The 144,179-nt window shown below is 34.7% G+C and overlaps 7 protein-coding genes, 2 long non-coding RNA genes and 4 pseudogenes across 12 annotated transcripts in view; 6 read left to right on the forward strand and 7 right to left on the reverse strand.

Moving 5' to 3' along the window:
- LOC120157676 (vacuolar protein sorting-associated protein 52 A-like) overlaps positions 1 to 335 on the forward strand; it is an 11,441-nt gene extending 11,106 nt beyond the window's left edge. Inside the window, exon 21 of the mRNA XM_039168738.1 lies at positions 31 to 335. Within this exon, the coding sequence (XP_039024669.1) occupies positions 31 to 335 (305 nt within the window). The remainder of the gene's footprint in view (positions 1 to 30) is intronic.
- Positions 336 to 1,009: 674 nt separating this feature from the next.
- LOC120157677 (E3 ubiquitin-protein ligase RNF170-like) lies at positions 1,010 to 5,338 on the reverse strand. The gene is made up of 5 exons (XM_039168739.1): positions 5,201 to 5,338; positions 3,157 to 3,356; positions 2,156 to 2,257; positions 1,443 to 1,494; positions 1,010 to 1,350 (listed from the first exon to the last, which is right to left on the reverse strand). Exons 1-5 carry the CDS (start codon positions 5,322 to 5,324, stop codon positions 1,238 to 1,240), a joined length of 591 nt encoding a protein of 196 aa, XP_039024670.1. The 5' UTR covers positions 5,325 to 5,338; the 3' UTR covers positions 1,010 to 1,237.
- A 6,786-nt stretch (positions 5,339 to 12,124) lies between these two features.
- Positions 12,125 to 15,849, reverse strand: LOC120157517 (agamous-like MADS-box protein AGL11). Its single transcript, XM_039168616.1, has 9 exons — positions 15,676 to 15,849; positions 14,700 to 14,895; positions 13,737 to 13,818; positions 13,555 to 13,616; positions 13,335 to 13,434; positions 13,176 to 13,217; positions 13,044 to 13,085; positions 12,561 to 12,709; positions 12,125 to 12,334 (listed from the first exon to the last, which is right to left on the reverse strand). The coding sequence occupies exons 2-9, from the start codon at positions 14,879 to 14,881 to the stop codon at positions 12,331 to 12,333; spliced, it is 663 nt and encodes a 220-aa protein (XP_039024547.1). The 5' UTR covers positions 14,882 to 14,895; positions 15,676 to 15,849; the 3' UTR covers positions 12,125 to 12,330.
- Positions 15,850 to 37,077: 21,228 nt separating this feature from the next.
- On the forward strand, positions 37,078 to 52,305 carry LOC120157522. Its single transcript, XR_005519145.1, has 3 exons — positions 37,078 to 37,662; positions 50,664 to 50,674; positions 52,296 to 52,305. It is a non-coding gene; the product is annotated as an uncharacterized LOC120157522 (long non-coding RNA).
- On the reverse strand, positions 46,814 to 50,861 carry LOC120157521 (receptor protein-tyrosine kinase CEPR2-like). Of its 3 annotated transcripts, none has more exons than XM_039168621.1 (3): positions 50,552 to 50,861; positions 47,436 to 50,066; positions 46,814 to 47,282 (listed from the first exon to the last, which is right to left on the reverse strand). In XM_039168621.1, the coding sequence occupies exons 2-3, from the start codon at positions 49,999 to 50,001 to the stop codon at positions 46,921 to 46,923; spliced, it is 2,928 nt and encodes a 975-aa protein (XP_039024552.1). In that variant the 5' UTR covers positions 50,002 to 50,066; positions 50,552 to 50,861; the 3' UTR covers positions 46,814 to 46,920. The 3 variants fall into 3 exon arrangements, with proteins under 3 accessions (XP_039024552.1, XP_039024551.1, XP_039024550.1); XM_039168620.1 differs by having other exon boundaries at positions 50,452 to 50,861; XM_039168619.1 differs by having other exon boundaries at positions 50,367 to 50,861.
- A 2,596-nt stretch (positions 52,306 to 54,901) lies between the features above and the next one.
- LOC120157602 lies at positions 54,902 to 93,201 on the reverse strand (annotated as a pseudogene).
- Positions 93,202 to 98,852: 5,651 nt separating this feature from the next.
- Positions 98,853 to 100,407, forward strand: LOC120157531 (GDSL esterase/lipase At1g71691-like). The gene is made up of 4 exons (XM_039168634.1): positions 98,853 to 99,170; positions 99,249 to 99,370; positions 99,491 to 99,730; positions 99,827 to 100,407. Exons 1-4 carry the CDS (start codon positions 98,894 to 98,896, stop codon positions 100,295 to 100,297), a joined length of 1,110 nt encoding a protein of 369 aa, XP_039024565.1. The 5' UTR covers positions 98,853 to 98,893; the 3' UTR covers positions 100,298 to 100,407.
- A 1,975-nt stretch (positions 100,408 to 102,382) lies between these two features.
- On the reverse strand, positions 102,383 to 105,811 carry LOC120157672. Its single transcript, XM_039168736.1, has 3 exons — positions 105,550 to 105,811; positions 103,385 to 103,499; positions 102,383 to 102,671 (listed from the first exon to the last, which is right to left on the reverse strand). Exons 1-3 carry the CDS (start codon positions 105,766 to 105,768, stop codon positions 102,598 to 102,600), a joined length of 408 nt encoding a protein of 135 aa, XP_039024667.1. The 5' UTR covers positions 105,769 to 105,811; the 3' UTR covers positions 102,383 to 102,597.
- Positions 105,812 to 108,724: 2,913 nt separating this feature from the next.
- Positions 108,725 to 111,225, forward strand: LOC120157603 (annotated as a pseudogene).
- Positions 111,226 to 112,094: 869 nt separating this feature from the next.
- LOC120157673 lies at positions 112,095 to 113,428 on the reverse strand. Of its 2 annotated transcripts, XR_005519156.1 has the most exons (5): positions 113,243 to 113,416; positions 113,008 to 113,157; positions 112,771 to 112,896; positions 112,212 to 112,345; positions 112,095 to 112,112 (listed from the first exon to the last, which is right to left on the reverse strand). It is a non-coding gene; the product is annotated as an uncharacterized LOC120157673 (long non-coding RNA). The 2 variants fall into 2 exon arrangements; XR_005519155.1 differs by lacking the exon at positions 112,095 to 112,112 and having other exon boundaries at positions 112,137 to 112,345; positions 113,243 to 113,428.
- Positions 113,429 to 117,957: 4,529 nt separating this feature from the next.
- Positions 117,958 to 120,936, forward strand: LOC120157671 (UPF0301 protein MAB_4928c-like). Its single transcript, XM_039168735.1, has 3 exons — positions 117,958 to 118,346; positions 119,137 to 119,288; positions 120,109 to 120,936. Exons 1-3 carry the CDS (start codon positions 118,100 to 118,102, stop codon positions 120,784 to 120,786), a joined length of 1,077 nt encoding a protein of 358 aa, XP_039024666.1. The 5' UTR covers positions 117,958 to 118,099; the 3' UTR covers positions 120,787 to 120,936.
- Positions 120,937 to 121,744: 808 nt separating this feature from the next.
- Positions 121,745 to 125,278, reverse strand: LOC120157670 (annotated as a pseudogene).
- A 1,067-nt stretch (positions 125,279 to 126,345) lies between these two features.
- Positions 126,346 to 128,947, forward strand: LOC120157583 (annotated as a pseudogene).
- The last annotated feature ends 15,232 nt before the right edge of the window (positions 128,948 to 144,179 follow it).

Below are 144,179 nucleotides of genomic sequence, written 5' to 3' on the forward strand. Positions count from 1 at the left end.
TCACTCGTGGGAGTGGTTTGTTTTTATCAGCGGAAGATCCTAATGCTAGCACGGAAAGGCCGGTAAGTGTGCGGGAAGTGGAGCCAATAGTGAAAGATTTTGGGAGCAGATGGAAGGGTGCAATAGAGTTGATGCACAAAGACGTGATAACGTCTTTCAGTAACTTTTTGTGTGGGATGGAAATCTTAAGGGCGGCATTGACCCAACTGCTGCTTTACTATACCAGACTTTCAGACTGCATAAAGAGAATCAATGGTGGCGCTGCCCTCAACAAAGATCTCGTGTCCATCTCATCTATCATGTATGAAATCAGAAAATACTCCAGGACTTTCTAGATTTACTCTCCTATTTCCAGAATTTTTCCAAAACCTTTCCCATATCAACTTGAGTTGGAACAAAACAATATTTATGTGTTGCCACATTATATTAGAATTCTGCAGACTTTTAGAAGAAACTGTGTATTCAAATATTGTGGAATTTATTTCAAGGTGGTAGGTTGGTGGCTTTTTCTTTTTCTTATTCAACCATAAAACAACCTTTTTTTTAAAGGTATGAAACAGACTATTGCACTTTTTCCTCAATCATGATTATTGGTTTCTTTTAGTCCCTATATGCAAATACAATTTAATAAAAACATATATTAAATGGTAATGAAAAATAATTAAAGAATTATGTTTATATATATATTTTTGATTAGGATAGGATACTCTAATTTAAGGATTTTTAACCATTTAATAATGAACGTTCGAAAACTCTACTGTTTTTGGTACTCGACCCTGATACTTCTAAAAATAATAATCATTCTTTTAATCAACTTGGATGTTAAAAAAAAAAATTGGGTTGATCTGAGGGGGTTTACCCTCCTTCGAGTCGCTGAACGCACTGCACCCACAATTGATGGTAGTGTGATTTGTGGGGGAAATCGAAGGAACCCAAATGATGCTTTTAGAATCCTCAAATTTGTATTTAAACAATTAAACGTATATTCAAACATATGTATAAAACGATCTTCAAAGAACTCTTTAAATAATATATGAAAATATATTTAACGATTTAACATATTTGTGCCCAACACACCTCCAGAAACCAAAGTTGTGCAACACTACACTACACAACTACTTGAAACTAATCTATCAATATCCACAAAGCAACATATTTCCAACTGCTCATGCTGTGCAAGTGTTTAGCTTTCTCTTAAGAACTAGTGGTCTTACCCGTATCGATACTCCGACAAACTTCAAGAACCTCCATGACGGGAGTAGAGGACAGACCGATAGAGGGCAGCGACATGAAGAAAACCGACGAGTACTATAAGAAGATCATCCAAAAGGCCAACTATCCCCAAGACAGCTGTGATTTGAAACCAAACATTTACAATATTAAGCAACGGTTAGCTTCCAAAAGAATTTTTAACGGATAGTTCAACAAAATATGATATATACCTTCTGGAATAATGTCTATGGGGCTGAATACGTATACAGCACTTAAGAACATCTGTGCACAAGTTAATTGATAAAAGAGAATTATTTTCCATTAATAGCCAAGGCAATTATCTGCAACAAAGAACTGTTCATTTTTCTCTAAAAGATATGATTTAACTGCAACATAATGTTTATCTTGTAACAAAATCAATCACGAAATTTTTATGCTTGCAGATAGCATTAGGTATGAATGAAGGTGTTCAATTGGTAGAGCTTGATTCAACTTGACATCATTTATTACGGTGGCCATTGGCCAAGCTTAACTCAAAATCTAGGCTCATTTAGAAAATTTAGCATGGATATTAAGTTTTTTTTATATAAGAATTGGAGGTCTCCTTAAAAAACCCCTTCATAATTACCAAAAACCAATGAGATTTTCGGTAAAAAGCGGAAGGAGGAAAAGAGTACTCATCCAATATTTCAAATTTATGGAGTCTGAAAATAGGATACGGAGATATGCAGGCAATAAACATTAACAAATATTCCATGGCCATGCTTACAAGCATTTAGCCACAGGTTCTCTGATAAATCTAAAGACTCCTGATAATTCAAGAGAAGAAAAAACTAAAAACAAAGGCTCAATGAAAATGAATACAAAATCATCATATGAAAAGAAGAAGAAAAAGAAAGTAATTCCCAACGGATGCAGACGTAATGAGATAAACTAACTTAACTGCAAGATATACACGAGCCCTGATGACAAGAGGCAGAGATCTCTGAGGATCTGTCATTTCTCGTAACAACCTGGGGAGCAGAAAAGGTAGGTCTCGCAGCCTCTGCACACAATAAACCCAGAATAAGACACCAGATTAGAGTAGCTCTGGAAAAGTTAAAATATTGAACATCCTAACAACTGCCTACGAATTTGGTAATAATAGGTCAGTCCTACAACTGAAAGAGTCGGCACATATCTATTATAAGTGCAAGAGAATGTAAGCACCAAGAAAGTTCGAGATGCTAGGTCATATACACAGATTACTGACAACAAACTAGAAAAATAAACTTAACAAGTTTAAACACCTAAACCTGGTATGTGATGAAAATAAGTTATGAGGCAGAAAAGTCAAGGTAAACTTCAAAGAATTAAAATTATGATCTCCATTCATAAAAGGAAGTTTTCAAGACATTCCTAGAATAGGCCAGAAACAACCATTCATCCCGTCCTCATTTTATGTTTATTTAGGCTAGGGACTACCAGTTTGATCATCCTTCCTAGTTTCCTTTAATTTGAAAGTTAAGATTATTACTGTATACAACCTTTGTATGGATTAAGGGCAATGCTATCTAGTTCTTATTTTGAGTCGAAAAAATAATGGCAATTCCAGGGAGGGAAAAAAACTCTCTACCCGGAAGTTTGACACCTTTTATTCCTTGGTGAAGGGAATTTTCAAAAGGAAAAAATTGAAACAAATGGTCAAAGATTTCTTAATAAATGTCAACATTCAACCGAGGGCTGTATTTACAGAACAAAAAATGAGTAAAACATTTTACTCACTGGTACGAGCTAAGACCTTAATTTGAATTATTATTTAGAGGGAAGAAAAAGAAAGAAAATTTAAAAAATGTCAATACCATTATGTTGTCATGTAAATACCCAATTTGGAATAGGTTCAGAATAAAATTTGTTAAGTTGCAAAGCAAATTCAATAGAAGTAAACATGTACATTTGACATACCTGAATGAGGCCATTGGATTGCCCGCCAAAGTAGCAGTTGTACTTTTCAACCTTTTCAAGAATCTCAGCAACTGCAGGATTATGACGCCCCCTTAATGAGGCCTCACCAGGAACCAACAATGTAATTTCACGTCGACACAAAGGGCATTTACAAGCATGAAGTGGGGATCCATGATGCCAAACAAGCATAATACAATTACCTAAATAATAAAAGATAGAAGGCATAATTATTTCATCATGAAACAACAATGATATGAGACAATTACAAAGTCCAAATTTAAGCAGTCCCACCAACTGGCTTAACTAGCAAGTCATAACTACAGAAAAAAAAAGGCTTAAAACCCTTCATTCTTCTTGAAATACCTCGATGAATATGTGGACGTGAGTTTGGAGATATGACTTTCCAAAGATCCTCTAAATAGAAAAAAATTGAACATACTAGTGTCAGATACATACTTGTATCAGACACTGACACCTGATTCCGTGTAATGTAGCTTAAAAGTTTGTAACTCACACAAAAGAAAGGTTTCTTATGTACTGCAACTGATTTCATTGGGGATGGAGAATGAAAGAGTGGTTGGAAAGTAAACAACAAATGAAATAAGTTTATTCAAAAATAAAACTTGCATACGAAAGTGTATCAAAGGTTGGTAGCTGATAGGTTGTTCTACTTCCTCTTCTTGGTCTCCCCCTCCTGAAGGATTCTTTAAATTAGATGTCAATGGAGCTATGAATCGAGATTGGGATGCAGGTGGGATTGGAGGTGTGTTACGGGATTCAGATAACAATAATCTGAGGTATTTTATGGAATCGATAGGATCGGGTCCGCCTGTGATGGCTGAGTTGATGGCCATTAAAAGGGGGCTGTCTTTTTTTGCATCTGTGGGGATCGAAAGGGAGGTTGATACTTGAAAGTGATTGTAAGAACGCTTTGGTGTGGATTAAGAACCAACCCTCCTGCCCTTCGATTTTTAAGGCTATAGTTAAGGAAATAGCTGAGGTGGTGTCGGATCGGGGTGTTATTATTCGGTTGGTCCCAAGGAGTGCAAATTTGGAGGCTTATGAAATGGCTAAATTAGGAATTGGGTGATGGAGGGTTATTCTGTAATGGGGGGTTTGATGTATCTTTTGTGAATGTTTGTTCTTTGTGTGAGTGTACTGAACTAAATTTTTTAATAATATATGAGGTACTCTTTTCCTCCTTCCGCTACTTGTGGATATACCTTTTTGGTCTGTCCTAAAGTATGAAGGGGGTTTTTAGTGAGACCTCCAATTTTTATATAAAAAAATCACGATGTCTCTTTAGAGGTTTAAATTGTAGTTTTATATGAAAAGAAATATCTGTTACCCCGATTCTTCATTTTTCTTGCAGTAATCTTATCAAACATTTGTGTCCGATGCATATTCAAACACGAGTTTAGGAATATGACCATCCGAGGATCCTCCAAATACACAGAAAAATTGAAAAGAAACAAAACAAAACAAATCTACCTGTGGCTGTGTTTTACACGTACATTCATACCCAAGTTCGAGTAAATATATGTATGTGAAGAATCAAACAAATTCATGTGTTCGTGTGTGTGTATTTTAAATTTCGTGAATAGCATTATATGCAATAGAATAGTGGGGGCAGCTGAATCAAACCTAAATGTTAGGCAAAATTTTAAGCTTTTTTGGTAAAATTCAGAACATTTTTATCATATACAGAAGGAAGCCATTCTAGAATCTGAGTGGGGGCAGCTGAACCCATCCCTAATAATCAACATCATGTGCCACCCTTCGATTCCCCTCCCGTTGGAATTAGATTTGCTACTTTACTACTTTCATCTCATTTCAGTTGTCTGCTTTGTGCACTAATTCAAGTAATACCATCTAGATTAAAGAAACTCTCCAATCCTATGAACCCTAATTTTAATTTGATTTTTCCTAGTTCTTACTTAGCTGCTACCAGTCTCCTAACACAGCGTCATATAAATGGCCACCGCCATTCTCAAACACAGAAAACGAGAAGGGAAAAAAATACAAAACCAAAAAGGAAAGTCACCGCAGAACCAATGAGAGCAATTGGCTTGGCAGGGAACGTTAAAACCCCCATGGCAGATAGAACAGCAGTCGTTGGGCGGAGGACCCTCCATCGTCTCTCTCAATTCTCGATTCCTTAATCGCATCTTGACATTTGTTAACGACAAAGGAGAATTTATTGGATGGACAATGGAGTTTGGGCCGTACCATTCGACGAGCCCAATCATCGTCTTAATCACCAACTATTACTCTCTTCTTACTTGCAATGGTTAATACACTTTTCTATAAAATAAAATAAAAAAGTGGAATTTTTCCTTTCAAATAAAAAATTAACTAAATTGCAGTAATTCTTACCACTCAATTCTGTAATTAAATAGAAATTCATGTTATTATTATCATTATTATTATTTCCAACCAAATTAATCGTTGAAACAATCATTTCATTTACTGAAAATACTTAACAAGAAATTGGTAGACTGAAATATATATATATATATATATATATAGAATGAAGTAGTAAAATTATAAGAAAAATGAATCTATAATAATCTTGCATAATTTCTCCCGCTTCTCTCGTGCTATATGCAATTATGCATAAAACCTCTTTGCTTTAAATTGTTATACATATCATTAATATTTTAATTTTATACAAAGGATATGCTTCACTTAATGTTTTATTTTTTTATATGACCAGCGTCTAGTTTAACCATATATAGTTAACTATTGAAAACTATGTTGTACTTAACACATTTTAATATTTTCAATTTATTCAAAATTAAAACACACATCATTTATATAAATAAAACATAGAGGATTGAATATATAGAAATTAGTCCTTTTTAAATGTAAATTTTTTTATTTTTACTTGTAAATTTTAATTTTTTTAGTTTAATTTTTAGCATTTTTACAATGTAATATTTCTTTATAATTATTAGTCAGTCAACAATATAAATTCATCATGCAGACGTAATTATTCGAATACAAATTCCTTTTATAGTGTTGTTCTTTTAAAAAATGCATTTCATAAAAAAACTATTTTCTGAAAATTAAGGTAAAATTATTATATCACGATAGTGTCAACGTGATAGTGTATTAAACTTACTAGATGTTATCTAGTTAATTATTTGTGAAAGACATCTTTCATCATCATTTTTTTTAAATAAGAAAATATTATTTTATTATGATATATTTTAACTCATTGGATGTTATCTAATTAATTATTTTTTGATAGAAAGATGTGCTTCTCCCAATTTACATACAAGGGATCCTAAAATAAATTTGAATTCAAAAGTTTTAAAAAATAGAGATAACATATGATTTAAAAAGGTATTAGTTTTGGACTTCGTGGGTTGTTTTGACATTTTTCACAGATAACCGACTTCCGAACTCAACTTTTACTATGGTCTTAAACATAAACCTCCTAAATTTTTTTATAAAAAATAAAAGTTTAAAGAAAGGTAATTTTAACGATGTTCAATCATACATGGACCTAAACGACCCATGACGGTTCAAATTTTTCAAACGTATACAATTTTCAAGAAAAACTATTTTCAAACCTAAAAACGATTTCGACAACTTATGAAAATGATAGTTGTTTTTTGTACACTTTTATATCATGTTTCTTGTTTTTTAAAGGTTAGATTTATCGCCACCTCTTCAATTAGCATTTACTGGGTTATCTTGTTGATGTACTCCTACATTAAATTATTGAGTCAATTCTCTCATATTGATAGATACTTGTAACCGCCATAGATATATCACGTTTGAGTTGTGATAAAGTCAGTTGTCAATGTATCGACCTTGTTCTACTCTCATGTTAGTTTTGATAATCTTTACTCTTCACCTCTCATGCTCGTATCATGTTTGTTTGTATTTTTTTTCAGTGATTTAATTCTTTTTTCAACCATTTTTTAGTATTATATTTTTTTTGACAGTTTTAAAGGAAAAATTGATTATTATGATTATGATTAATATATCTTATATATATAATAAAGAAGGTTTGAGATTATAATTTTATCATATTTCTTCTTTATATATTTAATAAGATAAACTTTTATTATTAATTAAAAATGTTTTAATTTAACTTTTTAAGGGACACGTGTAGTGTAACCCCCACAAACCAATGCGGATAGTCCGATCCGATCTGGAGTGTCACATTTGGGCCACCGGAGTGACCCACCGTAAAAATAGCGGAAATTTTAAAACTTTTCTTAAAACATGTCAAATCATAAAATGATTTATTATTATTCAGAAATAAAACAGGTTTTTCAAACTCAGATATAAAACAAAATACAATTACATGCCCCCTAATCACATGTACCATACTCTGCAAGCAATGCCAGAAGAACTCCCTTACTAATGTTAATAGCTATACTGGTACAATTCTTTTAACCTGCAATGGTAAGTAATAGAGTGAGCTTCGAAAAGCTCAGTAATACAAAACTACCAGATTATGCTACATGACATGCAGATAAATGGAAAACTATATAATTTCCTTATTGAATCAGACGTATACTCGTTGCGGAATAATCTGGGGTTCCATCAGTAGTTCATCAAGTTGAAGCCAAGAAGATCATAGTTCATAGAAAGCATTCAAAGTATGACATTTTCAGGAGATCAAATAGGATGTCTAGTGTGTTCCAATCAAAACCAGTGAAAAGATATAAATCTTTTAAAACATAGTTGAACCCCCGACCAAACTCCATTATGCAGTTCCCCAGAACTGCATCCATAGGGCTTGCCCTCAACACACAGCAAAAAGGGGAGCCAACCTAAGGATATACCTTGGATCTACCCAAGGATATCCTTAGATCCGTAGGGTTACCTTAAGCACACAGCTAAGGGAACCAACCTAAAGATATACCTTGGGGCCTACCGAAGATATCCTTAGGTTCGTAGGGTTACCTTATGCACACAGTAAAGGGAACAAACCTAAGGATATACCTTGGGACCTACCCAAGATATCCTTAGGTTCGTAGGGTTACCTTATGCACACAATAAAGGGAACTAACCTAAGGATATACCTTGGGGCCTACCCAAGATATCCTTAGGTCCGTAAGGACTTATAGTCGGATCAGGGTTGTGCCTCCATACTCCATATTCCTATCTATATAAAAATCCAGTAGAAATCAGTTTTATCCGTAAATCGTAATACATGGATCGTGATCCAGTAATATGTCATATATGTGATCATGAAATAAATCGTATATCAAATTTCCACCTGTACACCATAAGTAGTCAAATGATTAACCCAAGGGAGTACATTGGGCCTGAAAGCCTACCCAAAGATCCCCTTAGGTCCGTAAGAAATTTCCAGCTTGATCAGAGATGTACCTCCAGTCTACCCATATAATATCCCAGTAAAACAGTGAGTATAACCAGTGAAACATAAAACCATAATTCATAAACCAGTAGTTTCTGTGAATCCATAAATCAGAAACAATTTATATTTTCGATAAAACCATAATCATAAATCACTTACCATGTTGCCATGGTTCATAAACCAGTAAATCAATACTTGTACTAAACTCATTTCAAAACATATAAAACCGTCATGTAATTCATTTGGAACACACTAGAGTATCCACGTATATTTTTCAGAGGCATTTATCGTTATTAATAAGGACAACATGAAACTCGAGCAATTTGATCGGATTCCAGGAATAATGTTCTATTGAGGAGAATCGATTACTAACCGATCTAGCCAGACATTTAAGGTTGATACTTTAGAATCCCACTATATTTTCGGGTGCATTAGAAAAGTTTTCCAGAATGCCCAGAGTGATTTGAGCTAATAAAGGAGAAACGAAGCTTCAAGACATTTACAATCCATGTTAATCGATCGGTTTATTGAACAAATCGAACTGAACAATCTCTAAGAACTAATGCATGTCGACCCGTCAATTTACTGCCTTTTCAGAGTATTTACTCTTTAATACCAACAATTCTTGTCCATAAATCATCTTTGTAATCATCGTTGAATAGATCTTCCAATAGTCTTTATTTCATTTCCATATTTCAACGGTATCAGGAAATACATACGTACTTGATTCATGTTTTATGACCCATATGGATAATTCATCGTGTAAGTTCAACAGTGTTCCCAAACTCATCCAATCACCTATTTAATCCTCAGTCATTGAGGTTACTCATTTCGTTTATCAGTCAAGTCTATCCCAGTTACTTCAGAGCTTTCCAGATAATCCAAACGTTTCTGAATTTCAGATACATATTGTACTTTTGTTTAATTTAATTTGGCCTTCGTGGTTGATTTGTCTAACAAATATCCATTTCTTATTATCGAATACGACCTAGAGTTGAGCTGAGCTGAGTACTTTCAAAATTATCATCGAACCACACTTGAGAAGACGAACACACATTCAAGTAACATCTATACATTTTAGGTACTCACATATACACTAGCATTGATTGCTCGGCTTAATATGTGATCCATAACTTTTAAGAGCAGTACCATATCCATGTTTATTTGGATTCCTTAATTAATCCAATTCTACTAATTTTAGGTCATAAGGGTATTTTGGTTATTATGGTGCTCAGTTTCATTCCATTCTTTTCAGAGCTCGAGGATATCCAATTATTCCTGAGCTTGGTAATATTCTTCAGTCTTTTTCATTACAGGGGTATTCTGGTCATTTTACAGATCCGGTGTATTTCAATCATTTCCTTCCATTCTTTCTTATTATTTAATTCCAACTTATCATTTATTCCAGACCTTTCAAATAATTCTGACAAAAGAGCACCCTCGATAATTTATTCTTAACTCGGAGATTTTCATGTCAATTGTCTTCTCAGAAGTTACCAACAGGTTATCAGAAATTTTCTGTACAAAGACAGGATCTTAACAATTAAATCTGTAATTCATTGAGTTAAGTACAAATCCTCAAAGTACTTTCTCATTCAAGGTCAACTCGAGCTATTTTTACCTTTCAAGGGTATTTTCATAATTTCTTAACTAGATGATTTCGGTATTAACTCTTAACGAGCATACTTATAATTTAGAGATCCTATGGTTAGTTGTTTCCTCGAACAATCTCTGATCTTGAAATGATTCCTTAACAGACTTCTAGTATCTTGCATAAACTCTCTTGGGGTTAAAAACCGGTTATCCATAATTTCCAAGTAAAACTAACATTTCTTATGCACATCAATATATTTATCAGATCAATATATCTTTTCAGATTTATTAATCTACTTCCACGGACAATTCTTGTCATTTTTCAATATAAGGGTAATTTCGTAATTTTACCTAATCAAAATATTTTCATAATTTCCCATCCAAATACCTTTAACATGTAACCTTTGATGATATAAAATATAAGTTACAAATCCAGGGCTAATTTATTTATCACTAATCACGAACTTGCAATTTAATTCCAATAGTTCCTCAATCTATTATATTAGTCATTTGATCCGTATTCAGTTACAGAATTTCTACCACATTCATATCGAGTGAATAAATTATTCAACTCCACAAAAGTGACCAACATTATATTATTCATGCATTTACCAATATCAACTTGTTCCATAAAGCATATAGAGGTAGTAAAGTATTATCTCGATTTCTGTGCAATACTGATCGACCATTAAATTCTATTCGAACGCCCTTGATCTTGAAATCATCTTCCAATATTTCCTCAGATCCATACCAACAGAAATTACATAAAAAACGAAGCTTACACGGATCGAATCGGATGATAAATCAGTGAAAAACAGCTTACCGGGTTCGAATTTGGCAAAACAGACTTCAGATTCGGATTCAAGACGTCGAAAACATAAAATATGACTTTTCAAAAATTTAGAATTTTTGGTCAAAATCAAAGTCAACGGGTTTGACTGGCAATTTTGAGGTCTTCGTGTGTGAATTTTGAAAAACGGACTGCGAAATCTGATTTGAAACGTCGAAAAACGTCAGAATAGGTATGTTCGGTCGAAGTCAAATATCGTTTAATGCCCGGTCAAATTCGGTCAAAGTTCTGGTCAACTGTGGTCAACGTCGGTCAACGGTCAACAGTCGACCATTTTACACAAATATCACCATAACAGAAATTAATTACTAAATTAGCCACATTCTACAAATATTTACCAAACTAACACCCAAATTTTACACAAATAGCACCCAAACAGAAATTAATTACAACCAGACGATGCCCAGTCTCGGGGATGGCGCGTGAACAGTGATACGGTGTCGAAAAATTCCCGAAAAAATTCCTAAAAATTATTTTAAGTGATTTTGAGGCATTTACAAAGCTCGGAACGGCGAAGAGCTCGATTCCGAAACGTTGAAAACTTTGATGGTCTCACCCCTCCACGCGCCGACGACGACGGAGAAATGGAGAACACCGGTGGACTCGGAACGATGCGAGGAACACGATGGTGTGGGAGGTGTCGTAAACGGATGATCGAATCGTCGTGAATCGACGAAAAACCAACTGAAATCGAGTTATTAACGACGATACTTTCGATTGAAATTAACGACGAACGACGATGATTCACGACAAAAGGTTTGAGGGGTTTTGTTCCTCGGTCGACAACGAACACGATGGTGGTTTCGGTTCGTCGATCGGAGGTCGGACGACGAGTAGATCGAAGTTGAAAGGAGGGTTGAAAGGGGAGGGAAACTGAGAAATTAATCTGCAGAATACATTGAAAATGGGTGTTATAATTCATCCCAAAAGAAAAATAGTCAAATCATGAGTTTAGTCACTGAATTTCTTGCACTTTATAAAACGATCTGCCAACTTTGAAAATTTTCAATTTAATCCTCAATTTCCTTCCAAAATTCCAATTAAATTCACCACTTTATAATTTCTTAAATTTTGCCCCTAAATTGGAGTGTTACATGTAGTTATTACATATTGAGCATCTAAGCAATCAGATGCTTAGATTTTTCCATTAATATTAACTAATAACTGATAAAACAGTTCCATAAGCAAAATCAAACATGTCCACATATATATTATGTCCATATTTATAATTGTTTGAGTTATACTCCGAAAACAAGCACACAACAAAAGTAGTCAAAGCAACTTCATAGTAATTGTAAATGCATCCCCTTCTTATTTTATTTAACTATTCATTATAATATGAAAACACCATTCATTCTTCCATATTTGTTTTCTCCAAGATCTCTTGCTACCTGCAGACAATGATCAGATATTTTAGGGTTAAAACACAACACACAATTATACCTTCAAATTTGTATAATATACGAACACAAAAGTATTATAAATATTTTGATGCATTAGTTTTAATATATAAAATCTACTATTTTTTCAGTTCATTTTACTTGTATCTCTTATTATGTGTTTGTGTTGTGCAGTTATATCGTCTAAAAAAATAAGAAACCAGAAGGAAATTAGTACCCGAGATGGAGAATCTTCTTGTTGGAAAAAGCAGTTGGAGGCTCCATCACATTGGGGCTAAAGAAATTGCGAGAAGCTAAAGCTTGAATGGCATTAAGCTCAGGTCCAGTAACCATGTTTGCCTGCTGAAGCCTCTCTACTTCTGCAATCTAAACGTTTTCATGCAAAACAAAATCCAATGAAAAAGAATGAGTATATTCGATTTCTAAGTTAAATTTAATCCGAATATAAAAAAGATCATAACTGAAAATATCTCGAATTCAAAATAATTCAAATTTAAAAATTCGAACCAAAATACTTCAACCGGTTCACCCTAGTACCCTACCCTTTTACAAGTATTTATGATCATATCATAGCTAGTCCTTAGTAATAGTAAAGCCATGCATGTAATGGGAGAAACTAATTGCTTATGTGTTGTATGTGTCTCTTCAGCTGATCATATAATTAAGGAAGATATTAACTTTTATGTGTTTAATATTTTACCCTGGTTCGGAGACAAACGCTTTCATTTTCCAGTTCAATTTCCTGTAAGATAATAAATAGAAATTAATTAGAATATTAAATTAGTTATAATAAATTACTTAAATTGGAACTTAAGTTAGAACAATAATTCACCCTTTTTTGCAAATACTCTATTTCAGCTAGCAGCATTTCGTGCTGTTGCAGCAGCAAAAAAAAAAAAAAAAACAACAACAACAACAAATTAAACATAAATTAAAATAAGGGAGAAAAATGAAAATAATTAATAATTAATGAAATTAAAATTAAAGTTACCTTCTTGGACCTGATCCTAGTAATTCCTCGTTCAAGCCTGTTTTCTACCTGCTTCAACTCTTTCACAGTTAAGGTACTCAATGAATCTCCCATTAGGTGCCTTCAAACAAAGATAATTTAAAAAAGAAATCAAATTTTTTAATTTAATTTGAAATAGTAATTTTTTTTTCATAATTAATTATTGAATGATGTGTGTGTGTGTGTGTTGAAAATAAAGTACCTGTTAGTATTCTGCAACATCTGAATCTGCTGTCTCAACTTAGCTGATTCTTGTTGATAATACTACATATTACATATCCAGTATATGAATCAAATATATATATATATATATTAAATAGCAAGCAAACCAACAAGTTAATGCAAATGATAACTTATGATATAATATATCTGTGTATGATATACCTGAGCATTGATTTCAGTAACAGTGTGTGTGTTAGAAGCATCTGAACAAGCCTTCTTGTACCTGTCTATTGTTGATCTTATGCTGCGTCAAACAAGGAATTCTAAGACAAAACTCAAGTTACCTAATTTAAACCGATAACTGATCATGTTTCTTTTGACCTAATAGTTTATTGTTGAGTAACCACCAAGCTGGATAAAACACATATACATATTATCGGGGATGGACTGAGGAGGGAGTGGGCGGGATAGACACCTTTAAAAATTTTTAATTATCATATATTTTTGACATTTTCTTTATATTTTATATTGATAAAATTTGTTTTCACCCCAGAATTTTATAAATTTTATACTTTCTAAAATTTTATAAATTTTCGCATCTGTTCCTGCATATTATGTTAAGTGTAGACATAAATTTGAATATTTGTGTCTATAGTTTCATTTGTTATACAAAACATTAAACCTAAAAGCCTTGTTGCAAGGCAGACTGAAAAGTTGTCGAAGAAACTTAGAGATATGAAGTTGGTTTAGGACAACTTCATGTCTTGGAATTCCTTAAAAAACAGTACAAAGTCAAGAACCTTTTTTTAAAGGAAGATCTTGAATAAATTATCTCTAGAAATCCAGTTGACCATTGTTCAAAATGAATAGAAATGTAATGGTTTTATAACTGTAGCCACACTGAAGTCTACTGATAATCTCTAAGCCATATTAGGAAAATAGCTTCTGACAATCCCACAAAACCCCAAAATTCTCAGCCACTTTAACTTGAGATCTGCCTGACTTTCTTCTTTCAGCTCACGATAAAACAACATTGCCCCATTCATCTTTGTTTTCCAAAGCTTTTTCATATTCAAAACCCATGTGATCATCAGCGTATATACATATGTGTAACATGAAAAAGAAGAAGAAATGCAAAAACGATAAAAAAAAAAACAAAAGTAGCATGAAAATGGCGAATATTACTTGCTGTTGGAGTACTCATAGAGGCGGCCTCGACTGGAGAAGACGATGAGAGCAACTTCGGCGTCGCAAAGAACTGACAGTTCGTAAGCTTTCTTGAGCAACCCATTCCTGCGCTTGCAGAAGGTAACCTGACGATTCGTGGTGTTTTCAATCCTCTTGATCTCGATCTTTCCTCTACCCATTCTTCAACCTCTACCTGCAAGCAAACAGTACCTTCTGGCTGTTTAGATTTACGTGCTTTTTGTATGGTTTTCATATATGAATCGAACAGTGAAGAAAGTGATGCAAAAAAAAAAATGGTTTTTAGATGGAGAAAAATGAGAGCAGAAGCAGATCCATTGTTCGAGACGGAAATAGAAGTGACAAAATGGCTGAAAATAATTAATAAATAGAAAAAAAAGGAAGGGCATGGAGGAGAAGTTAGCCATCCCCAGTCCCATACCCTAGCTTCAATTCCAAGAAACTTACAAATTTATTTAAGAAAGCCTAGTGAAATGAACAAAGACTTTTGGGATTTTTTATTTATTTCATATAGGTAATAGTACTGTTTTATGGGTGCATATTTACTCTAGAAAAAGCTTGAGTCGAAGAGATTTTGCAAAGATCTGAAACAGGTAGGGATGAAAACCGTGAAATATGAAGAAACCCCATCACGTTTTCTTGTTGTTAAAGAGCCCAGAATCTTCTGTGATTATGCTTGGAGAAAAAAAACAAGGGAAAGAGATCATCTTCATGCAAAGAAATAGAAGGTTCCATTGTTCTGACAACAGATCTAAGAAGATATATATATATATATATATATATATATATATATGAACTGTGGTGAGCTGAGGAGAAAAGAAAAGGAAAAGAAAAAGAAAAACAAGAGATATTATAGTTAAAAAAAGCAAGTATATACATATTTAACAAGATCTAACTCAGAACAATTGCTTGTTTTTGTTAAAAGAAGACGATGAAAGAAAGAAAGAGTTGAAACCTGAGGGAAAGAGTTCCGGCAAATTCAGCTTTCGGAAAAATCACGAATCCCAAAAGGAAGCAAAGTGTTTGATAGAGGTTGTCAGGAGAGGATAGGGCTAAGCTTAGGTGATACTATTATAAAAGAAAAAGGGTGGAGGTGGGAGGGGAGACTCAGGTCTGCGAGTTGGAAAAAGACGTTGGAATTGTAATTTGCCAAAAGGTTTAGAGAAGACGATGATGAATTATGTAAATGGAAAGAGCTTTGCAGGTGCAAATTCCCACCATTTTTGGCAATGGACTTGCCATTTTTCCAATCCCTTATTTAAAGTCCCTGGACTCACTAACGTGCACTTCTCGAATCTTTTCCACTGTCCCCATTTAATGGGCGGGGTTGGACTCAGACTCACTTTGATTCTCTCCCTCCCTCCCAATGCAATTAGGGTTTGGTTTGCTTTGGTGCCAAACAGACACGTATTCCTGAACTACCCTACTCACACTACACCCCAAACTACAATAAATAGTTAACATGATCGTGTTTTATAATTTTGATTACGGTAATCTTTATTGTATTAATGGATGTATAGATCTTCTATGGGTATTTGTTAGAGTCTTCAATGAATTATTTTAAGATTTTTTCACACATATATATAGTCAATATTATATTAGAGACATTGATTTTGTTTTGATAGTAGTACATATGTATAATATCCGCGACGATGAATACTCGACGAGCGAGCATCATTAACGACGAGCATCATTAAAGAACACCATTAATTTAATTTATAAAAAAATTAAATTTTTAAGGACTCAATGTATATGTAACCCCCTAGATCCGGTCTATGTGTTTCGACTAAGTCTAGTGAATCACATTCATGATTCTTAAAGATATTGTTCCGAAACCATTATTCAATCATGGTAAAATCATATTATAAATGACGTTTATGAAATTATAATAATTTATACTATAAAAATACAACTCATAAATATAATGGGAAAAAATTAATTTAAACATGTCTTAAAGATCTAAATTTACGATAAACCAAATATAAATAGCAAAGGAGTAATCATTATAAAATCCAATACTTTAAAATAAGGCCCATGTTACCAAAATAGTATCAACTTAAAAGATAAAATATTACAATACGATATACTTCAAGAGATATGTTGATCCTCCAAGTGCTCAATCAGGTGAATCTAACCAACAGTATCTGAAAGGGGAAAACATTTTCAAAAAGTGAGCTAGACTCGGTGTGTCCCAATATTACTATAAAATCATGATAGTTACACTAAATAAATCATAGTCCAGTAAATCTCATAAAAATTATACTGCAGTAAATCCCATAAAAGATTTACCCTAAGGGAACATCTTAGGGCCTGAGAGCCTATCCAAGATAGATTTCGGGGTCGTGGGGCCTACCTAAGAACACATCTTAGGGCTGCAGGGCCTACCCGAGAATGATCTCAAGGTCGCAGAGCCTATCTAAGAGTCACATTAGGTCCGTAAAATTTTCCAGCTTGATCAGAGCTGTACTTTATAAATTCGTATTCCAAAAATTCAATTGCACCGTGACATAAATTTCATAATTCCATAAACATGGTAATCATATACCATTTCAAAACAAAATCATATAGCGGTCATAATCCATAAACCACCACATTAAATCAGTGCATCAATAAAACAGTAACTAAAGAATTCAGTGTACCACATATTAAAACAAATAAAACAGTCCAGTAATAAATAGGGAACACACCTCGATAATAGGTTCAAGTAGTAGATCTACTGATTGTTGGTCTCACTACGCTCTGCTACAGTTTTCGAACCTAATTTATAATAACACTATATTACTAATGGGTAACATAATTAATCTCTAAAATCATAAAATTTACGGGTCTTACGGGTGAATACTGGCACACGTGGTTTAACTGATCTAGAAGAGCTGGGTCGAGCTGTCGAACGATCCGGAGAGTCTCTTGTACATTCAAACAATAATAATTTATCAACCACAAGTCTTACTTAATTGATCAAAGCTAAAATTCTTAAGTATATAAGCATTTTCTGGGTTTGACTATCAATTCGGAGGATTTCGAGTCTGAATTTAACCAAACAGATTGCGGAATCGGAATCAAGACGTCGTAAAACATAAAGTATGACTTTTCAAAAATTCAAATTTTTGGTCAAAATCAAAGTCAATGGGTTTGACTGATGATTTGGAGGCCTTCGGGTTTGAATTTGGCGAAACGGACTTCGGAAACGGATTCGGTACATCGAAAAATGTTAGAATATATATACTCGAACAAAATCAAAGGTCGTTTAATGGCCGTTTAAAGCCGATCAAAGGGGTTCAATAGTCCACATTCAAAAATTCTTAAAATGTCACCTTTTTCAAAATAATTCTTAGAATGTCACCTTTTTAAATATAATTCCCAAAATGTCACATTTTTCAAAAATAATTCCCAAAATGTCACCTTTTTTCAAAATAATTCCCAAAATATCACCTTTTCAAAATAATTCCCAAAATGTCACCTTTTTCAAAATAATTCCCAAAATGTCACTGGGTCGGGTCGGGTCGGTCAACGGGTCGGATCGGGTCAGACCGGTTTGGACCGGTCAAGCCGGTCAACTATTATAAACCCCCATTTTGAATCTTCCCCACGCGCAGGGTCGCGGCGCGGCGCATGAGGGCGCGTGAGACGTCCTCCGATCTCCAAATATTCATGCAAAAATTTCCAAAAATTATTTTAAGCGATTTTGAGTCACTTACCAACCTCGGTTCAAATTTTTGAACGGTGAAGAGCTCGATCGGAACTTTGATCGTTTCACCTTACTCACGCGCCGCCGCCTACGGAGACAAGGAGGACACCGTCGGACTCGGAACGACACAAGGAACACGATGGTGCGGGAGGTGTCGAAAACCGATCAACGATCGGAGATGAATTTAAGATTTTCTAGGCGGTGGTGCTAAAAAAACGTCGAGACTTTGACTCGAAATTCACGTCGTTTGGCAGCGTTTCGCTATAATTGGTTTACTGGGTTTTGATCACGGGTCGAAGATGAACACGAATGTGGTTTTAATTTTACTATTGGAGCTTGGACGGCGTAGGAATCAGACTTTAAAGAAGGTTGCTGGAAAGGGAATTTTATGAATTGGTTTTCTGTGTTTTCACGCAGAAACCAATTCATTTCCTTTAAAAGAAAAGCTTGCCGACACTCAAAGGTATAATGCAGGGCTTGGTCATTGAATTTTTTTTAACTTCTAAAATGGCCTATAAGTTTTGAAAACTTTTAATTTAGTCGCCAAATTTCACCAAATTACACTGATTTAAATATTTTTTTTCGGGTTATTATAATTCTCTCCCTCTACAAGAAATTTCGTCCTCGAAATTTACCTTATGAGAATAGTTGAGGAAACTGAGCCTCCATTGACTCCAATGTCTCCCAAGTAGCTTCAGAGGGGCCTCGGTTACTCCATTGAACTTTTACTATTGAAATACGCCTATTCCAAAGAACTCTCTCATCTCTTTCTAAGATTTGAACGGGCTCCTCCTCATATGACAATTCAGGTCTCAGCTCAACCTCTTCAACCTAAATGATGTGACCCGGATCTGGGCGGTATCGCCTCAACATTGATACATGAAAAACATCATGAATACGACTGAGCTCAAGAGGCAACTCAAGCTGATATGCAACAGGTCATACCCTCTTCAAAATACGAAATGGTCCAATAAATCTTGGACTCAATTTACCATTACGCCTGAATCTCAATACTTTCTTTCAATGTGATACTTTTAAAAAGACATGATCTCCAACTTCAAACTGAATATCTTTCCTCCTTTGATCTGCATAAGACTTCTGTCTATCAAATGCCTATTTCAGTCGGTTACGAATCAATTTGACTGTGCCCTCCGTCTCGCGTATTAACTCATGTCCCAACGTCTTCCTTTCACGAAACTCAGTCCAACAAATCGGGGTGTGACATCTTCGCCCATAGAGTGCTTCGTAGGGTGCCATACGAATGCTGGTATGATAACTGTTATTGTAAGCAAATTCAGCCAACGGCAAAAAGTTCTCCCAGCTACCATGAAAATCAATTACGCAACCCCGCAACATATCCTCCAGAATCTGAATCACTCTCTCAGATTGACAATCAGTTTGTGGATGAAAGGATGTACTATAATCCAATCTTGTTCCCAAAGCTGTATGTAACGCCTTTCAAAATCTCGAAGTAAATCTCGGATCTCGATCAGAAATAATAGACAATGGAACACCATGCAATCTGACAATCTCCGAAATATACAATCTCGCCAGCTTGTCCAAAGTATAATTTACCTGCATAGGAATGAAGTGAGCTGACTTTGTAAGTCTGTCAACAATCACCCAAATTGAATCCTTTTTTGAAGGAGTCATAGGTAATCTGGTAACAAAATCCATAGTAATACGCTCCCATTTCCATTCAGGAATCTTGATAGGCTGTAACAAACCTGATGGATGTTGATGTTCTGCTTTAACTTGCTGACAAGTCAAACACATAGCTACAAAATCCGAGATGTCCTTCTTCATGCCGCCCAATGATACTTCTCTCTCAAATTCCTGTACATCTTATCTCCACCGGGGTGCATAGCATATGGACTACTGTGAGCCTCATTAAGAATAATCTGCCTCAACTCAGAATCATCAGGCACACAATATCGACCCTTAAAGCATAAAACTTCATCATGATCAAGGGAGTAATCTGAGCTTTTCCCCTGCTCTATTTTCTCAAAGATGGATAGAAATGAGCTATCAATGGGCTGCTTAACTTTAATTTCATCAACCAAAGTCGGCTTAACTTGTAATTCTGCTAACAAAGTGCCATCGTCATATAAGTTCATCATGGTCATTAAATACCTCAACTCCGATACCGCCTTTCGACTCAAAGCATCCGCCACAATGTTAGCTTTACCAGGGTGATAATCAATCACACAATTATAATCCTTTAGAAGCTCTAGCCAGCGCTGTTGTCTCAAATTAAGCTCCTTCTGGTTTAGAAGATACTTTAAGCTCTTATGATCAGTGAAAATGTAACACTTCTCTCCATAAAGATAGTGTCTCCAAATCTTCAAGGCAAAAATCACTGCTGCTAACTCCAAATCATGAGTAGGATAATTACACTCATGCGGTCATAGTTGACGTGATGCATAAGCCACTAACTTAGCCTCCTGCATTAGAACATAACAAAGTCCTGAATGTGAAGCATCACTATACACTGTAAAATCTTTCCCGGACTCTGGTTGAATCAATAATGGTGCTTGAGTCAAAACCTCTTTTAATTTCTCAAAGCTCTCCTGTTGTGCCTCGCCCCAATCAAACGACACGTTCTTCCTTAATAGCTTTGTCAAAGGAGCAGCAATGATCGATAAACCCTCAACAAAACGTCGATAATATCCAGCCAAGCCCAAGAAACTGCGGATCTCAGAGACGTTCTTGGGTTGTTTCCAATTCACAATAGCCTCGATATTGCTTGGATTGACCTGAATACCTCACGCAGAAATAATGTGCCGCAAAAACGACACTTCTTGAAGCCAAAACTCACACTTGCTTAGTTTGGCATATAGACGATGCTCTCTCAAGGTTCGCAGAACGATCTTCAAATGCTCGTCATGCTCTGTTTCCGTCCGAGAATAAACTAGAATATCATCAATAAAGACAACCACAAATTGATCCAAATATGGTCGAAACACACGATTCATCAAATCCATGAAAGCTGCGGGAGCGTTCGTCAAACCAAAATGCATTACTAAGAATTCATAATGACTATATCTAGTGCGAATGATTGTTTTTGCAACATCGGACCCCTTAACTTTCAATTGATAATACCCCGAACGAAGATCAATCTTAGAGAATACAGTAGCTCATCGCAACTGATCAAATAAGTCGTCAATCCTGGGTAATGGGTACTTATTCTTGAGCGTCATCTTGTTCAACTTCCGATAGTCAATACATAGCCTTAGCGACCCATTCTTCTTTTTCACAAACAAAACTGGAGCTTCCCACGGTGAAGTACTATGCCGAATAAATCCTCGATCAAATAATTCTTGCAATTGGCCTTTCAACTCTTTAAGTTCCTTTGGAGCCATGCGATAAGGTGTCATTGAAATAGATGAAGATCCCGGATAAGTCTCAATCTCGAACTCTACCTCTCTATCAGGAGGTAACCCAGGTAGCTCATCCGGAAAAAATCAGAAAACTCGCTAACTGTACGAATATCCTCGATCATGGACAATGAACCTTTAGTGTTCATAATACATGAAATGAAAGTCTCATACCCCATCCTGATCATACAATCAATTTCCATAGCTGAAATAATATTGGAGAGATAGCCACGTCGTTCACCAATTAACACAACAGCCCGACCATCTGAAGTCTTCAGAGTAGCTCGCTTGTATTCACAATCCAGATTTACCTTGTGTTTATTCAACCAATCCATCCCAAGAATTAGATCGAACTCCTCTAAAGGAAGTTCCATAAGATCAGCGAGAAAAATTTCTCCCTGAACCTCCATAGGACAACGCCGAAATACTTTATTCACTAATATTGCTTGTCCTACTGAACTCGTAACTGTAACAGTATTATCAGTGTTCTCGATCGGAATCTGAAGGTTTCGAGATACTGAGCTCGATACATAGGAGTGGGTGGAGCCATTGTCCAGTAATGCAAAGTATGGAATAGAATAAATAGTAAATGTACCTGCAATAACCTCAGGCTCATCTCTGTCATCCCGACGTCTAGTGGCGTAAACCAAAGCTGGCTGTCTAGCCTCAGAAACTGTTGGCCCTCTATTCTGCTGAGGTCGGGCTCTATTATCTGTCCTGGATGCTGAACCACGAGCCTTTACTTGGCTACGATCTCTAATTGGAGTATGTACTGTAGTCTGTGAACGCACAGGAGTTTGGGTAGCGGTCCGCTCAGAAGAAGCTAGCTGAGGATAATCCCTCCGAAAATAACCACTAAATCCACAATGAAAACATGCTCTGGTCTTCCTATAACACTCTCCCGTGTGCCGTTTACCACAAAAGTCACAATGAGGCACTTGAAACCGAACTGAAGAACCACCTCTACTAATAACTGAAGGTGATGATGCTGCAGGCCTGAAGCGTATATTGCTCCTCTAAGGGGCTGAAGTACGAGTCCTCTTACCAGACTGTGCGGATGATTCATTAGGGCCAAAAGATTTCCTAGATCGCTCCTGATCAACACGCTCTCTACCAGAAGCTAAAGCCTCCATCTCCTCAGCATCCTTAGCTCTGCTCACCAACACATCAAAAATCTCATCTTGAAGGGCTACCACCTGCATACGTAGCTCGTATCTGAGTCCGAGGGCAAATTTACGGCATCGATCTCTCTCGGTAGGCACCAGACTGATTCCATACTTTAACAATTTCAAGAACTCTATCTCATACTCTGAAACAGCCATATCACCCTAAACCAAGTCCTGAAACTGCTGTCGTCTCTGGACTAAGTAACGCTTCCCCAGGAATCGGCTCCAAAAGCGCCCCTTAAAGAAATCCCATGTCAAACGATCAGTAGGAACACTACTGGTCACTGACTCCCACCAGGTGTAGGCATTTCCATCTAACATTACTACTGCCCCCAAATATCTCTTAGTTGGGTCCAAACCCAACTGATCCATGCGTCTTTCTGTATCTTGAAGCCAATCTTCTACTTCAGTAGGAATTCTTCCAAGTTGTCCTCCAAAAGTCCTGACCCCATTGGCGATCAGAGTTTGAGAAATAGGCACCTCGAATCCAGCACCAGCAGCTCTGACAGCTCCTTGAATCAACTGTAAAAATTGTCTACCAAAATTCTCATCAAATGCAACTCTGGTAGAATCAGGCTCACTATCGGTTGCTCCCCTGATCGGTGTAGCCATGCCAATCCCAGCAGCAGGAGGTAAATTTGTCGGGGTCGTAGGAGCAGAATCACTTGTCGGAAGTGGGGGATCTACTCGAATCTCGTCGATCGGGTCTGCAAATCTAGCCACTCGACCTCGTCTTCGGCTAGTTCGATGTCCACATCTAGCACTCATTTTGGTAGATCTCTAGTTTACTACGAAAGATAAAACTTAGGGTTAGATAAGCACTTAGAGTCTCAAACACAATAAAAATCGTAAAAACTTTGAGACATTGCCTTAGTAACAGGTTTTGTAAAATATTTCAAAACCATATTTTCAATTTGAACTCATACACAGTCCGAGGTTTAAAAAACCAAAAGCTTTGATACCAATTAAATGTAACCCCCTAGACACGATCTATGCATTTCGACTAAGTCTAGTGAATCATATTCATGATTCTTAAAGATATTGTTCCGAAACCATTATTCAATAATGGTAAAATCACATTTTAAATGACGTTTATGAAATTATAATAATTTATACTATAAAAATACAACTCATAAATATAATGGAAAAAATTAATTTAAACATGTCTTAAAAATCCAAATTTACGATAAACCAAATATAAATAGCAAAGGGGTAATCATTATAAAATCCAATACTTTAAAATAAGGCCCATGTTACCAAAATAGTATCAACTTAAAAGATAAAACATTACAATACGATATACTTCAAGAGATATGTTGATCCTCCAAGTGCCCAATAAGGTGAATCTAACCAACAGTATCTGAAAGGAGAAAACATTTTCGAAAAGTGAACTAGGCTCAGTGTGTCCCAACATTACTATAAAATCATGATAGGTACACTAAACAAATCATAGTCCAGTAAATCTCATAAAAATTATACTGCAGTAAATCCGATAAAAGAGTTACCCTAAGGGAACATCTTAGGGCTTGAGAGCCTACCCAAGATAGATTTCGGGGCCATGGGGCCTACCTAAGAACACATCTTAGGGCCGCAGGGCCTACCCGAGAATGATCTCAAGGCCGTAGAGCCTACCTAAGAGTCATATTAGGTCCGTAAAATTTTCCAGCTTGATCAGAGTTGTACTTTATTAATTCGTATTCCAAATATTCAATTGCACCGTGACATAAATTCCATAAATCCATAAACATGGTAATCATATACCATTTCAAAACAAAATCAGATAGCGATCATAATCCATAAACCACCACATTAAATCGATGCATCAATAAAACAGTAACCAAAGAATTCAGTGTACAACATATTAAAACAAATAAAACAGTTCAGTAATAAATAGGGAACACACCTCGATAATAGGTTCAAGTAGTAGATCTACTAATTGCTGGTCTCACCACGCTCTGCTACAGTTTTCGAACCTAATTTATAATAACACTATATTACTAATGGGTAACATAATTAATATCTAAAATCATAAAATTTACGGGTTTTACAGGTGAATATTGGCACACGTGGTTTAACTGACCTAAAAGAGCTGGGTCGAGCTGTCGAACGATCCTGAGAGTCTGTTGTACCTTCAAACAATAATAATTTATCAACCACAAGTCTTACTTAATTGATCAAAGCTAAAATTCTTAAGTATATAAGCATTTTTTGGGTTTGACTATCAATTTGGAGGATTTCGAGTCTGAATTTGACCAAACAGATTGCGGAATCGGAATCAAGACGTCGAAAAACATAAAGTATGACTTTTCAAAAATTCAAATTATTGGTCAAAATCAAAGTCAACGGGTTTGACTGATGATTTAGAGGCCTTCAGGTTTGAATTTGGCGAAACGGACTTCTGAAACGGATTAGGCACGTCGAAAAATGTAAGAATAGGTATACTTGAATAAAATCAAAGGTCGTTTAATGGACGTTTAAAGCCGATCAAAGTTATGGTCAAAGTGGTTCAATAGTCCACATTCAAAAATTCCCAAAATGTCACCTTTTTCAAAATAATTCCCATAATGTCACTTTTTTTAATATAATTCCCAAAATGTTACATTTTTCAAAAATAATTCCCAAAATGTTAACTTTTTTCAAAATAATTCCCAAAATGTCACATTTTCAAAATAATTCCCAAAATGTCACCTTTTTCAAAATAATTCCTAAAATATCACCGGGTCGGGTCAACGGGTCAAGTCGGTCAACGGGTCGGGTCAGACCGATTTGGACCGGTCAAATCAATTCAGACCGGTCAAACCGATTCAGACCGGTTTGAACCGATCAAGCCGGTCAACTATTATAAACCCCCATTTCAAATCTTCCCCAAGTGCCGGGGCGGCGCGTGGGGGCACGTGAGTCATCTTCCGGTCTCCAAAAATTCATGCAAAAAATTTCCAAAAATTATTTTAAGCTATTTTAAGTCACTTATCAACCTCGGTTCAAAGTTTTGAACGGTAAAGAGCTCGATTTCAACTCGATCGGAACTTTGACCGCTTCACCTCCCTCACGCGTTACCGCCTACGGAGACAAGGAGGACACCGTCGGACTCGGAACGACACAAGGAACACGATGGTGCGAGAGGTGTCGAAAACCGATCAACGATCGGAGCTGAATTTAAGATTTTCTCGGCGGTGGTGCTAAAAAACATCGAGACTTTGACTCGAAATTCACGTCGTTTGGCAGCGTTTTGCTATAATTGGTTTACTGGGTTTTGATCACGGGTCGAAGATAAACACGATGGTGGTTTTAATTTTACGATTGGAGCTCGGACGGCGTAGGAATCAGACTTTAAAGAAGGTTGCTGGAAAGGGAATTTTATGAATTGATTTTCTGTGTTTTCACGCAGAAACCAATTCATTTCCTTTAAAAGAAAAGCCTGTCGACACTCAAAGGTATAATGCAGGCTTGGTCATTGAATTTTTTCCAACTTCTAAAATGACCTATAAGTTTTGAAAACTTTTAATTTAGTCACCAAATTTCACCAAATTTCACCGATTTAAAATATTTTTTTTCCCGGGTTGTTATAGTATAATTATAAATTAGTTAAAAAATTAAAGATAAATTATTTAAAATAAAGGGTAAATTATACAAGTGATCACCTAACTATTGCCTTTTTTCATTTTGACTAATATTTTTGAAATTTTGTCAATCATGTCACTCAACTATTTAAATGTATTCAATTAAACCACTTGTCGTTAATATTTAACGGAGAAGCTGATGTGATAGTTAAAATATTTGATATAATTACACATTTGATCATTGTTACTTATATATTCTATCAATTTGGTCATAGTTTTAAAAAATTAAAATAAACTTAACCCTCAAATCAAATTGTGCCATGTATAATGACCCAAAATTCAACTTTTTTATTTTAATTTTAAAAGTTATGACATATTTTATATTTATAACAAAACAAAATCTATAACGAAACATTTTTCTAAAAAATTGAATAACTCAAGCAATAATTTATGATATTAAATTAAAGCAAACTAAATTTATTACCCTTTTGATATAGATCAATCTCTTAGTGCAAAATTTTTCATGCTAAGTCAACTGAGAATCTTATCAGTATAAACTTTTATTAAAGATGAACATAAAATTTTATGGTAGGAGATGAATTTTTAAAATTTTAAAGGAAGACTATGTCAAACGTGAAAGAAATATATGTCACCTTTTTCTATTAGAAATTTACTGGATAAAAATTTCTTAGTATTACATGTCACACCCCAATTTTTGCATTCGATTTAAATTTAATTTTATTAATTTTTTGAGACCAAAATATGAATTTTCAAAATTTTAAGATATTTTCAAAATTCCCTAATAGTTCAGGGACCTATTCCCAAATTTTACCCTCACCTATCAGCAAAGAGGAAAAATATGTTAGTCAAGGGTTTTGAACCCACGTATTCCGAAACTTTCCTCTAAGCTGTAACCGGTTAGATTGGGTTAATGTAGCTAATGTAATTGGGAAAAATAAAATTTTTAAGTTTCTTGTTGGGATTTTAAATCCCTAATTCTTTCCCTAGTCAAATTCAAGTGAATAACCCTAAAATTTCCCAAAGCCTTTCACCATCACCGTCGAAGTTCTGATTCACATTCGTCCGATCATTTGTGGCCATCACCACCTCCACCATCGTGACCGGTGATGTTCCCTGATCAAAACCCCTGTTTATTCATCGAAATTTGCCATCGATCGACGTGGAGAACCCGAGAAGCTTCGTTAAAATCTCATTTCGATCACCATTCGATTTTGATCACCGCAATTGTCCATGGGTCTCATCGCTGATACCATCATGATCGCCGTCCTCTCCTGACCAAAACCTAACCAACCGATCATCATAAAGGCTTATCGTTCGTTGTAAATTGGTTGTCGAAGGTTCGTCAAAGAACTAAAATCACCGTAGCTATTTTCGTATTTTTACGCCGATTTCGACGCCAGCTCGGCTCACCATTGTCACCTTGGACTACTCGTCTTGTTCCAATCAAAACCCGATCAGGTTTGTCGCCTCACCGTCATCTAATCGTCGATCATCGTTGGGTAAGCTTCTATTGTTTTGTTTTATTTTTCAACAATGTTTGGTTAGATTATTGGGATTATGAGAGTTAATTTTGGGTGTTTGGTGGTTTTTCGGTTAATCAATCGCTGTCTCTGACCCCATCATCATCGTCATGCGCCGCCCGCGTGCATGGGGCTTGTCCTCTAACTGAATTTTCCAGAACTGAGTCAACTGGAACCTGAGTTGATCGACTCAGTCGAGTCAACTCGTGACTCAATCTGTCGAGTCAACTCATAACAGTGAAACCCGTTGACTGTTAACCCAATTGTTGACCATTGACCTCTAACCGTTGTCTGTTGACCATACTCTTTGACTTTGACATAAAAAGTCAATTTTTTGAAAAAGCCTTGTTTTATTTTTTTTACGTCCTAAGTCTGAATTTGCAGTCTGTTTCGTCAAATTCTAACCTAAAAGCCTCCAAATTGACACTTGAATCCAAAATTGCATTGTTATTTAAATTAAATTGTTTAAGGCAAAATAAGGAAATGGTAAAGACTGATTGATGACCTTCGTCATGGTAGGTACTTCTCCCGATCGTGTGACTGTTTGTCCCAGTTATTCTCGATCTGTCCGGCCGCGTGAGCCGTGATTTCAAGTATGGTTATGCAACTTTGTTAAATACTATGTTCAATACATTATTCCAATATTAACTCTATTCCAATCTGATTTAGGATCACATTTTTCTTTTGATCATAGCGAGACTGGTGTTCAGTAGACCGCCTTGACTGACTCGTTTCGGGAGGTGTGTTCCTTGTATGCTATAATTATCTATTTTAAATATATATATATATATATATATATATATATATATATATATATATATATATATGAACTACCACGTGTATATGACTTGTTGACAGATTTTGAAAACATAATTATGTTTACTTGATTTTTCCTAAATTTTGTTTTTATTGATAATCGAATTGTATAGTACCTATTATCTAGATTACTGCTATTGTAAAATTTATGATTTATGATTTTCTGATTTTATCGGTGCTATCTGAAAATTGTTTTTGGGGTACTGTTGGGTAGGTGTTTGGAGACTCTGAGGTTCAGCTAGATGGTAATTCCTGCATGTTTTAATCTTCTATATTGGACTCCTATATCTTAGTGGTCTACGATAAGTCCTTATGGATGCATGCATCTTCCATATTGGACTCCTAGATCTTAGTGGTCTAGGGTAAGTCCTTATGAATACATGTATCTTTCATATTGGACTCCAATATCTTAGTGGTCTACTGTAAGTCCTTATGGATGCATGTATCTTCCATATTGGACTCTAGATCTTAGTTATCTAGGTTAAGTCCTTATGGATACATGTATCTTCCAAAATAGACTCCTAGATCTTAGTGGTCAAGGGTAAGTCCTTAGTGTACGTGTGGAGGGTAGTTAGGTGTTTTAAATTAAAACTATATGGTTATTTTTACTTTGTGATTTTTGAAATCAGTTTTGACATATATTAGCAGGTTTATTTGTACATTTATTGGAACACAATGAACTCGCTAGCCCACTCCTCCATCGTTTCCCCTTTCAGATATTTTGGATAGGCTTTCAAACCAGCACTTGGAGGACCGACACATTCCATACAATAATTTTTTTTGTAATGTTTCAATCTTCTGAACTGCCTTTATTTTGGTGACATGTGTCATTATTTTGATATGCTGGTTTATGGGTATCATTGACACTACTTACTAATATTTTAAATTTTAGTTTGCACTATTTTTGGTTTTCTATCACTCGATTTAAATTTTATAAGTGGTAACGTTTTAAATTTTATCATTATAATAACAGGTTAGAATATATCACCTTTTTCTAATAGAATGTCATTTACAAAGAGTAGTAGGATAAAAGTTTTGTCCAACGAACTTTATATGCATGGGCTAATCAACTATATTTTTCTTAAAACCAAAAGAGGTTATGGTACCATGAACGGGATGCTTCTGAGAACCATAAATGGAATTTCTAGTAAAAAATATGTTTTGTTATAAATAGAGAATATGTCATAACTTTTAAAATCTTTTAAAATTAAAGATTTGAAGGTTAAGTTTATTTTAATTTATTAAAATTTGGACCAAATTGATAGAGTATATAAGTAACAATGACCAAATGTTTAATTATACCAAATATTTTAACTGTCACATCAGCTTCTTCGTTAAATATTAACGGCAAGTGGCTTAATTGAATGTGTTTAAATAGTTGAATGACCTGATTGACAAAATTTCAAAAATATTTGTCAAAATGAAAATGTGCAATAGTTAGGTGATCACTGGTATTTACACTTTATTTTAAATAATTTATCTTTAAAATTTTAACTAATTTATAATCATATGTTGCGTCCTTTAGAATTTAATTTTTTATAAATTAAATTAATTATGTTCATCGTTAGTGATATTCATCGTTGTTAGTCGAGCACCGTAAAATTTTCCCATCTGCGAGTTTTTTTATCAAATAACATCTATTAAAAAATTAATTTTATTCTAACGTTTATTTCAAATTATTTTTTAGATTTATCTTTATGTGATATCTAGACTAAAAGCGCGTTACATGAAAATCACTTTTGAAAGTGTCCTGCATAATGTGTTTTTTGTCTACATATCGATAATACGAGACATACATATCGGGCTAAAATAAAAACAAAGGGAAAAAGGATGTGAGAAAAATTATATGAATTTTGTCCAAAAAAATAAATACATGTGATAAGTGTCAAAGACACAAAATTGCACAAGCATGAATCGGGTGGTAACAACGTCAACACATGTGTATTAACGTTATATGCAATCACTCAATAAATGTATGTTTAAAATCTATATTTTAATACTTGTAAATTCTCATATTTAAATGATGTGAAATTTAAAAATCTCGATGAGATTCTCAATTCTTATCTTATTTAGATTTGTGAGTTTTCAATATAGCATTTTAAATATGATTTTATTGAATAATTCAACATAAGGTTATACACTCTCGTCGTTGTCGCTATATAATTTATGCAATTAAATTTTTTTGACACGGTGTTTATTTTTTTGGACAAAAGTTATATAGTTATATATATATATATATATATATATATATATATATTTAGCCCATCTTTTTCTTTTATTTCAACTCAATTTTAAAAGTTTTGATTGACTTCTACCACATCAACAGAAAGCGTGTAATATAAAAAACACCTTTAATTTACATGACACAAAAATATGTAAATCTAGGCAAAAAATAATAAAAAATGAATGCCAAAATAAACAATAATTTTCCAATAGGTTATATCTGGATTAAAAAAAACACTATATCTGTGTGTTCTAAAGAAATTTAAGCTTATTAATGTTTTTAAAATATTTAAAATTTATATTCAAGTTTCTCTATATTATATAATTCTCCTAATGATATTTTAATTATATATACACTATCATATTTACAAAAATATCATTACATGCGTATAAATTATTTTTATTCTCATTTTTTCCACTCATATGATATTCTCCTCATTTTCTTTTTCAAATTTCTTATTCATCAAAGTTTATTCTCCCTAACTTTTTTATTTATCTTCTTCCTTTCTTCATCCTTTTTCCTTCTTTAGTTCTTTTCTCTCTTTTTAATTTAATAAATCAAAATTAAAATCACATCTTAATTTTTGGGTTCTAGTAATATTATTTTTTAAACATTAAAATTTAAGTTTGGAATTTCCATTAGATTATTTTTATCTAATGGTTAAAATCTTAACTCCATATTCTAAAATATAAATTCTAAATTCTAAAAAATTAAAAATTTAAGTTCTAAATTCTAAATAAGACCCTTAAATCCTAAAATAAACCAACTTATGTAAAATAAATTTACACGACATACATATCATATACATACAAACTTCTTAAAATGCATAAAATAAATAAGTTGGGAGTAAACTTAAAATTAAGAGCAATATGTATAGAGGTTGGAGATGCTTGCAGTTAACGGAGTTGAGCAACAAACCACTTAAATTCACATAATCCACAATCTGAGTTGGCACCTAACACTCCCTAGTCAAACTAATTTCCAAGTACTTGAGTTTGAGCCAAGCAGTAGATTCTCCTTCTTAATCTCTCGAATCATTATAAAGTGGAGTGATTATCTAAGAAAATCATTAGAGTTATATTTTTTAATCTTATTCTAAAACAATATCAATTGAATATTATAATAATAGATATAAATAAGATAAAAAAAAGGAAAGATTATTCTCTTTAGAGACTATGAGTTCAAACAACTGTATCTACAATGTGTGTTCGTTATCAACAGATTAAAAATATTCTGAACAGATACTACCTTGTTAACAATCACCCCAAAATGTTCAAAAAATTAAGATCAAGCCAACAATCAATCACAACAATCAGAAATGAATATATATTACGTAAATAACTCGTTAATCTTGGATAAAACTCAATTATATAAATAACAATTTAGAACATGGTGAAATTTCAATAATTGAATCTAAAGAATACACCGAGTAACTTTAGTGGTTAAACAGAGTGTTATTTTTCTTAGATGTCTTAGATTTGAGTAGTTAGATTTATAAGGGACGCGTGCATTGTTAATGTCTAAAAAAGTTTATCAACATATACTATTCTTATAATCACACCTCGACTATTTTACAATTAGACATTTTCTGTTGATCATTATCTTCAACAAACACTCTTAGTAATTTCAAGAACCTTGGGTTGATTCCTTATTCTAATCTCGCCCATTAGTGTTTCTATGTAAGATGATCTATTAGTATTAGAGATGGAAACCTCGGGTTCGGGTCGGGTAACCCACTCAACCGAAAATCTACATCCTCCACCCGAATCCGACCTATTTTACAAGACATTTTCTGTTGATCATTATCTTCAACAAACACTCTTAGTAATTTCAAGAACCTTGGGTTGATTCCTTATTCTAATCTCGCCCATTAGTGTTTCTATGTAAGATGATCTATTAGTATTAGAGATGGAAACCTCTCGGGTTCGGGTCGGGTAACCCACTCAACCCGAAAATCTACATCCTCCACCCGAATCCGACCCAACCCCGAAAATTTTATATCTTTCACCCGACCTGAAAAATATATACTCTTCACTCGACTCTGACTAGACCCGATTTTTTAAAGTATAAATTTGACCTAACTCGATATAAAATAATGACTTAATTAAAATAATAACAAAATTTTTAAGGAAAATACATTTATCCTCGGGTCGAGTCGAGTCAAAGTTTTTTAACCTTCCACTCAAACCCGACCTGACCCTGTAACACCCCAAAACCTATGTCGGTATTTTGGCTTAACCGAGACCCATTTTTAGAGCTCAAAGGAATTATTAAAATAGCTTGGACCAAGTTTTGGGGAATTTGAGCCTAAATTGGGCCCAAAATAATTATAAAGGTTGATGATAATTTTATGAATTAGAAAGTACAAGGACTAAAAGTGCAAATTTCCCATTTTTATTTGAAAGTTGAAATTTTCCCCTTATTTTATGATTTTTACATGAACTTACTCCCCCAAATATCCCACCAAACTTCCTTCCATCATTTTCTCTCCCTCTTCCTTTCTAAGATCAAGTTGTTCAAGCACTTCGATTCTAGTTGGATAAGTCAAGGTAACTTTATGAATCACCATCCTTCAAGCTTCAAATCAAGCTCCATATTGCAATTTTTTTAACCATAGCTTCCAAAATGAGTTTTGTGGGGTTTATAAGAATTTATGGATTTTTATATCTTTTTTGGTAGATTTGAGTTATATGGGGTGTATTTAATTTGTTTTGAGCATCTAGTTGAGTTAGTAATTTATTTTTTTTATCTTGTTTGTGGGGTTTATAAGAATTTATGGATTTTTATATCTTTTTTGGTAGATTTGAGTTATATGGGGTGTATTTAATTTGTTTTGAGCATCTAGTTGAGTTAGTAATTTATTTTTTTTATCTTGTTTAGTAAAAGATGTAGGAGAGAGTTTCAAAGTTAAGGGAAAAATCCTCGATAGCAAAAATACGGCGCACGATAGTGGCTTTTCATTGGGTGCACGTTAGCAGGTCTAACGGATTCCAAGAACCCATCGTGCCTTCGGTGGACTTCATCCTTTTGTTTACTATTCCTAAGTTACCAGTGGTCATCTTTTTCCTGAATCCTCTTTCAAGTCTCAGTTCTCTACTCCACACTTCAATTGATTGATGGACTGGAGAAAGCTATTCGGGAGTTCCTTTAGCCAAACCCTAAATTACTACCCACCAAAAGTTAAAGACGAAATCACTCTGATAAACCCCCCCTCGCTGACATACTAAAAGCTGGTATTTCAGAATGGAGGTTATCACTTGTGGGACAATTCCTGGGTCTGGCCCCAAATTTCACAACGATGCAGCGAATTGTTGATACTTTATGGACAAAGCCTCTGCAAGGCTCTCGTGTACAGGTCAGTTTAGTTGGATCTAATTTGTACATTTTTACCTTTGTTTCTGAATCTGCTGAGAGAGTGGGTGCTTGAAAATTGCCCCTAGCATATCCTTAACAAGCCCCTTATTCTGAGAAAATGGGAACCAAGCTTAAAACGTCTTCACTTTGATCTTTCTAAAATCCTGATTTGGGTACACTTGTATAATGTTCCTCCAGAACTTTTCACTCAGGTAGGATTAAGTTATTTAGCTAGTGGCATAGGGAATCCAATTTCTATGGATTTAGTTACAGCTTCTAAGACCAGGCTTGAATTCGTAAAGATTTGCGTGGAAATCTGAGTTAATGAATAAATTCCTAAAGCACTGGATGTTGTCCTTAATGATGGTTTAACTACATCAGTTCATGTTGAGGTACCATGGTTGCCTCCTAGATGTAGGAATTGTAAGGTTTTTGGTCACAACGACAAAAATTGCTTGGTGAAACCTCTTCCAAAACCTGCATCAAATCAGGTCTGGAAGAAAAAAGATGTCTCAATTCCTAGTTCCTCTCATAGAAATTCTGAGATTCTACAGAATCCTGACTCTCCCAAATCTCTTCCTAAAGAAGTTCTTCAATATACTGATAATCAGTCTGACCTTATTTGCTCTGAACCTATCGAATTGCCCACTGATACTTCATTTCCAAATCCTTTTCCTACCCAAAATCTTCAAGTGAAGGAAGCTAACTCTGATCAAAACTGTACTAACCTCAAAGAAAAGCAACATGTCCCAATTGCTGAAAGTTAGCCAACCTCTTCTGACATATCTGCTACGGTTGAAGTTGGTTCCTCTTCCCTTCATAAATGTGGCAGAGGAAGACCTCCCAAAGAAAACTTGTTTTTTCTGGATCTAAGAATTGTTTTGAACTCCTAAATTTGATTGATGAAACCCCTTCAACACAGGAAGTTCCTCAAAGGAAAAACAAAGTTGATTCAAAGGGAGTTGTTGAACTGGTGAAAGATCTAAAACAGAAAAAGAAAGAAAAACTGGACAAGATAAAAAGTTATATTGTAGAGGGAGAATGAGCCTCTTTGGAACCTAACCTTCAATGATAGTAAGTTTCTGGAACATAAGCAAAATAAGGTGTTTCTCAGGGTATCACAGAACAATGTTGACATTCTTTGCTTGTTAGAGACTAGAGTTAAAGCAGAAAAATCCAAAGCCATCTTTGATTCTTTATTAGCAAACTGGAATATTAGTTCTAACTATGATTATACCATCAATGGGAGAATTTGGATCCTATGGAAGAAAATTTTAGATTTATATATTCTACAAGTTTCTGATCAGATTATCTCTGCCAAAGGAAAGTACAATGGAAAGCCTTTTGTTTTATCGACAGTCTATGGCAGCAATGACAATATCACTCGCAGACAACTTTGGCAAAATATTCATGATTTGGAAAGAAATATTGGTCACCTCCCTTGGATTCTTGGAGGAGATTTTGACATCACTCTTCTTCCTAAAGAAAGTTCAGATTATGAGCTTTTCTGTCATTCCTCTTCTCCTGAAATGCAAGAGTTCCAGGATGTTACTCAGACTCTGGACCTTCATGATCATCCTTTTATAAGACCTCTCTTTACTTGAAGCAACAAACAAGCTGGATCCTATCTTGCAAGAAAGCTTGACCGAGTCCTCACTAATTCAAATTGGATTAATACATTTCAAAACTCTCTTGTTGAATTCCTTCCCCTAGGAGTGTCTGGTCACTTTATGGCAATAGTTTGGTTTTCAAAAGATACCCCCACCAACAGACCCAAGCCATTTAAGTTCTTCAATTTCTGGACTTTGCATCCAAGCTTCTTGAGAGAGATTGAACAATCTTGGAAGGTCTCTTTTTTTTCCAAATAAATTAAAGTTATTTTTTTTCTCTTTTTTTTCAAAAAGCAAAGGTACAATGGATCCAGGATTAAGTTATTTAGCTATTGGGTACACTCATAATATATTGAACAATTTGGATAATTTATTTCAAATAAATTAAAGTTATTTTTTTCAAATTAAATAAAGTTTTTTTTTTCATTCTAAACTCAAATAGAGTCGAACTTTTGAGACCAGCCTCCGTAGAGTGTCTTTACAAGTAAGTCAATATGCCTCGAAATCTTGTGATGTTCGCTTCAATAATATGATCTGCAATCCAGTTTCCATTGAATCTTTGTACAGCTTCAGCTCTCTATCCAAATGAAAGCCAAACTTGTTACGGGGAATAAAAATGTGAATGGAAATATCCTCTGCACCATCTTCATTTTATTCTTCGAACTGCATTGTTGACGGCCAAAGTGTAGACTTCACCTTCCCAAGAGAAGCGATCTCCACCTCCCAACTACCATTGCTACCCGATCAATATCTATTACCATTTATGATTTGTTCATTTTAGTTCAATAAATTGTTTTTTTTTTGTTTAAATTCACCGTACAAATAATAATGGTCGGGTAAGTACAAGACACTGTGGGTTCAAAGAACAGATAACTTTCGATCATTTAACATTAAACTTTCACACTCAGATAATCCCGCTCAAACTCGAGACTTCAAGAAATAACAATAATTCTTCTACCAGAGTCACTTAGTTCGTGCATTGAATTTAGCTTTGATTGTAATGAATTCAATACTTTCTAATCCCGGTTGTAGCCTGAAATTGTTAAACCCCCAACAAACAACCTTTCCATCAGTCCTAAAACGCAACTTCGATTCAATCCGAAAGCCGGTTCTTTGAACTGTCCCTTAGGCTGATCACCCGTAGTGTTTCTGCTTCCCCAACACTATACCATCATCTGAATTGATGGCACAAACATGGCTAAATCCAGGAGCAAGCATACTATAATTCCCACTAATTTCTTGACCAGTGATGCCAGTACAGTTCCCAAGGAATCTGATCTTATTTTGATCTTCTGTTAACCCATATGAAAATCCTTCACCAACAGCTATATCGGAAAATTTTTGCCCTCCATCTGTTTGATTAAACCCAGGCCATTGCCAACATTCAAGACCGTTGGTCTCATTAGGGCCACAAATATGAGTGTTGCCTGCTTCAAGCTGGTTAAGAACTGAACCTCATTAAGTTTAAAAAGGAGCCATTGCTGGAAGATCTCCAGCAAAGCATGACAGATACATTGGATGCTGAAAAAAGTGGTCTCAAACCACATACGAATCCATCCCCAGAGACAATCCTAGAAAACGAGTCGCTGGAATCAAAAGGGTTTTCGTAAGGTTCGAAGTTTCAGAGATGGAAACATTGGATAGAGACGAGCTGAAACAAGCAACACAGAAATGAAAAAATATCAAGAGAGAAAAGTGATGCATGGTTTCAGAACCGGACCGGTTAGCGAACCGGCTATATTATCGATTCACTGGTTTAATCGATCGAATCAGTTTGATCGGTCGGAATAACCGGACGACGTCATAATTATTTAAAAAATTAAATAACAATACCAAAAATATTTAATAAAAAATAATTTTTTATATCACAAGTCATATTCAAAGCAAGTCATAATATACATAAGTTAAAAACCATAAAATCAAGTGAAACAAAATGATTCAAATTAACTACAACATAATATTTAAGGTAAAACATATTAAATAATAAATATAATTATATAACTATAATTAAAAATAAATTTGGGGCTAAAAAAATCATAACAAAATGATATTGTTTGGTTTAATTTTTTTTTAAAAACAATCCCACATGGTTAAGAAACATAGAAACGCATCCCAAAAGTCTAAAGAGTAAAAATATGAGAACAAAACAATCTTACATGGCTAAGAAACATAGAAGAGCATCCCAACTAACTTTTATAAATAATAGAGGTAATTTGACATTCAAAATCATGGAACCTTTTGGTGAGCATTGAGTGAACTATTCTTTCACTTCAATCAAACTCGAATTTTAGGTTTTAATCGAGCTTCTAAATTTTTTTTGAGTTCAAACTTTTTCGAGTTCAAGTTTCAATATTATATTTCGAGTTCGAGTTGAACTTGATAATTTTTAGCTCGTGAGTTTGAGTCGAGTTGAGCTTACTTTTAAAGTTTTCAAGTTCGAGTTGAGTTCATCAATACTGGAGTTCGACTTGGCTCGTTTAACAAACGACGTCGTTTTGGTTTATTTATTTATTTTTAAAAAACAAAATTGGCGGGTTTTTCCGGTTTTCAGCTGGTCCGGTTCGAACAGTTCAGTAGTTCTGGCCAGTTCACTAATAGCGGTTCAATCGATGTAGATTGAATAGGACTAGACAGCGATTCTCGATTGAACCGATTAAACCGATTAAACCGACCGATCCGATCCGATTTTTAAAACACTGAAGTGATAGGATTTACAAAAGAAAGAACTCATGGAAAATATTTTGAGAATAATTTGATGGAGGATTTCGAAAATACAGAGATTTTATGGGTATAAAAGGGTGAAGGAAACTTAAACGAGGCCGCACGGTTTGAGGAGCTTCTGAATGTGGACAGGAGACCTGGTCTTTTTAAGGAGCGAGTTTGTCAGGAAAGGTAATTCAAATTTTTATGGGTAAAGTATACAAATTGTCCTTATCATAGATTTATGTTTTATTAAGTTATCTGATTATTAAAAATTATAAATAATTCTTTAATTTTAAGGCGTTGTTTTGTTGAATTTTTTGTCTATTAAAATTTACAAAATTGTCATTTGACTATTCGTATATTTTTTAAACTTGTCTTTTTACGTTAAAAATTTTACAACCATTTGAGCTGCATGTCGAACTAGTGCTTGAAATAATATGTTGTTGAGTCAGTTCTTAAAAGCTATGGTGGTGCCATTAGAAATCATTAAAATATAATTTTACCAAATCCTAATAAATATGTTGACGTTTAGTTTAGACGACTGTCAATTTTTAGCAAAAAATGACGAGTTTGGTACATATGCAGGTGATGATTTTGCAATTTTTAATTGTCGAGTGAGGCAGAAAATGACATCCTATAGTTAGGAGATTATCTTGTAAATTTTAATAATCGATGAACTTAATAATTTTTTATGGGTAAAGTATACAAATTGTCCTTGGATAATAGATCTTTGCTTTATTAAGTTATCAAACTACTAAAAGTTATAAATAATCATTTGATTTTAAGGCGTTGTTTTGTTGAATCTTATTACTATTAAAAGTTACAAAATGATCATTTGAATGTTCATATATTTTAAACTCGTCTTTTTACGTTAAAATTTTACGACCATTTGAGCTATATGTCGAACTAGTGCTTGAAAATAATATGTCGTTGAGTCAGTTCCTAAAAGTTACGGTGGTGCCACTAGAAATCATTAAAATATAATTTCACCAAATCCTAATAAACATGTTAACGTTTAGCTTAGACGACTACCAATTTTTAACAAAAAAAGACAAGTTTAGAACATATGCAGGTACTGATTTTGCAATTTTTAATTGTCGAGTGAGGCACAAAATGACATCTTATAATTAGGAGAATATCTTGTAACTTTTAATAATCGATGGACTTAACAAAGCAATGTCCTATAGTCAACGTCCATTTATGCACTTTATCGAATTTTTATTTGGATTATAATAATATTTTGGTTTAATATTTTATTTATTAGAATATTTAATTAAAAACACTAATTATTGTATTTTTATTATTTAAATTTAGGATAAATTACTAGATTAGTTACTTTTCTTTCATATTTGTACTTTTTATTCATTAAATTCAAATTTTTAAATTTTGATCACTTACGTTATTGATTAAATAAATTTTTGTCACTTAAATTATCAATTGTTATATTTTGATTATTGAGTCATTAACTTCCTTTAGTTTGATGATGTTAGTCAAAAGGGGTATTTTTTTTAATTTTACCCTTGAACTTTAGAATTAGACTTTGAAGTTTAGATGAATTATCATTTAGACCCTTAAACTTTAAATAAAATATATATTTGATCTTTGAATTCGATTAAAGTCTTTTGTCGCGACCAACACTCACCTTTGTCATTGTCGATCACCGTCAGTTGATAATAGTCGTCATCACTATCGACTGTTACACTATAAAATTTGATGGCGTTTGAGGACTGGATCATGAGTAATATCCAGGAGAATGGGGATTATATGGGGAACCAAAAGGACTGGGATGTGCTCTTTGGAGCTCTTTTATGGTGCTTATGGAATCGTCAGAATAAGCTTATCTTTGAACCGGAAAGCACATTCTTTGATAGCGTTTTACATGCAGGTAAACGTATGCAAGCGGAAACTATAAGGGCGAATACAATGAGGGTGACGAGATTCGTTCACGCTATTGCTCCGACTAATAGGAATGTAAAGTGGATGCCTCCCCCGGTGGGTTATAGTAAACTCAACACTGACGGTTCCTATAAAGCGAACTGTGGAAGGGCTGCTTGTGGCGGCCTTGTTCGAGACCACTAATGAGGATGTGTAATCGGGTTTTCCAAACAAATTGGTCGTTATTCCGTTTTGGAGTCTGAGCTATGGGGGGTCTATGAAGGTCTTCGCATGGCGTGGGAGTTCGGAATATGGAAGTTGTGGGTTGAAGTAGATAGCAAGGAGGCTCTAGCGGCGGTAAATTGAGATCCGAGGTACTATGGTGTTTCTTCCCTTGGCCCTCACATTTACGAGCTATTGACAAGATATTCGGATTTGGAGTTTAGATTCGTGCCTTATGAAGGTAATATAGCAGCCGATTGCTTCGCGAGATTGGCATGGAACCATGCTGGAGGTATTCAAGTGTTCCATGTTGGAAATTAAACGCTCACACAAATAACTTTCATTGAAACTCAAACAAATATTATAAGAGCACTCTCACTCAAAAACAATATACTACAACTCACTTTTATAAGACTTTGCTTCTTCACTCACTTAGAAACTCTTAATTTTTCTTGATGCTTAAACTAAAATGGGAATGGGTATTTATACTACTTAAGAACAATCCTATACCACACAAATAAATTAATTTAAACCATTAAAAATAGACAAATACCTAACTCTCACCTAACTCTTCACCTAACTAAATTGATGTAAGCAATGACATCAATTTAGTTTGGGTTTGGGTTTAGGCTCCCATAATAGATCAAGTTTATGATCCAACACCCCCTTAAACATGATCTTGTGACCCCTAGTAAGTTCCTTAATCTTATGAAGTTTTCGATGGTCAGTGGCTTGGTAAAAATATCGGCAACTTGATCTTGTGACTTCACGTATTCAACTTCCACATCGTTTCTTGCAACACACTCCCTTATATAGTGGTAGCGAATATCGATGTGCTTGTTTCGATCATGGAATACTGGATTCTTTGCTAAGATAATGGTTGACTTGTTGTCGACACAAACCTTGGTAATCTCTTCTTGTAACAAACCTATCTCCTTCAATAGATTTCTAAGCCAAATCTCATGACAAACGCATGAGGTAACATCAACATATTCCGCTTCATAAGTGGACAATGTGACAATCAGTTGTTTCTTTGACATCCATGTGAAAGCATTATCTCCCATGAAAAATACGAATCCAGTAGCGCTCTTTCGATTATCTATGTCTCCACCCCAATCACTATCGCTATATCCAACAAGCTTGTAATCAATAGAAACTGAAAAGAGCAAGCCAAAGTCAATTGTACCTTTAAGATAGCGAAGAATTCTCTTTGTAGCTTTAAAATGGGTGGTTGTTGGAGATTCCATGTAGTGACTAACCAATCCAACTGCGTGAAGAATATCAGGCCTCGTGCAAGTTAGATAGCGTAGATTTCCCACCAAACTTTTTGAATAATGTTGGATCTACACTTTCGCCTTCTTCATGTTTGGACATCTTGATCCCATATTCTGTCTGTGTGCTTATTGGCTTACAGTTCTCCATCTTGAACTTCTTCAGGATCTCATTTGCATAGCTTTCATGTGAAATGAAAATTCCATCATTTTGTTCTTTAACTTCAATGCCAAGGTAGTACGTCATGAGCCCCATGTCTATCATCTCAAATTCTTTCATCATCACATCATTGAATTCGTTAAACATGCTTGGGTTGCTTCCGGTGAAGATCAAATTGTCCACATAGAGGCACACGATCAAAATATCTCCATCTTTGATCTTGATATATAGAGCGTGCTCGTAGGGAAATTTGCTGAAGTCATTCTCTTGGAAATACTTGTCAATTTGACTATTTCATGCCCTTGGTGCTTGTTTTAGCCTGTAAAGAGCCTTCTTCAACTTAAACACCTTGTCTTCGTACCCTTTGACTTCATAGCCTGATGGTTGCTGAATGTAAACTTCCTCTTCAAGAACTCCATTTAAGAAGGCAAACTTTACATCCATCTGATGTACCTTCCACTTGTTTTGAGCTGCCAAAGAAATTATTAGTCTGATAGTCTCCAATCGAGCAACAGGAGCAAATACCTCATCATAGTCAATTCAATCCTTTTGACTATAGCCTTTAGCAACTAGTTTCACCTTGTGCCTTTCAATCTCTCCTTTGGCGTTTTTCTTTGTTTTGTACACCCATTTGACACCTATCGCCTTATGTTCCTTGGGAAGTGAGGTAAGTTCCCATGTGTCATTCTTCTCGATGGCCTTGATTTCTTCATCCATCGCATCTCTCCATTTCTTTTCTTGTACTGCTTCTTGAAAGCTCACTGGTTCACAATCGACAAACAGACAAAATAATGTAAGATTATCTTTTCTTTTATTTACCTCATAGAGATCTCTAAGGCTTCTAATACGTTGCATAACTATTTCACTTTGACTCTCATTTGACGATGACGAAGGTGATGAGTCTCCTTGAGTGGTTGATGTTGGTGAAGTGGGTGGAGTTTCAAGCTCTTGTTGAGGTTCACCTAGTTGTTCCCTCATTGTTTTCTCATCTTCTTCAAACTGAGGAAATAAATTTAAGTCATCTGTATGAGAGTTAAAATCCCATTCTCCTTCTTCGTTGAAGACTACATCTCGACTAATCATTATCTTCTTATTTTCTGGATTATACAGCTTGTTGCCTTTCAAATTAGCATCATAACCGATGAAGATAAAACTCTCGCTTTTATCATCAAGCTTCATTTTTCTCTCGTCTGGTACGTGAACATGGGTTATACTTCCAAAGATTCTCAAGTGGGAAATACCAAACTTTCTTGCACTCCATGCCTCTTGCGGTGTCTTTCTTCATACACTTTTTGTTGGAAATCGGTTTGTCAAGTAGACTACACACGCTACTGCTTCCGGCCAAAATTTCTTGGGTAATTTCTTGCTTTTGAGCATGCTTCGTGCCATATAGAGGATTGTTATGTTCTTTCTTTCTGCCACACCATTTTGCTGGGGATCTAGGAACTGTCATTGGTCGAAGAAATTCATTTGCTTCACATAACTCTTGAAACTCTCTGGAAGTAAATTCTCCACCTCGTTCGGATCTCATGACTTTGATATTTCTACCGCTTTCTCTCTCCACTGTTGCTTTGAACTTCTCGAAGACTTTAAAAACTTATGACTTATGTTTCAAGAAATACACCCATGTTTTTCTTGAAAAATATCAATGAAGAGAATAAAATAGTTATTGTTACCGAGAGAGATTGGCTTGATCGGTTCACACACATCGATATAGATGAGCTCGAGTGGCTTCTTGGCTCTGACTCCTTTGAAAAGCTTTTCCTGAATTGTTTCCCGACTAGACACCCTTCACAAAGCTAGTCAGGATAATTGATGCGAGGTAGTCCCTTCACCATCTCCTTTTTAGATAGCAGCTCTAGACCTCCAAAATTGAGATACCCAAATCGAAGATGCCAAAGTCATGATGCATCTTTGTAGCAAACTTTCAGGCACTTTGCAACATCATTTTGTATGTTGATCAAGAACATTCTATTCTTTGACATCGGCATTTTAGAAATTAAGTTATTCTTATCATATTTTATAGAAAGATTATAATTATTCATATGAATATCATAACATTTCTCTACCAGTTAACCTAAACTTAAGATGTTACTTTTCATATTGGGCACATAGTAGACATTTTAAATAAATTGATGTCTCCCATCTTTCAAACAGATAAGGATGTTACATCTCCCTTTCACTGCTATTGTGGAATCATCTCCAAATAAAATATTTCTGCTTACTGACTCGTCTAGCTCCACGAATATGTATTTCCTTCCACACATGTGATTGCTTGCACCACTGTTAAGATACCAGGAATTTGCTTGGCCACCATCAGTTTCCTTTCGTGATAGAAGAAGAGTTTCTTTGCCATCTGTCTTTCCCTCCACATAGTTTTTATTCTCCTCAATTTTGTTATTGGGAGCTCTACATTCTGAAGCATAATGCCCAAACTTCTAACAATTATAACATCGAACTTGAGATTTGTCATACTTTGAGTTCGGATTGATTCTTCCACGGCCTCGTGTTGAGTTTTCTCCTTTTTTCATAGTTGTTGTTGGAATTGTTATTGTTGTAATTCCAGCCTCGTCCATGACCGCGACTTCCACTTCGTCCATGTCTTCTACCTCTGCCTAGGCCACGTTGGTTTCTAGCATTGCGTTGGCTTTCATGCATATCCTTGAGTAACATGTTTGAGGAGTTGCTCAATAAACCCATGCTTCTTTTTATGCTTCTCTTCGTATGCTTGCAATGATCCTTGGAGTTGCTCGATTGTCATTTCTTCCAAGTCTTTAGTTTCTTCAATCGTCACGACGATGTGCTCAAATTTGGGATCCAACGAACGGAGTATCTTCTCTATTATCCTCACATCTTCTAACTTTTCACCATTTTGTTTTAATTGATTAGAAACAACTACTACTCTTGAGAAATAATCTAAAATAGACTCAAATTCTTTCATGTGTAAGGATTCAAATTTACCTCTTAATGTTTGGAGATGAACCTTCTTCACTTGCTCGGATATTTTGTAAGAGGTTTGTAGCTTCTCCCACGCTTCCTTGTTAGAGCTTGCACTCGAAATCTTTTTATAACCATCATCATCTAATGCTTGATAGATGAGGTAGAGAGTGTTCTTGTCTCTCTTTCTTGAATCATTCAAAGTTGTCTTTTGATCTGGTGTAAGAGTAGCAAAAACATCATCATCCGCAGGTTCGTTATAGCCTTTCTATGTGATATCCCACACATCTTGTTATCCAAGAAGTGTCTTCATTTTGATACTCTAATTGTCGTAGTTGTTGTTATTGAGTGTCGGAACTTGGAATGGTGCCATATTATTTGCCATATCTCTCAATATAATGAGAATTTGTAAAATCCAATTGCACGGATGAATCCGGAATGCCGAAAAACCTTGGGAGGGACTTGGATAATTCAGTCAAGGTGCTCCAACTCGGATGACTCGGCTCAACTCGGATGACTCGGCTCAACTCGGTGAGTCAACTCGATTTTCTGACAGTAGTCTTCCGACGGTGCATCGCGGGGCGTCAGAACTCGGATTAGGAAGATTTTGGCGGCTGCGGATTCCTCTCGTCGAGACCTTCGATCTTTCCAACTCGCTCTAATACCACTTTGTTGGAAATTAAACGCTCACGCAAACAACTTTTATTGAAACTCAAACAAATATTATAAGAGCACTCTCACTCAAAAACAAGATACTACGACTCACTCTTATAAGACTTTGCTTCTTCACTCACTTAGAAACTATTAATTTTTCTTGATGCTTAAACTAAAATGGAGAGAGAAATTTATACTACTTAAGAACAATCCTACACCACACAAATAAACTAATTTAAACCATTAAAAAAATAGACAAGTACCTAACTCTCACCTAACTCTTCACCTAACTAAATTGATGTAAGCAATGACATCAATTTAGTTTGGGTTTGGGTTTAGGCTCTCATAATGGACCAATTTTATGATCTAACATTCCAGAGCCTCCCGTCCGACATTGAGAGTGTTGTTAACTTGGAGGCCTGCACGCATTGAAGGTGCACGGTGAAAGCTAGTCTGTTTTGTTAAGTTTGTTCCCCTTCACATTCAAAAAAAATTTACAATTCACTCATATTTGACATTATGTATACTAATCTAGTATTGGGTTCATAAAAAAAATCATGAACCCAACAAATCTAGCCTAGAACCCTTTAACTTTCTTTAAAATTAAATCATATTAATAATGTTAGTATTAATATTTTTTAAAAAAATAAAGAAATTAAAAATCTAAATTTATATATTTTTTTATTTATAATATTATTGTGTTATTTTTTGTTATGTTTGTAATATTTATTATAATTCAAGTATCTTGTTCATTTTCTCTTTTAATTGTTTCAATATTTCATTTTCATTTTAATGATTTAACGAACTAACATGATAGAATTTAACCTAAGCATGAAAAAATCAGAATAAAAATCCAAAAATCAACAAGATTTTGAAATACAAAAAGCTTCAAATTTCAATCACATTCTAATAAAGTAATGCTCAGGAAACGAGCTTTTAACTTCCTCAACCCCTAAAGTACAACACTGTATATCTTTCTATTAGATTTTGATTATTAGTAACATAAGTTGAAATATACATGATATATAACAAAAACTTTTTACTAATCCTGGTTGGATTGGTCATCCGAAGATATGGGAATGGCAGGTTTAGCATCAACAAGCATCTTGACTACTTCTCTCATGGAGGGGCGCGAATTCGGGAGTTTGGCGGTGCAAAGGATACCGATCTTCAAGACTTTAACCATGTCGTCTCGGACGGTGACAGTTTCTGTGACTATTTTATCGTCAAGAACCTTGAGGACATTTTCATGGTGGTTGAAGTGAGTTAAAATCCAATGAACAAGATCATTCCCTTCTCCGTACTCCTCTCCAATGGCCGCTTTTCCGGTCACTAATTCCAATAACACTACTCCGAAACTATAGACGTCGCTTTTCCGAGTAATTTTTAGAGTATATACAAACTCTGCCATTGAAAGCAAAGCTTGAACAGTAAGATATACAAATTCGGCCATTTTGATTATTGTCAGATTTGGTTGGTTAAGTACTTCATTCGATTATCTTGATATAATCTATGTAAACTTTGAAACATGGCTAAACCAAGTGTTGTGAAACTCACCAGGAGCAATATAACCATAGGTGCCTGCAAAACAGCTCCATTCAGATCCCCTAAGAGATCTTTCTGCAATCTTTGCGACCCCGAAATCGGCAATCTTCGGCTCGAAATCCTTGTCGAGTAGAATGTTGGATGATTTTATATCCCTATGAATGGTAGGAGGGCAGCAATCATGGTGCAGATAAGAAATTCCCTTAGCAGCTCCTAAGGCGATCTTATATCTTTGATGCCAGTTCAATTCCGGCTTCCCGTCTCTTTTCACTCTTCGAAGTGCTTGAAACACGTTTCCGTTTTCCATGTATTCGAATACCAAATAGCTCGATCCACCTTTTGTCAGGCAAGCGTAGAGCTTCAGAATGTTTCGGTGCCGGATTTTGCCCAAAATTTCCATCTCTGCAGCCATTGCCTTGAGGCCTTCCCCTTTCCATAGTTGCTTCACAGCGACCACAATGCCTTTTTTCGTCAAATCCAGGCGATAAACTCTTCCGGAACTGCCTCTTCCAATTAGATTTTGTTCCTCTAGATCACATATTTCCTCGGCTTCGATATCCATGTTGTGAAAACATGCAAGTTCACATTTCGGACTTACCCTGTTGCCGCCTTCGATACTGTTCTCCATGTCTGCTTTAATGCGCTTGAAGTTCTTGTAACTCAGAAGCACTAGTCCAGCTAGAACTATAAACAAAACTACAGCTATAAAGATGAAGAAAACCGATTTATCCCTGAAGACTCTTTTCCGGCCCCAATCTTCCTTGCAAACATTGAGCAAAGTACTATTTCTCTGAATTTTAGTACTTTGGTCAATGCAGAGTCCTCCGTTACCGATAAATGCTTCATCTCCGCCGATGGTCAGGAGCTCATGAGGGACATTTCCGGATAACTGGTTATCAGATAAATCAATGGAACTTAGCTTCAGGTTTTTGAGGTTATTCGGAATCGGACCAGTAAGTTTGTTTCCCGAAAGGTTCAAAGAGTTCAAAGAGGGCATGAGTGAAACTGTAGGTGGGATAATGCCACTAAAATCATTACCAGCAAGATTCAAGTCCACCAACATAACGCAATTACCTAGTTCCGCCGGTATCGATCCGGTTATTGAGTTTTGTTCGAGATGCAACGATAATAGCTTCTTTAGAGCACCAATCTCAGCAGGTAGACTGCCAGAAAAGTTATTGTTATTCAAAAGAAGCTTCCCCAAGTTTGTCAACTTACCAAGGTCCGACGGAAGATTACTCGATAATCTATTGTTCTGCAAAACCAACTGACTCAAGTTAGTGGAAGATCCGATGTTGGCGGAGATGCCTCCGGTAAAGTCATTATCGCCGAGGTCGATTAGATTCACATGTGGAAGTGACCAAAGTCCATCTGCAACTTCTCCTGAAAAGTGGTTCTTGTTAATCCTGAGCCTTAGCAGAGATTTGCATTCAGCATATGTATCTGGAAACCGTCCCGTAAAGTTGTTTTCAAGAGCCAATAAAAGTGTTAGCTTTCTGCCTGCACACAAGAATCTGGGAAATTCACCTGAAAATCGATTCTCCGAAATGTCGAAAATTTCCAACGGTGAGAACCGGCCTAAATTGGCAGGAAATTGTCCAGAAAATCGGTTTTGGTAGATCGAGAACCCTTTAAGATGATGCATATCTCCAAATACTGCAGGGATCTCTCCAGAAAAGTTGTTTTGGTGACACTCAAACACAGTCAAATTTATGTTTCCAATCTCTTTCGGCAATGTCCCGTGCATGTGATTCGAGGAGATATCAATCTCTTCCAAGAGAGAAAGATGGGCTATTCCCGGTGGCAACTCCCCCGTCAGCTTGTTGTCGAACAGCTCAATCTGATGAATGTTCTTCAATTTCGAAATCGAGTTCGGTATAGTCCCAGAAATCTTGTTCCGTGACATATCTAAAACCTTCAAGGCCTGCAGCTCAAACAGGGACTCTGGAATCTGCCCTATCAGATTGGACTTTGGAAGGTACAAGTAATTCAAGTTCTTCAAATTCCCGATACTGTCCGGAAGCTCACCCTCGTCGAAATTGTTTCCGGCCAAACCGAGATAAAGCAGTCCAGTTAAGTTCCCTATCCAACTCGGAAACTGACCCGAAAACGTGTTAAACGACAATATAAGAGACTCCAAGTCCTTAAGCCCGGAAAGATCGGGGATAACTCCCACCATTTTGTTATGTGTCAAATTCAAAACTTTGAGATTTGAACAACGGCTTATTTCTTCAGGAAGTTCACCGGAAATGGCGTTCTGAGGCAAAGAAAGGTTTTGAAGACTTTGAAGCCTTGAAATGGAAGGTGAAATTTCACCGGAAAGTGATTTCCCGATGAGTGAAATCCCCGTGACATTGCCTGAAACAGGGTCACAAGTAACTCCATAGTATTTGCACGGAGAATCTGATTCTTTCCAAGAATCTAAGACGTGCAAAGGGTCTTTGAGCTTGTTTTTGAAGTGGAGAAGAGCTTCGGTTTCGACGTTAATGGCGGGACAAGGCGGGAAAACGGCAGAAACCATGATTGAAAACAACAGAAAACGGCAATACTGAGTGATGTTGAGGGCCATACTTGGCATTCAAGAAAAGAAATTGTTGAGCTATAAATCCAATGTTCACACCATGCCTCACTTGCTGGCAATACCTGAAAAAGAGAATTAAAGATCAATTTTTTTATTGAAACAACAACCCAAATCAGTTCAACTTTAAGTAGCTTTTTCCAAGGTTCCAATATCCCAATTCTTCAAACCCATATCTAATATTATTCTTTAAGCTACTATACTATGGATTAAATGGCATTAATTATTAAGAAAAAATCTCAAGGCCTTATCTTTCTCGAAAGAAATTTGGAAGAAAAAAAACAAAAATCCATAAACAGTTTGAAATTTGAATAGACATAAAGCAAACAATTTGGAAGTGAAAAAATGGTAGCTAGCAGACGTACTATGGGAAATTCAGGCAAGGGCAATACTGTTTTTTTTTTTTTTTTACTTTTTGTTTGGCTACTGAGAAAGTGAAGAATTCCCCACCGTTAACTAGTGTTTTAGCTTCCTAAGAAAACGATTACTTTCTCGAGAAAAGGCTACTCTTTTTTTTTCTTTTTGGGCTATTTGTTTGGAAGATTCTCACCGAAACTGAATTATCTAGAATCATGAAGAAGAACAAAGCAAGCGACTAGCTTCAGTTCCATTAAGCTAAATGCATGGATTTTATGGTTCCGAAAAGAAAAATGGAGAGAGAGAAAACCAGAAAGTTTGATTTGGTTTGATGATCTATTGATGGTAAATGAAAAGCCGGATTTTGGACTGGGAATTTTACAAAGAAATGCCGGTAGAAAACCAAGCTAAATGGCATTGAAATGAGAAGAAATATAAGTGATTGGAATTTGGAATGGTATTTTTTGAAAGCGAACAAAGGAGACAAAATTTGCTATGGGAAGAAGATTGGTTCAGTGGGGAGAGGTAAGCATCAATCGTTGTATCGATGCGTAAATCATTTGAGCGTTGATTGACCGAGTGGCATTGGTGGAACGTTCACTTCGACTTGATCCGGTTTTATTTTTAATTTGGGTAAACTATTATTATGGTAAGTGGGCTTTTAGGATATTTTTATTTTGATTATATAATTTTTAAATTTTAATTATAATTATAATTATTAAATTTTAAATTTACTTTTTCATTATAATTTACGTTAATTGATTTTAAAAAAAAATTGATGAGATACACTAAAGTTTTTTTCCTCAAAAAAGTTATAAGATTTTAAACTGACAACTATCGTAAAGGTCAAATTTTTATTAATAGAGTGATTATCAATTTTATAGTAGGAAGACTATGTTTGACTAAAAGATTAACACGGTTCAATTCAAGATGATTCAATAATCACTAGTCGTATATCATTACGTTTTTAGTTTTAATTGAGATTTGAGGAGGTTGAAAATATTCCCACGAGTTTAAATCGAATGAAATAAAAAGAAGAAGAATAATTTAATGATGTAATTGATTAGGATAAAAAACAGACTATTATCAATCATTCTATGATTTTTAATGTGCCATATGTTGGATTAAAAATTCATAATTATGGGACATCTTTTAATGTTTATCGTTATCATAAAATATGTCATATATTAAGTGAACAATTATGTTATAAAGTCATAAAGTATTAGAAGTGTCATGAAAATAAAAATGTAAATACTATTAAAGTTATATTTATAATTTTATGAGGGACAAAGTTATAAGCACAAACAATAATTAATCCTTAAATCAACTATATAAAGGGGTTATGATCCAAAAAAAATAAACAATCTCGTATTTACTCTTATACCGTCAGAGAGTTTATACTAAAGAAAACTCTATCTTCTTGGAAGATCACAACCAAATAAAGATTCAAGGATTTCAACCTATCGATTAATTCAAGTGAGTTTCCGCATCTAGTATTTATTCTTGATGATTTGATATGATTTGATCTTAGTTGTTTTTCATATTTATTATAATTTTTTCCTATCACCCTATTAACTGTCAATGATAATTTATTGGACGAGTGACCGGAATGAAAGGTCTTCTTAATGATAATGTTAATGATAATGAGATAAATAAAGGTTGTTTATGTTAGTGATCAAAGTAAAAGTGTCCTAACATTTACTGATTATTTGTGTAGTTTACTTTTAAATTACAAAATTAAATTGTTAGAATTAATTGGAATATCTCCTTCTCACTCCCATCGTGCCACCTGGCTTATCCTCGGATCACCAATTCCCTTATGCACTAAAACTTCAAGGGTTCCTTGGCAATTATCCCAAAGTCACCCATGCAATCACGTCCTACGAACAAAAGAGCCAATAATGCCCAAAATCTTCCAATAATTCTTTATCCTCAAGCGTGGAACCTAAAACTGTTACTACCCAAGTTTCATCGTGCTATGCTGTGCAAGTTACATGTTCTACCGTCCGTGTGGTACTTTTCAATATTATTCTTCATTCATGGGCAATTCAACATCGTATATTTCATTCAATCTTTGAATGCCAAATATGATATTATCCCCATTTTATAGTATTAACTGGAGATATTGCCGACAGTTTAGTTAGGGTTTAGCATGGGCGACGGGTGTCACTGTTCAGAAAGCAGTGCCGTCTCAAACTGCCCAACCATTTAAGGGTTTATCTATCCCACGCCGTTTTCACCTTTCGAGGTGGCCCAACCATTTGTATTTAAATAGTATTTGTAAATTACAATTGTGTGGAGAGATGCATGCAGGACCACAAGAGCAGCAGCGGAGAGGCCATTTTCACCTTTCGAGGTGGCTTCTTTTTACATCCCACGCAACACCAATACTCCATCCGTTGTAAAACTTTGACAAATCCTTTTCGTTGCTCTTGCTTTTCGTATTTAGATTATTCAAAGTGGAAACTTGAATTTCTATAGCAAGGTTTCGTCGGCATTGGGATTTTTTTTTATCTTAATCCCACCGCCTTACCTTTATCAAGATGTCTCGATTGAAGATTTGTTTCAATATCACACTGTAATTATATAAAAAAAAATATAATTATTGATTTAATAAATATACTCACGTATCGAAATTTATTTTAACTTTTTAGACATATTTAATCAGCATATTATAACTACATCAATGAAGAGAAAACATTTTGAATATCAATACAAAATATTAGTATAGATATATAAATTTATATATTAATTTACACGAAATAAATTTAAATACCAATATAATTAAATCACAAATTTAAGAGTTACTTATCTTTATGAGTTAATATATCATACATCAGATAATACGAAACTATATATGTTTATATACTATTACACAGTAAGATAATTATAATATGATTCATAACATAATACATTTTTTTAATATATTATGATTTATAATAATTAAATATATTTATATAATGTAATGTAAATTATAAGTGTCTTTGTCTATTTATTTAATGATTTAAATAGAGACTTACCCCTTTAAATTGAGAAAGACCACAAAATTGATTAGTTAGTTTTTAAAAATTAATTTAACATCTAAAATTTATGTTTATTACAAAATTTAAAATATTCAGTTTTCCTTACTTTTCCGTAACTTGCCGCAGGTAAATGTGAAAAAGAAAATAAAAATAATATTTGAAGAATTTCGTGGCTAATTTTCTGAAACGGTTGAAATGATATCTAAGGATATTCCAAGAGGAGACCCATTTTGTTCTTCTAGAATGACAAGCAAGTTGTCTTTGGGTTTGAGGAATGAAGCAGGTACATGATACCTACATACATAATGATATATTAGTATATAGTTTATTTGATTTCATATATATATATATATAACTAACATTAACCTTAGGTGTACATATTATGAAAGGTAATTGAGATGGATACATATCAAGTTTGATAAGGCGGTTCTTGAGGAGTAAGAAATCAAGCCCAATATCTGCCTATGCTTTCTCCATTAACCCATACCTCACCTTTTCCCATTGACCTAAGATTTAATCCAAGTGACACCTTCTCTGCTGGCGCATCAAATCTTGTCTGGGTCAAGATTAAATATTGGGAGGGTTAAGATATCCAAATCCAAAATAATAAAGATCTATTATGTATTTAATATAGAAAAAATGGGGGACAAAATTCTATTTTTATTTAAATTTAAACTAATAAGGACCTAAAATGCTATTAAACCAAAAATTACTGGAGGGGCAAGAGCCCCTCTCACTCTCTATGTAGTTCCGTCCGTGCTTGTCTGTGTCACATTATTTCCAAATCTTATCAGTGGTTCTATTCTATTAAAATATCAATAATCCAAGTTTACAAATCGTATTTCTTTTTCAATATTCTTTTAATAAGAACTGAATTTATGTGTGAATTTGAAAACACTTGAACCTAAAAGAAATTGCCAAAACAATAGTTATATACATACCTTGTACCATGTAAGGGGATTGCGAGAAGAACTCAGAGTTGTCCATTGAACTTTGCTGGGGCTTTGGTCCTTGTATATTTGTAGTTTCTCTCCTATCAGTCCAATCTATACAAATGTCAAAGTGTTGACCAAAATGCAAAATATAGTAAGCATTAGAAAATTGGAATACTCGAGGTATAAATTAAGGATATGATGTCATTAAATAAGATGAGGGGAATTTTTTAAATATTAAGATTTAAATTTTAAATTTATTGAACAGAAACGCTATACGAATCATTTGAGTTGAATTTTATATTTAAAGAGACAAATGTTAGTGGAGAGAGAATTTTCAATTATCAAGTAGAACTATTTACGGAAAAGATTATTTTCTTGTCTAAATTCAAATGGATTTAAAAGCCCTTTTCAATACTCAAATTAATATTAAAAATTATTTTTTATTAATATTATAAATTTTATATTTAGATTTAAATAAAAATGATTTCTTATTATTAAAATTAAATTTAAATTAGGGTTAGATTAAAATTGGGAAGATAAGAGTACCCGATAACCCTACCGGTAATTGGTCAAATCCGTTGATTTTTATATGTCATGAATCTTTACCCTCCGCGGCCCCCTGTTGCCCTTCTCTCTAGATAGACTCCTGAATCCTTTACATCAAATGCTAGACTTAGGTGGTGTTTATTTTTGCAGAGGTAAAAGGTCCGCAATCTGCGGACTACATCTGCAGGCATCTACAGCAGAAGAGGTTGACCAAAAGTCTGGAGTCTGCAAGAAGAAGACTGTTTGTTTTTTAACATATGCAGACTGCTAAAATAAACTGAAATATAAATAAACTGATTTTTTAAACTTAAAAGAGTTTTGCAATACTGAAATTTAAATAATTTTAGTTTTACAATACTTAAATTTAAATAATTCATACAACTACAATAATAATTTTTTTAGAAAAACAAACACCACCTTATTAATTCTATTATAAGTCTCACCTAATCACATGCATTATTAGTTTTATAAGTTTTATAGAATAAAATTTATAAATGATCATTAAATTATACGTTTTTTTTAAATATGCAATTATGTAATACTTTTAATTTTTTTAAATACATATTCATAATTTATTTTTAAAATTATATGATATTTTTAGAAAATATTTTTTAATTTATAAAATTATTTTATGATTATTTTTTTATTTAATTGTGATTATATTTTAAAATTTTAAAAACATAATTTATAATTTTTTATATTTTATATTTTAAAATCTTAATTATCAAACAATGAAATCATTTTTTATTAAGCAATGTGGTTTAAATACTTATATTTTGTATAAAAAGTTTAAATATAATTTAAAAATAACAAATCCAAAAAAAATATTATATTTAAACTTAAATAAAAATAATTAAAATAAATATAAAATTTTAATAATATATAAAATAATTTATATGATATAAAATTAAATATCTATAATATAATATTAAAAATTAATATTTATTTTATTTTAAAAAATAATATTAAAATTAATATCTATAATATAATATTTAAAAAATAATATTTAATTTATTTAAAAAATAATATTAAAATTAAAATCAAATATAATATAAAATTAAATATAAAACCTCTTTGAAGAGGTTAGAAGACGTCTGTAGACATAAGGCCACGTCTGCGCCGTGCAGGTCACGCGCAGACGTTAGAAGAGCTTCTGTCTTCTAAAAAAACAAATGGTCTGTGAAGCCCAATGTCTGCGCGGCGCAGACATAAGAGCTTTGCAGACCTTACACATTAGTCTTGGAAATCGAAAGTTGATAAACAAAGGTCAACTTGAGTTTAAAAATTTAAGGTTAAGTTTTATCATATAAAATTTAAATAACACTGTTATTCAATTTTAATTTTATCATTAATATTAATTACAATTTTTTAGATTAAACGTATTTTAACCCTTAAAATTATATATCATTATTTTTTTGGTATACTTTTTGTTTAATTTGATCTTTAGAATCTTGATATATATTTCTCCAACTCATGTTTTTGTTATAAAGTTTTTACGAAAAAGTGTCACGTGAAACATAAATGATAATGAATTGAGAAATAAAAGATTAAAGGCTTACCCGTAAACCAACCGTGACACTTGAAAGGGAGACGTTGTTACTGCCATTGGTTAATGAAATTGTGTTCTCTAGCCTGAAATTTGGCCTCTTATGATCTCCATGTGCGAATCCTAACAGATTAACATCCACTTAATGCTTATTTACTCGATGATAAAACAAGACAGCGAATCATGACTTCTTGATAGACTATTGGTAAAGTTTCTTTTAATTCCATGACTGAAATACAAATCTTTAAATTCATCTGTTTGCAATTAAAGTAGAAAGTAGACATACCAACTAAAACACCACTGACAAATGCATGCAAAACATGCCCAGCCGACTGCGCCTCAAGCACTGCTTTACTGTTTGATGATTCATGTTTTTTGCTCGGCAAATAAAATTTATTAATAATTAAACAAACCTAAGTTAAGAGCCTCATTAAAAACCTCTCTAACCTAAATGGAGGATAAGAGTACTCAAAACTAGGTTCAAGGAACAAAATAAAACTGATGTTAACAAAATCATAACAACGAGAATTCAATCCCAAATACCGGCCGAACTGCTTACCCTTACAGCACTAAAATGAAACTAACAAGAAACAGAACAACCACTTCTTGGATTGATCCTACATAATACTTAAAACGTGAGCCTCTACAAACCATCTTGCCGAAGAGTCATAGCCCGACTTAGAATCATACACAACAATAAAATCTGAAGCAACAAAACAAAGCAACCTGCACCATAGACAAAACCCCACAAGACACAAAATTCCAATCACCTTAGCGCACCAGCAAATTGTAATCAATTCAGCTAAGCACCAATTCCCCAAGATTCCTACAACCAAGCTGGAAGGAAAACAGAAATCTGCCGCACCAGCAACAATAAACAGTAGCGCAGCAGCCCTTATGGAGATCTCAATTTCAGCTTAGCACCATACTAGACTCCAACTCTAACACTAGATCAGCCTTGCCAACCCCACCAACATCCAAAAAATACAGACAGGGCAAAGGCCCCATAACCTGAAATATCATCTCACCCAATACCACCCACTTAGAAAGTGACAGAACCAGACAACACTGCATTTCTGCTAATTATTAACGATAAACAAAAAACAAAGCCAGCATATTAATGCAGATAAATATAGCATATTAACAACCATCACTACCTCATTCCATAATGTGTTTTGGCCTCTAACTTCACAAAAGGTGTAAACATTAACTATTGAAACAATCGAATCATCACAAGAACTCTTCCACTAATCATAATGAATCTATCATTAGTAATACTACTATCCACCTTGAAACCATTTTTATACCAAACCAATAGTAATGCACCCTATTTCAACTTCAATGAACTCTATTTTCTTTGTTCTTGAGACAACGCAAATCCAATCTGATGAACACTAATTACCCTCCTAAATTCATAAAATTTAACTGCAGAACTCATACCTCTTATGTTCCAGGATAGAAACTTCACCCTGAAACTTCCTCCTCTAATATCAATTAAAAGGCAATAGATAACGTTTGGGATATGCCTTCCGATTCCTCCGCTGCTACAATTTCCCTAACTAACATCTCTTCTGGACCATCAAACTCTATCCCCAACGCTCTTCCAATCTGCAGTGTTTTCTTTGCTTCCATCTTTTGTCTCTGCCATCTAGCTCGCAGATCAGAATCTGATAGAGACCTTCCTTTTAATTCAGTCCAGTCTTCCTCGCACCCTATCTTCTTTTTATTTTTCTTTGTCTGGCTATTTCTTCTCTTCCTTGGTAAGTTAGCAAAGTTGTATTGAATGCATTTTAAAGAAGCATATTTTTTATTTTTCCCGACCTTTGCTTTTGAATTCTGTCTGCTTTTATCCGATATAAAATCCTCACTCAAATACAATTGTGCATTTAACCTCTGATCCAAATCCTCTCTTTTATTTCCTATTTTGGGGTTCCCTCTAATTAGATCTACTTGCATCCCTTCCACTATCCTAGTATCAGCTGTACCATCCCATATAGATAAATCTCTATAATTATCTTCTTCTTCCACATTAACATGTGTTTGAACATTTAAAAACCTCTTAGCAAAAATTTTAACTCCCTCCACGTTTTCAACCTCTTCATTAATTATCTTTTGCACATTCCCACTGTCATCATCATTTTTTCTCAGCCCCATAATTGCTTCTTCTCTAAATTTCCTTTCCCCCACGCCCTCGCCCGATAAACAGCAATCTCCTGATAAATTTCCCATACATTGTAATTGAAAATTGTCTTCCTCAAGGCACCTTTCTGTAGTATCTTGCTCCGATGAAGACCTGCTTTTTCCGGCCGAAGACAGAGAGTCACCGGCCAACTCAAACTCTTTTTTGTCTCTCTTTTGAAACTTTATAACACTGCTGCCAATAATCTGTTCTATAATTCTTACTTTAAATAAATCTCGACCCACTTCCAAATCAAGCACATCAACAATGGACTATTTCCTGTCTGTTGCAATAAGAACTGTCACCTCGTCGCAGCCCATCTCTTGCAAAGCATTTTCTCCCATCGATAAGAATTCACCTCATTGTTCTGCTATCCTCTTAAAGGTAACATGGTTCCAATAATGCAGCGGAACTCCAAATAATTTAATCCAAGTTATTCTTTGAGGCGGTCTATACGATTCTGTCCAAGGTTGTACATCCAAGAATACTTCCTTAAGATAAGACCAGTTATTCTCCTTCAGAATTCTTAGTAACTCATCGTCCTAAATCTCTATTAAGAAATCTCTCCCTCCCAGGAATTTAGTACTTATTTCTCCTAGGCCTCCAGCTCAATCTATCTTCCACTGGACACGAAGAACAAACCGACGCCATCGTCCCTACCAAACATTTTTGAAGCTTTCGAACATCATTCTCATCTACTTCCCCCTGAACAATCTTCCTTCTCCTCATTGCTTGCTCCTCCGTGCTCGCTCCAGAAAAACTATTCTTTTCTTGTTCTGCCGATGATACAACTTTGGAATCTGATGGCAAATACAATTTCCTGCTTTGGCTCCTATCACTGTACCTAGCTTCTTTGACTGTTAATCAGTATCCGAGAATCCATAAACCATTAAACCTAAGAGCTGCTCTATCTGCATCGATCCTGTTGGAGAAACTGACAAAACCAAAAGGCTTCCCTGCTCTATCATACTTCCTTGCTATGAACGAGCTCACCACATCTCCGTGCCTACCAAAGAGTTGCCACAATCCTCTCCAATGATATCTCGGTGGAATATTCTGAACGAACAAAGTTGCTTGTTTCTGGAAGTTAAGTTATGATTGTTACTTATGTATGCAAGGTGTTTGTGAAAAAGTCACAGTAAACTAGTCTGTTATCGTAAGTCTACGGGTTGAGTAAAATGGAGAGGAAGGTTCAAGATTCAAAGATGGTGAGTGTTCGTCACAAATAGCTATGTTCAAGAATCGAATTATTTGTTTAAATTTAAGAGTTCATTCACAATTTGGAAATATTCGACTAAAATTATTTTTATCTGAAAATAGATTTGAAAAAAAAGCTAAGAGTTTATAAATATAGGAAATTAAGGAAAAGAAATAAAGAATACCTGACGTGTACCAAAGATAATCCGACTTATCTTTCGTTGTATTTGTTGTGGAATACGACTATCAGATAGAGCAAAATCATAACTGATAATTTGAGAAATAAAAGATTAAAGGCTTACCCGTAAACCAACCGTGACACTTAAAAGGGAGACGTTGTTACTGCCATTGGTTAATGAAATTGTGTTCTCTAGCCTGAAATTTGGCCTCTTATGATCTCCATGTGCGGATCCTAACAGATTAACATCCACTTAATGCTTATTTACTCGGTGATAAAACAAGACAGCGAATCATGACTTCTTGATACATTATTGGTTTTTAATTCCATGACTGAAATACAAATCTTTAAATTCATCTGTTTGCAATTAAAGTAGAAAGTAGACATACCAACTAAAACACCACTGACAAATGCATGCAAAACATGCCCAGCCGACTGCGCCTTAAGCACTGCTTTACTGTTTGATGATTCATGTTGATAGCTGAAATTAAACATCATAATCAGCAACCAAATAACTCCTTTTTAAAATGGTATTATGATATTCAAGATTCAAAGATGGTGAGTGTTCGTCACAAATAGCTATGTTCAAGAATCGAATTATTTGTTTAAATTTAAGAGTTCATTCACAATTTGGAAAGATTTGAGTAAATTTTTTTTATCTGAAAATAGATTTGAAAAAAAAAACTAAGAGTTTATAAAATATAGGAAATTAAGGAAAAGAAATAAAGAATACCTGAACGTGTACCAAAGATAATCCGACTTATCTTTCGTTGTATTCGTATGCTCTAACAATTTATTAGATCTCATCGACTTCTCTACAAACCTAGGAATGATGTCTCTGAACTCCTCCCACATTTTTTATTCATAGAACTTGTTGCTTGTTGTTATCAACCTCGTGTTGTTTTTCACATTTATCTGGATTTTGTTTTGAAGTTCAACGTACATTTAAAAAAAAGTATGTTTATATAATCTTTTAAAAGGAAGTATGATTATATTTATCACTTGTGAATACCATATAATAATTTACTAAGGTCCCATTCCTTGCAATAAAAAGAGCAACTTGAAAAGCAATATCTGTTGCGGAAGACGGCTATCGGATAAAGCAAAATCGAAACTGATAATTTGAGAAAATAAAATATGAAAATAAAAGAGACACAAAATTTACGTGGAAAACCCCTAAATATTATAGGGTAAAAACCACGGACAACGGTAGAAGAATTTCACTATGAGAAAATAAGAATTACAACTTCTCTCAATCTACCAAGGAGAAAACAATGATAATTCTCTCTTGATAAAAAGGAGAAAATAACTCTCAAGAAACTCTCTAAATTCTCTAGTATTGGAAGAAAGCTAGAATGCTTTGGGATGGTTTTGAAGCTAAATGAGCTAGGGTATTTATAGTAGAAGCTTTACGGACTAATCTTGAAAATACCCTAAAGTACAATGACTAAATGTGAGATTTTGCCATGTCACTTTTCAACCATTATTAGTGCCACCTATGAACCATTATTGTTGCCAACTTATAATGCATTATGAACCATTATTATGCATTATACAACTATTATTAGTTGCATGACAACTAATAATTTTGCATAACAACTAATAATCTTTCACTTGAAGATTTGATTAGAACAATCATATCTTCACACAATTCTTTCTACCTTGTACCATCATGTTGCTTACGTCTCTGACAGACCACAAGAGGATCGACACCAAGTAAATTTATCAGCATTGATCGCTTTCGTCATGAAATCTGCTATGTTGTCTTTGGTATGGATCTTCTGCATATCTACCGTTTCTTCTTCTACCTTTTCACGAATGAAATGATACTGAACTCGTATGTGCTTTGTCCTTGAATGAAATGTTGGATTCCTTGCTAGATGCAAGGCGCTTTGACTGTCATAAAACAGAGAGACATACTCTTGATTGTGCCCAAGCTCCTCCAATAGCATATTCAACCAAATTGCTTCTTTACTGGCTTGTGTAGCTGCTACATATTCTGCTTCTGTTGTGGATGTAGCCACAACTGACTGCAATTTTGAAACACAGCTTACAGCTCCACTACCAACTTTAAACACATATCTTGTAGTAGATTTGCTTTTATCCAAATCCCCTGCATAGTCAGAATCAACATACCCATTGATAAGTAAATTTGATCATCTGTAACATAATGCAACATTTGAGGTCCCATTGGTGTATCTCATTATCCTCTTTACTATATTCCAATGCTCTTTGCCTGGATTCGCCATGTACCGACTAACCACTCCCACTGCTTGTGCAATGTATGGTCTTGTGCATATCATAGCGAACATTAAACTTCCCACTGCCGATGTATACGGTACTCGAGACATCTCCATCCTCTCTTCTTCACTGCTAGGACTCACACTGGAGGATAATTTGAAGTTAATAAAAAGAGGGGTAGAAATTGGCTTACAATCTTGCATGTTGAATCGTGACAAGATCTTTTTTAAGTAATTCTTTTGTGAAAGCCAAATCTTCCTATTACTTCTGTCTCGGTGAATTTGCATCCCTAGAATCTTGTTTGTTGATCCCAAGTCCTTCATTTCAAATTCCCTAGCCAGTTGTGCCTTCAATTTTTCAATATGATCTTTGTTGGGTCCTGCAACCAATATGTCATCCACATACAACAACAATATAACAAAATCGTTATCACCAGACCTCTTGAAATAAGTACAAGGGTCTGCATTAAGTCTGTTGTATCTAAGGAACATAATGAAGGAATCAAATCTCTTATACCAATACCTCGGCGCCTGCTTTAGACCGTACAGAGATTTGTTCAACCTGCAAACCAAGTTCTTCTTTTCTTTTTCTTCAAAACCTTTAGGCTGGAGCATGTAAATCTCTTCTTCAAGATTTCCATAAAGAAAAGTTGTTTTAACATCTAGCTGCTCTAGATGTAAGTTCAATGTAGCATATATTGCCAAAACTACTCGAACTGTTGTTAGTCAAACCACAGGAGAAAATATTTCATTGAAATCAATACCTTCTTTTTGAGCATATCATTGACCACCAGTCTTGCACGATACCTCTCAACTTGATCATCACCATTTCGCTTGATTTTGAAGACCCATTTGTTACCAATTGGCTTCCTTCCTTGTGGTAATGGCACAAGGTCCCATGTATTTTTTTTATGAAGGGCTTCAATTTCTTCTTGCATCGCCATCATCCACAGTGAAACATCTGAGCTGTTTATTGCCTCATGGTATGTTGATGGCTCATCGTCCTCTGTTAAAAGGCAGTATGCAATATTACCTTTTATAACATAATCTGAGTGCCAATTGGGACGTCTTCTCACACGATCTGATTGACGAGTTATTGGAACTTCAGAACTCTCTGGCTTTTGTTCATCATGTGCTGGTTCTGCTTCAGAAGAATCTCCTTGTTCAAACTCCTTTTCCACATGTATCTGTGTAGTCTCTGACTTTTTAGCGCTATCATCGTCTTCTTTTCTTTGTAGCTTATCTTCTACAAAGATAACATCCCTGCTAATGATCACTTTGCGGGCAGTGGGATCCCACAAGCGATACCCCTTTACTCTATCAGCATACCCCAAGAATTTGCATTTCTTGGATTTTGGATCCAACTTTGAAATTTCTTGGGCGTTGTACATCACGTACACAATACTTCGAAATACATGGAGGTTTGAATAATCAGTTGGTTTACCAGTCCACATCTCAATTGGTGTCTTCAGCTCTATTGCAGTTGATGGAGCTCGATTCACCAAATAACAGGCGGTATTGACTGCTTCTGCCCAGAATGATTTTTCTAGGCCTGCATCCCTCAACATTGCTCTTGTTCTTTCTAACAAGGTTCTATTCATCCGCTCTGCCACTCCATTTTGTTGAGGAGTGTTTGCCACTGTGAACTGTCTTTTGATGCCTTGTTTCTTGCAAAAGTCATCAAATTCTTCACTTGTGTATTCTCCTCCATTATTTGTTCTAAAATACTTGATCTTATTTCTAGAATCAAGTTCCACCCACGCTTTGAAGTTTTTGAAAGTGGAAAACACATCTGACTTCTTCTTAATAGGGTACACCCAACATCTTCTGGAGTAGTCATCAATAAATGAGACAAAGTATTTTGCTCCGCCTAGGGATGTAATTGGTGCTTGCCATACATCAGAGTGAACCAATTCTAGAACACTTTTGGCTCTAGAATTTGACGTGTTGAATTTCAATCGGTGCTTCTTACTTTTTATGCAATGCTCACACAAAGGAAGTGATACATTTGTTAAGCCTGGAAGTAGCTTTTTCTCCACAAGGACTTTCATTCCTTGTTCTGACATGTGTCCAAGTTTCTGATGCCATAACATTGCAGAATCTGAAATACATGAGGCAACAGAGGCTTCTGCTTCTAGCACATTTTCTCCCTTCAGCATGTACAAGTTTGCAGCTATCTTTTCGCCTTTTAGCACCACAAGCGCTCCACGAAACACCTTCATGATTCATTTCCGTGTTTCAATCTTACTTGTATTATTATCCAACAATCCGTAGGATAATAAATTTTTCTTCAGGCTTTTCACGTGCTGCTAGACAACCGTCTTTCCTCAGGATGGTCTTCATCTTCAATTTCCACAATGAGAAATTTCTCCCATTAAATTTTTCAATATCAAATTTCGTTGCCATAGCTTCTATTACGGATAGCTCCCACTATTTCACTATCGTGAATAGTTCTTTGGAACCTTAAAAGAATGAGTAATACCTTCTTATTTTCTTATGTTGGAGGATCCACTTTTTGGTGGCAACCACAAAGACAATAAGCAGATATTACACATTCAAATCTGGCTCGGATACCAATTATTGCGGAAGACGGTTATCGGATAGAGCAAAATTGCAACTGATAATTTGAGAAGATAAAATATGAAAATAAAAGAGACACAAAATTTACGTGAAAAACCCCTAAATATTATAGGGTAAAAAACCACGGGCAACAGTAGAATAATTTCACTATGAGAAAATAAGAATTACAACTTCTCTCAATCTACCAAGGAGAAAACAATGATAATTCTCTCTTGATAAAAAGGAGAAAACAACTCTCAAGAAACTCTCTAAATTCTCTAGTATTGGAAGAAAGCTAGAATGCTTTGGGATGATTTTGAAGCTAAATGAGCTAGGGTATTTATAGTAGAAGCTTTAAGGACTAATCTTAAAAATATCCTAAATTACAATGACTAAATATGAGATTTTATCATGTCACTTTTCAACCATTATTAGTGTCACCTATGAACCATTATTGTTGTCAACTTACAATGCATTATGAATAATTAATATGAATTATACAACTATAATTAGTTGCATGACAACTAATAATTTTGCATGACAATTAATAATATATTGGGGGAGATCTTGTGGTTGGATCTTCACCGTAAGCTTGGCACCTTTTAACAGAAGCAATAACATCGATAATTACAAGTAAATATAATTCAAATTTTAAATGACGTCAGTTTAATAAGTTTCAATTCGAATAATGATTGTGACTATCTCAAAAAAAAATCAAATAATAGCAGATGGAAAAACATCATACTTAGTAGTCCAGTTTTCTGTCCAAAGCCATGGCTTGTTCGGTGAATTAGGACCCAGAAATGACTCCCCACATTTCATCCCATTGCAAGTGTTGATCTACACACAAATCAAGTGCATGAAATAATAATAATATATTTATAATAATCGGGAATTAAAAAGAAAATGGTGAAGGAGAGTTGATTACGATTGGATCAGGAGCATCATATTGTTGCACATCATCCAGGGAACCCCGGTTTGAAGCTCAACGGCCATTTGTGCTGCCATTTCACATACGGAGGTCCTGTCTCATGGAACGCGTCTTCCACTAATTGGTACTCATTCTCAATCTACATTTTGTTTTAACGATAATTAATCCCAGTATTACGATCTGAACCCATTTTTTCTGTTTAGCCTCACCTGTGATAGTATGATGGGTCCGCCTTGTGAAGCGTATAGGCTTTCTGATTTCATCATGTTTACTATTTTTGTGGTGAAATTCTGGTCGATTTGACCTAACTGACCCGATTTTTTTTAAATTTTCCTGTTATAATACCCGTTGACTAATATTTCTCGAAGTAACTCCCTTTCGGCTGAGGTGGCACAAAAACGCCTCCCCGGGGACGCGTTTTACCTGGGTTTATGCTGAGTCAGATGCCACGCGTAAAAAGCGCATCCCTGAGGATGCGCTTTATTTAGGTTCTGCTGAGTCAGATGTCACGCTGGTATTTTTTTAATAATAAAGATTTTATATTTATTGTTATTATAAATTATTAATATATTATGTAAAGTGTTTCGGTTATAATTGTACGATTATATATCTATTATTTTTTATTTTGATTATCGATTTATTAATTTTATCATTTAATTATTTAAATGTTATCAATCTAGTCATCTGTTATCAATATTTAACGAAAATATTGATGCATAAGTTAATAAAATTAGTATAATTACACATTTAATCTTCAATACTTACATATTTTATCAATTTAGTCTTAATTTTAATTTTATTTAATAAATTTAATCCTCAAATCATAACATGAAATGTGTGATCGTATACATTATTTTTTTAACTTTTAATTTGTTTAATATAATTTTTTTATCTACTTAGAAGGTGGAATTATTTTAATATTTTAAAATTAATAATAATTTTTTATAATAAATAATATTAATTATTATATTAAATAAATATAATTAATCATTTTATAAAAGTACAATATAAATAATTTATATAATATTAATCAAATATCATAAAATAAATTTTAAATAATTTTTTTTTAAATAAAATTTATTTAGTTGTACATACATTGAGAAATTATAGAAAATGCAATTACATTTAAATATTATAAACAAAAACATTCATTTAAATAGAATATTAATTACATAAGGGTTAACGGTTATGTGCTGATAACAGAGCTGGATATTTTTTTCTATTGTGTCCGATGTTTCTACAATGGCCACATCGTTTTTGTTCTGTTAACTTCTCCCGAATATCCATATCACAATGTATTCTAGTAGATTTTGGACGACATGAGTCCCTCAATAGCAACAGATCTGGTACAATTGTAAGCCAGGTTTGAATCTCATCTGGATCTCTTTCGTTACCTATGGGCGGAAACTCAAATTCATATACCTTGAATACTTGTGAAATGTGGTATACGGGATCAACATAATTTTTGTAATCCAAATGCGAATGTGAGCAAGCTGCAATTACATGAGAGCATGGATATTTGAGTGCTTGAAAGAAACCACAATCGCACCATCTCTCTTGCAGATTAACTCTTAAAGAGTTAGCTTCAATCCCTTGCAGCGGATGTGGCATTTCGGTTAGACGAAACAATTCACGGGTGCAAGAAAAATTTGTAACCAACATCCCATTTGATGCAGTCACTTTTTTCTGTAAATCAGCTACTAGTCTTGGGTGGTAAATATGACCGTTTTGCATCCAAGTAAGAGTTTGTCCACCGAGCTTTGCAAAGAGTTGACCCAAACGAAAATAAGTTGTTTTGACCAATGTCGTGACTGGTAAATGTCGCGCCCCTTTAAGGTTGAATTTATTGCTTCAGCCAAGTTGGTTATCATATGACCATAGCGATACCCTCTGTCATACGCATTTGTCCACATTTCTTTGCTGATGTCCATAATGTACTCGCACCCCTTCTTATTTTTGCGAAACACCTCTTGTAGCATAGACTCAAACCTTTGAGGTAAGAGTTTGTAACCTAAGCCATTATGAATATGTAATAGTTAATATGAAGTATAAATAAGTAATACGAAAATGATAGAAAAATTGGAAAAAAGTAACATACCCATCCGCACGACTAACTGGCGTTCATCGTTCTTCTTGTATTTTCCGTAATAGTTTGCAGTAATATGACGGACACAATAACGATGTTGAACATGTGGAGGTCTATACATTGTACCCAAAGAGTCCATTGATGCTTTTATCCCGGCTCTTCGGTCTGAAATAATGCATACTCATTCCCTGGTAACAACATGTAAACGTAAATTTTTAAGGAAAAAAGCCCAAGAATCAGTGTCTTCTCCTTAAACGAGGGAAAACGCAACAGGAAGAATATTGCGGTTTCCATCTTGGACCACAGCCAATAATAAAACTTGCTTGTATTTCCCATATAAGAAAGTACCATCAATTTGGATAATTGGTTTACAATACTTGACTGCATTAATACACTGAGGGTAAGTCCAAAAGACACGGTAGAATTGGCAGCGATCGCGAACCACTCGATCATTCACATAATGATATTGAGTTTCGAAGTCAATAATCGTCCCGGGATTGAGTCTTTGTACAACATGAAACTAACTGGGCAGCTCGTTGTAAGAGGAATCTCATTCGCCATGAAGTTTGCAAATGGCATTCTGATTTACCAACTAAGTTTTTTTATAGGAGACGGTGTACCCATATTGTGATTGTATAGCAGAAATCAACACTGCAACAACTATATGAGAGCTTTGCTTCACAATGGGCATGATTGCTTGGCAAATAATGTTGGAGTCTAAGTTGGGATGATCCTGGTTTATACCTCTTGCACAACACGTATGAGAACCATTGTATCTGGTTAGTTCCCATAAGTTATTCTTCCTATTCCTCTTTGATACACGGACCATCCATTGACATCCGTTATCACGTTGGACGCAGTAGTAGACATATTTCTCTATGGTAGATCGATCAACTCGGGACTGAACTGAGTTAGGAATATTGTAACTCTTTATTGCCATCATTGCTTCCTCCTTCGATGCAAACTCTATTCCAATACGTAAATCACCGTCATTAACTGATGACTGAAGTTCATAGTTGCCAACATAAGGGAGATCCAGAAATTATGGCTGGTACATTGCATCATAATCAGCCCCATACATATAAACAGGAAGTTCGGCTGGTGTTGTATTTATCGGAACATCATCATCATCAGAATGTACGTTAAACTGTGGTGAGTCAGGTTCAACGAATAATCTCGTTTCAGCACCATCTGCACTGGCTCCCGAAGAGGTTCTTCTGGTGGAGATGATGGTTCCTCCGATAATCCAATGTTGAGGTCAAATAAGTTCCCGCTTGAGTGTCTTCCCCTTGAACTTGAGGCCATTGTATCATGTGGGATGTGAATAGACTGCCGTCTCGATGGCATTTATATATGTAAGTTGAAAACATTGGCAGATGAATGTCTTCCCCTTGAAGTAGAAGAGATGTTGCCATATGGATTATTGGTGAAGCCACGTGGGTTGAGATCATAAGCAGTTGCTGATGAATATCTTCCTATTGAACTTGATGGCATAGCATCTGGCATTGGATCCACCATTAATGATGTGAAATCATTACAGATCAATTGTGTCGGGCTATCAACTTGATCAGCATGATATGCAATGCCAAAGTGAGAGGAATATGAGAGACCACGAGAAGCACGAACCTCAATAAAAGTGGCATACATTTCAATAAGAGATTGTGAACTCCCCATATAAGCATTAACCATCGTAGAAACATCATCATCGTTGGAAAGCTGAAATTATGTATACGTGAGTGGAAAAAGTTCAGTAGGAAATCTATACTGAAGTTAAGATAGTCTTCTCCTGCCAGTTACACGAATCTTTAATGAAATTTTTATGATTAACTCTTCAAGAGTGATATTTCTCTTCAAGGTTAAGGGGATATAATAATCTGACTCAAAAATAACCCCCTCTTCAGCTTCCTTAATTTCTCCATCATATAAAACAACAGCAGAAAGACGACTCATTTTCAGAGAATAGAGGATTGATATTTTTGAGAAATTTAGAGTTTGAGAATTTGAAAACTTGTGAACTGAAGTTTGTTTTGAAAGTCCATAATACGTTGCATATAATAATGTCTATAACCGGGGTACTATTCACGTGAAGGCACGTTCCTGGGGAGCGTCTTCCATTATTTTTTCAGAGAATATGTTATCATTGCCCTATTATGTCACTCATGTCCCTCGAGGCACTATTCATGTCAGTACCCAAAGTGGTGAAAGCGCGTTCCCGGGGGCATCTTCCATTATTTTGTCAGAGAATATGTTATCATTGCCCTATTATGTCACTCATGTCCCCCTGAAGAACTATTCATGTCAGTACCTATTATTTCTGAGGGGACTTGGCAAAGTGGTGAAAGCGCGTTCCGGGGTGAGTCTTCCATTATTTTGTCAGAGAATATGTTATAATTGCCCTATTATGTCACTCATGTCCCTCGGGGGCACTATTCATGTCAGTACCCAAAGTGGTGAAAGCGCGTTCTCAGGGGGCGCCTTCCATTATTTTGTCAGAGAATAGGTTATCATTGCTCTATTATGTCACTTATGTCACTCATGTCCCTCGGGGGCACTATTCATGTCAGTACCCAAAGTGGTGAAAGCGCGTTCCCGGGGGGATGCATTCCATTTTTTTGTCAGAGAATATATTATCATTGCCCTATTATGTCACTCGTGTCCCCCCGAAGAACTATTCATATCAGTACCTATTATTTTTTAGGGGACTTGGCAAAGTGGTGAAAGCGCGTTCCCGGGGATGCGTCTTCCATTATTTTGTCAGAGAATATGTTATAATTGCCCTATTATGTCACTCATGTCCCTCGGGGGCACTATTCATATCAGTACCCAAAGTGGTGAAAGTACGATCCCGGGGGTGCGTCTTCCATTATTTTGTCAGAGAATATGTTATCATTGCCCTATTATGTCACTCATGTGAAATTGGATGTTCATAACTTAAACTAAAACGTTATGTGAAGTTTGAATAAATTGGATAAAATGTTATGAATAAATTGGATAAAATGTTATGGATAAATTGAATAAATGTGAAGTGATCAGTTGGTTGTTTGAATATATTGGATAAAATGTTATGGATAAATTGAACAAATATGAAGTGATAAGTTAGTTGTGAGCATGAAATTATATGGAATGAGCATCGACATGTTTTTATGAATAAATATGAAGTGATAAGTTGGTTTTAATGTATATGTTTTAATGTATATGTTAAGGATAAAATCATACGTACGGATAAATTTAATTTGAATTTAAGTACTGTGAATTATAATTTGAATATAACTTTTAATTTTGAATAGAATTGGAATATTAAATTGAATTTAATGTTAAATATCGAATACTATAATTTGTATATTAAAAACATTTAATGTTAAATTTGAATAAAACATAACATTAAAAATATTGTTCTAACAACCATGAAACATTTAAATAACATAACCAAATTACATAAATTTATGAAATATAACTATTTAAATAACATTAAAATGCAATTGGATCACCGATGTCATCTTCTCGAATGAGTTCCACATGGTGGTGGTTGTCTATTTCGCAGAGGATTTCTTCGTGGAACTTGTTCTTCAGTCTCCTCATCTTCACTATCATCATCATCATCAGCATTTTCTTCAGCAGGTGTTGTAGATGACGTTGAAGGGCCTGTATAAAATAACGACCCTGGAGGAGTGTTACTAACAAACCACCGCTCATAGAAAATTGAGAAAAGTGTTAAAACATTGGCATCGATGTCTGTGATCCAGATGGAGATTGAGGTGTCTGTGGAGAATGACCACCAGCCAAATAAGATGCATATGAACCATATGTTGGATCATTAAACATACCCGTATATGCATCTCCATATGGTGTCATAAAACCCTGCGGGCTAAGCATGTAACCTGGCGGGCTAGGAATGTAACCCTGCGGAGATTTCATATAAACTGGTGGGCTTGGCATATACCCCTAAGGAGATAGCATCTGAACTGGAGGGCTGGGCATCATCATCGGTGGATAGGGATGTTGTGGTGGGACTGATGCAGAACCGGTAGCTCATTCTCTCCGTCCACGAGTCGAGGGATGATGATATTGAGACGGTGGACGTCTCTCTCTGTGCCTAGGAATGTTAACCCCTCGTGCTCCAGCCGAAAGTAGAAACGACTTTCCATTTTCATTAAACCAGTCCATATAGTTATCCATAACCATATGACCAGTTTCAACATAAAATTGTCGAGGGGCCAACTGTGCATACCGGTTCTCCCAAAGCGCAATCCAATCTTTGTGTCTCAACACTCAGTTAACATCTTTCTTGCCTCGTCTATCGATGTTATGCATGTCGTCTAAATTCCTAGGTGTTCCAGGAATATATTGCGTACAACCAAACTGACGGAGCACGCGATCAACTGGATGCCACTCAATAATAGCATAACATATAAGAGGTACAATAGACATCCAAACCTCTAATGACCCACTCAGGTGGGGTAGAATGCAAGCCTTTACTTCATCGCTCGCATAAGGTATCCACTGAAATTGAAATATAAATATACAATTCAAATAAATATAATATTCTAATTATATATAACATTTTAAATATAATATAATAGTCATATTTAAACAGATTTCAAAACATACCTCAGACTCAACTTTTGTATCAATAAGTAAACAGATTTCCTCTAATTCAGTAGGTATATCTCTATGGTTCTTTCTTTTCATCGACCACCTATGAAATATAATTGTAGACACTCATTTTCGCTAGGAGTTATTTTTTTCTTTTTCTTTTTTATCATATATATATAGTATATAGTTTGAAAACATTTTTAAAAACATATATATAATATATAGTTTTGAAAACATGTTTGAAAACATTTATATATTATATAGTTTTTAAAACATTTTGAAAATAAATATAATATATAGTTTTTAAAATATTTTTGAAAATATATATTATATAATTTTTAAAACATTTTGAAAATATATGTAGTTTTTAAAAATATTTTGAAAACATATATATATTATATAATTTTGAATTCATTTTGAAAAATTATATAGTATATAGTTTTAAAAATATTTTTGAAAACTATATAATTTTAAAAACATTTTTTAAAAAATATATAATATATAATTTAAAAATATTTTTAAAAATATATATTATATAGGTTTTTGAATTTTTTTATATATATAATAATATTATTATTATTAACTTTGTTATTTATTTTTATCTTTTATTAATTTCATTTTCATTTCATTTCAGGTCCAATAATGAGTCCACTGTCTAAGTCCAATACAGAGGGCCTGATCTATCCCGTTGGAATTTAGGGTTTTAGAACTCTAATCAGCACAGGCGCCGCACAAAGGGGTAACAAAGGGTCAAAGCACGAAACAGTTTCCGGCCGAAATCCCCGGGACCGGGACTGAACCATCCCGGGGAACTCGGTCAAGCAACAACTCACGGTGTTTCCGAAGATCTCGGAATAACACATTAATCTCGGGGCTAGAAACGGCCAGAAACAAGCTATAAAAGACGGTGAAACAGACGAACGAGGGGGACACACAACAGTATAACGAGAGAACAAACCGGGGCCAACATCACCGGGAACAACCATCAACAGTGCACAAAGCACCATAGAAAACAACATCCACAAAACACAGAAACCACGATACGAACGGAACCCACACAAGCAACACTGAACAAAGAACCAAAAACACGAATAGTAAATTGTCAAACAACATAAGCATCAAAGCAACGACCAAGGCAAAAAGGCCTATATCGTCGAAGCATCAGAAAGACGGAAGGTTTTTCACGAAAAGGTAAAAAGGTCGAGGCTTAGAGGCTAGATCTACGTCGGTAGGAGGAGTTTTCAGGATTTTAGGCTTCGGTGTTGGGTTAGGTACGTTGAAAGGGAACTTCGGGGGTGTTTTGGTATTTTCGACCACCGCCGGTGGTGGCCGACGGCGGCTCGCAATGGTCCGACGGTTCCACTCTTTTTTCTCCGATGGAGAATTGAGGGAGTGTTTTTATCTCCCTCCCTCCCTTCATTTTCATATGATTCAACCGAATGATGGGGGAGAGAAAACAAAGTTATTTTGGGGGTTATATACAAAATACAAAACTACGTCGTTTTGACCACTCTATATCCGTGTTTTCAGAACTCCAAGGGGATAATATCCCTTTTGGTCCTCCTGGTTTTGTAAGATGTTATTTCAGTTCAAAATAGAAGGGAATACTTGTGTGTTTGAGCCTTACATGTTTCTATTTCTATGTTTTGGTCACTGATTGGGTACGAGATTTTAGGTTTATTTCTTATTTGGTCCCCATACTTTTTCATTATTTTTGTTTTAACTTGTTTATTTCATCTTTCTTATTAATTTTTCATTTTTATTATATATATTTTATTTCATTTTACTTTTATATTTTTTAACCTTTTGTTTTTTACTTTATTTTGTTATTTATTTATTTATTTATTGTTTTTATTATTTTTATTTTTATTATTATTTTCATTTTTATTATTTTTATATTTATTTATCCATGTTCTTTATTATTATTAATATATTAACATTTTTGTTTTATTTTTTTTCTAACATATTTTTTAGTCATAATTCCAACCGATCAAAGGTAAGTATTTCGAATCGAATATTTTAAATTTCAATTTAATTTTTTTTAATTTTCGCAATTAAAGACAACCGAAAAATTAATTGGTATTGAAAGGGCGGTTCAAGGGTGCTAATCCTTCCCTGACCGTAACCGACTCCCGAACTCGACATTTCTGGTAAAACACAGATCATGTAAGATGGTGTCTGACCCACCTAAATTTGTTTTAAAATGGTCGGTGGCGACTCCCAATTCATTTAATCCAAGTCAAAGCCCAATTCCGGGGCCCAACCGAAAGACGATTACAACAGCTTGGTGACTACGCTGGGGACAGGTAAGTGAGTCAGGCCGAAATTAATTTTTGGTTATCTTTTTTAGCGAAAGTTATAAATTTTAATTTTAATTTATTTATTCGATTCTAATTATTTACCTTTGATTATTTTTTTCAAGTAAATAGTTGTACTAACGTTTTTTAATGATTTCAGAATTTTCAAAATTGTCATCTCTAGCTCTATACCCGAGCTCCGAACCCTATTTAAGTGGGGGTAAAAGCGACGCCTTCGTATGAATTTATTTACTGTGCGGGCCTAGCAAGTAGCCTTCGAGATTCATATACCTTATGTCTTCGTATGAATTTATTCACCGTGCGGGCGTAAGGGAATGTTTCCTCTCGAGTTTAACTTAGTCCACACAAGCTTGTAATGGGCTTAGGACTAAGGGTTTGGCAAGCCCAATGGGGCACCAGCAAGGAGAACTTGAGTACCTTTTTAGAACCTAAACCGGGAGAATACAGGGAATTAGATCCCACCCCAACACCTCATTCCAAACCCTAGGCTGCTTTGTTTCCTGTTTTATTTTATGTTCAAAGCATGCGAACTAGACAAATATGCGGTTAGGATTTGTTTGAAATTAGCATGCGGTATAGAGATCATGTCCGGGTAGAAATTAAAGCATGTGGGGTAGGATTTTTCATTTTTATTATTGTTTTGATTTATCTCACTAACTCTTTTTTATTTTGTTTTCTTTTATTTTTTTTTCATCATTTGTATCATTTAAAAGAGGTGTTGATCCACCAAAAGCGTGTTTGTTAAACATGAATAATCTACATTAATATATAAAGGGGTTATAATACAAAGAGATGAAAAGCTCAGAAGTCCAGCCATGGTCAAAGAATACTCAAGGGCAAAGGTTGCAAGGGCAAGACGAGGAAAATGTTACTGACCTGGAGAATCCCTTCAAAAACAACAAGAACAAGATGGCGAAACCCTAGCCAAGCTGGATACCAATATTGACAAATTCAAGAAGCAAGCTTCGGATAGCTTCTATCAATGGAGGGATCCAATGACGCTTTCATTTGGAATAAGCTTAGCATAGAGTGAAAGCCGGAGATGGAGTCATTCGAGACCTTTTTTGGGGCAAGCAGCTCGTCACTTGCACAGTCTAGCCAAATGAACCGAAACGGTTCGACAGACGAAAGACGAATCAACTTGTCAGAAGCTGTATGGGATCTATACCATCAAAAAGTTTTTTGTCTCTTCAGACGTAACACTTTTGTCTCCAATAAAGATTATTCAGAATAACAAGCACATTTTTTTATCAATGCCTCGAACATTGCATGCATTATGCATCTAGACATATTTTGCATTTTGTTATTTTTCTTTATATTCGCATTAACTAACATATGCATGTCTCATCAAAAAGGAAAACATATTGGACACACCACCTCAAGCATTGGACACACCCCATCCGTATAACACCCGCCTGAAAAAGAAGAAGATGGAAGCAAGAATGGAGAAAATCGAGGAGAACATGGAAAAATTGCATAAAGAACTTGAAGACAAGATAAACCAGAGTAGTTTGAGTACTCTGAATGCAATCATGAAAAACCAAGAGTCTTTGGTTGATCAGATCGTTGCCAAGTTAGTTGGCTTACAACAGACTAGTGTGCCTGGGGCAGGTTCACTGGAAGGAGTAACTATACCACCTACCCCACAAGTAGTTGTCTCACCTGAAATCTTACCGAAACTTCGAGGGGACTCATCTGCTACAAAAGTGAAGCCCTCGGCCACTGTATTTAACCCTGAGAATAATCTGGGTTATTACCATATACCGGATTCAGACGAAGAGGACAAATCAAGGAAGATGGAGGAGAAAATCAAGAAATTAGAGGATCAAATGAAGGTAGTTAAAGGAGACCATGACTACCCTTGAATTGTTGCTGCGGAACTCAGTCTAGTCCCAGACTTAATTCTTCCTCCAAAATTTAAGTCACCGGAATTCGAGAAGTTTGACAGGAACAGTTGTCCATTCGCTCACATCACCATGTTCTGCCGAAAGATGACAGGATATGGAGGAAACGACCAACTCCTGATCCACTGCTTCCAGGAGAGTCGGTCGGGCTCAGCCATTCAGTGGTACAACCAGCTAAGCCTATCAAATATCTATACTTGGAAGGACCTGGCCAAGTCATTTATGGAGCAATACAAACATGTCAATGACATAAGGCCAGATCGAGTTATGCTACAAAGCATGGAAAAGAAGCATAACGAAAGTTTCGGGCAATACGCACAAAAATAGAGGGACTTGGTTGTGCAAGTTCATCTACCGTTAAATGAAAAGGAAACCCGAAAGCTTTTCGTACAGACCCTGAAGGCTCCATACTTTAGGCACCTGGTTGCAATCACATCAGGAAGCTTTTCAGACTTAGTTATAGCTGGAGAAATGATCGAGTCTGCCATAAAGCAAGACAAAATTAATGATGGGGAGGCCAGTAGGAAACCTCCTATACGAGAGCAGGATGAAGAGATTAATAATATCAACCATGCTAGTAAAGGTGTTACGATCTCCAAATCAAAATCAACTACAGCTATACAGTCAGGTACTTCTAAAAAAGATTTCAGAGAACCAAGAAGGGAAAGGGAACATTTCGACCCTATTTCCATGACCTACAAAGAGCTTTACCATCAACTTCTTGACACCCATGTAGTATCACCATACCTGGTGGAACCCATGAAGCCCCCATACCCCAAATAGTATGATGAGAATACACATTGTGAATATCACGGCGGTGTCCCATGGCACACAATTGAGAACTGTTACGCATTCAAAAGAGTCATACAGAAGATGCGTAACCAGAACTAGATCGACTTCAACAACTTGGGGGCATCCAAATGAGGAATATCATTTCATCATTTGAGGCATTCTGTTTGAACTTGTTTTTTTCTCTCCACTTTTTCTCAAGTTTTTGTAAGAACATTTGAATCAATTTATGTTACTTTAAAGATGTTAAGCAATGAATCACATTTGTAAATTTATAATTCTTTGAATATCATTTGAATTAAGAAACTCTGTAAATGGTTCGAAGTTACAGATCTTTGACGAAGTAACATGATTTAAAACAAGGACTTTGACCTTACCCATAATATACCCTCAAACACCGTACCCTACTCTTGCAATTAACCAATATAACATTTTCCTTTCATAAGGTGCAGACAACATGGGGCATCATTTGCATATGACAATTACTATGCTTTTCGTTTAAGACTTTCAATGATGATCATTATCTTTACAGATGAAATAATTGAGTAAGTGAATCTAGTTTAGGTCAGTTGCTTGAAAATTTAACTCTAAAGATGAAATGTTTTACTTTCAACAACACCTAGACTATAACAGGTTCTTCTTGACAATCTTAAGAAATTAAATCTGTAAAGTTAAGCTATTCCACTAAGGCAATTGGTTATAGAGGAAACTTGAAAGCCCTGGCCTTATGAATATATTACGTTCAAACCATGACATTGCTCAAACACTTGGCAATTCGGTGTTTGCCCCACTGCTATTGTCCGGTCAAAGACTTTGTGATGAGATGAACCCTTCAGTGAATTTGATAAAAACTGATTATAATGTTAAGTTATCCCTCTAAAGTAATTGATTAAACGCCCCGGCTTTATGGATTCAGCTAGCCAGATAACGGCAAATTAAATCAAATTTATCTAAGCAAGAAATTTTCGGTAATGATGGACTGAGGGAGTTAAGGAACACCTGTTATAGTCAACTACACCAAGCACTCAAAAATTTCATTTTTAGGCTGATATTTTTTGTACTACCTTAGTTAGAGGAACTTACAAAACTTGAACAAATGGAAGATTTTAGAGGATCAAAATAAAGGGTCTAGTAATTGATCATGCTAGTTGCGTCATTTTGTCCGCACCCAATTAAAATACCAAAGCATATTGCGATGTTTCAAAAATGACATTTTGGGTTATCGAAACCTTAGAAATGAGGCCAACTAATCCATTTGAACATTTGTCAAAGAGCTGTAACTCTGAAAGCGTTAAAAGAGCTCTTGATTTCTTTGATATTCTTTGAACTCACGTTTATGATTTGATTCAATTGCGAACAATATTTTACAGTATTTTTATCATTTTCCCTCCTAAAACAAGAAAAAAAAACACATTTTCAAACAGAACAGTCTCAGATATGAAGGGTCTGTAAAGCCCAAGCTTGAAAAATGATGGGGCACGATCAATTTCAAGGACCAGAATGGCAGACAAAGCACGAGACTCCGTCTAAGAGATGAAACAGAGCTCATTCATGTTGCATGCATCTTAGACATACTTAGGTGCATCACATTCATCATTTTAGCATACATGATTTTTTGCAGTTTATAGAGTCAAGTTTCAACTTCAGGATGAAGGATACTCGATTCACAAGCGCCTTTAAAGAATGATGGTGGTTGTTTAACTTAGCAGTGAGAAGTTACACCTCAATCGACTTGACATATCTACAAATCTCAGAATCAATTTCAGATAGGTTCGAGAACCAATTCAGAACAAATCCAGTTCAACTCAACTCAACAATGAGCGAGCGCATGTTTCCAGTTAATGTCTTCAAGCCAGATTTTAATTCTACAACGGAAGATATCCGACTGTCAGAATTTATTAATGGGCTTCAGGGGAATCATTCAAAGACCCTTGAAGAATCATGACCGGATCAGACCCGTGAAGGGAAGAAATTTTTTTTAAAGAAACTATTTGCAGCATAGCTTAAGTCAAGAAGGGATATATGTCACCAAAAGACCTTCGAGTTTGACTACGCTCAGCTCCGAGGCATATCATTTGCAGAATAGCTTAAGTCGAGAAGGGTTATCTACCAAAGATCCCCGAGTTCGATTACACTCAGCTTCGAGGGCACATCATTTACATCATAACTCAAGGCTAGAAGGGTTATCTGTCACCAAAGACCTTCGAGTTCGACTACGCTCAGCTCCAATGTACATCATTTGCAGCATAGCTTAAGTCGAGAAGGGTTATCTGCCAAAGACCTTCAAGTTCGATTACACTCAGCTTCGAGGGCACATCATTTGCAGCATAACTTAAGTCGAGAAGGGTTATCTTCCAACCAAAGACCTTCGAGTTCGACTAAGCCCAGCTCCAAGGCGCATCATTTACAGCATAGCTTAAGTCGAGAAGGGCTATCTGACAAAGACCCTCGAGTTCGATTACACTCAGCTTCGAGGGCACATCATTTACAGCATAACACAAGGCTAGAAGGGTTATCTGTCACCAAAACACCTTCGAGTTCGACTACGCTCAGCTCTAAGGCATATCATTTGCAGCATAGCTTAAGTCGAGAAAGGCTATCTGCCAAAGACACTCAAGTTCGATTATACTCAGCTTCGAGGACACATCATTTACAGCATAACTGAAGGCTATAAGGGTTATCTGTCACCAAAGACCATCGAGTTCGACTACTCTCAGCTCAAAGGCACATCATTTGCAGCATAGCTTAAGTCGAGAAGGGTTATCTGGCTACCAAAGACCTTTGAGTTCGATTACACTCAGCTCATAGGCAAACCAAATTTACAGAATAACTCAAGGCAAGAAGGGCTATATGTCAATAAAATTGTCGAGTTCGATTCCATTCAGCTTGATGACATCCCAATCACACTACTCTCCGGTTACAATCGAGGTTTTAAAGTCAAGAATAAGACCTGAGTTAGACGTGCCTTAGTGGCAAGAAATCGTATTCCGACAACATAGCTTAAGTTGAGAAAAGCTATCTGCCAACTAAAGACCTTTCGAGTTCGATTTCATTCAACTCAAAGGCCTGACAACCATATGGTAGAATCAAATAACTACTTTCCAGTCAAATTTTTAACCAAGGTCTTTGAGCCGAGAAGAAGACCAAAGTTGACTACAATTTGCCACCGAGAAGCCACGTTCCAATTCTGAACTACGGCCTCAGTTCCATTTCAAGATAGACTTGTCTTCACGGCGAATGAGTCATCTGCAATACAATTCGACAGGGAGTTATTCTTAATTTATCAGAGTCAAGTCTTCAACTCCATCAAGCGAAAATTTGTGTCATTTTATCTTTGTCCTATTTTTCGTTACCCGAAAAATAACAAAGAGGGGCAGCTGTAGACACTCATTTTCGCCCGGAGTTATTTTTTTCTTTTTATTTTTTATCATATATATATATATAATATAGTTTGAAAACATTTTTAAAAACATATATATAATATATAGTTTTGAAAACATGTTTGAAAACATTTATTTATTATATAGTTTTTAAAACATTTTGAAAATAAATATAATATATAGTTTTTAAAATATTTTTGAAAATATATATTATATAGTTTTTAAAACATTTTGAAAATATATATAGTTTTTAAAAATATTTTGAAAACATATATATTATATAATTTTGAAATCATTTTGAAAAATTATATAGTATATAGTTTTAAAAACATTTTTGAAAACTATATAACTTTGAAAACATTTTTAAAAATATATATATAATATATAATTTCAAAATATTTTTAAAAATATATAATATATAGGTTTTTGAATTTTTTTATATATAATAATATTATTATTATTAACTTTGTTATTTATTTTTATCTTTTATTAATTTCATTTTCATTTCATTTCAGGTCGAATAATGAGTCCACTGTCCAAGTCCAATACAGAGGGCCTGATTCATCCCGTTGGAATTTAGGGTTTTGGAACTCTAATCAGCACAGGCGTCGCACAAAAGGGCAATAAAGGGTCAAAGCACGAAATAGTTTCCGGCTGAAATCCCCGGGACTGAACCATCCCGGGGAACTCGGTCAAGCAATAACTCACGGTGTTCCCGAAGATCTCGGAACAACCCATTCATCTCGGGGCTAGAAATGGCCAAAACCAAGCTATAAAAGACGGTGAAACATACGAACGAGGGGGACACACAACAATATAATGAGAGAACAAACTAGGGCCAACATCACCGGGAATAACCATCAACAGTGCATAAAGCACCACATAGAACAACATCCATAAAACACAGAAACCACGATACGAACGGAATCCACAATGATAACAATCAGTTCCAAACCACATCAACAGAGATCGACAGAATATAATACCAAACAGCAAACCAAACGGCCAGAACATAACCAACACAAGCAACCCAAAAACAGAACCAACACAACAAACACTACCATAGAACACATGCGAAACCAAAAAACCAAAACTGAACAGAGAACCAAAAACACGAATAGTAAATTGTCGAACAACACAAGCATCAAAGCAACGACCAAGGCAAAAGGGCCCATATCGTCGAAGCATCAGAAAGACGGAAGGTTTACACGAAAAGGTAAAAAGGTCGAGGCTTAGAGGCTAGATCTACGTCGGTATGAGGATTTTTCAGGATTTTAGGCTTCGGTGTTGGGTTGGGTACGTTGAGAGGGAGCTTCGGGGGTATTTTGGTATTTTCGGCCACCACCAGTGGTGGCCGGCGCCGGCGGCTCGCAGCGGTCCGGCGGTGCCACTCTTTTTTCTCCGGTGGAGAATTGAGGGAGTGTTTTTATCTCCCTCCCTCCCTTCATTTTCATATGCTTTAACAGAATGAGGGGAGTGAGAAAACAAAGTTATTTTGGGGGTTATATACAAAATACAAAACTACGTCGTTTTAGCCACTCTATATCCGTGTTTTCATAACTCCAAGGGGATAATATCCTTTTTGGTCCTCTTGGTTTTGTAAGATGTTATTTCAATTCAAAATAGAAGGGAATAGTTGTGTGTTTGAGCCTTGCATGTTTCTATTTCTATGTTTTGGTCACTGATTGGGTACGAGATTTTAGGTTTATTTCTTATTTGGTCCCCATACTTTTTCATTATTTTTGTTTTAACTTGTTTATTTCATCTTTCTTATTAATTTTTCATTTTTATTATATATTTTTTATTTCATTTTACTTTTATATTTTTTAACCTTTTGTTTTTACTTTATTTTGTTATTTATTTATTTATTTATTCTTTTTATTTTCATTTTTATTATTTTTATCTTTATTTATCCATGTTCTTTATTATTATTATTATTATTATTATTATTATTATTATTATTATATTAACATTTTTGTTTTAATTTTTTTCTAACATATTTTTAGTCGTAATTTCAACCAATCAAAGGTAAGTATTTCGAATTGAATATTTTAAATTTCAATTTATTTTTTAAATTTTCGTAATTAAAGACAACCGACAAATTAATTGGTACCGAAAGGGCGGTTCAAGGGTGCTAATCCTTCCCTGACCGTAATCGACTCCCGAACTCGACATTTCTAGTAAAACGCAGATCAGGTAAGATGGTGTCCGATCCACCTGAATTCGTTTTAAAATGGTTGGTGGCGACTCCCAATTCATTTAATCCAAGTCGAAGCCCAATTTCGGGGCCCAACCGAAAGACGGTTACGACAATAATATAAACTAAATATCACCATATTTAATAAAAAATATTTAAATCAAAATTTAGTTCGAAAATTACCTCAATAATAAGGGGAATACGTATGGTTCATTGACAATCGGGCATAAGAAAAGCATACAGAACCACGCCCATGATTGCAGAAGCAGGAGACATCCACCGATAGCAGTTTTCTTATAATTTGTCGCACGACACATTTCTCTAAAAAGAAATGCCAAAACTGCAGCGCCCCAACTATATCTTCCAGCTTCATTAAAATCAATCAGATGCCGCAACCACATACAATGCACCTGATTGCGAGATTTATCGGGCATCAATATTCCTCTAATAATTCGTAGAATATAAGCCCGAGCACATGCCTTTACTTCATCATCAGAAGCATTTTCATTCAGAACTTCAAAATTAGCTTTCAACCATGATAAAGTTATTCTACCTCCATTAAACTCTGGCGGAGCAGCTCCAAGATACTCCATGCACATTAACTGCCAATCACCATCCGCCATACCACACATAATATTCCCATCGACGGGAAGCCCCATATGCATAGAGACATCCTCCAACGTAATTGCAGCCTCTCCACATGGAAGATGAAATGTGTGTGTCTCGGGCCTCCACCTCTCAATCAATGCAAAAATTAGGACAAGTTCTAGTTTGCAACCGCCAATAATTGTTTCAATATACTCGAACCCAACATAAGAAAAATATGGCAAAATATGTTGTGGTGTCGGTATACATAGGTTTTTAATAAAAGTCTCTAAAATACGATCAGTTTCCTAAATAATATGCATTATAAAAATTTATAATTAATATAAATTCATTATAAATCTAAATTAAAAATAATAATAAATATTAACATTAATTATAAAAAAATATTATCATATCACTAAAATGGCTGGAGATATGGTTTGCATCCAATCGCAACAACATTTCACTTTCCATTATAACTGCAGAAAAAAAATATAATTAGTACAAAAAATAATTAATTAATTAATTTAAATAAATAATAATTATATAAATATTATTTTAATAAAAATAATATTTATATAAATATAATAATAAAAAATATAACAACAATTTAAAAAATTAACTTTAATGGAAGGCGCGTCCACGGGGATGCGCCTTAATGGTATTTAATGGTATTTAATGGATGGGGGCATTAATGGTATTTAATGGAAGGCGCGTCCCCGGGGATGCGCCTTACCCACGTGGCAGCTGATCCATCAAAATCCCGTGAAAGCGCATCCCCAGGAATGCGCCTTTCACGCGTGACATTCGACTCAGCATAAACCCAAGTAAAACACGTCTCCATGGATGCGCCTTTGTGTCACCTCAATCGAAAATGTACTACTTCAAAAAATATTGATCAACGAGTATTATAACTATAACGGGAGAATAAAAAAAAGTCAGGTTAAATCATATAAATTCTGCATATGCATCTGTACGCCGTAAGCGAATATTGCATCAACCAATGTATTAAAAAGTGCAAAAAAAAAAAAAAAAACTTTGTGAGCGATAATTAAGAAACAATGCACCTTAAAAGGTTCATTGTCAAATCTGTAAACAATGCCCGGGATGTCATGCAACCAGAAAGGGCTAAATTACATAACTGATACTGTTTGTTTTTAATTTTACCTTTCTAACACCGTTTGACCAATATTTCCAAAACTAGCACCCTTTCTGCTGAGTTGGCAAAGGCGTGTCCCCGGGGACGCGCTTTACCCGTGTTTTCGCTGAGTTGGATGCCACGTGTGAAAGGCGCGTCCCCGGGGACGCGCCTTTGCCATATCAGCAGACACGTGTGGAAAGCGCATCCCCGGGGACGCGCCTTCCATTAAATGTCATAAATGCCCCCATCCGTTTTTCCTAACTACCCCTCCTCCTCCCCTATATAAACCCCCTCAACCCTCACTCATTCTTCACACCAAAATCATCTTCTCCTCTCTTATATAACTCAAATTCTCCAACTATTTGAGTTTTAAATTTGTTATTAGTGGTAAGAAATTTATTTTTATGTTAGTATTTTTTTAAATAGTTATTATTTTTTATATTAATATATTTATGTAAATATTATTTTTTTATTAAAATAATATTTATATAATTATTATTTATTTAGAATTATTAATTTTTTTGCTAATTATATTGTTTTGTCTACAGTTATAATGGAAAACGAAATGCTGTTGCGATTGGATATTGATCATACCTCCAGACATTTTAGCGATATGGTAATATTTTTTATAATTAATGTTAATATTTAAATTTATTTTTATTTTAAAGTTATTATGAATTTATATTAATTTTTATTTTTTATAATATATATTTAGGATGTTGATCGTATTTTAGAAACTTTTATTAAAAATCCACGTATACCGACACCGGAACGTATTTTGCCATATTTGGCTTCTGCTGGGTTCGGGTATATTGCAACAATTATAGGCGGTTGCAAACTCGAACCTGTCCTAATTTCTGCACTGATTGAGAGGTGGAGGCCCGAGACACACACTTTTCACCTTCCATGTGGAGAGGCAACAATTACATTGGAGGATGTCTCTATGCATCTGGGGCTTCCCGTCGACGGAAATATGATGTGTGGTATGGCGGATGGTGATTGGCAATCAATGTGCATTGATTATCTTGGAGCTGCTCCGCCAGAGTTTAATGGAGGTAGAATAGCTTTATCTTGGTTGAAAGCTAATTTTGAGGTTTTAAATGAAAATGCTTCAGAGGATCAAGCAAAGGCATGTGCTCGGGCATATATTCTACGAATAATTGGAGGAATATTGATGCTCGACAAATCTCGCAACCAGGTGCATTGTATGTGGTTGCGGCATCTGATCGATTTTGATGAAGCTGGAAGATATAGTTGGGGTGCTGCAGTTTTGGCATTTCTCTTTAGAGAAATGTGTCGGGCGACGAATTATAAGAAAACTGCTATCGGTGGATGTCTTCTGCTTCTACAATCATGGGCGTGGTTCCGCATGCCTTTCTTATGCCCGATCGTGAATGAACCATACGTATTCCCCTTATTGTTGAGGTAATTTTCGAACTAAATTTTGATTTAAATATTTTCAATTAAATAGGGTGATATTTAGTTTATATTATATTTCATAGGTGGTCGATGAAAAGAAAGGACCATAAAAGTATACCTACTGGGTTAGAGGAAATTCGTTTACTTATTGATACGAAAGCTGGGTCTGAGGTATGTTTTTAAATTTGTTTAATTATTAATATTTTAATTTAAAATGTTAGATATAATTAGAATATTTTATTTATTTGAATTGTATATTTATATTTCAGTTTAAGTGGATACCTTATGCGAGCGATGAAGTGAAAGCTTGCATCCCACCCCACCTTAGTGGGTCATTAGAGGTATGGATATCGGTTATACCTCTTATATGTTATGCTATTATTGAGTGGCATCCAGTTGATCGCGTGCTCCGTCAGTATGGTTGTACGCAATATATTCCTGGAGCTCCTAGAAATTTAGACGACGTGCATAACATAGATAGACGGGGAAAGAAAGATGTTAACTGGGTGGTGAGACACAGAGATTGGATTGCGCTTTGGGAGAACCGATATACACTGTTGGCCCCTCGACAATATTACGCTGAAACTGGTCATATGGTTACGGATAACTATATGGACTGGTTTAATGAAAATGGGAAGCCGTTTCTACTTTCGGAAGCACGAGGGGTTAACATTCCTAGACGCCGAGAAAGACGTCAACCGTCTCAATATCATCGTCCCCCGACGCGTGGACAGAGAGAAGGCGCTACCGGTTCTGCATCAGTCCCACCACAACATCCTTATTCGTCGATGCCGCAGGGGTACATGCCCAGCCCTCCACTTCATATGCCAAGCCCACCAGTTTATATGCCATCTCCGCAGGGTTACATTCCGAGCCCGCAGGGTTACATTCCTAGCCCGCCAGGTTACATGCCTAGCCCGCCAGGTTATAGCCCGCAGGGTTTTATACCATATGGAGGTGCATATACGACTATGTTTAATGATCCAGCATATGGTTCATATGCATCTTATTTGGCTGGTGGTGCTTCTTCGCAGACACCTCAATCTTCATCTGGATCACATACATCGATGCCAATGTTTCCAAAGTTTCCACAGTTCCCGGGGAGCGGTGGGATTATTACTAGCACTCCTCCAGGGTCGTTATTTTATACAGGCCCTTCAGCCCCTTCAGCGTCATCTACACCAAATGAAGAAAATGCTGCTGATGATGATAGTGAAGATGAGGAGACTGAAGAACAAGTTCCACGAAGAAATCCTCCACAAAATAGGCAACCACCGCCATGTGGAACTCATTCGAGAAGACGACATCGGTGATCCAGTTATATTTAATGTTATTTAAATAATTAAATTTCAGAATTTTATGTAATTTGGTTATGTTATTTAAATGTTTCATGGTTGTTACATACATATTTTTTAATGTTATTTTTTATTCACATTTAACATTAAATGTTTGATAAATGTTTTTAAAATACAAATTATATTATTCAAAATTTAAAATAAAAATAAAAATAATATTATTCAAATTTAAAATATAAATTATAGTATTCGAAATTTAACATTAAATTTCAACTTAATATTCCAATTGTATTCGAAATTAAAAGTTATATTCCAATTATAGTTCACAATACTTAAATTGAAATTAAATTTATCCATACATATGATTTTATCATTAACATATATATTAAAACGTATACATTAAAATCAACTTATGTTGAGTTCATCGATCGATGGAATCAACCAAGAGGGGGGTGAATTGGCAATTTATTCAATGTCACATTTCAATGCTCATTCCATACAATTTCAATGTCACAATCAACTTATCACTTCACATTTATTCAATTTATCCATAACATTTTATCTAATTTATTCAAACTTCACATAACGTTTTAATTTAAGTTATTCTTAACTTGTTAAACTTTCAAAAGAAGTTAAATTTAAGTTATTCCCCGAGTGACATGAGTGACATAATAGGGCAATGATAACATATTCTCTGACGAAATAATGGAAGGCGCACCCCCGGGAACGCGCCTTCATGTGAATAGTGAAATAATAGGTACTGATATATCTAGTGTCCCCGAGGGACATGAGTGACATAATAGGGCAATGATAACATATTCTCTGACGAAATAATGGAAGGCGCGCCCCCGGGAACGCGCCTTCATGTGAATAGTGAAATAATAGGTACTGATATATCTAGTGTCCCCGAGGGACATGAATGACATAATAGGACAATGATAACATATTCTCTGACGAAATAATGGAAGGCGCGCCCCCGGGAACGCGCCTTCATGTGAATAGTGAAATAATAGGTACTGATATATCTAGTGTCCCCGAGGGACATGAATGACATAATAGGGCAATGATAACATATTCTCTGACGAAATAATGGAAGGCGCGCCCCCGGGAACGCGCCTTCATGTGAATAGTGAAATAATAGGTACTGATATATCTAGTGTCCCCGAGGGACATGAATGACATAATAGGGCAATGATAACATATTCTCTGACGAAATAATGGAAGGCGCGCCCCCGGGATGACGAGGATGACGTTCCGATAAATACAACACCAGCCGAACTTCCTGCACATATGTATGAGGCTGATTATGATGCAATGTATGAGCCTGAATTTCCAGATCTTCTTGATGTTGGCAACTATGGACTTCAATCATCAGTCAATGACGGTAATTTACATATTGGAATGGAGTTCGCATCGAAGGAGGAAGCAATGATGGCAATAAAGAGTTATAATATTCGTAACTCAGTTCAGTCCCGAGTTGATCGATCTAACACGGAGAAATATGTCTGCTACTGCGTCCAACGTCACAACGGATGTCAATGGATGGTCCGTGTATCAAAGAGGAAGAGGAAGAACAACTTATGGGAACTAACCAGATACAACGGTCCTCATACATGTCGTGCAACAGGTATAAACCAAGATCATCCCAACTTGGACTCCAACATTATTTGTCAAGCAATCATGCCCATTGTGAAGCAAAGCTCTCATATAGCTGTTGCAGTGTTGATTTCTGCTATACAGTCACAATATGGGTACACTGTCTCATATAAAAAAGCGTGGTTGGCAAAACATAATGCCATTTGCAAACTTCATGGCGAATGGGATTCCTCTTACAACGAGCTGCCCAGTTGGTTTCATGTTGTGCAAAGACTTAATCCCGGGACAATTGTTGAGTTCGAAACTCAACATCATTACGTGAATGATCGAATGGTTCGCGATCGCTGCCAATTTTACCGAGTCTTTTGGACTTACGCTCAGTGTATTAATGCAGTCAAGTACTGTAAACCAATTGTCCAAATTGATGGTACTTTCTTGTATGGGAAATACAAGCAAGTTTTATTATTGGCTGTGGTCCAAGATGGAAACCGCAATATTCTTCCTGTTGCGTTTGCCCTCGTTCAAGGAGAAGACACTGAGTCTTGGGCTTTTTTCCTTAAAAATTTACGTTTACATGTTGTCACCAGGGAACGACTATGCATTATTTCAGACCGAGGAGCCGGGATAAAAGCAGCAATGGACTCTTTGGGTACAATGTATAGACCTCCACATGTTCAACATCGTTATTGTGTCCGTCATATTGCTGCAAACTATTACGGAAAATACAAGAAGAACGATGAACGTCAGTTAGTCGTGCGGATGGGTATGTTACTTTTTCCCAATTTTTCTATCAATTTCTTATTACTTATTTATACTTCATATTAACTATTACATATTCCTAATGGCTTAGGTTACGAACTCTTACCTCAAAGGTTTGAGTCGATGCTACAAGAGCTGTTTGGCAAAAATAAGAAGGGGTGCGAGTACATTATGGACATCAGCAAAGAAATGTGGACAAATGCATATGACGGGGGGTATCGCTATGGTCATATGACAACAAACTTGGCTGAAGCAATAAATTCAACCTTAAAGGGGGCGCGTCATTTACCAGTCACGGCGTTGGTCAAAACGACTTATTTTCGTTTGGGTCAACTCTTTGCAAAACTCGGTGGACAAGCTCTTACTTGGATGCAAAACGGACATATTTACCACCCAAGACTAGTAGCCGATTTACAGAAAAAAGTGGCTACATCAAATGGGATGTTAGTTACAAATTTTTCTCGCACCCGTGAATTGTTTCGTGTAACCGAAATGCCACGTCCGCTGCAAGGGATTGAAGCTAACTCTTTCAGAGTTAATCTGCAAGAGAGGTGGTGCGATTGTGGTTTCTTTCAAGCACTCAAATATCCATGCTCTCATGTCATTGCTGCTTGCTCACATTCGCATTTGGACTACAAAAATTATGTTGATCCCGTATACCAACTTTCACAAGTTTTCAAGGTATATGAATTTGAGTTTCCGCCCATAGGAAACGAAAGAGACCCAAATGAGATTCAAACTTGGCTTACAATTGTACCAGATCCATTGCTATTGAGGGACTCAGGTCGTCCAAAATCTACTAGAATACATTGTGATATGGATATTCGGGAGAAGTCAACAGAACAAAAACGATGTGGGCATTGTAGAAACATCGGGCACAATAGAAAAAAATGTCCAGCTCTGTTATCATCATATAACCGTTAACTCTTATGTAATTAATATTGTATTTAAATGAATGTTTTTATTTCTAATAATTTAATGTTATTGCATTTATATAATTTGTCAATGTATGTACACCTAAATAATTTTTTTTAACTTTTAAATACATAAATATATTTAATATATTTATTTAATATAATATTTAATATTATTAGTTATAATTTTTTTTAAATATAATAATAATTACACCTTCTAAGTAGAGAAAAATATTAAATTAAACAAATTAAAAGTTATTAAAAAATTTATGTATACGATGACACATTTCATGTTCTGATTGGAGGATTAAATTTATTAAATTAAATTTTCAATAAGACTAATTTTATAAAATATGTAATTATACTAATTTATTAACTTATGCATCAATATTTTCGTTAAATATTGATATGAGATGACTAGATTGATAACATTTAAATAATTAACTGATAAAATTAATAGATCGATAATCAAAATCAAAAATACTCGAAACTTGATAATTCTTACATTATAATCGAAACATTTTACATAATATATTATTAATTTATAATAATAATAAAAATAAACTATTTATTATAAAACAAAATACGTGTCTGCTGAGTTGGCAAAGGCGCGTCCCCGGGGATGCGCCTTTCACACGTGGCATCCAACTCAGCGAAAAACACGGGTAAAGTGCGCCCCCAGGGACACGCCTTTGCCAACTCAGCAGAAAGGGTGCTAGTTCTGGAAATATTGGTCAAACGGTGTCAGAAAAGTAAAATTAAAATCAAACGGTGTCAGTTATGTAAAAACCCCACCAGAAAGGTAATCCCCCGCAAAATTTAACATCCAATCAAGCTAGTTCCCAATAAGGCAAACCCTTCGCTAAAAGCCTGTCGGCCAGGCCCTTGACTAAAACCAAACAGGCGAAGCTCTTGACCAAGATCTAGAGTAGAGGCTCAAACATCGATGGAGCCTAAGAATACTACCATTTAATCTACCACATCACATATTGCGGCTCAGTCCACATGGGATACGGGATGTCTAACGAAAAACATTTTAATATAAGATTAAGAAAATATGTTATTGGTAGAGTATTATTTAAAATATTATTTTTTATCAGAAATATTAATATTAGACGTTATTTAAATATCCGGATACTCACATGGCATGAGGCCACCAACCATGAGGCATGGTCTCCAATGCCTTTATCCTAGTGTATGTCTAGAATTGCTACTTATATAATGTTTATTTATTAAGTTAAATAAATGAGTATGAATAAAGTTTCTACGTTTATTTATTAAATGAATGAACACAAATAGATGCGTGTTTGATTCGTTTATGTTTAAATTGTGAAGGTATGGATTAAATATATGTGATGATAAGGATTAAATTAAACACAATGTGAACTTTGGGTTCAAATTGTGAAGCCTAATGAGCTTAGGGACTAGTTGCGTTATTTCACCATTTTTTGAACATACAACGAACATGTTCACTAACATTAAACGAGCTGAACACAAATATCTTAAAAAAAACAAATAAATGAACACGGACATAATATTAAAATTTTAAAGAAGTATGAACCAAACACATACACTTTAAAAAAATACGAACACAATATTATATATTCAAGTCCAATTCATTTACAACCCAACCCAATTGCGCTCATTACGTAACATAATTGAGTAGCTCTCTCAACAAGAGCTACTCAGGTAAATTCATGTGGAACAATATAAAGAAAAATAAGTAGGTGTTTACCCGTAATTCCATTCAGCTTCGATGATGGGACCGACCCTGAGGCTTGTATATAAGCCTTGTGCTTGAATCTCCTTAATGAATCTAACAATGTCGGCTCTTCCACTGAAATCATACTGCAAATTTCCCAACCAATATGTTATTATCCAATGACCAAATCGTAATAGAAATTAAAAACAGAGGGTTTGATGTAAAGGGAAAAAACACCTGGCCTTTTACAGGCTCATGCAGGTTCCAGAACACGTATGTTTGTATCACATCTATTCCTCCATCCTTAGCTTTCGCTATTAATCCTGCCCACATCTGCAACACTCAAACTCAAAGTTGAAAATTTTAAATATATTCTTTTACATTTTTATCAATAATATATTCTTTTGATTAAAAATCCACAAAAAAACATTAAGAAATTATCTCGTATTAATTATGAATTTTAAATTGAGTTAATATCATATTAATTAGTAACACTAAATTATGAATTTAAATAATAGTATAGATATCATCAAAGAATAATACTCAGTTTTTTTATAACAAAAGATAAAAAAAAATTATCTCGTATATACCAATAATGACAGCAAGACACAACTATTTGTTGTAACAGTACAATGATTTTAAAATATTTATTTTTCGTTATTTGTTTATTATTTAAAATAATAAAGATATCGCATGATCCGGAATAAATGAAAATGCAGATTACAGCTGTAACAGAAGGCGGCATACATAAAGCCCAGAGCCAGTGATCGCATAGAGGATGACGAAGCAATGCAATGGGAAATAAAGACGCTTTGATTGGTCCGTCTGCATCTGAAATTCATTGTCTCATGCAATTTCGTTGAGGCGCGAAATGAATAACACGTGATTCAACTTCCCCCTCACTCCCGCTTCCACTCAAACCCTCACTTCATTTACTAAATTATATAAACAAAACTAATTTTGCAACTTCTAGGCGTTCAACCTTGCATGGGATTTTTTGAAGTGCATTTCTTTAAATTAATTTTGGGATAAATTATATGTGTAGTACCTAAACTATCAATTTTAATTTGTTTTAGTACCTAAACTATCAATTTTAATTCGTTTTAGTACCTAAACTATCAATTTTAATTCGTTTTAGTACCTAAACTATCAGTTTTGATCCGTTTTATTACCTAAACTTTCATTTTTTTTAAAATCATACCTAAAGTTTAGTTTTTATTTCACTTTAGTACCTCTGTTTAAAATTTCACATTAAATTCTGGAAAAAAAATTAGGTACTAAAACGGACCAAAACAAATAGTTTAGGTAATAAATGTGTTGAATTTTTAACACTGGGGTACTAAAATGAAACAAAAACTAAATTTTAAGTATGTTCTTTTAAAAATTGAAAGTTTAGATACTAAAAGGGATCAAAAATGATAGTTTAGGTATCAAATATGTAATTTATCCTTAATTTTAATAGATTTGTTATTGTCTCATAAATTAATTTTTAGGTTTTAATAGGGCCTTAAATTTTCGATGTGACCTCTACCTATATTAATCCAAAATGGTACTAAACCCAAATACTGTTTAAATAGGAGTGAAGACATGGGTTTGTCCAGCCACGCACCTATACACACCATTAAGAAATTTATACAGAAATTGATGAATGGAGTTGTAACACTCTCATTTTTTTGTTTTTATTAATTTCAGGGATCAAATTATAAAATTTTAAACCTTGGGGTTAGTTTTTAAAGCTTTTGGAAGTTCAGTGACCTAGCTCCAGATTTAACTCTTCTTTGCCTGAAAAGAAAAATAATAATAATAAAATGTGTATGTAGTTAGGGATTAAACATTTGACCAATTAAACTATCACCTTAATCCTTAACCATGTAGCTTATATCATTATCGTTGATGGGTTTAAGTAAAAATATTTTTTATTTATCTGGTTTGGGATTTTGAATCACTGAAATTTGAAACCAAATCCCAAAATCGTAAAAATCCTTAAGCTCTCACCAACCCCAATCGTGGCCTTTCCATTTATCGATCTCCAACTGGTGGTGGAATGTACTGCCACCACCACCTTGTTCCCCGTCGTCCCTCAGTTAAAAGTCCTCTGTCAATTTTTTGATAACCGCTGTTGATCTTCATGAGAGGCCTCGGGAAAGTTTCGTTGAAACCTAAGAACCCATGTTTTTGTTTTTGCTCGATTACAACCACCATAGGTGACCGCATGTTGTGTCGTCGCCACCAATTGACTCACCGTTCCACGTCGAGCAAAATTCGACTGACCTCTCTCCGTCTAAGCCCATCGTTCGTCGTAAATCTACTGACAAAGCCTCAACGGAGAACTAAACCCACCATCGTTGTTTTTCGTGTTTTAACGTCGATCATGTCGTCGGTTGGCCTCACCACCTTCATCATCGAGTTCCTATCTCCGTTCCGACCATAACCTGACCGGTATCGTCCCCTTCCATTGTGTCATTCGCCGTCAGCTGTTGAGGGTAAGAGTTTGTTCTTTCTTCGTTAATTTATATTGATTTTGGTTGATTTATGGATTGATTCAAGTTGTTTTTGGTGAATGGTGTCGTTGGGAGGAATCAGTCGCCCCTCCTCGTCCCTGTCGTCGTCGTACGCGCTGCCACGCGCCACCACCACATGTGGTCGTTGTTTCTGTCGAGTCTTCTAGATGACTGAGTCAACTCGTCTTAGTCACCGAGTCAACTCGCTGAGTTGAACTACCCGAACCAGTTTGTTTTTTAGCCAAGCCGAGTCGTTAAAGCCTTTGAGCCAAACCGTTTAAGTTTCTAAGCTGAGCCGTTGACCGAGCTGAGCCGTGGTGACCGATCTGTTGACTAACTGACCGTTGACTTTGACCAAAAAGTCAATTGTTTTTTAAAAAAACTCATATTTTATGTTTTTATATGCAGTGAATCCAAATCTGAAGTCTGTTTCATCAAATTTGAACCTTGTAAGCTATTTTTGCAGTGTTTTATCTTTCGATTCAAATAGTGTTCATGATTAAGTTTCGTTTCCGAAGTAAATTTTTTTGCTATGTCATCGAGATATTATGGGACGTCGAAATCAAGTGTGAGAGCATTCGAAAGGATTTCAAATAACTACTGTTGTTGCTTGAAAATCGAGGTAATACTTTACTACCCTATACACACTTTACGGTACATGTTGGTAATTGAATGATGCATGATTTATAACGTTTAATCAAGTAAATTTCGTTGAATATTCTTAAATTCGTACTGAATATGGTGAAATGATATTAAATTGGTTAAGACTCGAACTGAGTACGGTATATAGTTGGTATACTGAATAAGACTCGAATAATTTGCTTAAGAAATTGAAAGACCGATAATAAAGAAATTCATGATCAACAATAGACCTGAGAATATGTAAATTTCGATTATTTTCTTTTAAGGTTGAGTTCCAATAATACTTGGATAAGAAATTACAAAAATAACCCTATAGAGTAAAATTACGAAAATGCCATCATACTGCAAAAATACCAATATTGCCCATGATAGTGAAAAATAAAAATGAAATGACATAATTGAACAAATTACTAGAAAAAGTTCATATGTTTGGATTGAACAGAATTACCAAACTGTTCTCGAGCTGCGAAATACCTTGAACTCTAAAGGACCAAAGTAACCTCGAGTACGAAAATGACTCAAATATCCTCATGACCTATAAATAAGTGAATGTTATTGGATAATTCTAGAAATATCGAGAAATCTAATTATTGTGCCGCCCCTCAAGACTATCGAGACGACCCAAGTACGTCGGTCATCTTGGAGACCATTGCAATACATAAATAACAAAAAATCATCGGAATACGTACAATTCCTCAAGATCCATTCAACAATGGTTCTGAAGATGATTAGTTTGATTAGTGTTGTCGGTATTAAAGAGTGAATATTTTTGAAGTGTATCGATTCGAGTTGTTGACAGTTATCACAATGTTGGAATTTATTCAGCTCGAGTTGACTCGATTTCCTAACAAATCGACATGAATCTTGAATATCATAAATCATTGTTTCACCCTTATTGAATTAATTTTCTAAGAATCTACTAGAAATCAAAGTGTCCAAAATACCCCTGATGTCCTAAATAATGGAATCACTCTGGTTATATTTGAAATCTTTATTTATTCTGATATAAAGGTTCCTAAATACCTTTCTGATATACCTTTCTGATACCTTTCTGATACACCTAACAAATCGACATGAATCTTGAATATCATAAATCATTGTTTCACCCTTATTGAATTAATTTGCTAAGAATCTGCTAGAAATCAAAATGTCCAAAATACCCCTGATGTCCTAAATAATGGAATCACTCTGGTTATATCTGAAATCTTTATTTATTCTGATATAAAGGTTCCTAAATACCTTTCTGATACACCTAAAATCTTAAATGGTCCTGAAGCATCAATCTCTGGATGTATGTTTAGATCCGTTAGCAATTAAACCCTTTTAATAAGGACCTCGATCCTAAAATCCGATCAATTTTGAGTAAGTTCATATTTTCTATTCTTGATAATTTCCTAGCGCCTTCGAAAAATATATGGATCCTCTAGTGTGTTCCCTATTGACAAAAATGTTTTCTCTGATTTATATAAAATATGATTTCTGATTTATGACACGATGTACAATTAACTCCTGATTTCTAATATTATTGTCTAATATCTGATCTATTTTATTGGGAGTTCCTTCGGTGTTGTTAGCGAGTGCGATATCTGTATAATTAGGGGGCATGTAGGTCACATTTGATTTTTATACTGAGTCTGGAGCTTGTATGATTTTAATTCTATTTGTAATATATGAATGGTTTTCTTAATTTGTATTTTAATTATAAATTATTTTTATGATTTTACTTTTAACAAAAACTTTAATTTCTCCTGGATTTTTATTGTGGGTCGGTCCGGTGACCCTAATATGACACTTTAGATCAAATCGGGTCACTTGTATCGGTATGAGAGTGTTACAAATTTAATTGAATTTATCATAACTACCCATTAATGCAACATTATTTATTAGAGCTTTAAACAAAATGAGGCACATCATGAATTATTTGAATTCGATTAGACTAAAGTTTGATTAATATTCTAATTGGATGAATTTGATTTATATTTGAACTCAAGTTGAATTCTCAACTACTCAAAATGAATTGCTTGATACTAGACCTACAAAAGTCACGGACAATTAAAAAAAGTAATATACTAAAATTTTATTTTTTTAAAATTAAATTATTAATAATATTAATATTTATATATTTTTAATACAATATAAAACTTTCATGTGTTTAAGGTTTAAGTTAGAATTCTAGTTCGCACTTGAACCTAGTTTAAGTTTGAGCTTAATCGAATTAATTATGAGAATATTTCGAGTTTAAATTTTTTCAAACTCGAGTTGAGTTTGAAAATTTTAATCTCACAACTTTTCGAATCGAGCTCAACATTAAATTTGTTCGAGTCGAGTCCATACTACGAATATATACCATGAAATTCCAACTTTTTTCTTGCGGGCTGACTTTGCAAGACGTTAACTGTTTTTGCTTATCTGCCTTGTTTCGTTTGTATGACTTCGACCTCCTCCATATCCACATTCCAATGTCCTGCGCTACACATCTGTCCTGACATAAATTGGGATGGTAATAACACGTGGTTTAGTTATTATTTTTTTTAAAAAATAATTGGATGAGAAATAAGATCCAAACTCTGAACAAAAGAAATATTAATTTAACTTTTAATTAGTAAGATATTAAAACTATCGACATTTAATTATCATTTTTAAATTTACAGTATAACTATAGATTTTGGGAAAATTAATATGATTGTAAAAGTTTAGAGTGGATGCAACAAAAACAAGATCAAAATTAATTTAGAAATTAAAGTATTAAATCAAAATCAACAGTTCAACTGTTTAACTATACATTCATAAATTTTAGATTAAAATTAAAGCTAACAATAAAACCGATCCGAACCCACCCTGTGGATTGCAATCCATGGACTCATAGCAATGTCAATGACGTGAATGGGATGAAATTATCTAAATCTAATAAATTTTGATCTGATTTAATAAAAAAAATAATTTAAGTTTGGGGATCCGACATAAGTACTTATGTAAATAAAAAAGTCAGTATTAGATTCAAGATAGAAAAAAAAAATTATCCAATTTGATCCAAGATAATTATTATAATGTTTATTTATTTATCAAAAAAATTGTTTTATATCATATGTATTAAATTTAAAATAAATTTAAAATGATTCAAAACAGGAAAACCAACTTGCTCCGTTGCTCGTGCACATCCTCAAAATGGAAGTAAAAGGAATGGTTGGGGATGTTGGCCAGGGCCGTGAGAAATAAAGCAATGGCTGCAGGGCACGAAAACAGATGAAGTGATTTACTGCTTTTCCAACGACCCACCTTACCTCTCTTATTTAACACCTTCACCACTACTCCCCTAGTGTACTCAACTCATCTCCTTTCTCTATCTCAAGTTTCTTCATATTAAAGCTTCAAGCTCGGCAATGGCGTTGGGGACGTATTGCCTCGTCGTTTGCCTGAGTGCGGCGTTGAGCGATGTGGTCTTAGGGAAAGGACCAAACCCTTTTTTACACGAGGGCCGTCGGAATAGAAGAGAAATGGTGCCTGCCATGTTCATATTTGGAGATTCTCTCATCGACAACGGCAACAACAATGCCCTACCTTCTTTTGCAAAGGCTAACTATTTACCTTATGGGATTGACTATAATGGCGGTCCTACTGGTCGTTTCTCCAATGGCTATACCATGGTTGACGAAGTTGGTCTGTCAGTGAACACTTTTTTTTTGTCTCCATTTAAACCCGATTGTAGGCTAATAATGAATGTGCGTGGTCATGCAGCTAAGCTGCTAGGGCTTCCATTGATTCCCGCGTTTTCTGAAGCTTTCGGTGACCAAATTCTTCATGGCGTCAACTACGCCTCCGCGGCTTCCGGTATACTCGACGAAACCGGAGGAAACTTTGTAAGCATTTCTCCTATACATGCACATGATTTTATCTTTTTTTTTTCCAAATTAAGATAATTTATTTCACGTGATATGTAATGTTGCCTATTACTCTAATGTATAACATCTTTTGTTCAGGTGGGTCGAATACCATTTGATCAACAGATTCGAAATTTCCAGATCACGTTGGATCAGATAATGATGAATCTAGGTGCAATCGATGTAGCAGAAGCACTGGCTAAATGCATTTTCTTTGTAGGAATAGGAAGCAATGATTACCTCAACAACTACCTGATGCCAAATTACCCCACCCGAAATCAGTACAATGGCCAACAATATGCCGATCACTTGGTTCAAAAATACACTCAGCAACTCAGGGTATGTTGATCACTTCATCCGACAATCTGATCGCAATATAATATAACATGTCATGTTGAAAGGATAAATTTTGGAAATTTAATTACTCACGCGCAGACACTTTACAATATGGGAGCACGTAAGTTTGTGGTAACAGGGTTAGGAAGAATGGGGTGTATTCCTAGCATTATAGCACAAAGCAATTCGGGACACTGCTCGGAAGAAGTGAACAAGCTGATGGTACCTTTCAATGCCAACGTCAAGAAGATGTTGAACGGGTTTAATGGTGACCTGCGGGGAGCCAGATTTATATACGTGGACGTGGCTCACATTTTCGGAGACATTATAGCCCACCCTAGAACTTATGGATTCAGGGTGGTGAACAAAGGGTGTTGCGGCATCGGGCGGAACAGAGGCCAAATAACCTGCCTTCCCTTGCAAACACCCTGCAACAAAAGGGATGAATACGTGTTTTGGGATGCATTCCATCCCACCGAGAAGGTCAACATCTTAATGGCCAGGAAGGCCTTCAATGGCGACCGTTCCGTTGTTTCTCCCATCAACATTCAGCAGCTTGCCAGACTTTGATCTTTAACCCAATCAAACTACCACTGTATCAGCCACTATTTGGTTTCTTTTCTTTTACTTCTTTCATTATTTCCTCTTTGATTAGAAATAAACGCTACTTTTTGGCTTCACCCTACTATTTCAATACCTACTTTAATTCTTAGCATAGAGTTGCTTAGTAATGTTGAATACAATATGATTATACAACAGAAGAGTAACAACAATAATTAAAATATAATTTTATAAGGTTTGATGGGATTAACTTTTGTTTAAATCATTAAAACAGATATAATGCACGTAAAAAAATTGTATAAATATACAGTTTGATTAAGCTGTAAGAAAATCCTTTTTTGTGAACTCTTCACCGAAGAGCCGTCTAAGAAGTAGGGTTTCTCACTTTCTTGCCCTATTCCGAAGGTTGGCATGATATTTGAGATAGTTTGGAGATCTGGGAAAAAAACTATAATTGAGAAAAAAGAAAGAAAAAAAATCATTTAAGAAAAAAGTCATTGATGGAAGGTATACGGTGGTAGGGGGAGGAATAAGGTGGTGGTGGGTATTTGAAAAAAAATTAAAAATTAAATTTTTGTGGGTAAATTAGGTATAAGATCATTGTTTAAGGATATATTTGATATTTTAGTAATAGTTTAGATGTAAAACTAAATATTAACTTTTTTATTAAGGTTTTCATGTCATCAGTTTAATAGAGATGACAGTAGAGTGACCGTTTTGTTATAAATCGATAAAGTTAGTGGTCATTTTATTACAAATTGATAATGTTAGTGATCAATATGTTACTTTTGAAACTTCAATAGTAAAAACAAAAATCAGCGACCATTTGTGTAATTTACCCTATATAATATGGACCAAGTATTAATTCGGATGAGATCTTTTAAAAGAAGATAAATTGGGATGTAGTTAAACATGATCATCTTCTATTTAAGGGTTTATAAGACCAAGAGTAGTTTAGGAATTGTTTAAATAATGAATAATAAGAGTATGTTAGATTACCATTGAGTGTTTGGATCAACTGACACATAATTATTATAGTTTAATTGTATTTGAACATGACACTTTGAGAATATAATGTCGTTAAATATTTGAGGGGAAATTATTATTTTTATCCCTTTGACCATATACCATTTAACAAAATTAGTCTTTACTTAGATTATTAAAATAAAATAAAATAAAATACAAGTTAAGAAAATGATAATGCATTCTTGTTTTTTAAAATATTAACTAAAATATATATAAAATCATTAAACAATAATTACAAAATAACATTTTGTTTTTTTAATTTTAAAGAAAAAAAATATATAGTATGATGGAGCCTGAGAATATTTCAACTATCAATTTTAAAATATAATGAGCCTGAAAAAAAAAACAAAATCTAAACTTGTAACTGTACTTGAACAAATATATAAATGTCGTAAGTAGTTACTATCCAAACTCAACTCACCCCAACAGCTATACTCCAATAAGATATCGATTCTAAAGATGACAATTTAATCTTAATCCGATGAGTTTCGATCCGATAGAATCAGATTTTTTTTTTAAAAAAAAATTAGGTTTGGGTTGAGTTTTTTTAAGGGAATAAGTCAGGTCGGGCTCGGGTGGAGGATGAAAAACTCTGACCCGACCCGAGGATAATAATGTAATTTCCTTCAATTTTTTATTTTTTAATTGAGTCCTTATTTTATATCGAATCGAGTCGGATTTATACTCTAAAAAATCAGGTCGGGTCGGAGTCGGATGAAATGTATATATTTTTTGGGTCGGCTTTGAGTGGAGGGTGTATATTTTCAAGTCGGGTCGACCAAAAACCCAGACCCGTTTCCATCTTTAATCGATTCTTCCAAACTGTTTCCTCAGCATACATTGTTTTTGTACAACTTAATTTTTGTTTGCATAGATATTTTAGTGAAAGTACAGATATTCGAGTGGATAACTAAATCCAGATATAATGCCCAATTTAGACAAATTTTTATTGTTCGAATTAGTTTAAATTTGAGACGAATCAAATATTAAATAAATCTTCGAGCTTGGATGGATAACTCAAGCCTGGTACAATTCTACTAGATGCTGATTCATGATCAATAGTTGGTATATCTTGGAGCAGAATTTTGATGATTTTAATAAATATAACTGAGAATATAATAAATCTAGAGTTCGGCAAGAAAGATCTGAGAGTTGCATTTCCCATGTATCTGCTGCTAGTCATGGGATTTTAGATACCCTAACCACACAAAGGATTCAAATCATAAAATTCAGTTTCAGATTGAAAATCAAAATGTGTGCATGCTGCTAGCTCTTTCGTCTCTTTAACGTACGCGACGAGCCTTTTCTTCCTGTCCCAACCCGAGTGATTTCTGTGCATTTGCAATACCTTCAGGATCTGTAACAACATACACCCACAGGGTTAGAATTATTTTGTTTACTAAGAGTGCATAGCTTCAAAGAAATTGACGACCATCGACTGCCGGAGGCGCTTTCTAGGACATTGCCAAGATAATCAGGATCAGTTACTCCAACTTTTCACTTTTGTTAAAGTATTTGTATCTATCTTATATATACGGACATGACTAGAAATATCCTCCAATTACAGGGAGAAAACTTATTAGAAAATGAACATACTCGTGTCAGGCATATGCCATATCCAACTCACTCGAATTCTAGCACAGTAATTAAGAATTTCTAATGTTCAGGTGTGCAACTAAACTATGCCGTAAGCTACCAATCAAAATAATTAGACTCAGAAATGGAAAAGACATTTGTGATTAAAAGAGTAAGAATCACGTCTGTAGACGAATATGACCTAAAATCTATGTTACTTGGACTTGACTGTTAGTGTCATACACGAGTATGTATTCAATATGGATACATGTTAAATTTTTTATCCAAGTGTTTACATGTATTTGGGGGAATCTTGGTGAGTCATATATCCATACCATGTCTGCATATGTGTTAGACACATATACGAGTGTTAGACATGAGTACTGAAGAAAAGGATGGGAATCCAAAACAACCCTGATACAGAGCATAATTCATTGATATTTAATGTTCAATATTTGAGCTACCAATTACTTATTTGCAAATAAAAAATCTCACCGAAAAACTGAGTGAATATGCGCGTGAAGAAGCTCAAGTTGCGAGAAACATTGTATGCCATAGCAGGTGGAAGAGGCTTCACAACAGTGTCTATGCTAAAAACTCGTTGCAGAAACTGTATGAGCATGAAAATGTTGGAATACTCAGCTAAGAGGAGAATGAACAACAATACTCAATAGGGACATATAGAAGACAAAAAAAAAAGACAACGGCATTTAGACTTATCAGCTACTAAAATAGAAGTTTGGATCTGCAGAAAACAGTTATTTGTTTCAACAATAGTGTCAGACTGTAATTAAGAAAATAGCACAGTATATATTAACTAGTTCAGTGATATTAATGTTTACCAAGCACAATCATTCTTTTAAGTTTTAACATCAAAATTTCTCCAAGAGTTTATAATTAAAGTAAACTTTTATGATAATTTCCTTTTGCTTACACCAAGGTCCATTAAACAGCACACTTTTGAAGATGACTTCATGCAATAAATGATGCACCATAAGGTCCTAGGAATCCTTTTATTATAATTACCTAATTTAGGAATATTTTTCTTCCTTTTTGATGATTTTATTTTCAGTTGCTTTAAGCAACAATCAAGAGATCAAGGGGGGAAACAAACAGCAGCTGTTTTCTTTGGGTTCACGAAAATCTGCAAAATTGTTCAACTTAAATGCATCCAAGTAGAAAATGAAAAAAAAATGTAGAATGCTGAACTCTGAAAACAAACAAACAAATGCATGAAGAGATTGATGTATTGAGCTGCAACATAATCATGAATGAAACATCCGAAAGTCTGAGAGGTGTTCTGTGGATGAAGAAAGTCTGTGGTGTCAGAGAATAATTTCCTTCCTATGTTCGTTAACATACTTCTTAGTATGTGGACGAATACGAAGGGAGTTTTTAATGAGACCTCCAACTTCTATAAAAAAAAATAAAATCCTAAGGCACTCTTTTCCTCCTTCCGCTGATTAAGGAGCTTCTCTATAATCCCCTCTAATCAAGAAGGAGGTTTTTAATGAGGCCTTCAATTCCTATAAAAAAAAAACATCCGAAAACATGGATATTGAAGAAGCACTAAGAGGTGCTCAACTCGGATTGAAAAATGATGAATCAAGTCCAGGTAACTTAACAAGCAAAGGACTATCCTCAAAATGAGACTAAATTATAGGTTAATGCAATAAAAAAACATTGAATAGTATAAAAAAATGTCATGTTTGTGATAGATATTAAATATGAGCAGAAAACAGAAACTAGGAATTTAAAATATATATACCAGCTCTATGCATGGCACCCATGAGAAGAATATGCAAAACAAAAAGTGTAGGAATGGTTGAATACCCTCTTCAGTTTGAAATACAACAAGATTTGCCATATTGAGATGAAGACTGCAGATTGTGATCAAAATATACAGTCCGCTGATTAACTATAAATAAAGTTGCTCTGATTCTTCTTTCTTGAAGTACTCATGTATGACACTCATGTCCAACACATATCCAAAAATGAATATGAAGATATGATCCTCCAAGGACCTTCTAAGTACAAAGATAAACTTGGGGAAAATAGAACATGGTAAATCTAAGTCAAAAGTAACAAAGACTACAACACCCCTCTCCAAAAACAAGAAGCGTATTTTTAAAGTAGAATGGTAATGTTAAGCAACGCACTTTTCATAAAGGAAAAAAAAAACTGAGGGGCAAAGGACCAAAACTGGGGAACAAAATACTTCTCCTCAACAAGTTTGATGTATAACGTGATTTTACCATAGTTCATATCGTGGTTATAGGGAAGGTATGTCTTTTATGACTCTTTCACTAAAACAGTGGTGTCAGAGAAGTACTCAAGTAATCATTATTAGGCATGCAATTATTCCTCAACCTTGCATCAGTCAAATTTCAGCAGTTACGAAATTGAACATAAGATTGGCTTGGATTCTAGAATCTTAACTTGGGAATACCTTATTGTTTGAATATAAAAAGTAATTAGTATTTTATGATTCTGAAATAGCAAACCAGTCAATAAGAGCCACAATTAGACTACCAGGAGAAATTATATAAACCAATTGTGAAAAACCTGACCCAACATGCGTAACATTGCTTTCTCGAACTAGGTTTCCTTTATAATCAAATATAATTACAAACGCGGAATGAAGCGAACGAGAAAATGACCTGGAAGTTGCGCTGGAAGCTGTAACGGAGTTCAGGGTCAATCTCGAGGGTGTCGTCGTCTTCAATTCGGGAAGAGGCGGACTTGCGGCGAGGGACGTGCATTTTGGCGGTGGAGCCCGGCTGTTTGGTAACCTTGAGCTTGGCATCGGCGAACTTGTCTTGGTCATCATCGACCCTCCATGGCGCTTTGCTTAGCAGCTCTTTCTTTGGATTTCCCATCAATGGCTGGTGCACAAGTTCAATGTTTTATTTCCTTCCTTATTCATGGTTTAAAAGCAAGATAAGATAAGGCCTTCTGTTTGGTTGCAAGAGGAACGCTTTCCTGTTTTTGTTAAAAAGTGAAACCGGTTTACGAAGTAAAAGTACCATGGAAGCCCCTGTACTATATATCAGATTATATTTCGGGACCTTTACTTAAAAAATGTATAAGCATACCCTTGTACGTTACAAATAGAGTAAAATTATCCTTCCTCAATCTTTAAGGATAAATACATTTGAAACGATGATTTTAAAACAAGAGTAAAAGCTAAAAGATTTAATTTTTTTTTAATTTTTAAATTGCGTTTAAAAGCATATTTATGTTTTTTACCCTTACGTCACATGGACTCCATTCATTTGCAAAGAAAGAACTCTAAAATCTTTTATTTTTCAAAAAAATATGGTTGATGAGAAATGAGATTGTTTCAATATTAAAATTTGGATGTTGATTAGTTATTTCTCATTGTTAAGTATAAAACAACTTGGTGGTTTAAAGCAAAGCGTCATGTTAATCTTGTCTCTGTGGAGCTGGTCCTACGAGTGCAGATTCCAGTTTGGTTAAATCCAAGGCGGGTTATCCGGTGATTGCTTGGAAGCCGCCTCAGCCCGGATTCCTATCCTTCTGTTGATGGAGCTTGCTCTAGAAACAATGGCATATGTGGTATTGACAGTTTACTTAGGAACGATAGTGGAAAATCCTAATGGATTTCTCGTGTGTTGCTGGTTCTGGGTCGACTTTGTTAGCTAAACTTCTGGCGACCCGTTAGGTTATTGATCTCTTCTTTTCGTCTGTCTGCCATTCTTCTTATCGGTTAATGGAGAGTATTAGTATTGCTAAGAATTTGGTCGGCATCTTTGATGATTATGATCTTGTTTGAGGTATTCTTGGGAGTGATCGGATCTGTTTTGTTTTGAAATTTTCTTCATGAGGTTCAATGGCAATACTTGTGGCTTTTTATTTGTGTGGTTGCCATAACTGATTTCTGTACTGTTATTTTGCATGAAATTTGATGTAATTTAGCATTAAGTTTAATAACATCCGGACATTTTTTTCCTCCTAATAATGTCTGATATTGTGGCTTGCATTTTATTAATTGCGAAGGGGTTTTAACGAGGCATTTACCTTTAAAAAAATATTCTTAAAATTTATAATATAAGGTTTAAATGATCATTTGCCTATTTAAAATCACTTTTAATCAAACATTCAAAATTTTAAACTAAACAAACAAAAGTACTTTTCAAAATCACTCTTATAAGCACTTTTTCGCAACACACTTCTCGAAGACAACCAAACTAAATAATAATACAAATGTCATTTGTTTATTGGATTCTAAATAATAATACAATGCATAAATTTTAATTGCTTAAATCGAATAACCTCGTGATAAAAGAATTGTTGTAATTCCTTAAGATCTCAAGTTCGAACACCAAAAATATTAAAATAATTATCATTTGTTGTAAAATAGTGTAGAATAAAATTAAATAAATTGAAGGGTAAATTATGTCTACAATTACTAGACTATTACTTATTATAAATTTTAAAGTTTTCTTCACGTTATTACTTCTTTTACATATATTTAAAGAAATCTAGACGGATTATATTCCGTACCATATCGGATAGTTGTCATGTCATGAAATCACATACAAATGAGTAGATGTTTACTAAGTTCCCAGAAAACAACAGTTCCAATTGCTAATACTGTGTTTGGGGCTTTTTTTAACATGACAGAGATGAAAGTAGATTAGAACTTTAATGTCAAAAAACTATACAAGGGCTGCTGAAGAATATGTATTGAACAAATATGACAGTATTTTCTTGTAATCTCCTAGTTAGTATTCGTATTCGGATCGATTATATACGGAACCTGCAAAGCACGATCAAAACCTGTTGTTAGTAACCCAAACCTCGTTGCATTGCTTTAACTCTTTATTTTTGTTTAAGTACCTGTAACCGTCACTCATGTTCAGCCCATATGATCTCCATAGATCCTTCAAAAACATGGAAGAAGTTCTAAAATGTCCTAGACTTACACCCAAATCCGAGTAACATATGATTCAAGCGCTCCAATGGTCTTATATTCCTTAATATAGCAGAGTTTCTGCTCAAATTCGGGGGATAGGGCAACAAAGGTCTAGTCTACGGACTAGGGTAGTAGGGCATATAACTCAAACTCGATTTTAAGTGTATGTCCGACATGAATATATATGTTCAATTTGGAGGTCCTTGAAGGATCAAAATCTCGTATCCATATCTAGATACGCATCGGACACAGTGACGGAGTTATGTGGGAAGTGGGCGGGGCTATGCACCCCCATCTTTTTAAGGTTTAATTGCTCTGTAGGCCCTTGTAAGTTTAAATATTAATCAATTTAACCCGTTCCCCCACTGTCAGGTTCTGGCTCCGTCCCTAATCAGACATAAGTGCCGGATCCAGCAACATAAAGCCAAGGTTCAAGTGGCTCACCGTTATTACTGCATAGGACCAAATGCTTTTTGCATATGCGAGCAAATGCTATATCTAAATATCACTACTTTGAAGGAGGAATTTTTTTTAATTGAAAGATAATATGAATTTATAAAGGACCTAACCTGTTTAGATCCAGATGCCTCGCGAAGTAATTTCTTCCGTTGAGACCCTTCTCCCACGTTTTGAAGGATGTTAGGAAGTTCAAGCTCACAAAGTGCCTCTCGTACAATTCGTTAATACTGTCAAATAGCAAAAGAATGAGAACTTTCGAGTATCCAAAGGCTAATAACGCTTTATTCCAATACAAGAATCAACAGATGACTCTACATCTTTCTTGAACCATACGTGTCTAATACTCGTGTCTGACATGGATATGGACCCCTAACGGGATATGGCCCTCAAAAATCCTTGAAATATATAAGAAACATTAAAAATATATAAAAATACCTATGCAAGACAATTATCTGACACTTCCGAATCCAAGTAACAGTTTGCAAGGCGTAACTTAAAACTAAGCAAAAGAACCACCACAATGCAGAGAGTATCAAGAATATATATCTTACCGGATCATTCTCATACGAGAGAAGTTCGAGCTTTATTGGTGTTGGGTCTCTCCTTGCCTTATCCCATAGCATCTTTCCTTGCCTTACCGAGAATGAACTTGAGGTTCGGGGACCTCCGGTTTCGAAAGCCTTTGACCTACAGGGAAATCCTACAAAGGCTGCTGAAGGTTTTTGTCGCAGTTATGTTGTTCCACTGGACTCTATGTTCAGAAAGGTAGATGGTAAAACAGAGTATGTTTATTTGTGTAAAAGAATTTTCCCGAATTACTTTGGAGGTTTTATCTGACGAGTTACCTGGAATGCTTGCTAAAATATCTTTCCTGAAGTCCATGCGCTGGAACTCACAGGTCTTTTTCAGCAGACCTATTTGTTGGATCATGTCCCTCCACGGAGATGCAGTGGTTCCATTTGGATTTGCTAGGATTTTGAGTGAAAACTTATCTTATAGTCTTCGTAATACTCCAAAAGCTGCTATCATAGTAGAAAGTGCAGAATCTTATCCTAGTATAATAAAGAGTGCTGGAATTGATATTGATATTAAGGATGGAAAGAAAACAATTTTGGAGAGCCTACATTTTTAACAAACAGTGTCAAAGGGAACATTGTCTTTCAGGAAAGCTTGTTCAATGAGGTTGTAAATCTTGTTGAAGCACCTGTTCCACCGCTTGGGAAGTTTAAAGAGCCTTTCTTAGAGCTTCCGGGCGATCACTTGACTATGGTTATGCAGAAACACCAAAAGTATTTTCCTATTACTGATGTTAATGGAAAGCTGTTGCCCTATTTCATTGCAGTGGAAAATGGAGCAATCAACGAGATGGTGGTGATAAAAGGAAATGAAGCTGTTCTTAGAGCTCGATATGAAGATGCCAAATTTTTCTCTGAGCTAGATACAAATAAAAAATTTAAGGATTTCTGTAGTCAACTGAAGGGGAATCTTTTCCATGAAAAGTTGGGAACAATGCTGGACAAGATGATGCGAGTTGAAAAAATGGTTTGCAAACTAAGCGTGGACTTTGGAGTTGAAGAAGATATGCTTCTGATTGTTAAGGAGGCTGCATCTCTTGCCATGTCAGATCTTGCTACTGCTGTTGTCACCGAATTTACTTTACTCTCTGGCATAATGACCCGTCATTATGCATTTAGAGATGGCTATTCAGATCAGATTATTGAGGCCTTGTTAGCGATCACACTTCCTGAGTTTTCTGGAGATGTGCTTCCAAATGGTGATGTGGGAATAATTATTGCAATAGCTGACCGATTAGATAGCCTTGTTGGCTTATTTGCTGATGACTGTCAGCCTAGCTCTACAAGTGGTCTATTTGGCCTAAGAAGAATATCTTGTAGCCTAGTCCAGATATTGGGGGAAAAGGATAAAAATATGGATTTAAAACATGCTTTGGATCTTACTGCTGATGTTCAGCCCATTAAAGTGGATGCAACCACAATAGAGAATGCATATCAATTTGTTACTCGAAGATTACCTGGTTGATAAGGGAATAAGTCCAGATGTGGTTCGTTCTACCCTTGCAGAGCGTGCAAACTTGCCTTGTTAGGCTGCTAAAACAACACATAAATTGGAAGCCCTGTCGAAATGAAATCTTTCTCCCACAGTCGTAAAAGCATATTTTCGCCCAACTAAAATCATTCATGGAAAGGAGGTAGACGCTGATATTGAGGTGGATGTTGACATATTTGAAACAAATGAAGATGATATTAGTCCAGAGACTACTCCGATTAAACCTTATAGCATAAATGATGGCAAGGTGACACCCATAGAAGTGGAGGATAGAAAAGGAAAAATAGCTGCTTTGCTAAAGCAACACGAAGCCATTGTCAAGGGGGTGGCTAAAACTGCTCCTATACAAGAAGTTCCTTTGCTTGGAAGCGGAATAAAGATCGAGGTATGTTGCATCAATGATGGTGCCAAGACGTTGTGGAAAACAAAGTATACTGATAAATTCTATAGTGGAGACTGCTATGTCGTGCTTTATTCATACCATTCAGGTGAGGGGAAAGAAGACTATTTTATGAATTTATGGCGTTATTTTAGGGATTATCTGAAGGCTTTGATGCAATTGCCATCACGAATGGAGCATGGATTCAATAATTCTTACCAACCTTCGGCTCGAAATACTCTTTTTGAAGATCGTTATGAGCATCCTCATCCAACTCTCCTGCGCTACATTCCTGATTCCATTGGAAATTACATGCAAAACTTACATGCTCAATATAGGCGTAGAATTACTTCCGAGGAAGGAGATTGGGAAAATGTTAGCTGGCAGCCTTATCAACATTATTCTCTTCACCCACAATGCCATCATAATCTTGGATATAGTTGCTTCGCTAATGTGGTGTTGCTATCACAAATTCAATATTTTGATCCTTGAGGACAAGGATCGTCTAAAGGGGAGGAATTGTCACGGTTGAGGGAGGAGGAAAAGCACGAAGAGAAGGACATTGGGGATCAAAAAATGAATTAGGGATTTCAAATGAGGATTTGAAGGAGTTGGGAACACGTGAAGGGCATGGATTCATTAAAACCAACGCTGAAGAGGAAAATGAAAACAGACTTGAAGAATTATAAGCCCAGCCGATTAGAAGGTTCATAGTTTGTTGCATCAATGGACAGCTGTTATTTTCAGTATCTGTGAACAAATAAAACCATGTACTGGAAAAGGGAAGTTTTATGATTGAAATGAATGAAATCTCAGTTTTCTTGAATTCCTTTTCTTCTCTTCTTTAATCTCCATTCCTCTATTTCCTTCGATTCTTCTTCTTCTTTCACAGGGTCATAACAGAAATATTTAACAGATCAAAGATTTCTAAAATGAACGACCTGAAAACTAGAGCAAGCAGGATCAATTCAACTTATTTCAACACATTGGTGATCACAGGATTGTTTGCAGAACAAAGTTCAAAAGCTCAAATTGGGTGTATCAAAGATCTAAATGAAAGCAGTTCAACACAACAATCATCATAATCAGTCATAGCAACCCTTAAGAAAGAAGCTAAACCGAAAAAACAGTGGAAAGCAAGATTCAACCTATTTCAACACATAGATGATCACAAGATTGTTTCTGAGACAAAGTTCTGGAGTTAGAAATATGCAGAATATGTAAGCAGTTAAACACAATAACATTCGTCATAATCGGTTAAAATAACTCAGAAGAAAGAAGATAAACTTAAAAACTAGTGAACAGCAAGATTCAACTTATTTCAACACAAAGATGATCACAAGATTGTTTCCGGGACAAAGTTTCGGAGTTTGAACAATCTATAAATTAAGATCTATATACGTAAACGGTCCAACACAACAAGACTCATCATAATCAATCAAAGTAATTCAGAAGAAAGAAGCTAAACAACAACTCACTTCTTCCATTACTAGCTTGACAGAATCACTTATGACCTTCATCAATCTATCATCATCTACTCCACAATCACGGATTTCTTGAACAGGGACATCACCGACATCGGTTAGCACCCGTGGATCATTTAGTTCCTTCCCTGTAGGACCAAGGAACACAGTGAGAATATTATTAACAGGTTAACTGTTTATAATTTAGATTCCAAATGTCAACCACTTCCATCACAATGTGTCCAAAATTCATATCGTCATATTGTCCAAAATACAAAGAAAATGTCTAAAATACATGATAATTTGAAATTTAAAAGTGACTGCCAAGTGCCAACATTAGTTTTTGACCCCTATTCAAGCACGAGTATAGGGATATGGTACTCCAAATACATTAAAAAACAATTGGAAAATTTTGAACATACAGGTATCAAACACTACATATCCGTTACTAACATCTAAATCTGAGTAATATAGACCAGTAGTCCAGTACCAACAATAATTATATATATAATTCTCATAGGAGGGATATAACAACATGATAACATCCATTACTGAAAGGAAACGAAGAGACCACCTTCTTCAGTGGTAGAATTAGTGCTGCCACACCAGATAGCCTCCCGAATACGAGGAGGAGCAAAAGCGGGTCCTTGAAGAAAGGATGCATTATGTCCTAGCGGAACTCCAAGCAGCGTTGTTGATGCTAGCATGCACAAGTTGTCCCAAGAAATAATTTTAATTATGAAGTTCAAAAGCCTTAAAAGGGGTAATCAAGAGAAGCAACCAGTTTAAGTTATATATATATATAATCAACCTTGTGCTTTGCCCTCTCGCCCATAAGGGTAAGAGAAGCATCAACAACACGATTTTGGCCCTGATTCTATCAAATCAGAAGGTATATTCGCAGCTTTTAGCTTTTGCAAATAATGAACCCCTCTTCGCACTATCCCTGGGCCTGACATATCTGCGGGAAAAAAAACATTGATTCATAAATTAATGATGATGGGTCGGCTTAGAAAAATGAAAGCAGACGTATATTTGTTGTGTACCTTTGAGCTTGAAGATGAAGTAGAAGAAGGAACTGGAAAGCTTCAAGTGAGTGAGTAAAAAACAGGGGAATCGGACATGGAAGGAGGCAGTGGGGGTGGGTTGCTTTGTACGAACAGTGTGAAAATTGCGAAGACGGTACATTGGATTACCGGAAGTGATTGGGGATACGGAAATAAAGGCAAGGATTAGCGTTGGTGATTTGCTGAGTCACATAGGATAACACGGGATGGGATGATGCCACTAACTAATAACCATTATTAACCAATCACGAGGCAAACGTCACGCACTCCAATGCATAGTTGATACTCGTATAAACATAATTGATATTAAGGATTTAACTGCTATAATTTTAACCATTAGGATGGTCGGTCTTGATATCAACTTTCCAATGTCAATACTGAGAGTTTAACGGCTATAATTGTTTGGAGTTTTTCATTACACCTAAGGGGTCTTGACTTCGAATCCTACCATTCCTTTGTTTCCCAAACTTTCAAAAAGTCATTTCACCTTGACATATTTTTTATTGATAAATAGATCTACGAATATCGTAACAATTATAAAGCAATATTTAATTAAAAAATTAATTTATTATTATTTTTAATTTATGGCCTCTAATAAAAATAACTCCATATTAATTATTGAAATATATATTTAAAATTAATAAAATAGATAGATTAAATCAACAGTTGACACTTTATTCCTTGAAATCTAAACAGAGAGTTGTAATTAATTTTTGGACAATGATCAACTAATAGAATAATGATACATATACAAAGATAAGGTTGCAGAAAGAGTATACAAAATGGAAGAGCTAAAAGTTGAACCTCTTTCCCCATCTGTCATTAGGATTTATATAAGAATTTCTTTTATACGTTTAACAGGTTAGGGTTCTGTTTCCTTTTTGATTAGGTTATCGACCATATTTTATGTGATTATGGTTATGAAGTTGATGGTTTTAGTTGGCATATTCTGTTTAACAAGTTGTCTTAATTATTGCATTGTTATTAGAAATCCACAAAGCTTTGGCTTTTGCACACAAGATTTGGTTCTTGATGAAGAAACTATGCTATTTGCAGCAGATATCATCATTTATGCTACTGGATACAATAATGAACTCAATTTCAGAAACATTTTTGCGTCTCCTGTTTTCCAATAATGCATAATGGGGGTCATCTTCTTAGGTATTTTTCTTTCTAACACATGTATAGAAAAAATTCATTCGTGGCTTTATTTTGAGTAGGACTGTAAATGAGACGAGACAGATCGTAAGCTATTCATGTAACGCTCATTTCCTGTATATGTTTCCGTACACAATTCACAGATGTTACATGACTTTTAGAACATTTCTTTATTTGTAAAACTCATAAAATTTTGTTTCGAAAATAAAACAAAACATTTTTGAAATAATAATAAAGCATTCTTTGTAACATATTACAAAAAATTATCAGTTTAATACATTCCAGAGCATTTTTTCTTAAATTCAAATTCATGCCAACTAATTTTTAAAATACATATGATTATCCTACTGTTACTGATGAGTCAACCTTGGATTGATGATAGCTGCTGTTGCACTCCTTACTCGGCTAGTCTTTGCTCTTACCTACGCGTGAAATTAACACACTCTAAGTATTTACTTAGTGAGACAATATAATGTAAATGAACTGCAATTCATATATAAGCATATCATGGTTATTGAAATACGAACTAAATCGTTTACTTCATAAGAATCAGTTAACCATCTTAGTTAAACCAAGTTTTTTTTCATATAATCATCGAAAATATTCTTATTATGCCCAACATACCCATTTTTTTGTATATTTTTCCCAATTATTCTTTATTTTGCTCAATGTATATCAAATGAGAATGTAAGGTACATGCATTGTACCGAAGTGTCGAAATGGTCATTCACCTTTTATTAATACCATGAGTGGCACATTTTATGCCGAAAATGCACCGTTATGCATTTAACTTTCATTAATGACACCTTTTATGCCAAAATGCACTGTTATACATTTTACTTTCATTAGCAACACCTTTTATGCCAAAATGCACCGTTATGCATTTAATTTTTATTAGTGTAATCTTTTATGCCAAAATGCACCGTTATACATTTAACTTTCATTAGTGACATCTTTTATGCCGAAATGTACCTATGACTCTCAATGCACATATAATGGGCTTTTAAGTAAAATTTACCGATTTAAACATTTATTTTGGCAACATCGATAACCATTGCACAATATCATCATTCATCCATTCATTTTAGAGCAGTTCATACTCTAAAACTTATTCATAATATAATTTCTATATACGAAATGAAAATATACCAAAATGTTGTAAAATACACATTTAACAAAACATTCGAGGTTGACTCATTGTGAGTCTTCCTCCTTTTATACAAGTACAATAAATGCACTCACCTGATATGTCTCGCTAGTATGTTGTAATGATGTTCGACTATTCAACAACTTTATCTTTTCCCTTTTTCTTGCTTGACTCAAGAGCTTGGTTATGATCTATACAAACATCCATTAAGTACACATACCATACCAATGTTAGTATACTCTAACATTTATACTTTAAAAAATACTCAAAAGTACTATTTTATTCAATTTCAATCAAAATTCATCTTATCTTAAGTTTTCCAGACTCAATAGTATCGGTACCCCTACCATGGTATCGATACTTCTCTACTATGGTACCGATACTCCCTTTCAATATCGATACTATTTATGCATTCTGGAATCCATGGTATCGATATCTTCTTCTTAGTATCGATACCCAATTAGTATCGATACTAATTGCATCAGTATCAATATTGTTCATCCTATTTCCCTAATTTTAAACCTATAGTATATGTACTGTTCTTCCAGTACCGATACCCTTACCCATATTTTCCATTTTTCAGCTCGATTTTTACCCAAATTTCGTTTAAATCTCTTACTTTTACCTCAAACAATACCCTTAAACTTAACATCACTTAACCCAACTAACTTTCCTACATTTAGCTTCTTATAACATCTAAATTCTCCAAAAGACATCCCAAACCAAGAATCATACCACTTTTTCATACATGTTTTTAATCACATCCAATGCTTCTAATCTCTTATTTACTTATTTGACAAGTCAAATATACTTGTAAACCTCAATAAAAACTCATATTTCAACATATCATTCAAAAATTCATTTTCTTCAATCTCAAATAAATCATCCATCTCTTTGTTTTAATCCTCTTTAAACTGTCCTTAAGCTTCCACATCGCTTAAGGTTTCAAAACCAAACCAAAAATGAAAGGAAAAACTAGCTAGATGAAGTCTTACATTTGGCTATGGATGAGAGCATGGGCAACTAGGAAGAAGGAGATAACTTAGCTTGTTTTCAACCTTCCCCTTTTACCTCTTCTTAAATACCCTAATTAAAATAAATTGAAATCCATTTTCCTATAAAGGACCAAAATACCCCTTTCATTCTTCCATTCTTACTAATTGGTCTTAAACACAATTTCTAAATCATTTTTTTATACTTTACCATTTATTCTATTTAATCCCCCAAATTTTTTAATTATTTCATTATGGCCACCGACCCGATATTTGGGGTATTACAATTCAAGATCGACTTGATGAAAACTCGATAAATACTTGACTCCAATGGACTCGATTCGAGTTCTTAACAAGCCGAAATGAGCTATTTGATACTCGACTCGAAAAGCTCGTGAGCAGCTTGAAAATATAATATATTGAGTTTTTTATTTTTTTTGAAAAAAATTAATAATATTAATACTTATGTGTTGATTTTTTTTAAAATGCAGTATCATATTTTCATGTATTTAAGGTTCAGGTTCGAGTTTGAGTTTGAGACTTCAATCGAGTTAATTTAAGATTTATTTTTTCATTTCGAGCTTTTACGAGCTTCGGTTCATGATTTCGAGTTCCAATCGAACTAAAAAATTTTAGGCTCGCGAATTTTCTAATTAAATCAAGCTCCATTTCAAAGTTTTTGAGTCGAGTCGAGCTGAACAATACTCGAACTCGACTCGTTTACAACCCTAATTTTGAGCATTATCTGCAACCTCTCCTGCAATGATATGCAGACAAATAGCCCATAACTCTGCCATAAGGACTGAACATGATTCTAAAACTTTGGGAAATTCCAATAGCCAGACTTGATTTTCATTTAAAAATATATAACTTGGTGTGGATTTGAAATATGTCGTATTAATGGTTGATAGAGTAGGTTACGGTTGGAAAATTGAGTTCTATTGGTTGAAAGGCCACCATGGTAGCATATGTTTGAGATTTAATACAAAAATATCAAAATTAAAAATTAATGACCAAAATGATAGTGTCTTAAATGTTAGGATATTAACTGGATAATTTACCATTAACAACTTTAGATTTTAAAGTTTGGACGACTAATGATTATGACTAAATTGATTTATTGTTTTCTTGGACCAAAATGAAAGTGATTTAAAAGTTTGGCGAACATTTAAATAGTTTACCCAAACGGTTATTGCCACAAAGTTAGTGATTAAATTAAAAGAATATATAATTAGGTGAGAAAATAAGAAACATGAAAATAGGTGAATGACTTATAGTGTTAGTTATCCAAACATCTAGAACTGGGGAAAAAGAGTCTAAAATAAAGCATATTCGAGAGCCAAGCGAGTCATTTTCAGTTCCTAGCTGTATTGTGCTATCTATTTTCTTCGCAAAAATTCCATTAATAATCAAATCCATATAATCTGTTACAGATTTTCTCTCATCATCGTAATCTCCTTGTTTTATTCCAAACGACACTGTTTTACCTTTGAGCAGGAGAAAGAAGATCCAAGTAGCTGATTTTCGAGAGAGAGAGAAATGGATCTTTGGGCAGTTCACTTGAAGAACGCAAACCCTGGGAATCATCCTTCTTCCGCTACTCTGTTGACGAAGAGAAATTCGATTCCTGAAAGACCCAATTCTTGCAAGATTTCGAAATTCGGACTCTCTCAAATCAGGATTTCTAGGGTATGCCTGCCTTCATCTGCCCATCGTTCTTTCACCGTTAAAGCTATGACTAAGAACAATAATCGAGATAATTCATCTTCCCCTTCCTCATCTCCCGGTATGCCGTACTTTCCCCTTTTTTCTCTCATGCAAATTTAGGAAGAATCATAGATTTTGGCTCTTTTATTTAATTTCTTTTTTCTTTTTCAGTAATTAGCTTTGTGGATGATTTGTTGTTTATATCGTTGGGTTTTTGAAGCTACATCTTGTTGAATACTTGAAAGTGTTTGAGGATGATTAATTCAAATATTAGATTAGTTTTGAACATTGAAGGACGGTGACTGACCATTTGATTGAAACAGTAAAGTGTTAGTTTTGAAATAAATGAACTCGCTAAGATTAGTGATTTGATGTACTAGTCTTACTGTAGAATTGTTAGTGTTTATTGGAATTTCGATTTGGTTTAAGTGACATTTAAAGTTGCCACAACTAATGCTATTGTGTTAAATTTTATTCTATTTTAGTCTAAATGTTTTAGTTTTTCTTATTCGAGCTAGGATCGCGGCTTTAGTACCCAGTCTTGGTCTATAGTTCCCCTTTCAAATGTGACTTGAAAATCCTTCTTTTCCCCTTGCATTGTTTTCTTTTTCCTTGTGTGTTCGATATGAAGGACAGAAGTATAGGTAATGGTATCATGCGAGTCTCTTGCTGCTAGGACAATAGGTCGCTGGCAATATTCATCTAGATTTGGTGATCCATAAATCATTTAGTCCTACGTTCCTCTTTGTTTCCTTGATTTCATCTTGTTATCATTATTTAGTGTATGATTCGATACATAAATTGGCATGTCAGAGTTGCCACAACTTGAATTTAACATGGTTTTTGAATGTTTGTGGGAATTTATCCAGGAAATGGTGATCAATCAATTCCTGATAGAGACAATTCGAGAATAAATAATTCTTCAGACAGCAACAAATCTGATGATGATGCTTCTCAGATGTCCCATGATTTAAACGCGAACTGGAGAGAGTTCAGGGCAATGCTATATAATAACTACCAGGTGACCTTTTTTGTCCTTTAATTGTGTACATTCTGCTAGGGGTGAGCATTCGATCGAGTCGAGTAAAAAAATTTCGAGTTATTCTAGTTGATGAGTTGTATTTTACAACTCGAACTTAACTTGAAATTTGGTAAAATATGGACTTAAAATGAAGGAGGAATTGAAGAAATAATGAAATCAGGGACTAAATCGTAAAATTGTCAAAATACTTGGTCAAATTTTTGGTTTTTCAAGTAGCTCGAAAATTCAAAATATCGACTCGAACTTGAAAACCGAATTTATAATTCGAGTTGACTCGAATAACTCGAAATTGAAAAAAAAATCTATTTTTCAAGCCGAGTCTAGTTTTGCTCACCCCTACGGTATGCTTCTCCAATATTTGAGGGGTAAAATCTATGTTACTTGTACTCGGGTGTGCGCCAAACATGGATATGGTAATTTTTTCTAAGTGTTTTTTTTATTATTATTCTGATGATCTTCGGAGGTCGTTTCTTCATATCTATATATGTTGGACACAAGTCTTTCTCTTAGTGTTTCTAAGAAACAAATTCTTTTAGTCAAGAACACACCTATGCATGCAGCAGAAATCAAATGAATTCCTTGTGCTTATTCTAACAGTATAATTTTGTAATTCTTCAAACTTTTTGTTGCTCTTATCAGATGCTGCATTTGGAAGCAAAATCTGTTTACTTTCTAGTTTATTGTTAGTTCTTTTCAATGTTAATTGACCTGCTATGTATGTGAAAAGCAAAAGTGACGTGTCGAAAATTTGGAATTCTTGATCTATAGAAACAATTAACTTTTCCATAACTTTTAACAGGAGGAAAAGACAGATTCCGATGCTCATAAACAAGGTGGAACACCTCATGTGTCGAAACCTCTCGGCCAGAAATGGGCACACCCACTTTCGGTTCCTGAGACCGGCTGTGTTCTTCTTGCCACTGAGAAGCTTGATGGAGTTCGCTCGTTTGAACGAACGGTGGTTCTCCTTCTGAGATCCGGAACCAAACATCCACATGAAGGGCCATTTGGAGTTGTCATTAATCGTCCACTTCACAAGAAGATCAAACACATGAAACCCAATAATAACGAATTAGCCACTACCTTTGCTGATTGCTCCCTGCACTTCGGGGGACCTCTTGAAGCAAGTGTGTTTCTTTTAAGAGTTGGAAAGAAATCTGAGCTTCCTGGGTTTGAAGAGGTGATTCCCGGCCTCTGTTTCGGTGCTAAAAATAGTTTGGAGGAAGCTGCCAAGCTGGTGAAGAGAGGAACGCTCAAGTCTCAGGATTTCAAGTTTTTCGTCGGGTATGCTGGATGGCAGCTTGATCAGTTGAGAGAGGAAATTGAGTCTGGCTATTGGCACGTGGCAGCATGCAGCCCAAATCTGATTTTCGGAGATTCATCGGACACTTGGTCGGAAAGCTTGTGGAAGGAGATTTTGCAGGAAATGGGTGGCCAGTACTCAGAATTAAGCAGGAAGCCAAAGCAAGATATATAGGGTAGGTCATCTAACAGGTAATGTGCCTAATGGATGAATATAAAATTAAGAAGAAGAGTACTGAATATTGATGTGTAGGTAATGAAACCATATGTACATAATATTAACTGCCTTTTTTTCCCTATCAATTGATCTTCGTTCTCCTTTTCTTCTCCGGTTCAATGATAGAAAAAACTGCACCAAACTGGGTTGTTGAACCGGTACAATCAGAAACCAGTTACCTGGAAATTAAAAAGAAAGTGTTCAAATTTTACCTCTTTTTTCATTTACATGCTTAAATATTTTTTTTTAAACTAACCATACTATTCTTACTTCTTTTACTTTGATCACCGTATTATCTTTTACCTCTCCAAGAAAAAGAAGTGGAAGATGATGGAGAGATTGACAAGCTTTGTGAAGATAAGCATATATAAAAAGTGTAGTAAAATATTATCATGTAAATTAAAATAAAGAAGATTTAATAGTGACATGTCATCGTCTAATTAGAGATTAAATTAATTTAATTAAATTAAAGTTAAAACTAAACTAATAAAATATGTAAATATTGAAGATAAAAATGTAATATACCAATATTTTAACAGTCACATCATCTCCTCTTTTAAATATTAATGGATGATGGTTCGATTAGAACATTTAAACAGTTAAATGATTTTATTAATAAAATTAAAAGACCGATGATCAAAATAAAAATTCAAAGACCGATGATCATAGCCATAGTTTACCCATATAAGAACTAACAATAGTTAGTTTTATAGATTTTACAGCTACTATTCGGATCAAAATCAAAATTTTAAAATATGAAAAGTATTAAAGACTAAAAGTGTCTAAATTAAAGTATAAGAGCAAAATCATAATCTATGCATAATCTATGATATAATTTAACTTATATATGCATGTGTATATATAAAAAGAACTAAAAAAATGGTGCTGCCGAAAAAAAAAAGCAAATTCCTACTATACACTACAAATTCCTGTACTGCCTCTTGCTTGCAATTGCAATGCAAGTTAACCAGACCAACCAAATCAACCCTATCAACATTTCATGAACATCAGAAAGTCTCGTGACCCCAAATCAATGTAATATCTCCATCCCAATCTTGTTGTGTTCTGATTTCTGACGATGAACAAATAAAGTTCACAAGGGTTGCAACTCGGCATTTCGAAGCGAAAATGGTATCGGAGAGCTCTCGGAGCAAGCTTCTTACAGGGAAGCAAACAAAGAGCATACGGTTTTTACCATGTATTCCCACCATGATTCAGTTGTGTTATACATTGCGAATTTTTACTGCTTTCCTCACTTCTCGATTCGTCCTTTTCGTGTAGACTGCTGGATTTGTCTTTCATCCTCTTTAAGCATGACTTGGTTGTTTCCACCAGGAGGCACCAGTGGTCCATAACAGTGGATCCTGTTTTTCTTTGCTACATAAACCTGCATTAGTTTAAGAATATATGAAACATTATAAATGATGCACGGCAAAGACATGATAGGAGCCGACTAGAGGATCATTTCTACCCGAAACTGACAGTTGACATCCGAATCTTAAATCTTACATATACCCATCTAAGCATTTGAGAGAGTTGCATCCCCATGTTAGACATTACCATATCCATATAGACACACTCGTGTCAAAGAAACATAGGTACATAACGTAAGATGACTAGATGATCTGACCTAAAAATGATATCATGATAATAATGAGAAAAGTTGAACGAAAAGTGGTTGAAAACAGTTGATTAAATTACCGAGGCTTGATCATTGTTTGATGCTCTATCATCTTTCTTATAGGAAGTGTTGACTGCCTGAGGGTTCAATGAATTCTGTTTCCTAATATTGCCAACGTTTCTGGTACAACCTGCCTTATTCCATAACTCTACTGCACTGATATGGATCATCGAGGAGGAATGAGATAAGCCATTTTGCGAAGTGACCTTGGAAGGATCAACCCAATGGCCGAGGCACTAGGATGGTCGTATTTAAGAGTGGTAACCGGTTTTGGTGGTCCCTGGGGAATGAATCCAGTGAATTCACCAATTCAGCTCCCCACCCCTTGACAGCCTCTGGTCTTTTCCTGAAGTTACACGAGAGAATAAAAGTTTAAAGATGGATTCAAAAATTTCTTAAAAGAAGAAGAGAGTTATGTAATCATTCTTGTCTTTTCTTTCTTAGGCATCCATCAGTATCGGATAAATGCATCAGAATGGAAAAAAAAAATTGATATGATTTTCTTGGGGTTCTTTTTTCCCATCAACTTTCATTGATAATCTGGAATTGCAATTACAAGAAGACATGACTACTTAGCATAGAATGAGTTTATGTATGCATAGGTTAAAAAAAAGATGAAAACAACCAACCTTCTTGCTTCCTCATAAAGGAGTTTAGCATCTTTTCCTTGGTTGGAGGATAGGATCCGATGGGATTGCAATGGAGAAGCTCAGTTGTAAAGAACTGATGATTCAACCATCGGTCCAACTATATCATAGAAGGATGATTGAATTCAAATCAAACGAGAAATTCATGTTTCAAGATTTGAAGAAAAATAATACTAAACAACAACAAAAATGCATATAGCTGGGTGTTCAAATACCTCACTTCTAAGTGCTGAAGTGGCGGATCCTAGAACATCTGGTTTCATCGACAGGAGTTTATCAACAAGAGACAAGGCAGACTGCGGGAAGTTTCTGAAAGTGTCAGCAACACATCGTTTGTAAGGTTGTCGAGGTTTGAAACTAGTTGCATTTGTAAGTTTCGTTTTCTGCCAATACTCTTCGGAGGGTGAACCGCAGAGTTTAAAGATCCTATGCATTTGCTCTTCCTGGAGTAATCAGAAACGAAACAACTTAGAAAATCTTGTACATACCCATATCTGGCATATACATATCCAAGTCCGAGTAACATCGTCTGTTAGCATTCTTCTACAGAAGAACAAAGCAAAATGAGAGTGCATTTGCAACAATATGCAGAATCAGTCATACAGTCATATTCCCAACACATAAAAGAGAAATTACCTCTGTTCTTCCTGGCAGAACCAGCTTCCCAGCAAATAATTCAGCAAGGATGCAACCTGCACTCCACATATCTATAGCAACTCCATATCGATTGGCCCCAAGCAAAAGCTCGGGTGCCCTGTACCACAGAGTTACGATACGGTTTGTCAATGGCTCCTTTTGGTCCGGTTTAAACAAAGTTGCCAAACAAAGATCTGCAATCTTAAGAACTCCATTGTTGTCGACCAGAAGATTCCAACCTTTGATGTCTCGGTGAGAACACCACGGCTGTGACAGTGTTCAAGGCCACGAAACAGCTTTTGCATGTAACATTTTATCTACAACAAAATAGCATATGCCTCTTATAAGACCAAAAGCAGACATAACTTGAGCAAGGTATTTTATTGCAATAGAGAAACATATACCTGCAGCTCGGTGAACTTGATTCCAGGAGTTGCTGCAAGCCTTGCAAGATCATGGTCCATGTACTCGAAGACAAGATACAAGCTGCTCGACATCCTTGAAGTGATTACACACAAAAGCTTCACAACATTTGGATGGTCAAGCCTCTGTAAAATGATGATTTCCCTAGCCATGAGCCGGACGCTTTCGGGATCCATATTGGCAAACCCGGCCTTCTACATGGCAACTATTTTGCCGGTTTCTAGGCCGCGAGCCTTATATACACTGCTGTAAGCTCCTTGACCAATAAGCATATACAAAATACTATGTCGGTATGGGCCAAAACACTCATGAAAAGAATTTGTCGCATTCAATAAGAAATGCAATGGCATGGGGAAACCAAATTGAATTCAAGGAAAAAAAGGCCAAAAATAGTGAAGTGATTTAAGAGAGAGAAATGACGACAAGTCATTACTTTCTCTAACTTCTCAAAAGATTCGACCTGCCGAGGCAGCAATCCCTTAACAACTTCTCCGGCAACTGAAACTATCCACGACGGCCATCTGGCAGCCACTAGTTCGTTGACAGGCCGAGCAGAATAGCCAGCTATATCCACAGAAAAACGACCGGTTTTGGACGGTTGGCGTAGGGGGTAACGTTGACCAGCTAAAAGATCATCATTCTTTGTTGGCGTAGGAGCGATCAATTGCACTGATCCCTCGTTGAAATCTCCATCTTTTTTCTTTGCCGTTGTCGTCAAAACTCTCATCTTTGGCTCCTTTGATGTAGATGCAGCCCATAATTCCCCCCCCCCCTTAAACAATCCCTTGTTTTCCAATAGCTATGCCTCGAATGTGCTTGTATAAAACAAACAAAATCCCACTTCTAACCATGCATTAAGCAACAAGGAAACCCATGTTCTCCAATATTGTTGCTCGAATTCGAACCTCGTTATAACATCGGTTCTTAGGCGTTTACAATCCCACCCAGCATTTAAAACCCTACCAAAACATTACTTCTTCTATACGGAACACCTGGATTATAAACAATACGTTAATAATCAACCAATTAAAATCTGAGTGAATCGAAGAATTACTGGAATGAATAAACAAACCAAAGAATTTCTTTGAATGCTGAAAATTAAAAACCCAAACCAAAAACCTTACTTCTTCTACACGGAACACCCGGATTATAAAAAGAACGTCAACAATCAACCAATTAAAATCTGGGTAAATTGAATAATGATAAGAAGGATAAACAAACAGAAGAATTTGTTGGGAAATAAACCAAGTACAAGTAATTTTCCTATAATCAGATTAGTGAGAATACGAAATAAAAATGGAAAAATAATACCCGAAATTGATAACGGAGTTCAGCCAATTTGCTTACGTCTCCGGACTGCTGCAGATCTTTTACTAAGAGAGAAAGTTTACAGGTGTTTACAAAACACTCACTACTCACAAGAAAGCTCTTTAGTATTGGAGGAAATAAATGATTTTTGGGATGGTTTTGAAGCTAAATGAGCTATGTATTTATAGTTGAAACTTAAGGACTTAATCTTGTAAATACCCTAAAGCCTAGGTATTAATTGTGATTATCCCATTATCATTTTTCAACAAGCATCTACCAAACTTTGAAAAATTATTTTTCAAAGAAACATTTACCAAACTTTGAAAACCATTTTCAAAGAAACATTTACCAAACTTTGAAAATCATTTTTTAAAAGTTGGTTACCAAACTTGAAAACCATTTTAATACTTTCAACAGAATTTATTTGATGAAAACTCAAAATCCGAGCCTAAACCAAAAACCTTAGGAATGAATGAGCACAAAAAACCGTTTTTACAAATAAACTTAAATAAGTGCTGAAATAATAATTTGATAACTACCGACATAATTTACCCTAATCTATATGATATGAAAATTAAATGAATTTAATGAAAAAAAACGACAATCCCTAATAAGTGTCTTTTGTGATCAGAAGGCTCTTCCAAGTGTCACAAAAATAGCAAAGCAAGCAGTGCCACGCCCCAACACGTGCTTTTTTCTTCCTAAACCACAATGCATGTAACGGCAGCACATATCTATTCCTTCCTCCATCTCGTCACTCATTATTCGCATTCCTTTGAGGCATTTTATCAGACATTTATTCATCTTGAGAGAATCTAAGTGATGGCGGATTTAGTAAACTCGTTTCTCAACTTAGTGGTTCCCCCTGCCACCATGATGATGCTGGCCTTTTCATGGCCTGCCTTGTGCTTTATCAATGCAAGCGAGTGGCTTTACAACACCTTATATACTACAGAGAATATGGATGGCAAAGTGGTTATTATTACCGGTGCTTCTTCTGGTATTGGAGAGGTAATCATTGTCACCGTTATCTTTTTAAGTCTCGATATCATCACGTTTTGTGTTGTTGTAAATAGTTTGTGAATATTGCAGCAAATTGCTTATGAATATGCAAAGAGGAGGGCAAATCTTGTGTTGGTCGCGAGGAGGGAACAACGGCTTCGAGCAATTAGTGAGAAAGCTAGATATTTTGGTGCAAGCGCCGCCATTGTGATTGCTGCAGATGTTGTCAAGGAAGACGATTGTAGGAGATTTGTAACTTAAACCATAAACTTCTATGGGCGTGGTAAGTTCCTTATGCTCGGTTTCGACGACAGATTTGGTATTAGCCAGTTCTGATAATTAAATATGTTTTGATTATGTTTGCTAACATTTGTGTGATGAATTTCCACTACTCATTTGTTGTGCCTAGAAGTAATTCAACTGTTAAGAACCTTAGTGGTAAAAGGAAATCTAGTTCTTCCGAGAGGATTCGAGTTCGAACAACTACGTTTAGAGTTGTAAATGAGCCGAGATAAATAGTAAGCTACTTGACTTCAACTCCGTCAAAGTTCCGTTAACACTTGATTTGAATGGACTCAATTCAAGTTTTTAATGAGCCCAAAACGAAAACTTTAAATCTAAATCGCAAGTTTGCGGGTAACTCAAAAAATAATATATGAAATTTTTAAAATTAAATTATTAATAATATTAATAATTATATAATATGTATAAAGAAATTACCATATAAGATTTTTATCTACTTAATGTTCAACCTTGAGTTTAAGTTTGAGCTTCAATTGAGTTAAGTTTAAGAATATCTCGAGTTCAAATTTTCTAAGCTCAAGTCTAGTTTTAATTTTTGATTTTGAGTTTGAGTCGAGCTTGACAATTTTAAGCTCATGAACTTTCAAGTTGAGTTTAGTTTTGAATTTCTTGAGTTTAGTCGAATTCAACAATACTCGAGTTTGATTAAGCTTGTTTACAGTTTGAGCTGCATTTGTTGAGTGTGTATTGTCAGTAGGTTAAAAAAATTTGAACAGATGTTACATTGTAATTAAATAAGACTATTAAAAAAATACGACTGCATTTCACTAGTTACATGAAGCTCAAATCGTTTTTGTATTCACGCTTTTTGTTTCCAATACTTTATCTTGCAGTGGATCATTTGGTGAACGCGGCAAGTTTGGGGCATACGTTCTACTTTGATGAAGTTACGGACACCTCGGTGTTTCCCATTTTGTTAGTAAGCCGCAAATAGCTGCCATACTGTAATCTCGGGGAGATCCTTTTTGCCCCTTAATTTTTTCTGAGTTTCTTTCTCAATGATTTGTTGGTTTGTTAATTTTCAGGACATAAACTTTTGGGGAAATGTTTATCCGACATTTGTTGCTCTTCCGTACCTACAGCAGACTAATGGTCGAGTCATTGTGAATGCTTCGGTCGACTGGTTACCATTGCCGAGAATGAGTTTGTATGCTGTGAGTATATATAACTTCATTACGGCATAATCATCACATGAAGATACCTATATTCTTGTCATTTTGGTATCTTCATAGATAGAGCTATCTGTTAATTCCATTCAGTCTAATCCACTTGAACCTGAACTGAAACATGTAAACAATCGGTATCTATCTGTATTCAACAGTAACATAAATGATTAACGAATTGGTTTAACTTTCATGGCCCAATAATTGTTTCGTTTCATATGTATGACCCTGATCCTTCCTTTGTGTTTGTGTTAGGCTGCAAAGGCTGCTCTCGTGAATTTCTACGACACTCTCAGGCTTGAAGTAAATGATGAGGTTGGAATAACGATCGCGACACATGGATGGATCAGAGGCGAAATGGCGAGAGGAAAATTTATGCTTGAAGAGGGAACTGAAATGCAATGGAAGGAAGAACGGGAAGTAAGTATCAACTAAATAGCTGCAATATATTTTGAAAGTTCACATGATTCAGGTAAAGCCGGATTAACTGGTTGATCCAAACTAATTTGGTGATCACGTAATTAGGATTTAAATCAAGTCGGTGGGAAGTACTGAACAGTCCTCATTTATCGTGATTGCGGATTCAGTCTAAATAAAGCGTTGCCATCCCCGTGAGTGTAATGCATGTGTATATTAAATTGGTACAGGTACATGCAAGCGGTGGGCCCGTGGGAGAGTTCGCAAGGCTGATCGTTTCAGGGGCATGCCGGGGAGATGCGTATGTGAAGTATCCGAGCTGGCACGACTCCTTCCTCCTCTTTAGGGTGATTGCTCCCAAAGTACTTAACTGGAGTTTTCGGCTTCTGCTGTCGACTCATGGTACTACGAGAAGAACATCCACGGTGGGTGTTGGGAAACCGATGGCCGAAGGCAACTCAGCTAGGTATATGATAGAGAGCACTTCTCCCAGGAAGCTTCCTGCTGGCCCCTTAACCTTTTCGCAGAAGATGGAGTAGCGGCATCCATGGCTGCCATCATGTCTTCAGTTTAACTCTGTTGGCTTGGTTTATTTAATGTGTTGGATTGTTCCGTTCGAATTTGGCCCCATGTTTTCGTATAAAGAATGTTGGATCGTTCTGGAGAAGTATGGCCTAGTTAGCTGAACAAGAATATTGTTTTTTAGTTGTTGCCATGGGTTTGGAATAAAGCAGTACTCCAGTTCAATCTCATCAAGCGTTGAAAAATTACGAATTAATAATATTTGTTTTTATGTTTTACACATGTATTAGGTTTAATACAAAAATAAGTGTCTAAATTTTATTTCGAAATAAAAATAATTTGGTATTTAAAATAATTTTTAGCTGTCTAAATTTTATCTCGAAAGAAAAATAATTTTTCGCTAGAAATTAGTGTCTAACGATTTGTCAATTATACTTTACTTTTAGTTGTTCGTCATTATATTTTATAAATTTTAGTAATTTTAAATTTTTTAATAAAAAAAATATTATTTTTAATGAAAAATATAAAAACAATTTATTTACAAAAAAAAATCAAGACTTTTAATGAAATTATAAAAAAATCTCAAAAAATTTAAATATCATATTTCAACTCTATGGTAGAACACTAGTGGAGTATCGACGGAGTATCAACAGAACAATGATAATGATGGATTTTGAGCGGAATTAGATGGTGGTTCAAATGGTGATGACGACGTGACATATGGACTTCGAGATCGGTCAAAATCGATGAAAAATACCGATAGTGACTTAAAATTCTTCGAAACTGTAATATCCCGAAATCAGAGTCAGTGATTAAAATGATAATTTTTTAAATTTGGGGATCAATTTAGGAAAATTTTAAAAGTTTAAGGACTTAAATAAGAATATTTCATAATTGGATTAAATTGTAAATATGGAAAGATTGAAAGGGTATTATGGTCTTTTTCTTTTAAAGGATTTTTTCCCCTTAAATAAGAGTTAAACACGTGGGGGAGAGTTATCTGGAAGCTATCTTTTGCTTCTTCTTGTTTTCTTCTTCATGTTGGCTCCACTTTAAAAGGTGAGTTTAATTTTGTTGTTTGATTCTTAGAATTCCAGGTGGGTTTTGATTCTTTGAGTTTTATATAAGCTTAAGGAAAGCATATATATGATATAAACCGATTCTAGGCATAAACCGAAGTCGAAAGTGTTTTGAAAAGGTATACATGCCAACAAAAAGTGAAAGTTTCTGATTTGATAGAATCATGAGTATGTTGTTTCCTAATAAAGTTATATGGTTATGTATTATATGCCTGATCGTGAGAGTCCTCGAAGTGAAAGAAGAAGTAATAGACCTGAAGGTAATAGTAATTCACCTGCCTTGGCCAGGCAGGGTGAAGAGCGAACACCTCCAGTAGTGCCAGTGAGAAATCAAGGGTTAATTTTTGGGACGTTAAACGCTATTTTGTCGTGTTTTCAACCCTCTGCACCCTCAGCTCCTCGAATGAATATAAATAAGGAATTGAAAGGTTTAGGAGCACCTCAGTTTAAGGGTGAAGATGAGGAAGATCCGGTTGCAACGGATCTTTGGTTGAACGATGTTAAGATAATGTTAGAAGGACTCAATTGTTCTGACGTGAAGAAATTAGATCGAATAGTTTCGCTGTTGCGGGGTCAAGTTAGAATATGGTGGACAAATGTCACAATGAGATTTAGAGGTGATCAAGTGACCAAGTTATTCTTTTTGAAAGAATTTCAGCGTAAGTACATTGGTGACCAATATATCAGAAAAATGAAACAAGAATTTCTGAATTTGAAACAAAGAAATTATACAGTGTATGAATATGAATATGAGTTTAACAAGTTAAGTCATTTTGCTGCTGAGCTTATTTCGATTGAGAATGATGTATGTGATTGGTTTGTGGAAGGTTTGCGCCCTAGGTTAAGGGAGTTTTTAATAGCCTTGAGTTTTTCATCGTTTCAAGAAGTGGTTAATCGAGCTAAAGCTCTAGAAAGGTCTCAGAATGAGAGATTTAAAGATCAGAAAGTTTAGAAGTCTAAGAGAATAGGTACTTCGTCAAGTTCCTCGCCATCAAAGAAAAATAAAGAATTGGATTCTCCAACTCAGGATATGTTGGAATCAATTGCTTCTACTACTAGAAGATCAAATCTCAGTCAATCCAGGCATTATTCATATAATAGAAAGAATCACACAAGAGTTTGTAGAGTGATTTCAGGAGCTTGTTTTAGATGCGATGATGTTGGACATTTTATTCGAGATTGTCCACTTATAACTGATGAGACGGTACATAGAGAGGTCTGTTACGATATCTCAGAGAAGTAGAGGTAGAGGTCGTAGAAGAAATCAATCTGAGTCATTCACTAACAAGATATACAACAAAATGCACGAGTTTATAATTTAAGGACCGATGAAGATTTCGAGGATCCAGAGATTTTGGCAGGTAAATTTCAATAATATGGTAAAGTAGTTGGTTTTAATAGATTTGGGAATCAACATAGTATTTGTTAAGTGGCAATTAGAAGGACAATTGAAAGATTTGATTTGAAGCAATAAGTAATGAATTGTTAAGAATTAATAGGATATGGTTTCCAAGTGAGTAGATTGTGATGAATTTGTATATAGTATGAGTAGAAGAGAATGTATTGAATTTCGAGTGAGGACTGTATATGAGTATAAGATTAATAGTAAGAATAAACCAAGATTTGTGGAGTATCAGTAAAGGATTGCTTCATCTTGCTATGAAGTAAAAATTTGATGATGAATTTTCTTAAAGGGGGAGATTTGTAACATCCCGAAATCAGGGTCACTGACTAAAATGAGAATTTTTGAAATTTGGGGATTAATTTAGGAAAAATTTAAAAGTTCAAGGACTTAAATAGGAATATTTCAGAATTGGATTAAATTGTAGATATGGAAAGATTGAAAGGGTATTATCATCTTTTTCTTTTAAAGGATATTATTCCCCTTAAATAAGAGTTAAACACGTGGGGGTTATCTGGAAGCTATCTTCTTCTTCTTCTTGCTTTCTTCTTCGCGTTGGCTCTACTTTAAAAGGTGAGTTTAATTTTTTTGTTTGATTCTTGGAATTCTAGGTGGGTTTTGATTCTTTGGGTGTTATATAAGCTTAAGGAAAGCTTATATATGATATAAACAATAAGATGAGTGAATTAGGAAAGGATTTGAAAAATGAGTTTTAAGATGAATTATTGATATGATTTGGTTTTTAGAGTTTTGATGAGATTTTTGACTTTTCATAAGAAGGATTAAGAAGTCTAAAGCATTAGAATTGAATTTAGAACACGTGGAAAGTTTGATGAAATTCTTTGATTCAAGAGTTATAGTGAGATATTTAAGATAATGAAGTATTATAGTGTTTAAAGAAGATTTACACGTTTATGGATAAGTTTAAGGGCATGATAAGAGGTAAAAAAAATTTAGTTTGGGGTAAATTGTTGGAACTTTTCAGGCTAAAAAGCATTTTCTGGGTAAGGTGTATCCGTACCTGTTAAGTGGGTACCGATACTACAAGGCCATTTATGAGGAATGGATGCGTGGGGTATCGATACATGTATGATCAGTATCGATACAATATGAAGGAGGTATCGATACCTATGTGGAGTGTATTGATACCCAGGGAAACATCGAACCTAATTTTAGTATCGATACCTAGGAATGGTATCGGTACCCTAGAGTAGAGGTATCGGTACTGTGCTTGTAGTACAGGTACCCCTAAGTTGGAAAGTTGAATTAGAGTTTTATTTAGTTGTATTGATATAAATTGTATCAAGTAATTCGAATCTTGACATTCATTAATTCTGTATTCATGTAGATATCGGCCGAAAGCAAAGTTCGGATAGGTCGTAAGAGTAAAAATTTGCATAAGAGAACAAGAGCTTCGTAGTGTCAATTAAGACCCAGGTGAGTACATGATTTTAAGATTTGGCTATGTAAGGGAATTAAGACTTGTGATAAGTCTAATTCCGATTTTAGGCTATATGGATACTGGAACATAAGCATGTACTGTTATGATATTAGATGTATAGGAGTAAAGGCATATGTCTAGATGTTAATTGCATATGTACATGTGATCTATGTGAATGTATGTATGTGTGATAATTGATGTGACTCTATTAGAATGTTACATAATATGCTATGTACTATGTTATATGAATATATGTCAGTGTAATAATCTATGTTAAATGATATAATTGAATTATGTGACTGTATATGAAAGGATATGAATCATGTATATGTGAATATATGTTTATAAGATAAGACTCATGACTATGAGCTATGTGAAAAGAATACAAGTAAATTTGAGAAGCTATTTGATACGTGAATGTGAATTATATGGGTATGTGCTACGTTAAAGTAAACTATGAGCCTATGTGACTATGTGAAATGATATAAAAGAATATGCCTATGTTATGTGTTATGAGAGCTACACGTATAGTTGGCATGCCAAGAGTTGAGGGTTTTACGTAGTCCTTTGGGACATAAGTGATATGTGGTCTTTCGTGACATAGTGGTCATTCGAGACAAATTCTACGCACCCCTAGTGGGAATTATATGAGTTGTGGTGACAACGTATATGCACAACCTCTATGTACTCACATACCTTATGTTCTCAAAAGTATACATGGGCTTTAAAGATATTAAATAACTTGCTATGATAATATGTGTGTTCCTTTGTGAAATGGTATATGTGATATATGACGTGTATAAATGATAAATGACGTGTATAAATGATAAGTTCAGGATCATATGATAATATGAATGAAGAATATAATAATAAGTATATATGTGTATTTGTTATATAAGATGATATGTGATTGTGGATGATAGGATAATAGTAATTGTTCATGTATTGTTATGATTTAGAATTTATATTATGTGTTTATGTCAAGTATATGTTCATATGATAAAAAAAAGAATTAGTGATAAACATGTTAATGATGGTTTAAGTGTGATGTTGTATTACATGATATGTATATGCATTTGTTAGTTTACATTGTGAATTTACATGTCTCACTAAGTCTATGACTTGGCGTGTAAGTTTCTTACACGTAGGTGTTGATAAGCAAGAGGATCAAGCTTAGGACCAGCAGAACAACATATCTCCACTCGAAGATCAGATCAGAAATATTTTGTAAAGTATGTCTTGTTATGTAATTTAGCATGTTGGCATGTAAACAAAGTCATTAAGTATGTATGCTCTGATGGAGTTTGGCAATGTTTTGATCATATTTATGTAAAAGAATGACCTTATAGTATTGAAAGTTTATATTTTCTATGTTTTTTTTTATAAAAATATATGTTTTAAATAGTAAATGTAACACCTCGGATTCATATCTGGTCGGATACAGGTTGGGGGTGTTATATTTAATGGTATCAGAGCTAAGGTTTAGCCGATTCTAGGCATAAACCAAAGTCGAAAGTTTTTTGAAAAGGTATACATGCCAATAAAAAGTGAAAGTTTCTGATCTGATAGAGTCATAAGTATATTGTTTCCTAATAAAGTTATATGGTTATGTATTAAATGTCTGATCGTGAGAGTCTTCGAAGTGAAAGAATAAGTAATAAACCCTGAAGGTAGTAGTAATTCACCTGCCCTGACCAGGTAGGGTGAAGAGCGAACACCTCCTGTAGTGCCAGTGAGAGATCAATGGTTATTTTTCGGGACGTTAAACGCTATTTTTTAGCGTTTTCAACCCTCTGCGCCCTCAGCTCCTCGAATGAATATAGTTAAGGAATTGAAAGGTTTCAGAGCACCTGAGTTTAAGGGTGAAAATGAGGAAGATCCGGTTGCTGCAGATATTTGGTTGAATGATATTAAGATAATGTTAGAAGGACTTCACTGTTTTGATGTGAAGAAATAAGATAGAATAGTTTCGTTTTTGCGAGGTCAAGCTAGAATATGGTGGACAAATGTCACCATGAGATTGAGAGGTGATCAAGTGACCTGGTTATTCTTTTTGAAAGAATTTCAGCGTAAGTACATTGGTGACCAATATATCAGAAAAATGAAACAAGAATTTCTGAATTTGAAACAAGGAAATTATACAGTGTATGAATATGAATGTGAGTTTAACAAGTTAAGTCGTTTTGCTGCTGAGCTTATTCCGACTGAGAATGATGTATGTGATTGGTTTGTGGAAGGTTTGCGCCCTAGGCTAAGAGAGTTTTTAATGACCTTGAATTTGTCATCGTTTCAAGAAGTGGTTAATCGGGCTAAAGCTCTAGAAATAGCTCAGAATGAGAGATTTAAAGAGCAGAAAGTTCAGAAGTCTAAGAGAATGAGTACTTCATCGAGTTCTTCGCCATCAAAGAATAATAAAGAATTGGATTCTCCAACTCATGATATGTTGGAATCAACTGCTTCTACTACTAGAAGATCAAATCTCAGTCAGTCCAGGTAATGTTCATATTGTGGAAATAATTACACATGAGTCTGTAGAGTGATTTCAGGAGCCTGTTTTAGATGCGGTGATGTTGGACATTTTATTCGAGATTGTCCACTTATGACTGATGAGACGGTATAGAGAGAGAGGTCTGTTACGATATCTCAGAGAAGTAGAGGTAGAGGTCGTAGAAGAAATCAATCTGAGTAATTCACTCAACATTATATGCAACAAAATGCACGAGTTTATAATTTATGGACCGATGAAGATTTCGAGGATCCAAAGATTTTGACAGGTAAATTTCAATAATATGGTAAAGTAGTTGGTTTTAATAGATTTGGGAATCAACATAGTATTTGTTAAATGACAATTAGAAGGACAATTGAAAGATTTAATTTGAAGCAATAAGTAATATTTTTTAAGAATTAAAATGATATGGTTTCCAAGTGAATAGGTTGTGATGAGTTTGTATATAGTATGAGTAGAAGAGATATGTATTGAATTTCAAGGAAGGACTATATATGAGTATAAGGTTAATAGTAAGAATAAACCAAGATTTGTGGAGTATCATTAATGGATTGCTTCATCTTGCTATGAAGTAAAAATTCGAGGATGAATTTTCTTAAAAGGAGAGATTTGTAATATCCCAAAATCAGGGTTAGTGACTAAAATGAGAATTTTTGAAATTTGGGGATTAATTTAAGAAAAATTTAAAAGTTCAAGGACTTAAATATAAATATTTTAGAATTGGATTAAATTGTAGATATGGAAAGATTGAAAGGGTATTATGATCTTTTTCTTTTAAAGGATATTTTTCCCCTTAAATAAGAGTTAAACACGTGGGGGGAGAGTTATCTGGAAGCTCTCTTCTTCTTCTTCTTACTTTCTTCTTCACGTTGCTCCACTTTAAAAGGTGAGTTTAATTTTGTTGTTTGATTCTTGGAATTCCAGGTGGGTTTGATTCTTTGGGTGTTATATAAGCTTAAGGAAATCTTATAGGATATAAACAATAAGATGAGTGAATTAGGAAAGGATTTAAAAAAAATGAGTTTTAAGATGAATTATTGATATGGTTTGGTTTTTAGAGTTTTGATGAGATTTTTGACTTGTCATAAGAAGGATTAAGAAGTCTAAAGCATTATAATTGAATTTAGAACACATGGAAAGTTTGATGAAATTCTTTGATTCAAGAGTTATAGTGAAATATTGAAGATAGTGAAGTATAATGGTATTTGAAGAAGATTTACACGTGTATGGATAAGTTTAAGGGCATGATAAGAGGTAAATACTTTTAGTTTGGGGTAAAGTGTTGGAACTTTTCAGGCTAAAAAGCATTTTTTGGGTAAGGGGTATCCGTACCTGTTGAATGGGTACCGATACTACAAGGCCATTTATGAGGAATGGATGCGTGGGGTATCGATACCTGATACTACAAGGTCATTTATGAGGAATGAATGCATGGGGTATTGATATCTGAATGAACAATATCGATACCTATGTGGAGGGTATCGATACCCGGGGAAACATTGAACCCAATTTTGGTATCGATACCTATGAAAGGTATCGGTACCCTAGAGTAGAGGTATCGATACTGCTGTAGACGGTAGTAGTTTAAGTTGGAATGTTGAATTGGAGTTTTATTTAGTTGTATTGATATGAATCGTATCAAGTAATTTGAATCTTGACATTCATTAATTCTGTATTCGTATAGATATCGACCGAAAGTAAAGTTCGGATAGGTCATCAGAGTAAAAATTCGCATAAGAGAACAATAGATTCGTAGTGTCAATTGAGACCCAGGTGAGTACATGATTTTAAGATTTGGTTATGTAAGGGAATTAAGACTTGTGATAAGTCTAATTCCGATTTTAGGCTATATGGATACTGGAACATAAGCATATAGTGTTATGATGTTAGATGTATAGGAGTAAAGGCATATGTCTAGATGTTAATTGCATATGTACATGTGATCTATGTGAATGTATGTATGTATGATAATTGATGTGACTCTATTATAATGTTACATAATATGCTATGTACGTTACATATGTTATGTGAATATATGTCAGTGTAATAATCTATGTTAGATGATATAATTGAATTATGTGACTGTATATGAAAGGATATGAATTATATGAGAACTTGTATATGTGAATATATGTTTATGAGATAAGACCCATGACTATGAGCTATGTGAAAAGAATACAAGTAAATGAGAGAAGCTATGTGATACGTGAATGTGAATTAAATGGATATGTGCTATGTGAAATTAAACTTTGTGCCTATGTAACTATGTGAAATGATATAAAATAATATACGCATGTTATGTGTTATGAGAGATATAGGTATAGTTGGTATGCCAAGAGTTAAGGGTTCTATGTGGTCCTTCGGGACATAAGTGATATGTGATATGTGGTCCTTCGGGACATAGTGGTCATTCGGGATAAATTCTATGCGCCCCTAGTGGGAATTATATGTGTTGTGGTGATAGCGTATATGCACAACCTCTATGTACTCACATACCTTAAGTTCTCAAAAGTATACATGGGCTTTAAATATATTAAATAACTTGTTATGATAATATGTGTATTCCTTTGTGAAATGGTATATATGATATATGACGTGTATAAATGATAAGTTAAGGATCATATGATAATATGAATGAAGAATATAATAATAAGTATATATGTGTATTTGTATATGAGATGATATGTGATTGTATATGATAGGATAGTAGTAATTGTTCATGCATTGTTATGATTTAGAATTTATATTATGTGTTTATGTCAAGTATATGTTCATATGATAAAAAAAAAAGAATTAGCGATAAGTATGTTAATGATGGTTTAAGTTTGATGTTGTATTACATGATATGTATATGCATTTGTTAGTTTACATTGTGAATTTACATGTCTGACTAAGTCTATGACTTACAGTGTAAGTGTCTTACACGTAGGTGTTGATAAGCAAGAGGATCAAGATTAGGACCAGCAGAACAACATATCTCCACTCGAAGATCATATCAGAAATATTTTGTAAAGTATGTCTTGTTATGTAATTTAGCATGTTGGCATGTAAACAAAGTCATTAAGTATGTATGCTCTGATGGAGTTTGATAATGTTTTGATCATATTTATGTAAAAGAATGACCTTATAGTAATGAAAATTTAGATTTTCTATGGTTTTTATAAAAGTATATTTTTTAAATAGTAAATGTGACACTTCGGATTCGTATCCGGGTCGGATATTGGTTGGGAGTGTTACAGAAACTTCAAACGCTTCTTCAAGGAAAATGATAGTATCTTAAGACGAAATGTTATCGGGAGTTTGATCGGGAATCAATGTTGGTGTCAATGACGATGATGGTGATGGTCACCGTCGACCATCCGACCGACATAAAAGGGGGAAGTGAGGGAGAGGATAAGGCATGGGGTGGGGGTGAAGGTTGGGTAGGGGAATTCTGTTTGGTGTCGAGGGTTATACAAAAATATTTTTTTTAACTAAATTCTTAAAATTATCAGAACTTGACACATGTTACTTAACGATCACTTAACGGTGATTTTTAACGGCAGACACCTAAATGTATAATTTTAGATACATTAAGCACCTAATTTTAGCAAAAATTTCTTTACGTACTAAAACGTTTTTCGATGCAAAGTTTAGACACTTATTTTTTTATTAAACCTATGTATTATGTTCTTGTTCATACGATAATCATGTCGGTGAATTTGAAAACCTATTTTTTCTCCTTTTTGATTTGGTTTAATATCAATATCACGCTAAAAAACTTTTAGTTTTAATTAAGTACTAATTAAGGGACCTAATTATTAAATTGTGAAATTTTAGGGATTATTTCAAAATATTCCAGACAACCAAGGGCCTTGAACTTGGTTTTACCCTTTTGTCTATGTTGTTTAATGATGATAAGATGGAAAAAATAAAATATTGCAACTAATGGGGTTTGAACCCACGTGATATAAGAACATGGGGACCCATGTCCTAGCTATTAGGGTATGGCAATGATTGTTCAAAAAATGATTTTTCATAACCATTTACGATTCAGGTGTATCAGGAAGGTATTAAACAACCTTTATATCAAATTTACATAAAATCCAGATATAATAGGAGTGATCCCATTATCAGGCCATTAGGGGCATTTCTGACATTTTGATTTCTCGAGAATTCTTAACAGTTTAACCCAAGAAAGGTCAAGAGATAGTTTACAATATTCAGAATTTATATCGAATTATCAGCTTTGACTCAAGTCGAACTAATCAGATTCCAACATTGTGATACTTGCTGATCATTTGGGTCGAAACATTTCACATATATTTACTTTTAATATTGACGACACCAGTTGAACGAATCTCCCTTAGAATTCACATTGAGCAGATTTTCAGAAGATAAACATGTATTTCGATGGTGTTTAATTTATTTCTGAACAGCAATACTATGCAAGATAACTGACGTGCATGGGTCGACCTCCAAACTTTAAGGGGCAGTAAAACTCTTAGGGGGAGTTTGGATGGGGGAACGTGGGATTCCTATGGGAATAGAATCCACATTCCCCCGTTTGGTTAGCCAGGAATCTCATTCCTGATAATGTAAGATTACCAATAGTGGATTTTTTTGGGTATATTACCGGGAATGTCATTACCTCCATTTCCTTAGGTATTGTTGGATTACCGGCGTTTTGGACTAAAATGCCCTTAATTTTTTTTCAAAAATTTTTTCTTCTGTCATTGAATAATAAAAATTCTATGAAGGTTAAATTACAAATTTATCCTTAAACTACTTTAGATTTACAGAAAAAGTCTATAATTAAAATTTTATATAAAGTGCAGGGGTTAAAATAAAATTTTACCCTTTCATTAAACCTTTTTATATTTTCAATTTTGTAAAAAATTATATAAATTTTAAAATTTTAAATTTTTTAAAGAAAATATATAAATATTTTCCATCTTGTTAAAAAAACAAATATATAATAAGGATAATCTGGTCAAATATATATTCCAATAATCTTTTATTCCTTTAACCAAACACAGTAATCTTACATTCCTGCTAAACCAACCAAACACAAAATACAACATTCCCAATAATCTTATTCCCTGGTAATCTTACATTCCGTGAACCAAACGCACCATTAGGTTTATCGTTGTTTCTAGAATTATCCAAAAGCAATCACTTATCCTAAGTCGTTACAATATTTAGGTCATTTCGGTACTCAAGGTTACTTCGGTCAATTTAGAGTTCAAGGTATTTTGGCTCTTATAAGGTTCAAGAGCATTTTGGTCAAATCAACTATTGAGGTTATTTTGGTCATTTCTCAGCACAAGGGCGTTCCAATCATTTTCTTATATTCAATCATATGTATTATTTCCAATAATTTAGTTATCGGGTGATTATTCCAGAATTCAAAAATTCTAAATCTTTTGCCACATCAAGGGTTAAATTCAGTTATTAGGATTTTTCTGAACAAAACGAATATTTCACAGGTGTAACAATAGCTCTTTCGGAGCAAGTATAATTTCAAGGGTTATTTTAGCTATTACGAATATGAGGATATTCCGATCATTTTATTCAATTCATATGTATATATAGAGAGAGAGTACTTTCGACAGGTTAGTCTTCAGATATTTATTCAGAAGTTGCAATATTCGAGTATTATGTGATCTCGAGGGTTAGAAACCAATTTTTAGGACTTCCTGACAAATCAAAAGTTCTATCGGTAAATCTATAGTCCTATCAAGTCAGAAATAAATCCTTAGGTCAATTCCATAAATCTATAGTTCAAATAGTGGCACGTGCGCCGATGATGGGTTGTGTTTCGAACAGTCGATAGCTCCTCTAACATTCACTAGCAAAAAAAGACCTAATTCAACACCAACATTCAACCGAAATTAAAAGAAATTGACAAAATAGTGGTCGGAGTTCTCACTGACGATGATAGAAGAAAAACAATATAAGAAAAAGACGACAATATAATGACCCACCGGTTGGGTCTTAGTTACGAGATGAGGAGGAGTCCAGCTACGACGACGGTGAGACTGACAGAGGTCGAAATTGGTCTAAATCCACATAAACTGTGGCAACGCAACTAACTCCGGTGAATCCTCAAGCTCTTATCTACGACAAACAGCGACAACAAACGACAAATGACCAACGAGGCTTTGGTCGGACTGGAGTGGCGCTTTCGTTGGTGGTGGTGGTGGTGGTGATGCACACTAGCGATCAATGACGGATGTAGACGGTAAAGAACATCGAATGATTTTTGAAACACCCTCAACCCGTATCCGACCCGAATACGAGTTTGGGGTGTCACATTGACTTTTCAAACTTTGACTCTTGACAAAATTCAAAGAAAATTTAAAACTTTCATTAAAATAAAAACTGTTTATTTATATAAATTGACCAAAATAACCAAAATCGATCAGAGCATATTCAGCTTAATCAATTAGTACATGCCAACTATGTTCAGATTAACCAAACACATTTAAATCATTTATTTTATGATCTGAAACTTTGTAAGGAAAATACTGACCTGTCTTGCTCCTCTAAACTTCTCTTCTTGCTTTCCAGAACCTACGTGTGAAACACTCACACGCTAAGTCTATAACTTAGTGAGGCATTAAACACAATAAAGTAACTTTAACTACTTAATCATGCATGAACATATCATATCGTGCTATCACACAAAACAATATAGCATTTCATGTAATCAAATGTACACATATACACATCATCATATCAATCATATAATACAATTCATATCACAAAAGCATATACTTTACACATAATATATATGTTTATTAGTATCTCTTTGTTAGCCCATGTACATCTATGAGAACTGTAGATATGTGAGTCTATTGAGGTTGTGCACTATGCTGTCACCACAGCTCGTATGAGGTCCCACTGGGGTCTATAAGATTTGTCCCGAAGGACCTATGTACTGTATTTGTCCCGAAGGACCACTCCTTAAGAACCATATACATATTTCAATAGATCACATATGTGTCTCATAAGCCCCTGTAAATGCTCCAAAGAATACATATATATCCCGAAGGACCATGTAGAACCCTCGACTCTTGGCATGCCAACTATACCTCTAGCTCTCTTTACACATAACATGGGCATTATCAATCTATCATGTCACATATTCACATGTACACTTTCATATCATGTCATATACGCTCATAGCTTCTTTCACATATACATGTAGTCACATAGCTTCTTTTCATATTCTCATAAGATTACATAACTTATATCTTATACTTTGTTTTCTCATGTTCACATATATCCTGTCATATGGCTCATATATATACATCACATAGCACATACTTCTCATATCATTACATTCAAAAGCATGTTAACACATATAATCATGCATACATACAATTTATGTCATGCATATATGTATAATCATATATTCATGCATTCAACATAGAAAATAGACTTGTCACAAGTCTTGTTTCCATTTAACACCATAAACGAATTAATATGCACTCACTTGAGCCTCACTAAGTTCCAATCCACTTTTGTGATTTTTCCTTTCTTTCGATCGAATCTTAACTTGATGATCATTCCGGAACTTGTTCGTGTTCGATATCTACATAATCACATATTGATACATATCAGTATTTAATTGATATACTCTAATATATCATTTCTTAGACTAAAAAATGTCTATTTCAATTTCCCCTTGAAGTGCATCGATGCATTCTACAGTGCATCGATGCATAAATTACCTTCGATGTTTTCATTTTAAGGGGATGCATCGATGCACTCCTTATTTTTCTTCTTTAAAGAGTGCATCGATGCACATTGAATATGCATCGATACACCTTGCCCATAATTTACATTTTAGCACGAAAATCATCAACTCTTCCTTTAATTCTTCTATTTTAAGCCTCTAATATGTCATTAAACTCAACTACCATTACTTAAACCAACTTATATCCATGTAAATCATCTTTAACCTCAAAATCCTATATTCCTTATGAAATTCAAGAATCATACTCAATTTTTAACCCTTGACAAGTCAAATCCAGCTTTAGAACTTCAAAAACTTTTCTATAACAAAAGTCCATTTCTACACCCTTCATATGATTTCCTTTTTAATTCTCTATTATTGATGTTTAAAGCTTATATAAGCTTTCCTTAAGCTTATATAATACTCAAAGAAAAAAAATCAACTTATAAATCCAAGAATTAAACAGCTGAAATTAAACTCACCTTTGCTCAGCACGTTAGAGAAGAAGAAAGCAAGAAGAAGAAGAGTTTTCCAGATACTCCTCCCCCCACGTGTTTATCTCTTCTTAAAGAGTGAAAAAAATATCTTTTATGACAAATGACCACTTTGCCCTTAATTCCTTTAATAATTACTAACAACTTTCTGGAAATATTCCCAAATAAATCATTGAACTATTTCATTCTTCTACTTTAGTCACCAAATTCTGAAACTTTACAATCTGATCACTAACCTGGTATTGAGGATGTTACAAATCTCTCATCCTTTAAAGAAAATTCGTCCTCGAATTTTCACTGAACAAATCAATAAGAACATATCTTCGATTGTTCTCATGTTACCTCTTTTACTTAATCTTTCATTCCTTTAATTCTTCACCTTTTTTTATATATTCATCTACTGTCACTTATCATATAAACAGTAACTAGTAACTTTAATCCATTTATGTCTTTTATCTCTTTCGATTCTGCATTTTCCTTTGACCTTTCCAAAATCCATATAATGTCACTCATTATATAAACAGTAACATTCATTTTCATCACTCAACATCATAAATCCATCTTTAACTACCTTATAATAGCCAAATTCATTTTTCATCATCAT

This window comes from Hibiscus syriacus, unplaced genomic scaffold, assembly GCF_006381635.1.
Source record: "Hibiscus syriacus cultivar Baekdansim isolate YM2019G1 unplaced genomic scaffold, ASM638163v2 tig00111273_pilon, whole genome shotgun sequence".
Lineage (NCBI taxonomy): Eukaryota > Viridiplantae > Streptophyta > Magnoliopsida > Malvales > Malvaceae > Hibiscus > Hibiscus syriacus.

Bases quoted from the DNA above. Each gene is read 5' to 3' on its own strand.
- LOC120157521 (XM_039168621.1), bottom strand. From the start codon at position 50,001: ATGCCAAGTATGGCCCTCAACATCACTCAGTATTGCCGTTTTCTGTTG. The intron at 47,283-47,435 runs GTGAGTTTCACA...TTTCAATGGCAG, and splicing joins CTATGGTTATATTGCTCCTG to AGTTTGTATATACTCTAAAA.
- LOC120157672 (XM_039168736.1), bottom strand. From the start codon at position 105,768: ATGGGAAATCCAAAGAAAGAGCTGCTAAGCAAAGCGCCATGGAGGGTC. The intron at 103,500-105,549 runs GTCATTTTCTCG...ATGCTCATACAG, and splicing joins GCTTCCAGCGCAACTTCCAG to TTTCTGCAACGAGTTTTTAG. The intron at 102,672-103,384 runs GTGAGATTTTTT...ATGTTGTTACAG, and splicing joins CATATTCACTCAGTTTTTCG to ATCCTGAAGGTATTGCAAAT.
- LOC120157671 (XM_039168735.1), top strand. From the start codon at position 118,100: ATGGATCTTTGGGCAGTTCACTTGAAGAACGCAAACCCTGGGAATCAT. The intron at 118,347-119,136 runs GTATGCCGTACT...GAATTTATCCAG, and splicing joins TTCCCCTTCCTCATCTCCCG to GAAATGGTGATCAATCAATT. The intron at 119,289-120,108 runs GTGACCTTTTTT...AACTTTTAACAG, and splicing joins TGCTATATAATAACTACCAG to GAGGAAAAGACAGATTCCGA.
- LOC120157677 (XM_039168739.1), bottom strand. From the start codon at position 5,324: ATGCGATTAAGGAATCGAGAATTGAGAGAGACGATGGAGGGTCCTCCG. The intron at 1,495-2,155 runs GTTAAGTTAGTT...ACTTGTGCACAG, and splicing joins GGGCTCGTGTATATCTTGCA to ATGTTCTTAAGTGCTGTATA. The intron at 1,351-1,442 runs GTATATATCATA...TTCAAATCACAG, and splicing joins CATAGACATTATTCCAGAAG to CTGTCTTGGGGATAGTTGGC.
- LOC120157531 (XM_039168634.1), top strand. From the start codon at position 98,894: ATGGCGTTGGGGACGTATTGCCTCGTCGTTTGCCTGAGTGCGGCGTTG. The intron at 99,171-99,248 runs GTCTGTCAGTGA...GTGGTCATGCAG, and splicing joins TACCATGGTTGACGAAGTTG to CTAAGCTGCTAGGGCTTCCA. The intron at 99,371-99,490 runs GTAAGCATTTCT...TCTTTTGTTCAG, and splicing joins ACGAAACCGGAGGAAACTTT to GTGGGTCGAATACCATTTGA.
- LOC120157517 (XM_039168616.1), bottom strand. From the start codon at position 14,881: ATGGGTAGAGGAAAGATCGAGATCAAGAGGATTGAAAACACCACGAAT. The intron at 13,819-14,699 runs GTAATATTCGCC...TGTTTGACGCAG, and splicing joins TATGAGTACTCCAACAGCAA to CATAAGATCAACAATAGACA. The intron at 12,710-13,043 runs GTAAAATATTAA...GAAAACGTTTAG, and splicing joins GCGTTTGTCTCCGAACCAGG to ATTGCAGAAGTAGAGAGGCT.